Raw genomic sequence first — 123455 nt, 5'->3', positions numbered from 1 at the left:
TCCTGGGTTCAAGTGATTTTCCTGCCTCAACCTCCCAAGTAGCTGGGACTACAGGTGCGCACCACTGCGCCTGGCTTATTTTTAGTTTTAGTAGAGATGGAGTTTCACCACATTGCCCAGGCTAGTCTCAAACTTCTGGCCTTAGGTGATCTGCTCACCTTGGTCTCCCAAAGTGCTGGGATTACAGGTGGTAGCTATTGTTTCTACAACTCTATCAGTCAGATATTGTTCTAGGACTTTACATAAATCATCTCATTTAGTTCTTACAGTAACCTTCTGAAGGTTACTATCATTATCTGTGTTTCATGGAGAGGTTAAAACGCTTTCCCAAGTCAGCTAGGATTTAGCCTTAGATATTTTGGCTTCGCAGTTCATGCTCCTAACCACCATGCCCTTACAAGCCTCCTGAGGAGCTTCCCCTGCCTCCTACCCTGCCCCATCCCCTGTTGCTGGCATCTTTGGGCTAAAAAGCAATTTTAGGTACAAACCAGAAAGATGAGATCCACTGGAGTTACTGGGAACAAAAGGCAGCATTTACAGCTTGGCTCACTTTGCATGAGCAAATTGTTCTACTGCTAGGAAAAAAAAATCAGTTTGGAAGCTTCAGATGCAAATGGTCCCATGGCATCATCCTCTGCATGTCAGAGACATCAGGTACCTGGGAAAATGGTGTCCATATTAATGGTATTCATTGCTACATTTTTGTCATTTCTTTTCTTTCTTTTGCTCAGATAATTTTGACCATGAAGAGTCCTGTTGGCCTGGCCACATACTGATGAAATAACCTCACTATCACACATCACACTCTTGGTGTTTAGTAAAGAGGAAGTTTGAGTTCTGAGATGAATGCAGGAAACCATTCGTCTGTCTCTCTCTCTCTTTCTCTTTTTCTGTCTCTCAGAAATGATTGTAATTCCTTCACATTTCTTGGGCTTTCCACCTCACCCTAATATGGACAGAAATGTTTGTCATTATGGGATGCTGGAATAACTGTTACGCTAAGTGTGTAAACTTGGGGGATGCGGACAAACAGGACATGTGCCCAGTTGCAAAGTGAGCTGATCTCACTGAAGAATGGGGCTTTGTTCACAAGCTCCTCTCAAATCCAGAAATTGTATTACTCTCTTGCCTTTACATGAAAGTGCTGGAACTCATGGAGCCTGCTTCCCAGAGCACCTTTTATATGATCAGCATCTCACAAAATATTTATCGAATGCTTGCAACATACTTAGCAAATGCAAGTACTTGAAGAGGTACAATCAGCATCAACAATTTTTTAAGATATTTGCATTCTTAGTGGTGGGGTGAGCAGACAAACTTATGTGCATGACATGATAATAGAATATGGAACCAGATAATTAATTGTATGGCCCTAGCAGTTTGCTTACTATTTATTCAGAAAAGGAGGTTGAGGAATTCATGGAAAAGGAGGGACTTGAATGAATGAGGCCCTAATAGAATTTGTTCCCAGAGAATGGCAAGGGCAGGGCTACAGTGATAAGAGTGACCAGCTGGCCCTGGGGGCAGTGAAGGACAAACCCGAGGAGAGAAGGAGGCTGAGGCTGAGGAATTAGGAAAAGTGAGACTGATGTTATTTTCAACAATTTAATTTGAAATGATCTTTCAAATATTTCCTAAAAGATAAAATCATGACACTCAGGCAAATATAAGAAAAACATGTGCCAAGGATTTCATTTCATTTTTATGTTTTAAAAAAGATTATATAACAAATATTCATAGGAAGCCTCACCTGGACCAGGGATTTTATTTATGAATTAATAGAGGAGCCAATAAGATGTTAAAGAGCAGTTGTGAAGGATGCTGGGTGGATAGAGGTCAAATTTGTAAATTCATAGTTAGGCAGTTGAATAAATAAATGTTAGGGTAAGATTGATGGGTTAGATAGAAAACCAGCTAATGTCTTACAGGACAACAAATCCTTATCTTTTGGGTTATATGTTCCACTGGACAGAAGTTATTTGCATCTGTACTGGAAAAAAATCTATAAGGTAACATATAACTTTATTAAATCTGGGGCATATAATGCATTTAATCAACAGCAAATAGTAAGTACAATGAAGTACATTCACCTAGATAGTCCTTGGGTAGCCTTTGTCACATATGACATTGAAAAAGATGTGCCACTCACTTTTTTTTTTCTATTGCTAAGTTTTAGATAATTTTAAAAATAATACTGACCTACAGAGAAATGAAGAAAAATCTGGTTTACTGCAGTGCCCTTTTAAGGCTCTGTAGATGGGACCTCCTGCGTGTTCTTGTTCTACATTTAGTACTTGAATAACTCGGACCGAGAAATCTGGAGGCCTCTTTGGCCCAGTGTCCCATCTTCTTCCTCCCATAGTCTTTTCATCTTTGTTACCACTGACAGTCGGCTCTCAGCTTGGGTTCCTCCTTCATTCTTTAGTTGAGATGTAGACAAGCAGAAATGGGGCCTGAGGCAAGTTCACAGGTGGGAAGGGTTGCTTTAACCCTGTGCTGGTCCCAGGCGCTGAGCCTCGGTGCCAGTGAGCGCATCCGATGGGGGTGCAGGGTTCTCAGCGCTGAGTGGTTCTGCCTGTGGGTCCATGCCTTTCTGTCCTGCTGACTCTTCTACCTGGAATCGCGTGTCAGTGTGTTGCAGGTGCCATGTACATCACCGGCTTTGCTGAATCCATCTCGGATTTGCTGGGCCTCAGGAATATCTGGGCTGTGCGAGGAATTTCAGTTGCGGTGCTTCTGGCCTTGCTGGGCATTAACCTCGCGGGTGTCAAATGGATAATCCGCCTCCAGCTGCTGTTGCTGTTCCTGCTGGCCGTGTCCACACTGGACTTTGTGGTGGGTTCTTTCACCCACCTGGACCCAGGTAAGCCTTTCGGAGTCCAGTATGTGGCCTTATAGATCTTCACTGCTTTATAGATGTTTGTAGGGTGAATTTGCCAACCCCATCTCCCCCTAACCCCCATAGGCTTTACCTACAATTGCTGTGGGCTGTTCCTGGATCAGGTGAGTGGGTGTGTCTTAGAGCAGCTTCATGAGGTTGAAAGCTCCTCTTCACACAGACGTCGCCTAGCACATTTTCTATATGTCCTTTTATTTTCTTGCTATTAAAAAAACCAGGCCAGGCACGATGGCTCATGACTGTAATCCCAGCACTTTGGGAGGCCGAGGCAGGTGGATCACCTGAAGTCAGGAGTTTGAGAACAGCCTGACCAACATGGTGAAACCCTGTCTCTACTAAATAAAAAAAAAAATATATATAAAATTTAGTGAGATCTGTTTGATGCTAAAGCTGTTCCCTGAGGTGAGAAGCGGGGCCTGTTTTTGCACGATGACATGGTGTCTTTCTGTGACAGCAACTCTGCTTTTCCCTTTGGAGGCCACCCTGATGTGCCTCTACACAGTCCTGTCTTTTAGAAAAATGTTGGTTGTGGGAAGGTCAGCATTTGGTTGGCATCCACTCATCTGGCCTTATTACTTCTGAGCATGTTAAAATCTTCTGTTGGAAAATTGTCACTCCTCTGAACTCCCTGAGTATCCCCTCCTACCCTCTGACATCCTAGTCCCTCCCCAGGAACCTTCAGATGGCCCAATGATCCGGCACCTAAAGGGTTAATCCTGGGGCCCACTCTTTGCTTGGGGACAATGTGATGTCCATGCTGATCACCTGGAGCCCAGGCCTTGCAGCTTGCTAAATATTTGACGCATCTCCAGGAAGGAAACGGTGATTTTTTTTTTTTTCCTGGCCGCGTACCACCCTGCAGAGATGGCCCATATATGGAGGGAGATTGCTGGCCTTTGGCCCATCAAACTGTCAGTGAAGGAAAGACAGAGTCCACTCAGGGTCCCTGATTCCTGGTACTTCCCCTTCCAGTGACACAGTTGCTGGAAGAGCTTAATTAGTTAAATTGCAAGGCGATACTACTGGCTTCTTTGAAACCTCACACTAGCCTGATGTATTTTCCTTCTTCTTGATTAGAAGTTTTCTTGGCTGCTCTTCTAAGTTACTCCAAATATTTTTCCTTCCTTCTGGTCAATACATTAGTAGAGTGTAGTGTGAAATGAAATTTATTTTCAGTCATTCCCATAGCAACTGGCCCCTCAAGAATCTGTTTTTGGCATCACTGATGTTTCATATGGGATATTTTCTTTGTGGTTAAAAATCCAAACTGAAACCAAACTATAAACCTTCAGAATGAATTTAGCAGAGTGATTTCAACTCTTAAAAAATGAAGACATATACATAGACATTTGAAAAAAAGACTGGAAGGAACTATGCCTAATAGTGACTATCTTTCTGTTGAGATTCTATGTGGCTAAATTATTTTATTTCTACTTTTCCTTCCATTGACCGTTATTATTTTTTTTTAATTAATAGATTTACTTTTAGAGCAGTTTTAGGTTTATGGAAAATTAAGCAAATAGTACAGAAGTTCCCACATACCCCTTTTCTCCCTCCACCACCACAGTTTCCCCTATTATTAATATCTTGTATTTATGTGGTACATTGACGGGAAGTGATGAACCAATATTGATATGTTATTGCTAATAGTTTAGGGTTCATTCATCGTTACACAGTCTGTGGATTTTGACAATGTACAATGTTATGTATGCAACATTACAGCATCATACAGATGAGTTTCACTGCCTTAAAAATTCCCTGTGCCTTGCCTCTTAATGCTTCCCAACTTCTGGCAACCACTGATCTTTTTACTGTTTCCATAGTTTTGCCTTTTCCAGAATGTTGTATAGTTGGAACCATACAGTATGTAGCATTTTCAGTTTGGCTTCTTTCACTAGTAATATGCACTTAAGATTCCTCCATGTCTTTTTCTGGCTTGATAACTCATTTCCTTTTATTGCTGAATAAAAAGAAACTGGATGTAGCACAGTTTATCCATTCACCCACTGAAGGACATCTTGGTTACCTCCAGTTTTTGGCAATTATGAATAAAACTGATATAAACATCCATGTTCAGGTGTTTGTGAGGATACATTTTTAATTCATTTGGATAAATACCTAGATGCATCATTGTTGGAGCATATGGTAAGACTATGTTTGCAAGAAACTGCCAAACTGTCTTAAGTGGCTGTACCATTTTGCATTCCCACTAACAATGAATGAGAGTTCCTGTTGCTCCACATCCTCATCAGCATTTGGTATTGTCAGTTTTTTTTTTGTTGTTTTTATTTTTCAGTAATTCTAGTAGATGCCCAGTAATATCGCATCATTGTTTTAATTTGCAATTCCGTAATGACATATGATATTGAGCATGTTTTTTATGCTTGTTTGCCATCTGTATATTACCTTTGGTGAAGTGTTTGTCAAGATCTTTTGCCCTTTCAAAAAACTGGTGTTTTTTTTTTTTTTTTTTTTTTCCTATCATTGAGCTGTTTTGTTTTGTTTTGAGACAGGGTCTTGCTCTGTCACCCAGGCTGGAGTGCAGTGGCATGATTTTGGCTCACTGCAACCTCTGCCTCCCGGGTTTAAGAAATTCTTGTGCCTCAGCCTCCCAAGTTGCTGGGATTACAGGTGCACATCATCACACCCGACTAATTTTTTGTATTTTTATCAGAGATGGGGTTTCACCATGTTGGCCAGGCTGGTCTTGAACTCCTGGCCTCAAGAGATCCACCTACTTCGGCCTCCCAAAGTGCTGGGATTATAGGCATGAGCCACCATGCCCAGCCACCATTGAGTTTTAAGAGTTCTTTGTATATTTTGGATTCAAGCCCTTTATCAGATGTGTGTTTTGCAATTTTTTTCTCCCCAGTCTGGGGTTCTTTCATTCTCTTAACAGTGTCTTTTGCAGAGCAGAAGTTTTAAACTGTAATGGAGTCTATCTTATCAATGTTTTTCCATGGATCATGTCTTGGGTCCTTGTGTGCTATACCTAAAATCTCTTTGCTAAACTCCTAGATTTTCTCATTCTAGAAGTTTTGTTTAACATTTAGGTCTATGATCCAGATTGAGTTAATATTTTGTGAAGGGTGTAAGTTGAGTGTCCTGATTATTTTGGGTTTTTTGTTTTTGTTTTTTTTTGGCACGTGAATATCCAGTTGTTCCAGCTTCAGTTGTTGAAAAGACTCTCCTGTCTCCATTGAGTTGCTTTTGTGCTTTTGTCAAATATCAGTTGACTGTATTTGTGTGTTTCTGGGCTCTCTTTTCTCTTCCATTGCTCTGTTTGTCTATTCTGTCTCCAATACCATACTATCTTGATTACTACAGCTTTATAGTAAGTCTTAAAGTTGGTTAGCATCTATCCTCCAACTTTGTCCCTTTTTGCCAGTGGTTTTTTTGGTTTTTTTGGTTTGTTTTTGAGACGGAGTTTCACCCTTGTTGCCCAGGCTGGAGTACAGTGGTGCAATCTTGGCTCACTACAACCTCCGTCTCCTGGGTTCAAGCAATTCTTCTGCCTCAGCCTCCCAAGTAGCTGGGATTACAGGCATGCACCATCACATCTGACTAATTTTTGTATTTTTAGTAGAGACAGTGTTTCACCATGTTGGCAAGGCTGGTCTCGAACTCCTGACTTCAGGTCATCCACCCGCCTCGGTCTCACAAAGTGCTGGGATTATAGGTGTGAGCCACCACACCTGACCAGTGTTACTTTTAAAATCAGAAAAAAAGATTTTTTAAAGTACACTTAAGCCTAACTTTATTTCTTCCCATTTCTTTAAATATAAAAAATGAAACAATTCCAAACAATCCTGAAATGTATAATGTATAATGTAAAAATGTAAAAAGTAAAGTAAAGAATGAAAGTCTCCTCCTTCACTCAGTTTCTCCACTTCTTTCCAGAGGGAGATTGGTCCATGTATTAGTTACCTATTATTGTCAAACAAATTACCCCAAAATTTAGTGGCATAAGATAACAAGAAACATTTGTTATCTCTGGCCTTTTCTGTGGGCCAGTAATTTGGGTGTGACTTGGTTGGCGGCCCTGGATCAGAGTCTCTGGTGAGGTTCAGTCAGATGTCCTCAGGGGTTGTGGTCATCTGAAGGCTTAATTGGGGCTGGAGCCTCTCACTGGCAAGTTGGTATTGCTTCTTGTTAGGAGGCCTCAGTGGTCCGTGTGGTCCTTTCCTGAGAGCTGTTTTAGTATCCTTAAGACAAGGGGTAACTGACTTCTCCCAGAGCAAACAATCAGAGAGAGAGAGAGACAGGGAGAGAGAGAGAGAGAGAACAGAGAAGATGAGAGGTTTTTTTTTTTTTTTTTAAAGAAGGAGTTTTGTGGTTGTCACCTGGGCTGGAATGCAGTGGCGGGATCTCAGCTCACTGCAACCGCCACCTCCCAGGTTCAGGTGATTCTCCTGCCTCAGCCTCTGGAGTAGCTGGGATTATAGGCACTTGGCATCATGCCTGGGTAATTTATATATTTTTAGTAGAGACAGGGTATCACCATGTTGGCCAGGCTGGTCTTGAACTCCTGACCTCAAGTGATCCCCCTGCCTCTGTCTCCCAAAGTGCTGGGATTACAGGCTTGAGCCACCATGCCCGGCCTAATTTTCACCTTTTCAATGGAAAGTGTCAAAGAATTTGAAGGCACATTTAAAAACCACAATAGTTAATTTTAAAATCAGGAAAATGTTATAAATACACTTAAGTCAAACTGTATTTTTCTCTTTATTTTTATTTTAAAGACAAAATCAACGTCTTTGTTTCATAAAAATGAAAAAAATTCTGAAATTTTTCAAGTGGAAAGTGAAAGTTTCTTCCCTTCACTCCATTTTCCCACTACTCCCCAGAGGGAGATCAGCACATAGCTTCCCAGTCTATTTTCTATACATGCACAAGCTCACATGCACACGCGCCTGTACCTAAACACACGCAGCACGGCTCTTTGTAAAAGTATAATTAAATTCCACATTGTTTTGCTACTCCCCACTCTTTAACGTATCATGGATATCCTTCAATGTCAGTACATTTAGGATTTCCTATTCTTTTAAAACACCCACATACCATTCCATATCAGAGGTTTAAAATACTTTACATTTAAAGATTAACTTACTGATGAGTATTTAGATTTTTCCAGTTTGTTGCTATCACAAATATTGCTGATCTGTACATCCTGTACAAAAGTTTGAGCTAATTGCTGCAGGATCTTTGCTTATAAATGGAATTCACAGGACAAAGGTCAAACACTTTTAAAACTTTGTTAGGTTCTACAAGATTGCCTTCCAATAAAGTTGTTGCATTCTGAATGACCACTAACAGGAGCTAAGAGTTACTGATTCCCCATACCTTGGAAAAGATTGAAGGGGCTCAATTTTTCAAGTTTCTGTCATGTGATGGGCAAAAAAATGTAACTTTTTCTTTTAATTTGCCTTTCTTGAAACATTAATGAGGATTTTTTTTTGTATTTTATTCCCATTTGTATTTTTTTTTCTTTGAATCATTTATAATCTTTCTCTGTTTTTGCTTTCTATTTCCCTATTTTCTTTTCCAGATTTCTTTTTCTACAATCTTGTTTTGCTCTCCCTGTCAGGTGCTGCCAGCTTTCTCCAAATGTCTGGTAGTCCTTGGCTGTCCATCCATTGTTGGTAATGAGGCACCACAGAGCTGATCGGGAGTTCCATCCACAACCCGAGTGGGTGGCAGTTGTGACAGGTGGGCATCGCAGTAGGGTGATCGGTGGCAAACTGCGTTGTTTCATTGGAAGTCTCGCAAATGTTCGTTTCTGCAGGTCTGTCTCTGGTATAGTCGTATTCTCCAGAGAAGAATTCTCTCATCTCCTGCCAGGGACATGCCCAGCTGCCTCAGTTCGGGGAGCAGAGTGGAAGTGGGTGAAGGGGCTGGCAGCCTCATGGTCAGGTGCAGACTGTCATTCGTCAGATGCTTTCCCCTGGCACACCCTTCCCTCCAGTGTGTCCTTCCATCTCAAGTTGTCTTCCCCTGTCACCCTCACTCTATGTCTTGTCTCTCATCTCATCTCCAAACTTCCCATAACAGTGGGTCCTCCTCATTGCCCTCACTTCCTCATCTCCTGACTTTTTGATCTGCAGCCTGGCAACCTGGGCCCCTCTTCCTTTCTTCATCTCCTGTCCTGTCCTTCCAAAAACAAGCATCATTGCATAAGGCTCTCTGAAGACACAGAACTTCTTCACTGTAAAAAGCTAAATAGCACGAAAACTTAATTTAAACAAGACCGTCTCAAGAATTTGTTTGGCTTAAAGCTACTAAAATGCCATTCTGTTGGCTCATATTTTCATTTATGTAAGATGAGTGTCATGCCAAAATGATTTTATTGCCATAGAAGTCAGGCAAATATAGAGGAAATACATTTTAGAAAATAAAGTGACATGTGGCACATTTGAATTCTATGTTCTGCTTTTAAAAATGAAATCATGCCTCTCCAAGCTTAAGTTTTTGGTTATCTAGGAAGACGGTAGCCTGGTCTCTACAGGGTTCCACTCCAGAGCCCACATTGCACACTCTCTGCCCTGCCATGGCACTCTGCCATCTGTGGGAAGTGGGTCAGTTGGGCCAGGCCAGGCACAGGTCCATCTCACGCTGAATGTAGCAGACGGGAGCTGCTTCTGCTGGCTGAGGGAGGGGGCTTGTGCTTGGCTGTGAGGACAAGGTCACTGCTTTGGAGCTGTAAAAGGGGTGGGGCAAGCATGCCTGCCTCTGCTGTCTGCTGAGATTCCTTTATCTCAGGTGCCCATAATCTCCTGATCTTCAACCCCCGGACCTTGACTCATTTCTTATTCTTGAAACTTTTTGCACTGTTGACCACCTATGCTAATTTGAAATGGTCTCTTCCTATTTATTCCACAACACAACACTGGCTTAGCTCTCTTCTTGGTTTTCCTGTTCCCTGATGTGGGCAGGGAGGCCACAGGGCTCAGTCCTCTGCTATCACAGCATTGTTTGTGTGCCTTTTTCCTCGGAAATAAACTTCCACCATTGCTGCACCAGTGCCTCTCCCCTGCATTTCCAGCTTTCTTCAATATAGCTCTCATATCGCCAGCTCCTGTCGGATTTCTACCTGGCTGTCTGGGCACCATCTTGAATTCAAGTTTAAAATTTAAAAAACTGAATTTCTCACTCCTCTCTTTACTTAGTCTCTTCTTCCCGAACTGCCCTTTCACCAGTTAATCAACAAGCCAAGAATCAGCTCATCATCTGAGTGCCTATCACCATTCCCCAAGCCTGGAAAACTTGGAAAAGAACTTTTATTTCTCTGTCTAGTTTAAGCTCTTCTATCCTTTACAACCCCACAGTTCTCACCTTAGATCAGCAGATGTCATTTCCTCTGTGGGCCATTTAGACAATGTCCAAATCCGAATTTATCCCTTGAGGATCTTCCCTTTGGTTGTCCCCAGCCATTTCCTAAGGGTGACTGACACCTATGCACTGAAGCCAGGTCAGTTTTCCTACAACAGTACTTTGTCTCGGTCACTCTCCAGCTTAAACAGCATCAGTGTCTTTCTATTGCTATAGGACAAAACCCAAACCCATTCTGTTTGCATTCAAAGAGCTACATGGGCTATCCCTAAATTAATTACCCATTTGGTTGGATCTCCAATTCAGGCCCTTTCTGAACAGTGTCCCCCCAAAACATGTTTATTCACTGATTTATGAAGCATATGAATACAGCTCTGCTTCTAATTCTGGAATTCTCTTCACCATGTTCTGTTGGACCTAAGTTCTTGCTCTTGGATGAAGTAGTTCAGGAAATTGTACATGAAGAAAGCATGGTCTAAAATCCAGGATCCCCTGTGTGGTCTTGAGCCACGTTAGATGTTCTGAGCCTTGGTTTTCTCATTGGTTAAAAACAAGGATGAAAATCATATTTACATCTTCAGGCTGCCTTCCTAACTGTCTGCGCATGGCTGCCAGGCCCAAGGCCCGTGGAGATCCTTTGGGTGAGGGGCTGTAACAGTCTGCTCAGGCCGCCAGGGACTTTAATGAGGACATTTGGGACTCTGGTTCCTTGTTAAAATTTTTAAGGCTGGGCGCAGTGTCTAACATCTATAATCCAGCACTTTGGGAGGCCGAGGTGGGTGGATGACCTGAGGTCAGGAATTTGAGACCAGCCTGGCCAACATGGTGAAACCCTGTCTCTATGAAAAATACAAAAATTAGCCAGGTGCAGTGCATGCTTGTAGTTCCAGCTACTTGGGAGGCTGAGGCAGGAGAATCTCTTGAACCCGGGAGGCAGAGGTTGCAGTGAGCCAAGATTGTGCCATTGCACTCCAGCCTGGGCAACAGAGGGAGACTCTGTCTCCAAAAAAAAAAAAAAAAAAAAAAAGTTTTAAAAATCTACTGATGAACACTTCCAAGTATATAGGAAAGAATGTAACAGATACTCATTTCTCCACCACCCGAATTTAATGGATATTGTTTTGCCAGTTTTGCTTCAGAGCTCTATTTAGCATAAAAATAAATAAAGTATTACAGATGTAGTTTAAGCTGTACCTTCACTGATCCCCTCCTGTCCCCCAAGGGACCACTGTCCGGAGGCTCATCTTCCCCATGTGTTTTTATTTTTCTACCATATGTAGATGGCCCTAAGTGCTGTCTGCTATTGTTTAGTGTTTGAAAATTTCATATACATTGTATTATACTGCATGGATCCTTTCATTTGATACATAATTTGAAAGGTGAATGAATGATTTTGCGATTTGCTTTCTTTCACCCAACGTATTTTTGCAGTTTATCCATGTTAGTGCATGTCATGGTGCTTCATTCATTTTAACTGTTCTTCATGTAAGGGAGACCCAGAAAAGTTACTGAGTGGTGAAGGTGGTGTGAGAGCGGTTTGCACAAGGCACCGGAGCTCCTGGCGCTCCCCGTGCAGTCGGAGAGGCAGGAAAGACTTTTTAGAGGAGATTCCCTGGGAGCTGTTAAGGGGGACGGAGGCAGAGGCTTTGTCAGCCACCCAGTGGGGCTTGGGCTTTATTTTGGAGGCAGCGGGAAACCTGACTCAAGTTCATATTTTAGAAAGATTGCTCTGGTCCCAGTACAGAAACTGGCCTTGGATAGGGATGAAGAAAGGAGGCAGGACTCACTTGAGAGGCTGCTATGGCAACCCAAAAGAGCCGGGCAGAGCCTCTGGGGTGGAAAAGAGACGAGATGGGGGCGGGGTATGGGGTGAGGCCAGGAAAAGGGATAAGGCTGACACATGGCTGGCTGGCTGGTGGCTTCATGTTCTGGGACTCGGGAGGAATATGGCAGCTGGAACAGGTGTGGGGGAAATGGCGAGGCTAGTGTGAGAGGTCAGCTGAAGATGGTGGCCCAGAGCTCGGAGGTGTGGTCACGGCTGGGGTGAAGCACCCTCAGCGTGGGAGCAGTAGAAGCGCTGGGCTGGGCGAAATGCTTGGGCAGCGTGTGCTGGTTTGGAAGCGGAAAGAGCCATATTTGTTGAGTGAATTTGATTTACCAGAAGAGGCGTTTTCACTGTTCTATATATTTTTTTAAAAACCTCTCTGAAAAAATTCCAAATATACAAAATGGGTAAGCTAAAAATTAATATTCTTTACCCAGAAACACACCCAGAATCTCCCCAGGTGGCTGTTCCATTCGGGATGCAGGGAACACATGGATGTTTGGCTGCTCTCTGGGCCTCTCAGCTGGCCTGCACTGTGGCTGCGGAGGGCCAGGCCTGGGGTCTTCCTTCCACGGTGCTGGCCTGTTGTAGGTATTCAGGAAATATTTGTGCAAGGAGCAAACACACTGCATGGAAGACTGTGAGGCCTGACTCAGCGGCCTCTTCTGCCTGGACAGGTGAGGATGGCTCATCCATGGGTGCCTGGAGGGAGCCCTCCACACCCCCATGGGGAACACCTGCCTGGGTCCCCCTTCGCTGGGGCTCTGTTATCCTCCTGAGATGAAGAGCCAGCAGTTAGCTATCACCAGAATTGTGTCCTCCCAGCGGGGCGTGTCCCTGAGCCTCCCTTGCGGCTCCCTTCGCCGTGTGATGGAAGGGCATCTGCGTGGCTTTGCCAGGAAGGGTCTTCTGGGCTCCGATGAGCTAGGGCAGCCTGGAAGGGCCCTGCAGTGCCCAGGATGGCCTCTGTGTGGAGTAGTGATTCTGACTGTTTGTTTTCTGGCCTCTGATGGCTGGAAAGGCTCGTCCCAGGACAGCTGGCTCAACCCTTCCTCGCTGCCCGCAGAGGTACTAAGAGGAAACACTCTTTTGTGTGAAATGGCTGTGGGATCCTGGCGTTCACACTCTGCTTCTGAGCTGGCGGGTGGGTGGTGCTACACAGCAAGGCCTTCCGCACGCTCTCATGTGACTTTCATGATGACGGTGGCAGGGAGGTGTGCTGGGTTGCTCAAAGAAGCAGGACAGTGACTTAGAGAGGTGAAGTAACTTCAAAGCCCAGGCCTCAGTCTCCAGCCCCTTTCCTGGCCCAGCAGAAAGGAACAAAGTCTCGGAATAGCTGATGAGCTGTTTAAGTGGGGGCCCTAGCTTCGCAGCCTGGCCTCCATCCCTGGGGTTCTTAACCCTGTGTGCACATCAGAAGCACCAGGGAAGCCTCAGGTGTGGAGAAAAGAATCCCAAGCTCCACCCCAGACCAAGTAAATCAGCACTCTGGGGTGGGCCTGGTGGTCTGTATTTTCAAGTGCTCCCGGTGCTACTGTGCAGCCAGGATTGAGAACCTTTGCCTTTCAGCCTCTACTCATGCAGGCTCTGCTCTGTTATCTGCAGAGATGGGCACCCAGGCTCAGTGGAGGAAACCAAAGCAATCCAGGCCAAGTACCTCAGAGCTCAGGCTGGCAACACCCTGGAGACAAGACTGTCATCCCATTTACACTGGGCACGGGCTCAGGGCCGGGACTGGAACTCTTCTTCAGTTAGCCCCTGATGTAAGGACTGACTCCTTTTCCTCCTGTGTTTCCTACTCGACCTGCACTCAGCTGAGGGCCAAAAGTACAGCAAACACCTGCTTAGTTTTGGATATGGATGTGTGCGATGAACTGGGAAGGAGCACCAACTCTGTGTCAGGCACTTTGCATAGATTATTTATCTTTGAAACAACCGAGTGAGATGGGTGAGATGGTTATTGCAGTTTTACAGACAGGGAAGTCAAAGTCCCAGAGAGGTTATGCAACTTTCTCGAGTTTGCATAGTCCATGGCTCATCCAGGATTGAAACCCAGAGGCACCTGACTCCAAAGCACCTGGTTCCCTGGTGCTCCCTGGCACCTGCTGGCTCTGGGGTGCCCTTGGAGGAAGGTGGTGAGCTCCTTACTGCTTCCTTTCTCCTTTCGGATCAAGGGGGTCTGAGAACCTGCTGGTCTCTGCTGGGCCCGTTCATGCCTGGTTGAAACTATTAGGGGTGAGCTTCTTGAAGGGAAAGCAGGAGATGAGGTGTGGACTGTGAGGACCAGCAGCTGAGGTGGCGAAAACATACCTCCCCAGTGCCACCAGGAACAGAGGCCATAGACACGCTCAGTTCAGGACCAAACTCAAGTCCCAAGTCAGGCGGGGAATGGTGTCCCGCTGGGCAGGGGCGCTCCTAGTTCAGCCCACAGGGCCTCAGCAGCACCTCCTCCTGGAGCACACAGGGTAAGGCCAGCTTGGGAGCCCAGCCGCTCGGCCCCAGCCCTCTGCATCCTTGGCCTCAGGCAGTCTGACCCCAGCATCACGGAGAATTTCTGCCCCTTTTTTGGATGATTCCTTGGAAGGTTGTGTTAATCAGAAGTACAAAGGGATCACAGGGCCCCTAAAGAGGCAGCAGACCTGCTGGAATTTGTGGCCACAATGAAAGAGATGGGAAGCACCAAGCATTTTTTTTTTCTTTTCTTTTATTGTTTTTTGATTTTTGTTTTTTTTTTAAATTTCTGAGACAGGGTCTCACTCTGTCACCCAGGCTAGAGTGCAGTGGTGTGATCTTGACCCACTGCAGCCTCGAGTTCCCAGGCTTAAGCGATTCTCCCACTTCTCAGCCTCCTGAGTAGCTGGGACTACAGTTGTGCACCACCATGCCCAGCTAATTTTTGTGTCTTTTGTAGAGATGGAGTTTCGCCATATTGCCCAGACTGGTCTCGAACTCCTGGGCTCAAAAAATCCCCCTGTCTTGGCCTCCCAAAGGGCTGGGATTATAGGCATGAGCCAACGTGCCCGGCCCCAAGTACCATTGCAAACCTTTATTAGGCTTCTCCAGTTTTTTTTTTTTTTTTCCTTTTTCTTTCTCCCCATACCTTTCTGACTCTTTTTCCTCTTCCTCTTTTTCTGGTTCTGATCTCTTTCCCTCTGCCTCTATTCCCGGCTGGACCTTTGGGATGAGCTACTGGGTGGGGGTTTCTGGCCAGGCCTGGGATGCTTCCTCTTACCGCCCTCATTCCTCTTTGTGAATCACCATTATGTGTATGTTATTTACTACCTAGGTAGGTTCTTGTTGTATTGCAGATGTCGATAATGAGCAGGTGTTTGGAGGATCCAGAGTGGGTAGCATTGATGGTTTAGTCTTGTAAAGTTTACTCATTCACTTGGTCCAAGCGCAACATAGGCCAGTCACCATGTCCCGCCTGCCACTTGGCTGTGGCAAGAAAGTTCTTAAGACCAAAAACAATCTGAATCTGGAAGTCCTTGCTGGTGCTAAGGGAGGGATGAAACCCAGGAGGTAAGGTTGGGCTGGTGGATCCACACCGTGCTCCTGTTGCTTTCACCCTCTGTTGGCTTTGTCTCTGGTAACGTGATCTAAGGGACGCTGCTGGTGGGATCGATACTGGGATTGTAGAAAGGTGGTTTCACTGGGGGTTCCAGGAGTCCCAGGTGTCAGGGTTGCTCCCCGAGTGGCCTGTCTCAGCAACATGAGAGCCTTGAGGACAGGAATTTATCTCAGTCAACTCTGTGTCCCCCAACACCAGCATGGGGCTTGCTGTGGGCAGGAGCTCAATAGGTTTACTAAGTGAATGAATGATGAATGAAAACCAGTAAAAGAAGTACAAGAGAAAGGCTCTGAAACCCACATGGAGGTGTGGAGAACCCTAGCCCCTTAGCTACTTATCTGCAGTCGCCTGGGCAATGGATACTCCCCAGGCCTCCCTCCAGAGAGGCGCCGACCTTCCTGTGTTGGCAGCAGTTTCAGGTATTCTGTCTGCACAGAATGGCAGAGGATCGCACAATGCCTGTGTGGAGGCCCAGCCCAGGGTGGGGCCAGCTTGCAAGCCCAGTCAGACCTTCTTGGGAAGAAGGAAGGAAGGAAGGGTTGCAACTGAGAAGAAACTGTGGCTTTGAAAGTTTTCCTCCAGGGTTTTTTTGTTTGCAAGGAAAGGAGATGCTTAGGGAGGCGTTATATACCGGACAAAAGAGTGTGGCTGGGTCAGTGGTAAAATCAGAGTGCGTGTCTTTCCCACAGCAGGTCGGCGGGGATAGCTTTGCGAATGCCTATGTGCTGGGAAGACGTTGCAGCCTCTGGTGATAACAGCTCTGTGTTTCCAGATTTCTTTTTTCTTTTTTGGGAAAAGTACACATGCTTCATATTACCTGTGTCCACAGCGCAGATATAAGTGAGTAAAATGTAAACAAGGATCCAGATAGCTGGGACGAAGAGTCTCCTGACCTGTTCTTTCCGACTGTGCAGGTTTGAGAGAAAGATCAGGGATCTGCAGTGTTGGCCAGACATTCCTGCAGGTCAGTTGGAATCCGGTTGGGGATTTGCTGATGTGAAACATACGTGGACACTCACACAACCCAACATATGGGGCTGAAAAGCAAGACCGACTTGACCTTAAACAAAATCCTCCTTTGCTTCTGAACTATGCGCCAGGCAAGACAAATTTAGGGAAATGGGAATATGGATTTCTATTTGTTAAAAAAGATACAGTTGTTTCTCATCAGGCTTTTCCAGTTATAGCACATAGGGTTGCAGTGACCTCATTTTTGATCAATGGCCAATGCATTCAACTGTCTGGTGGAATAATCTATTAACTGGGCACCTGCCAATTGTCTAGAATAGGAACTAGTTTAGGCATATGTTTTAAAAAGTGATAACATTGTTATGAGCCCTGCCGAGACAAGGGGATGGGAAGCTCAAGCAGGTCAGCACTGGCTCTGAAGTCGGTTTGGGATGATGGACTGCGTTTTTCAGTAGACTCACTGCCCTGTGACTGACCTCCCTCTCTCCCTGCATTAATTACATGGTATTTAAAGGCAAACCAACAAACCACTTAAGAGTGCCAGAACCCGGGCGTGTGGAATCTGGATGAGTGACCTTCGCTGGGTCACACACAGCCACTGTTTTAACCCAGTTCTCCGAGTTCCCCACCCAGTGCTCTCTGCCCTGTGCCCCTGTGCAACTCCCTCCGAGTCCCATGTGACCACCTGTGTTTATGATAAGTCATCACTGACATCTGTGTATTGATTCTGCTGCCACGAGGCCCCTTGTGGCACTGGCTGGTGGAGGAGGCAGCTCTGCAGTCTGACAGCCCACCAGCAGGCTAAGTTGGCCACTTTCAGGGATCCATGTCTTAATCCTGAGCGTGAAAAGACTTAAGGTGTTACAAGTGTCACCTGCTTCATCTAAACTCGCATCTGCAACCAGTGGCTGATTGAGAGATGGCAAAGGCTGTGGACACCAGGAAGCCATGAGGAGAAGGACCCCCTCAGCAAGGCCCAGGACTTGTGGACCTTTGGATGGAAAGAACTTCACTTGCAGATAGTTATCATGTGTAGTCAGACGCTGCTTATCTGTAATAGTGAGGACAGTGGTAGCTAACCTTTACTGAGCATTACTATATGCCAGGCACTGGTTTTTTGTACTTTATATATATTAATTCATTTAACTCTTACAAAAGAAGTAGATACTATTATTCCCATTTTACAGTAGGGAAACGGAGGTGGTGAGAGGTGAGTACCTCACCTACCATAGGTAGAGTTGAGAATCAAGTCACGCTGGGTGCGGTGGCTCACCCCTGTAATCCCAGCACTTTGGGAGGCCAGGGTAGGAGGATCACTTGAGCCCCGGCGTTCGAGACCAGCCTAGGCAATACAGTGAGACTTCATCTCTAGAAAACATTTTAAAAATTAGCTGGGCATGGTGATGCACACCTGTTGTCTCAGCTACTCAGAAGGCTGAGGCAGGAGGAATCACTTGAGCCCAAGAGTTTGAGGTCACAGTGAGCTGTGCACTCCAGCCCGGGTGACAAAGCAAGAACACTGACCCTAAGAAAGAAAGCAAAAAAGAAAGAGAGAAAGAGAGAGAGAGGGAGAGAGAGACAACGAGAGAGAGAGACAGAGAGAGAAAGAGAGAGAGAGAAAGGAAGGAAGTAAAGGAGAGAAAGAGAACATTACCAGTACTATTGCTTCTCTCCAGTTGCATCTCCACAGCAGTCACTCTTAGACTTTTGGTTATTTATTTACCTACTTTCTGTTCATAGAGTCAAATCTGAGTCCCAGGAAAGGGCATGTGTCTGGGCAGCTGGAGGAGCTGTCATAGGCCTGGGGTTCTAGATGACTGGAGGGAGTGCTTGGGAGAGCGAGCTGCTCTGTATTTTGCTTCTAAGCTCCTCATTGCCTACCTCTAGCCCTCAGGAGTGGGTCAAACCAGAACACTGCCTGGGGGCCAGTGGCTCACGCCTGTAATCCCAGCACTTTGGGAGGCCAAGGCCTCCATCTCTCACACCCACATCCAGAAATACCTGGTGCTGTCAGCTCCTGAGACCTCTGAGAATTTGGAGGGCTAAATCAGATTGGTTCTCAGATTTTCCCTCTGCTGACTTGACATTCCATTTTCTTGGGTCTGATATCTGTACCTCACTGGACCATCTACTTTTTAACTTCCAAAATTTTGTTGCTGTGTTCTCCTGTCTTCCCCATTCTTATGGATTTATATCCTTTAAAAAATTTCTTTGATGGGTGCAATGGCTCGTGCCTCTAATCCCAGCACTTTGGGAAACCAAGGCGGGAGGATTGCTTGAGTCCAGGAGTTTGAGACTAGCCTGGGTGACATGGTGAAACCCCACCTCTAAAAAAATGTTCTTTGATATATATTGGTGGATGTGGGGAGGGAACAAAATTAGGTTCACGTATTCAGTCTGCCATCTTAACTGATAAGTCTGGTATTAATATTTTTCAATGACAGACTAACCATACTTAAAATTTTTTAAATTAGATAATTTTATTATTTTCCCTCCAAAAAGTATTATTTTTCATTTAGAAAGGTGTAGTAGTATATCTCTTTGTGACAGATCATTGTCTATCTCGCTCTGGCAAACTTTACAGTCCTAGATTCAGGACTGTGATGACTGTGGATTCTACCCCTGATTCTAGGGACCGTTTGTGGAAATCTGAATAGTGCTTTGTAAACAGATTTCTGAGTCTTTTTGAAGTCATTTGGGATGATATCATGGAAGAGATATGAAGAAGGTATTTTCTCTTGGTGGGTTGCTGCAATATGATTTCTGACTTAGTGTCATAATGAATATTTGAGGCTACTTGTTATTTTCAGTAGGTGTTACCTTATGGGCTGATACTTAATCACAGCAGTCAGAAACTGAATTTGCATGGTGACACCCTTCCAAAGTGACTATAAGAACTTTCCTCCCTGACTTTTGAGGATTTGCAAACAGCAGAGAAGCAAGTTTCAGGTATCGCTCCAGGGAAAATAGTGATTTCATGCTTGAAATATGTGGGAACAGTATCTAAAGAAAAAGCTTAAGTTGTCTAAAGAGGATCTTATAATAGTTGGATACACTTATGATTAGAAAAGCCCATTGGGGGTCCAGGTACTGTGGCTCACACCTATAATCCCAGCACTTTGGGAGGCCTAAGTGGGCGGATCACTTGAGGTCAGGAGTTTGAGACCAGCCTGGGCAACATGGTGAAACCCCATCTCTACTAAAAATACAAAAATTAACTGGGCGTTTGTGGCTTGTGCCTGTAATCCCAGCTACCCCGGAGGCTGAGGCAGGAGAATCTCTTGAACCTGAGAGTCAGGGGCTGTAATGAGCCAAGACAGCGCCACTGCACTGCAGCCTGGGCGACAGAGCGAGACTGTCTCAGAAAAGAAAAAAAAAGCTGATTTGACATTGGGGCTTACTAGGAACAAATAAAAGCAGAGAAATGGTCTACTTAGAAATGAAACCTTAGATTGAAAAGAGAAAATGTATTTATTTATTCCTGAAAAGATTTCCTACAGTGAGTCGTCAAGTTGTGTCTTACTAACATTCAGTGCCAGACTCCTTCATTTCCACTGTCCTTCCTTGGCTCGTTTGTCTCTTCATCTCTGTATTTCTTTGTCTCCTCCCTACCTTGATTTCCTTCTCTCCTCCCCTCTAACCAGTTCACTGGAAAACTTTTCCTGAGTCCCACTGTGTGCAGACCCAAAGCTAGAAATCGAGGATACACACAAGAATAAGGCACAGTCTCTACCCTAGCCAAACAATCACCATTTCCTGGGTCAGTATTTTAAAGGAAAATATGCAAGTTGCAGGTGGAGGAGAGTGGAAGAACCTTGACCTTGGGGTTTCAGAGAGGTCTTCAAGGAGAGGGTGATGTGAGTGTACCCCAGAGGTCACGCAAGGGTTCACCTGCTAGTAAACTGGGGATGGTGATCCCAAGGAATGGGAACAGCATATGTGAAGACTCAGCGTGCATGGAAGAGTTCAGAAAGTGCAGGAAGGTAGGTGTGCTGGAGCTGAGTGTGCTGGGATAGGGTGTGGGGACAGAGGGCCAGATGGGTACAAGGCCTTTTCAGGTTCAAGAGAGAGTTCTTCCCAGTTCCCTGAGGTGATGGTGCTTCAAAGCAAGGAGGCAGAGGGAAGCTCAGGGAACTCTCAGCTTCTAGGGCTTCCAGGACCGGCTTGTATCACAGACCTTGGTGAAAAGTGGAAGAGTAGCTTGTCTCTGTTCAGATCATAGCTGTTATTTTTCACTTATCACAGGTTTATCGGGACATGGCCCCACTGAAGGTCATGGAGCATCTGTATTTATAATTAGTATATTTCCTTCTGGTATTCTTGCCTTCCATATTTGTATTCATATTTGTGAGTAGATAGTACCTACTAAATTATAATTTTGACTTATTTTTATTAAGAACAATAAATATTTAATTTAAAAATATGTCTAAAAGCTATTTCCTTATAGCTTTTTTCCATCCTTTTTGCTTTTAAAAGATAATTGAGCTCACATAGTATATAATATTTTAAAAGTTAAAACTAATGTAGCAACATTCAGAAGTCCCAGATGGAATGTACTATAAACAGAGGCTTGATGACATATCTTGAGAATTTTCTTAGTCTCTCTAGTTAGAAAAGTAAACAAACAAACAAAATAACCAGGAATAAGTTTAAAATTCAGCATGTGTTTTAAAGATATAGAAATCATAAAAGCTGAGCAAAAGGTCAGTAGGCTTTTCTTTGAAGCAGGGAAGGGGTTGAATCAGATTTGCTCTTTGGAGCCCTGCCTAGGGTTAGGGTGGGCACAAATGGGGAGGGACTGAGGCTGGGGCCCTTCAGAGGTGGTTGCAATTGCCCAGTCTAGAGAAGACCCAGCCTGGACTGATGCAGTTGAGGTGGGGTAGAGATGAAGACCAGATGCAGTTTGGGAGACAGTTTCGTGATCTCATTCTCTTGATTTGTTTGTACATGCCTCTTAATTGTTTCCATTCCCGCCCTTCTCATCGCACCTCCCATCCTGTCTTTGGTCCACCATCGCCATTGGCAACATACACTCAGTTGTTAAACTCAAACAAAATTTATTTTAACCAATGAGAACTTTGATTGATTTTTTGTCTCATTAGTTTATGATCCAAAACAATGATGAAAAAATTAAAAAGCGTCCAAGATCCTGCTGTAAGTATTTACTTTCCTCGCACCACTGGCTACGTGAGTGGGTGCACACGTAGACCCATGCATGATCACACACACTGATGGCCTGGCCCAGAGATACTGGAGAGAAAGCAGCCGGCACCATGTCTGGCGCATGAGCGCAAACACTTCACTTCCTTTGGTAAACCTTGGCCAGCTCCATCCATGATTCAGTGACGAAGTGCCTTCTCACTCTGAACTAAATTCATTTGCATGGTTTCTAGTGTGCTTTGTATTTTTAGTCTTTTTCCACACATGGCCTCTCCCATTGGATGGCAGACTGCCTCATCACAGCACTACAGCTCAGCCACATACCCCGTGAGAGCATGATGAGGCAGCCGGCCGGGGTCTGTGCCTGGCCCGGGGCCTGAATTATCTCTGTATGTGGCCACCATTTGCATGTGAAAATCATGTCTGGCTCACAAGTCTGTGGCCCAAACAATAGTCTCTTTCACCCTGAGCATACAGTCTAGGGATGTGAAGGGAAATTTCCCTGCTTCTCTGAGAATATGTGCCACTTTTCTGAAAAATTAAAAATAATTGAGTTATGAAGTTGAGATTTTATTTTTTGCAAGAGTAAGCAATAATGATTAAGAAAAGTGGTTCATCAACTGTTACCCAGCTCTTAGTCCTTTCAAACTTATTTCTAATAAGCCATCAGAAAATTATGTCAGAGGTCTATCTACATCAATTCCTGCATCAGAATCTCACAGTGTCCTTATCAGACATTCTTTACCAAACGGCCTGGATAAAATTAACACTTTTTGAAACACTGAGTATATTTCTGCTGTAAGCAGAGAATAAAGTTAAGTGGAATAATTTATTGAGATGAGAAAAAAGTCCTGGGTCCATTCATATTGCTGTACATTTCTTGAATGTAAGATTTGAAGGTGGTGAGGTGAGCAAGGAAAGTAACACAGTAGCCCCCTCCCACCCATGGCTTCGCTTTCCATGGTTTCCATTACCCGTGGCCAACCACAGTCTGAAAATACCAAATGGAAAATTCCAGAAACAAACAGTTCATAAGTTTTAAATTGCCCACCGTTCTGAGTAAGTAGCATGATGAAATCTTGCACCATCTCACCCGAGAGGTGAACCCTGCTTTGTCCGGTGTGGCCACACAGTACACACTAACTGCCATCAGTCACTTAGTACCTGGCTTGGTTATCAGATCAACTGTCAAGTAGCAGAGGACTTGAGCTCGAGGCCAGTAATAGCCAAGTGCTATGATGCCTGCGTCATCCGCCTCACTTCTTCTCGTCACGTAGGCATTTTATCTTCTTACATCATCACAAGAAGAAGGGTGAATACAGCATGGTAAGCTATTTTGAGAGACAGATGTTCACATAACTTTTATTGTAGTATATTGTTAGAGTTGATCTGTTTTATTGTGAATTATTGTGGTTGATATCTTATTGTGCCTAATTTATAAATTAAACTTTACCCTAGGTATGTATATATAGGAAAAACACGGTGTATATAGGGTTAGGTGCTATCTGTGGTTTCAGGCATCCCCTGGGGGTCATGGGATGTGCCCCTGATGGATAAGGGAGGGGGATACTGTAATAGCTAATGTTTATTGAGCATTCTCTATGTGCCTGCTGCTATACTCAGCATTATACATCTCATTATATCCTAACGATATCCACGGGGTCCCTATGCTGTCATTATCCCTATGATAAAGATGAGACAACTGAGGTTCAGAGAGGTTATCTTGCCCAGCAGTTATCCAGCTGGTAAGCAGTGGAGCCAGAATTTGAGCCCTGGCTTCTGACCTCAGGGTTCATGTCCTTAACCATCAAGCTCACATTGTTTCCAGCCGCTGGGGCCGCCTGCTCTTCACTGACTGAATTAGAAAACAAGCGGGACACCTAAGTCCCATGTAGGGCATGGCATTGAAAATGCAGTTTGCGAAGTTGCTAACTAGTGAAGTGAAAGGGGACGGTAGTTGAAGTATTTTGCACTGGGAGACTTGAAGCCAGTGTTCTCTTTACCACTGTCTGTGGGACCCTAGGCCAGCACCCTAATATCTGTGGGTCTTCAGTTTCCCCATAATAAAACTTGATTTTAAAATTCATCCTCTGGCCGGGCACAGTGGCTCACTCCTGCAATCCCAGCACTTTGGGAGCCCGAGGTGGCTGGATCACCTGAGGTCAGGAGTTCGAGACCAGCCTGGCCAACATGGTAAAACACTGTCTCTACTAAAAATACAAAAATTAGCTGGGTGTGGTGTTGCGCGCCTGTAACCCCAGCTAGTCCGGAGCTCAAGGCCAATAATAGCCAAGTTCTGTGTCACGATGCCTGCATCATCCGCCCCACATCATCTCATCTCCTGCTGAGGCAGGAGAATGACTTGAACCTGGGAGGTGGAGGTTGCAGTGAGCCAGGGTCACACCACTGCACTCCAGCCTGGATGAGAGAGTGAGACCCCATCTCAAAAAAATATAAATAAATAAATACAAAAAATTCATTATCTCTTGGAAGTCAGCGGGCCGCCCAGCCAGGGGCAGAACTTAGTGTGACACTTGCCCAACTCCTGGTATTTGTCTCGTACTTCCCAGCATGGGGGATGTGCCCTAAATGAAGAAGCACAAGAACATGCTATTGAGAAGAGTCCCTCAACTGGGGCCATCATTGGTGTCTCTGAAAGTAATAAAACAAGGCATCAGAAATAGCAGAAAGAAGCACTGGTGGTAGCTGAGAGTTTGATAGGCAGCTACAGAAAATCCCCATACCTTGGATGTTGAGGGCACGCAGCGCTGAGTAGGAAATGCAGAGGTCATTGTTTTTCAGGCTGTAAGAACCTCAAACACAGGAATCCCATCTTATTGCCGTTTTATCCCAGCATCTTGGAAAGTACCAGGCACATAGTTGGCTGTCTGTTGCACTGTGCTGAGTGACTGACTGGAAAACACACCAGAGTGGATCAGCATCCAGTGAGGCAGATGGATGGACACAGTCCTAGGAAATGTAATCTGAGCAGCTTGTGAAAGTGTGATGAGAGTTGCAGGAGAATGGAGTTGATGAAACAGATTGTCAGAGCACTGTCTCCAAAGAAGAGGAGTGGCAGGGTGGACGGAGCACCTGGCTGCACACACACCTGTTCCACCTCCCTTTCTTTCTTCCTCCCATCCACGCACCCCATAGGTAGTCATCGAAGCCAGTGGGGTGCCAGGAGGTAGGCTTTGGGATACAGCAGAGAATAGGATAGCGATGGTCCCTCCCCTCATGAAACAGGGAATCCGTGTCAGCAATATGTGCTTTTCTGATTAATGCTATCAGAACACATGCTTCTTGTTAGCTGTGTGACTGTGGGCAAGTCACCGAAACCCTTTGAGTTTGTTCATCTGTGTAATGGAAAGAAATACCTTCCTGGAAGGGTGTTTTTTTAAGGATTAGAAATAATATGTCCAAAGTAGTTATTTTTTCTTTGAGTTTTCGGGGGAGGGGTGGTTCCTTCTCCCCCTCCCCCTGCCAACTGTTTTCCAGAAAATAAGCACTTACTGGATATTGTAGAGAATAACTTTTGGGTTTTATTATTTTGAAGATGGTTTCTTCTGTTAAACTTCTTCCTGCATCCTCTTGGACTTGCAGAAATCAAAATGCTAGATTTTTAAAGGTATGACACTTTAGAATCCTGATTACCAAAAATGAAAAACATTCTAAAGTAAATAAAGTAACAAATTTAAGCAGTGAATCTATAATGACCGAATGAGCACCATTTTATTTATTTATTTATTTATTTATTTATTTATTTATTTATGGAAGAGTCTCGCTCTGTCGCTCAGGCTGGAGTGCAGTGGTGCGATCTCGGCTCACTGCAAGCTCTGCCTCTTGGGTTCATGCCATTCTCCTGCCTCAGCCTCCCGAGTAGCTACAGGCGCCCGCCACCACGCCCGGCTAATTTTTTGTATTTTTTAGTAGAGACAAGGTTTCACCATGTTAGCCAGGATGGTCTCAATCTCCTGACCTCGTGATCCGCCTGCCTCGGCCTCCCAAAGTGCTGGGATTACAGGCGTGAGTCACTGTGCCTGGCCATGAGCACCATTTTAAACTCACACATACCAGAGGTAATCGTGGCATGAGGAATGAGCATGGTACATTCTGAAGTTCCTAAAGTAATCAAGGGACTTTTGTTATTGCCTAAAGCAAACAAAGAACAGCCACCAAATAAACCTATATACATTTCTATTTTTTTCCCTCAAATTTCTACTTGAAGCAAAAGGAAAGTCACTTCTTGCTTTCTCTGCCCCAGTAACTCTGGGTGGCAGTCACTTTTTGGAGCAGCTCTCCTGGAGCAATTACTCTGTAGTCCCAAATTCCTACTGTATGAACAAATCTGTTCACACATTATCAGGGAAGAAATACTGGAACCTGGATTTTAGTCCCGGCTCTGCCACTTTCTCCATCCTTGACCTTGGGGAAATCACCTAAGCGTCAGTTTCCTCCTCTAGAAAATAGAGAATAATATATGTCTCACAGATTATTTAGAGATTAAATGAGGTAACAAAACGTATTTCCTCAATTCCAAGTCACCACCAATTTTAAGTTACACCAAATTTTCAGGTGGAAAAAAGCGTTACATTAAGTCCTTGTGTTGCTTGTAAGGCATCCACATTTCAGAAAATCAAAATGTTTTTTAAAAATTACACTCAAAATGAGCAACTACTATAAATACGATTGCCTTGGCAAAGGAAGATTCTAAATAAATGTAAGACAGTCTTACTATCGGGGTCATCTTCCCTGGGCGGAGAATCTGCAATCTGTGCCTGGGTTTCCCTGTTGTCACCAGTCTGCTAAGCAGTCTGAAGCAGGGCTGCCCCTTTAGCATTTCTCTTGAGACTCACCCCACCCCCTCACAATCCCAGATCAGATGCCAAACCCAGTGTGGATCGGACACCATGACGAGTCCAAACCAATCCATGCTGGGCTTGGCATCTGATCTGGGATTCTCCACCTTGCAGAGAATTGGAAAGTATCTCTACAATTTCTTTTGGACTGAGCTGTTCTTCCCTTTCCATGAGTTTCTTTTACACCTGACCTAGAGCCTCTCAACCATTTTCATGTCACTGCGCAGTCAGAAAATGATAATATTTGTATAGCACTCCAGGGAAAAGGGAAGAACAGTTGGGCCAAGAGGCCAATGACTTCACCATCTGGAACCCATTCAGGGCATTCCAGTGTGGCCCACCTTCTCCAATTAGCCTCCTCAATGAAAAAGAAAGAGGGGGAGGAAGAGAAAGAGAAAAGAAGAAGAAAACCCTGGCAATGTTCACTGTTTTTTGCTTTAGAATTATAAGGGCACTTTAGTTTTTTGAAGCCTCTTTATAATAGTGATCTGGTATCGTGATCAAAATACCCTTGGGCTTGAAGAGCCATAAACAAACAAGTTGTGATACTTGCATGTGTATCAGAATCCCTGAGGAAACTTGGGGGGGGGGGTGTGTGTGTGCGCGCGCGCGTGTGTGTTTCCTAATAGCCTGAGGCCTGGGAATCTGGATTGTAAGAAGTGCTCCAGGTAGTTTTTTATCATGCTTTTTAAGTCAGATCTGGGAACTACTGCCTTCAAGGCCCTGGGAAGGTTTCACCGGGCACTATACCTTTCATGTTCTGCATTGCTCATTCTATTTTCCCCTGTAAAGGTAGCCTTTTTGGTGCAGCAGTCCAAACCTCGTCTTGCGGTGCCCTTGCATATGCGCTCAGTCCTGCCCCCTAGTGTACAAGAACTGCACTGCAAGGAGTAGAGAATCAGCTGACCTGTGGGACCAGAAGCTCAGCCTCTCACACTTGGAATTTTCTCTGAGAACAGTGTGTCTCAGCGTTTGCTGTGGGAATTTCCTGTATCAGAATTATCTAGAAACTCATTAGAAAAACAGTCTGATCCATACTCTCAAATTTTGGACTAGTAATCTACATTTTAGATAAGCATACTGGAAATTCTTATGTATATTCAGATTTGGAAACTACTACATATCTGGGATTTATTAATCCTATTGATCTGTAAAGGGTTAATATGACTCACACATTGTTACCTGGGTCAAACACAGGCCCTTTACTGCAAAATAACCATCCATGTACACAGTGGACCCCTTGGAGTAGCCAGCCTTGCTTCCAATATGACTGTTGGGGTAGTAACCAGGAAAAGGTGCTTAGGCCCCAAATTCTGTCACTGAAGCCAATGGTATAATTAAAGCTCAATGTGATGACTTGAATGCAACACATCCCACCCTCATTTTACTTTCATCTGGCAGTTGAGGTGTTTTTGCTTTTGCCATTATGGGTCTCCCAATCAGAGTGGAGCTTCTAGAATAAGTATTTTTAACATAGAATCCTTGAACTCTGAAGTTGCATGCAAAATTGTATGAAAATAAGTATATTTTTCCAGCACAGGGTTCAGAAGTACTGCCAGATTCTCAAAGGCATTCTTGACCTGAAGGGAGAAAGATTAAGGATTAGAACAGAGGCATTTTAAAGGGTTAGAACAGTGAAGAATTATAAACAAAGGCTCATGTCCAGGTAAGGATTTCTGAACTTCTGCAGACCAAGCCTGACCAATTGTCCAGCATTCCCCCAAATCCACCTGCTCTCCCTCCTCTTTTCTTTCTGCCTTATCCTTTCTTCCTTTATGCTTGTCCGTCTCTGTTTTTTCACCCCAATCCTTTTGTCTCTCTTTTTCCCCTCTGCCCCCACTTTGCCATCTCCCCATCCCTCCTCGCTGTCCGTTTCTTCTCTTTCTCTCCCTTCGTGGCCTGAATAGGAAGCAAAGCATGTTCTTTGACTTGTTCCACCTGTTGAATATTTTCAGTATTACACTTATTTTATGTTGGTGGTTCTTGTTTGTCAAATTATGTGAGTTGCACATTTAATATTTCTCTAGTTAGGTGAGAAACTAATGCTTTAGGCATCCTTGTTCCCTGATTGTTTGGATCCAGCCCTTGTTAGAAGGCTTTCTGTGGGCAGTGGTCCCCATCACCCCTGGCCAGCAGCAGGCATGCCTTAGGCCTCCCTCTTATTCTGAGATTGATTCTGATGAAGAAAAAATGGCTGACCAGAATCCCAGAGCCCTGGCTCTGAGCCCCTACCCTGATCCCATGACCCAGCTGTCTCTGTTGAATTATTCTCATTTACTAGCTTTGGCTTGGGGATCAGAGAAAGGAGCCATGGGTTGAGGAGGCCGTGTGTCCTGGTAAAGGTTGCAGAAGGAAGTGCAAGTGAGCGCTGCCCAGCTTTGACCCCTGAGTCTGCTCCCCCTCTGTGACTCTGTGAGCAGGAGGGATGGGCTGGCTGAGCTCCCTGGCTGGGTGTTCCGTTCCGGGGATGGATGCCTGACACATGAAATCACCAGCTGGGGAGGGCCCTTCCACACTTCTGAGCCTCGCCCACCTCAGCCCTGAGCAGCTGGGAGTTCCGAGGAGGCGGTGGGTGACTGCTGAGGGGTGGGCTGACACATCCTGCCTGTGCCCCCCGCTGCTGGTTTGTGTTCCTCTCACTGCACGTGGCCGGTGTCCCCTGGCTGTGGGGAATTTGCAGATTACTCGTCATGTGACTGTAGAAGCGTACCTGAAGGCACTTCTGGCTTCGCCATTTTGGGGGTACCTCCTGGGGTAGGAGGCAGGATGGTGGGTCTGTATAAGGCACAAAGTGGGAGATGTGCCCTCAAGTCACTCACATTTGGGTGGGGAGCAAAGCGGCCAGCTACAGACCCAGACAACAAGGTGGGAAGTCCTGGGCTGAGAGTGGGCGTGCAGGAGTGGGCTCTGTGGTGTGAGGAGCCTGTGAGTGCTGGCCGAGGGTGGGGGGTGGGAGGTAACCCAGAAGTAGAGCTGGCAGGAGAGTGCTGCCTCCTGAGGCTGACAGGAGATGATGCCCCAAATCACAAATTTGAAAGTTAAATAATATACAAAGGACCCATGTGGGCCCCCACCCCCCACCCCCACTCTTCTCCTTGCTACCCTCACTCCAGGGCCCAGACAAGGCCAGTGCTAGAGCTTCCAGACCTGCTCACAATCCAACTTACATGTCCCTCTTGCCTGGATCTTCATGCTCCCTGGGGACTGAGGCACACACCTTCATCTTCAGGGATGTGTTCTGAAGAAATATCGAGGCCTCTGCCGTAGCGTCGACCTAACCCGAACACATAGGTGTCCACACCGTAAGCCAGCACTAGGCAAGGGGGCAGCCTCTAGACATCTGCCTGGGGATTGTCTTTGCCTTTAAACCTCTGGGCCCCATAGAGAGTTGGCAAGTGGCTGTCACTGCTGGCCTGATGTGAAAGATTGCATCACATATACTACAGTTGTCAGAGACATGGCTTTGGAGTCAGACCTCCAGCTTCAAGTTCTGGCTCAGCTGTAATTTGCTGCATGGATTTGATCAAGTTAGGTAACCTCTCTGACCTGCTCTCTTTGTTTCTGAAAAGCAGGTAATAGCGCCTGCCTCGCTGGGTTGCCAAAGCATAAAGTAAGATAATATTTATAAGAGGCCTAGTGTCGTGCCTGGCACAAAGTAGGTGCTCAATAAAAAATTATTGTCATTATCATTGCTTGTCCTGGAAGAATAGTTCCCTGGAGGCCCTGGGTTATACTCTAAGACAGTGCTTCAGGATCTGGGGAGCTTGTTAAAATGAAGGTTCCAATGCCGCAGGTTGGGGACTATACTTTGCATAGCAAGGTAGTTTCCTGGAGCACCTCAATCACGTTCAGTCAAGAGCAGCAGCATCCTTTCTTCTCCTCTTGCTCTCCCCATGTGATCTCTGGGTTGATCAGTCATCAAAGCACTTCCCAGGCTGTCCAGGCAGGATGTGGGGCAGGATGTATGGTCACTGGACTCATCCAGCACCCCAGTGACTGCAGCCACCTGGGGATGAGGAGGCGATCCCGAGGGAGGCTTGAACTTGTCTCTGACCTTGAGGATTCCTAATCTGACAGGGAGATGGTACAAACACACCTCACTCTCCATAAGCGCCTGCAGAAAAGGCACACAACGGCTTGCAAAAGAACACACAGAGACACAGGAAGGGGCCACTTCTGGTTTCCTCCTCTCAGAGCCAGGAGGCGGAGAGCAGAGCGCCTCTGCCAGCCCCACAAAGGGAAGTGGGGTGCAGCCTGAAGCTGCAAGGTCAGGTGATATGGCACTAGCCCAGGGCAGCCCGGGTTAAAGGCACACTCATTCAAGGCCAGCTCTCATTTAGTGGGACCGCAGGTTAAACGCTGCTACCAGGCCTTGGGTCCCAGTGACCAGGAAAGTTTTGAAAATGAGAACATGTGCTGACCACAGGACTAGGACAACAGCACCCTTGATTTTGCGGAAGTCATCCCTGGGAGTTGGGCATGCTTGATATTGAGATGCTGCAGCTTGTATTTCTTGACAGCTTTGCTGCAAATGCTCACACACCTCACCCTTGAGTAAAACTCCATGGATTCCAGATGTCAGCAAACTCCTGAGCACAATGGTCCTTTCCACCTAAACCCCTGAGCACACAGTGAGTTTGCCTACATTGGTGACTGGTGGCCAGAGGGCTTGCTGGACAGCTTCCCCGCCTCACTTCTCGTGGAGGAAGGACCTTCCTGTGGTGAGAAGAGGTGTTCCCTGTGGCAACAAACTGAGACCTTGTCTCTACAAAAAATGTATAAAAACAGCTGGGCATGGTGGCATCAGCCTGTAGTCCCAGCTAGTCGGGAGGCTGAAGTGGGAGGATCATTTGAGCTCTGGGAGGTAGAGGCTGCAGTGAGCCATGATCATGCCACTGCATTCCGAGGGAGGCCACAGCTAGTAGGCAGGGCCTGTGGCTCTGTCCTTACCTTCCGCCAGTCTTGGGCAGGAAGCCCCCTTTATCCTCTATTCCCACATCTGTATGGCAGGGAGGAGCCCAGACCTTAAGCAAGGTAGCATCTCTGAGGATCCATGGGGAGGGTGCTGTGGAAAGAAATGGCTTGCGTAGTTTTTTTTTTATTGTGGTAAATATCCATAGCACACACTTTGCCATTTTAACCATTTTTAAGTGTACAATTCGGTGGCATTAGTTACATTCATACTGTTTTGCAATTGTCCTAACCATTTGCTTCCAAAACTTTGTCATCACCCCAAACAGAAACTCTGCCCCCAGTAACCTCTATTCTATGGCACTTTCTGCCTTTCTGAATTTGCCATTCTAGATATTTCATATGTAGTAGTTCCCCTTATCTACAGTTTTGTTTTCTGCAGTTGCAGTTATCCATGGTCAACAGTGGTCCAAAAATAGATGAAAATAATATAGTACAATAAGATATTTTGGGCCAGGCACAGTGGCTCATGCCTATAATCTCAGCACTTTGGGAGGCTGAGGTGGGAGGTTGAGGTGGGAGGCTGAGGTGGGAGGCTTGCTTCTGCTCACGAGCTTGAGACCAACCTGGGCAGCAAAGTGAGACCCTGTCTCTACAAAAAATATAAAAAATTAGCTGGGCATGGTGGCGCTGGCCTGTAGTCTCAGCTAGTCTGGAAGCTGAAGTGGGAGGATCACTTGAGCCCTAGTGGGGGGAGGCTGTAGTAAGCCGTGATCGTGCCAATGCACTCCAGACGGGGCAACAGAGCAAGACCCTGTCCCCGCCATCCCCCCAAAAAAGAAAGAAAAGAATAAAAAAGACATTTTGAGATGAGGGAGAGAGACCACATTCGTAAAATTTTTATTACAATATAATTGTGTTTTATTATTAGTCATTGTTGCTAGTCTCTTACTGAGCCTAATTTATAAGTTAAACTCGATCACAGGTATGTATAGACAGGAAAAAACATAGTATATACAGGGTTTGGTATTATCTGCCATTTCAGGCATCCACTGAGGGTTTTGATGGATGCCCTGTGGATAAAGGGGAACTACTGTAAAGGGAATTATACAACATTTGTCCTTTTGCTTCTGGCTTCTTTCACTTAGCATGATGTCTCCAAAGTTCATCTGTGTTGTAGCATGCATCAGAAATTCATTCCTTCTTATGGTGGAATAATATTCCATTGTATCGATATACCACATTTTGTTTATCCATTCATCTGTGGATGGATATTTGGGTTGTTTCTATTGTTTGTTAATACTAATGTTTTACATTTTTTGCATGTCCCCTGGGGCTAGGTGCTGGAGATTCCCCAGAAAATAAGAGAGCATGGTGCCTGCCCCCACCTGGTTCATAGTCTAATGGAAAAAACAGGCAAGTAGCCAGCCAGTAACAGCAGAGAGATGGGGACCCATAGGACATATTGGACAAGGGCTTGGCCACACTGTGTTCTGGTCTCCCCTGAGCAGCTGCTAACTTTGTGATGTGGGCGTCTCCTTTCTCAGGCCTTAGCTTTCCCATCAGTAAAATGGATTTAAGGCTAAAGAGTGCTGTGATGCTAACTTTTTACAGTTCTATGATACTGAATCTTTAGCCATGGGATTCTAAGGGAGGCCCTGCTCTGTTTCTTGGGTAGGACTTGGGGTGGGGGAGAGCTGCCTATGGCTGCAGAACTTGGTGGGGAAGGGGTCTGAGCATGTGAATATTTTCAGCCTGGTGCTTGGCAGGAGGGGGGCTCTGCTTACATATCTGTGTGTTGATACTGACTGCCCCTTCCCTGCAGGGGCCACTTGACCTCCCACCCCCTCTCAGCTGCCTGCCTAGAGAGGATATCCAAGCAACAGTGGGGCAGGGCAGACTCCTTGACCAGCTTGGAGCTGTGCAGGGGCAGCTGATTTGAGGGGGCCATGAGTTGAGTTAGGATTATTTTGGGGGTGTTGGGGGTCAGGAGTTGAAGCGTGAGAAGTGGGATGCCAGAGGCAGAGACAGCCAGAAGGAATAAGTGGTGGCTGGGAGGAACCCACAGCCAGGGTGGAGACTTCCCGTTAAAACAGCCCCTTATCCTGGCGGGATGGAGAGTGCATTCCTTTCCCCCAGGAGATAAGGAGGCCAGATTTTCCTTTCTTAGGGCTCCTTTTGGCAGGCTAGTGGGGGCTCTATGGGCTGGGCTGGGGGCGGGGTCTCTCTGGACCCCTTTGCAGGGTCCCAGCTGGACCAGCTAGAGCCCCTGGCACTCGTCCAAGACTCCCTGCAGCCTTGGACAAGCACCGCCACAGCAGTGGCAACACGATGTTTGAATCCCAGTTGCCTCTCTGTGCCTCAGTTTCCTTCCCTGAAAAAAAAATCCATCTACCTCATAGGGTAGTTGTGAGGCTTCCATGAGTTAATACGGTGAAGCACTTGGAACGAATGGTGCACAGCGGAAGTGGACAGCACTGTTCTCACCCCGAGATGCCTCTTGTTTCCTGGGGCCCAGGTGAGAACCTAGTGGCTCCTCAAGTCAGATTCTTTTCACATTCTCGGACATTTGACAGCTCTTTCCGGCTGTAGGCCTCTCTAGGCAAAAATCCCCTCTCAGCTTACTGATCTCAAGGCCGTTATGAGAAAAGGTTCAGTAAGCATTTAAAATAGAGCCTGTGTTAACAGATGGAACAATTTCTTGATTATCAGAAACCATTCTTCATGAAAAAAAAGCTTATCTTTCCTTTCACAAATGAGGAATCCTTAGCTCAGAAAGAGTCCCGGGACTGCCGTCCTAGACCACAGGGCATGGCGGGAGCTGCTCTTTTTATGGGACACTTTCAACCGCTTCCCTCCCAGGCCAGGGAGGCTGCCCTGACCACCCCCCAACCTGGCCCTTCATTCCCTGGGTTGCCCAGCCCTGGGGGTTCTTCCCGACAGCCAGCCCTCCCACAGGGTGGGGGCCATCCCCATGGCCAGGCAGGGGTTCCAGGCTGCTCCTCCCTAGGCGGGCTGGGTGGGACTCCCCTGGCCCTCTGGGCAGGTCCAGCCCCACTTTAGATTTCCCTTCTGGCCACTGCTGGAATGCCCAGCCCTCCCTCTGTGTATTTTCTCTCTGGGTGGGGTCTTGGGCTGGAAACCCTGTGCACATCCTCTCTCCACCCTCTCTTTGGAGGACCAAAGTCAATAGGGCTGAAGCCAGAGAGGAGACTGTGGTCCGAGGAAGGCTCCAGGCTCACGCCCAGAACTCCGTGGGGACCTCTTCGAAACCTATTATTATTTTCTCTTCCAAATCTCCAGGCAGTGATCAATACAAAGCAATACAGCCCAATTCAGTTTAATTTCAAAACAGTCCGATGCAATACAGCCCGAGTCAGTTCTACTTCAAAACACTTTTATTGAACACCAATAGTTGTACCAGGATTGTTATGACCCAGTTCAATGGGAGACCCCAACAGATTGGGACTTGATACTATCTGGACTCCAAACTGTACTCTAAATTAGAGTTACTGTTCCCCTTTTGACTCTGCATGTCTTTTGAACAATTGGCTCCAGCTTGCCCTTCGGTTTCCTCAGTTGTTAAAATAGGCCAATGAATGAGACCATGAAGGTTTCCTCATCTCTCTGCCTTTCCGTATAATCTCTCATTATCGGCCAGTAAGGTTTTATTAACATATGAAACTGTGGTAGGGAGCTTGTTTCACGGTTCTGGAGCACATCCCGTATCAACAACCACAGAGTCAGGGTAGAGAGGGGGGCATGTTATGGAAGCTGGTTTGGGATTTTACCTCTGCCATTGGAAAGCCACTGTGTGTTTGGAGAGTGTGTCCTGAGAGGCCTGAGAGTGGGCTTCTGGCTGGGTAGACTTCAGAATTAGAAGGCTTCTGAAAAATTATCTCGTATTCTGCTATTGAGAGTGCGATCTGCAGGCAGGAGCGTGGCATCACCGGGGAGCTCATTAGGAAGGCTGGGTCTCTGGCCCATGCCAATCTCACTGACTCAAAATTTGCGTTGCAAAGCTCCAAGGGAAAAGGGCTTGTTTTACAGTCCCACAGGGAGTCCTCGCATAACCAGGGCCCTAACCCAGCTGTCCTGATTCCTGGTTTTGCCACTGTTCTTGCCTTCCTCCATCCAGAGATCTTCAGGGTCCTTGTGCCTGGAAGGGGACCCTGTGCTTCACGCCGAGGGAGGATGAGCATGGCGGGGACTTCTCCCAAATCTATGTTTCTTGAGTTCAGTTTTGACTGGGCTCCTCCCTGCTTAACCTATAACTGCTTCACCCTTTGCAGCTCCCAGAAGAAAAACCCCACTCCCAGCCCAGGCAGACCGGTCCTGCTGTGTTTAATTGCCCATCTCTGTGCCTCTTAGCCCATCTGGGGCTGGGCAGTATCTGAGTGAGTGAGTGTCCGGGTGAGGGTGGGGCTGCTTGGGAAGGAACTCTTGTGGGTGACAAGTGGCAGGATGGGGCCCGTGGACACTCCCTTTCCTCCCCTTTCCGCGGACCCCCTGGGCCAGCCAGTTTCGGATAGGCTGCAGATCCCTGTCTCCGTGAGGCCGCGTCTGGCGAGGTGCAGGTGGTGAGACGCACTGGGCTGTCCAGAGGCTGCGCGCGAGGCCGGGTGCGAGGTCCCGCGTGCGCGCCGCGCCCACTTCCTCTGCCGAGGAGCCTCGCGCAGTCTCCGGAGCCTCCCACTTCCCCCGACGCCCCTCCGGCGTCGTCTTGCGGGTACCTTCCCAGAAGCGGCCTCTCCTTTCCCTTTCCTCGCAGAGCCGCTCTTCCTGCGCCCTCCGAGCCCCACCCTCCTTGCTCCGTCCCGAGCCCTTCCTCCGTGCTGGCTATTCTCGGTTGCGCCAGCCTCTCCTATTGTCCGTTCCCAGGAAAGGGCTGTCTGACTGGTCGTCGGTCGCTGGTCCAGCGGTGGGGGACCCAGAAGAGAGCGCCGCCGGAAGCCCCCGCCGCGGCAGGAGCCCGCAGCCCGCAGCCCCAGCATCATTTTTAGAAATCTCGCTTTCTAAGTTAGTCAGCAGTGCAACCCGACGCCCACAGGGAGGGGTATGACTTCCCGACTCCCTCTTCTAATTTCGGCAGCCCCCAGCGGCGTCGGTGGCGGGCGGGAAATGTCGGGGGCACCACAGGTGCCACCCAGAGCCCCCCAACAGCCACCTACCCAGGCCAAGGGCCCCATGCCCGACTGCTGGGCACCCCAACAACCCTGCTGGAGCAGCTCTCGGTCCCACTAGTGACCCCCGCTGCCTGCCTTTGGCTAAGGGGAGGAGGGTAGGCTCCCGCGAGCACCCCTTGGGAGCAGATGGTGGGCCCTGAAGAGCCACAGCCCACTGGCCACATCACAAGAAGCCCGAGTTACCCGAATTCCGGGTGGTAAGATCAAACCTTTCTGCAGACAGAGCTTCAAGGACTTTCCCTCTGCCTGCTACTGCCTGGGTCTTGTCGTCATTTGTTCTCTCTCTTACCCGCCCCCCGTTTTGTTTTTGTTCTTCCTAAAAGCATACAGCTGAAACTGAACCAAAGTATTTTTATTCCTTGGATAGAGAAACAGATGTTCAGGTTAAACCCAGATCCATTCTCATGCAGCAGCTGCAGGCCCCAGGCATCCCACGCCTTTGAGAGTTGGAAGATGTCAGATGACAGGACCCCAGACCACAGTCTCCTCTGCTGGAAATTCCTCACCAGCAGAGGAATTGAAAGCCCAACAGAGAGGCAAAGAGACTCTTCCGAGGTCAAGAAACAAGTGTTGGAAATCCCTGGGGAGGCCAGACGTGGTGGCTCACACCTGTAATCCCAGTGCTTTGGGAGGCTAAGGTGGGAGGATTGCTTGAGGCTGGGAGTTTGAGGTTGCGGTGAGCTACGATAGTGCCACTGCACTCCAACCTGGGTGATAGAGTAAGACCCCGTCTCTTTGAGAAAAAAAAAGGAAAGAAAGGAAAAGAAAAGGAAATTCCTGGGGAATGACTTTGGGATGGATTACAGAGGGACAGTGTGGTAGATGGAGACCTGAATTCACTCAGATGTGGGGTCCAGGACGGGCTGTGTCCTCCCAGCTGTGTAAACTCCAGCCAGTCGCATACCAGTTGGCACAGGATAGGACTCCTGCCTGCCCTACACAGATGGGGCTGGGGGAGATGCCGTGATCTCTCTGGGCATGTTTCCTGGGGCTGAAAGGCAACCTGTGCTGTAGGTATCTCTCTGTAAGGGGGTGCAGTGCCAGGGCCTGGGGACCCACCTCCTAGAGAGAGAGGCCTGGGTTCTGCCACCGGGAGAGGCAGTGGGTGAAGTACAGACACATCTGGCTATGTGAACTAGAACAAGATTTTTCACCTTCCGGATCCTCGGTGTCCTCAGTTAGTCGTTGTACAAGTATGACATTGTAAGGTCTTGGTGCTCAGTGGCTGGCACATAGGAAGGGTTCAGTCATTGGTTGCTTGGCATTATTTTCAGAAGTGAGGTTGCACTGTGCTGTTCTTGGGGTGACCTGCACCATCTCTGTGCACACAGTTGTGGCCATTGCTTGGCAAGGATTATGGCATTAAAACATCATTGGCTGCGTCACTCTCAGGGCTGCTGTCCATTCTGAGGCAGGGCACGGTGGCAGTCAGGGCTTGGGAAGTAGTGGGTGCCTCCTGGTGGGACAGTCTTAGGTGCAGATGTAGCTGCTAGAGTAGAGGTCTCAAACCTTAAGGTCCATGCCCTCCAGAGAGACTTCAGAAATCTGGCCTCTCCCAAAATGATATGCAAAATGTGGTGTCTGTGGGGACAGGGACCATGGTTTTCATCAGACTCTCAAATGGGGCAACTAAAAGAATTAGGAACCTTTGGTCTGGGCATCAGCAAGTCAGGCATTAAGAGCCACTGTTGGAGGGCATGGCAGATGGCGTGGACCTCAGCCCTAATCCTGGGTGTGACCTGCTGACCTCACACCGTGCTTAGCTAGCCAGTACCGGCCAGTCAGAGCCATCAGTTCCTCCCCTGGGCACCCACTCTGCATAAGCCCAACAGAGAGTCAGCCATGCCTCAGGTCTGGCTGGGCCATCAGGTTCAGGGTGTGGGAAACAGACCCAGGCCCCAGCAGGCAGGATGGGGACCAGTGAGGAAGACTCTTTGGGGACTGGCTCAGGATTGGGGACCCTGAGGTGGGGTGGTGATAGGTGAGGGGTGCAAGTCATAAGGGCCTGGGAAATAGGGGCAGAGGAAATGAGGCAGGGTCCACTGTGCCAGCTTTGGGGGCTCCTTTTTGTCCACTGGAAAGTGGCCCATGTGAGGGATGGGCCACCAGATCCAATGCCCTGCCTCAGTGGGCTTGGTCAAAACACAAAATTCTCTCTGAATAAGGCCTCAGACTGTGGGTCATGCAGGTACAAGTGGGGGTGTTCTCACCCTCTCTCTCTTTTGCTCAGTTTCTTTCTTCCTTTGGTCCTTATTTTATTTTCCCTGTCTTGTTTATGTTTTTCTCATAAGCCACTCAAGTCATTTTGGGAAACAGAGTATAAACAGAAAGAAAGAAAAGCTCTTCATACATAGAAAACTTCCTGGAGAAAGTAGGCTTTCAATTGTGGGATGTTTTGTTTGTTTTCCTAAAAGGTATTATTTTTTGATGACAAGTAGATTATGTTCATTTAAAAAAATTATTTTGTCACCCAAACTGGAGTGCAGTAGCACAGTCACAGCTGACTACAGCCTTTACCTTCTGGGCTTAAGTGATTCTCCCACCCCAGCTTCTTGAGTAGCTAGTACCATGCCCAGATAAGTGTGTGTGTGTATGTGTGTGTGCGTGTGTGTTTTGTAGAAGGGGTCTTTCTGTGTTGCCCAGGCTGGTCTAAAACTCCTGGGCTCAAGCAGTCCTCCCGCCTCAGCCTCCCAAAGTGCTGGGATTGCAGACATGAGCCACTGCACTCAGCCCATTAACTTAAATGTGGATGTTTTGTAGAAATAAAAAAAAAGTAAAAGAATTGCCTGTAATTGCATTATACAAACAACAACAGTTAGTATTTCAGTGTGTTTTCTTCTAGCTGTTTCTTACATGTATAGATTAATACACTTTTTTTTTGTATTTATACTATAAATGGTATCCAGTTTTCTGAATTAACATATATTACATATAACATGGACAGTTTTCTCTCATACTAAAAACTCTTTATAAGCTTTTAAAATGTCTCAGTCTCACATAGTTAGACATTTAGAACCTCCTCTGATGTTTTTTATTTTATGTTTATTTTTAAATTTTAAAAAATTGAGATAGAGTCTTGCTCTGTTGCTCAGGCTGGACTGCAGTGGTGCAATCTTGGCTCATTGCAACCTCTGCCTCCCGGGTTCAAGCAATCCTCTCACCTCAGCCTCCAGAGTAGCTGGGACTATAGGCGTGCCCCATCACGCCTGGGTAATTTTTGTAGTTTTAGTAGAGACGGGGTTTCAACTTTTGGCCAGGTTGGTCTCGAACTCCTGACCTCAAGTCATCTGCCTGCCTCAGCCTCCCAAAGTGCTGGGATTATAGGCGTGAGCCACTGCACCCAGCCCCTCCCCTGATTTTACATGATTGTAAATAAAGCATTGACATGTATTTTTGTACATAGTGTTCTTTGCAAAGTTAAGACTATTTCCTTGAGCAAGATTCAGAACTGAGCTTGGCTCCAGCTCAGAGCAGGCTGGGCCAGCAGCAATGTGAGTGTGAGCGTGCGCTTGCGAATGTGGCAGGGCTCCATTTCTCATTAGCCCTGCAACAGAGGGCAACTGAGGCAGGCCCACAGGCAGCCAAGTGACTCATTATCTCAGCCTGCGGGTCTTGCTGAAGGAACAGGCGAGCAAAGGCTTCCCAGTGACTCATCTGTTCGGCCTGAAGTCCCTCCGAACCTTCAGGCTGGCCAGAGCAAAGCCCATCAGGCCCGGTGACCAAATATTCCCCTGTGTCAGGGCCGCCCTTGAGCCCTTGAAGATGAATGCGCCTGATGAAGTGTTTTATGTCCTGCAAGGCGGGCCTGCCGGGCACGTACAGCCCTCCGCTCAGACGTGCTTTCCGATCTGCACATCGGCCCAGCTTGGCTGAGCTCAGTTCCAAGGCAGGCTGGGCTGGTTTTCTCCTCCTTAAGACTCATCAGTGAGGTCAACCAGCGGATAAGCTAAAGTTAACTTAGCTATTATTGCTTTTTTGTTAATGAGGGGAGGGCCAGCTATGAAGATGCCAAACCATTCAGAAAAGTTGTACAGCACTTAGGATTGAATATGCCAGAACAAATTCTGTATTCAGGCAAAATAAAGCAATTGACAATGATTTAAGTCCTGACTGAACTCTCAAGGGTCCCTTGTGCTTCCCTGAGGTTTCGTTTTATTGTTTTTTTAAAAAATGTTTTTGTTATGAAGTTGTGAATCTTGGAAGCTGTGTGAAGCGTGGGCGACCTCACTGGACTCATCGGAGTGGCAGGAGCCTTCTTTTGTGGATGGAAGCTTGGGCTGTAATTAAGCTCCAAGTGGCTGGAGGATGAGGCTTGGGGAAATTCTGTCCCTGAAACCCTAGGGTTGGCTGTGGAGTGAGAGCTGAATACCCATCCTACGGCACCACAGGGGTTGAGGGAAAAGGAGTAGGGATTGGCTTCTCTTGGACAACAGTTAGTAGGAACAAACCAACTCCTTCTCAGAGATGAGATTCAGAAGCAGAGGCTGAATATCCTGGGTGTTCCTGAAACCAAGAACACTTGACTTGTGTCTTAAAATTCCACAGCTCACTAGCGTGTTCACAGATGCTGTTCAAAGTGAACTCCTTTGACAAAGAAGCAATGTGCCTGCAGGGTTGAAACCACTTGAAAAAACTTTGTTAAAGTCAATGTACAAAAATGTTTAAAATGCTTTGAGGAAATAAGATCTGAGATGTTCCTGCTATAAAGTAGTCTGTGAACAAGTCGAATTGAAAGTGTGGAAGCGAGATGTGCCCATAGGCTGAGAGATCTAAGAGAAAGGTTCTTTTCAACATGACCCATATTTGCAACCTAGCTACTGTGCACCAGTGCAGTGCTTAGCTCTGGGGGATAGAGACCTGCAGACCTGGATTTCGTGCCTCAAGGAATCTAGTTGGGGAAGGTCTTACTGTGGCCAGACCTAGCGCCAAGAGCAGTGAGGAGGGAGGAATAGACTCTGATTAGGGAGTCTTTATAAAGCCCAAAGGAGCACCATTTGAGCTGAGCTTGAAGAGTTGGCCCACTATGATGCTTAGAGATGTGGGAGAAGAGTCTGGAAGGCCAGGAGACTGCCTAACAAAGGCACAGGGGTGGGTGTGGTGGCCTTCCTCAGGGTGTGGCTGCTGGGGAGGAGAAAAAGCAAGGGATGAGTAGGGAGTGGTGTCTGTTGCCAGGTTGTGGAGGCTTTGACAGGAGTTTGGACTTGATTCTGTAACTATTAGGGATTCGTTGAAGGTTTTTGAGTAGGGAAGTAACTTGCAAATATCGATTGATTTTTTAAATGGAAAACAAACACATAAATACATGCTTATTGAAAGATAATTCAGCTATATTAAAGTCTGTGAAGCAAAAGATGAAAATGCTCCCCTTCCCAGAACTAACCACTGCTTCCTTTCATGTTATTTCATCCACCTGTGTCTATGGGATCAGCACACAAAAGTCAACTTTAGAAGTGGGAAGGAAGATGGTTCTGCAGAGGCGCTCTGTCGCTCTGTGTCACACACACGCCCCTACCTTTCCAATATTTAAAGTAATATATGAAGTAGTACTGTCATCTGGGGAAATGCCTCCTGTGTCTTCTCACTGGGCTCACGTTGCTCTCCATTGCATTATTTCAGAACATGGTTTCATTGGATATTCACCCGAACTGCTACAGAACAACACGCTGCCTGATTACAGCCCCGGGGAATCTTTTTTCACTGTGTTTGGAGTTTTCTTCCCAGCGGCTACAGGTATTGTAATCTGGGTTCCTTTTTACTCTCAAATTTGGGATATAAGTTCTTGGTTCCACAATTCAGCATCATCATTGGCCTGCATGTGCTCTTGGTATGTATATCCAACTTTAGATATGGACTTAGCTTTGACTAAAATTTTGTTATTTTGTTTATTTTTGTATGTATTTTGTAGAGACAGGATCTCACTATGTTGTCCAGGCTGGTCTTGAACCCCTGGCCTCAAACAGAAAAATCTATTATTTTAACAGAGTTTACCGAAGGCCCTCAATATGATTTAATCCTCCTCACTCCTTACACATTGCACCTCCTGTTCATAGAAAGGACACATATCTCATAGGGCTGAACGGGACAGATTCCTCAGCAGGACAAGCTGCTCTTTTCATAGGTGGAATAAGTGCATGCCTGCAATGGAAGGGAATGGAATGGAAGGGAATGGAATGGAAGGGAATGGAATGGAAGGGAATGCCTTCCCTTCCCCCTACCCATACCAGCACATCTTCTCCCAGAGGGTAGAGAAACACTATTGTCTTTTCTTGCTATATCAGGTGTGAGCCAAAACAATATTCCAGGGGTGAGGAATGAATCTCCTCACCCTCCCTTCCCCAAGTTCCTGCTCTACAGTGACTGTAGAGGAGTCTCCCACAGCCAAGGTACCTGTAGGACCCCTGCCCCATGCTTGGGTCCCTGGCCTGGAAGGCAATAAGCTAACATGTTGACCAGATGCTCCATAAAAAATAACATTTGCTAGTGACTGGGTTTGTCCCAAGGGAACAGACTCTTAATGAAGAGAGAAAAGCATTTCACTCTTGATCAAGAGAGTGTTGACAGCCTGGAGTGTATTTGCCTCGTCTCCTTGTCTCTCTCCCCTTTCCCTCTGCCCTCCTATATGTGGCCATTTCCTTACTTGTTGTCCCCACCCCAAATGGGATAGGGACAGAAAAAGAAGGAGAAGCTACTAGAATGTCTAAGATTGAGAAGATTGTCCATACAAGTGTTAGCAAAGATGTGGAGACACCAGAACCCTCATGCGCTGCTGAAGGGAATGTAAAATGGTGCAATGACTTTGGAAAAAAGTTTGACAGTTTCTTAAAAATTACATCCAACTATTCCATGCCTAGTTATCTACTGCAGAGGATCAAAGGCCTGTGTTCATCTGAAGATTTGTACATGAACTTTCAAAGCAGCTTAAATTTTAATAGCCCCAAACTAGAAATAGCTTGAATGTTCATCAACAGATGAGTGCATAAACAAACTATGGTGTAGCCACACAATAGGAAAACACTCAACAATCAAAATAAATAACTGGCTGGGCATGGTGCCTCATACCTATAATCCCAGCACTTTGGGAGGCTGAGGAAGGCGGATCACCTGACGTCAGGAGTTCAAGACCAGCCTGGACAACATGGTGAAACCCCGTCTCTACTAAAAATACAAAAGAAAATTAGCCTGGCATGGTGGTGACAGGCATCTGTAGTCCCAGCTACTTAGGAGACTGAGGCAGGAGAACCACTTGAACATGGAAGGCAGAGGTTGCAGTGAGCCGAGATCGTGCCACTGCACTCCAGCCTGGGTGACAGAGCAAGACTCTGTCTCTAAAAAAAGAAAAAGAAATAACTATCGATACACACAATAATATAGGTGAATCTCAAAATAATTATGCTGAGTAAAAGAAGTCAGGTCAAAAAAAGAGCAAATAAATACGATTGTATACATCTCCATTTATATGCAGTTCTAGAAAATGCAAGCTATAGTGACAGATGCCGGGGAATGGGAGTGAGAGGAGCAGGAAGAAGGGATTACCAAAGTGCAGAAGGAAACTTTGGGAGGATGAAAAATATATTCCTGGTCTGGCATGGTGGCTCATGCCTATAATCCCAGCACTTTGGGAGGCCAAGGCAGGAGGGTCTCTCACGCTCAGGACTTTGAGACCAGCCTGGGCAACATAGTGAGACCCTGTGGTCTCTACAAAACATGATTAAAAAGTTAGCTTGGGCCGGGCTCAGTGACTCATGCCTACAATCTCAGAACTGTGGGAGGCCGAGGTAGGTGGATCATCTGAGTTCAGGAGTTTGAGACCAGCCTGGCCAACGTGGTGAAACCCCATCTCTACTAAAAATACAAAAACTACCTGGGTGTGGGGGCATGCACCTGTAGTCCCAGCAACTTGGGAGGCTGAGGCAGGAGAATCACTTGTAGTTCCAGCTACTTGGGGGTGGGTGGTGGGTGGCAGGAGGACTGCTTGATCCTGGGAAGTCAAGGCTGCGGTGAACCTTGGTCACGCCATGGTACCCCAGCCTGAGTGACAGAGTGAGACCCTGTATCAAAAAAAAAAAATTGTGTGTGTGTGTGTGTGTATTACTGATTATAGTGATGATTTTACGGGTATATTCATATAGCAAAGCTTTTCAAGTTGTTACACTTTAAACATGTACATCTTATAGTATGTCAGTTATACCTCAATAAAGCTGTTAAAATGAAAAGGACAATAACTTTAATCATCTTTAATTGATTTTCCTCAATCCCATTTCTCCTTATAGCAATAGCCTTTCCCTCTCCTCTTCATAGCCAAACATAACATGTCTCCCCATCTCCATTCTTTTATCCCCTGCTCAACTCTCCCACTCTCTCCTTTGGGAATTGCAAGCCTGTCTCTCCAATGACATGGCTCTGTCACCAGTGACTTCCTTGTTACTAAATGCAGCACGCATTTTTAGTTTCTCACTTTATTTGACCTCTCAGCAACAATGCACTTCTCTTTGCATTTCTCTTGCCTTCCATGGTGCAGCCTTCTCAGCTCCCTCCTACTCTCTGACTTGCCTTCATAGGTGCATCCCCTCTGCCTGACCATCCAGTGTTGGGGATCTTCAGGCTATTCCTAGGCCCTCGCATCTCTTTCTCAACTATTTTCCTTGGAGTCTCATCCATGCTCACTGTTGAATAACCACCCTCAAAACTGATGACTCTAAAATTCACACTTCCAGCCCAGACTTCTCCTCCAATCTTCACATCATACATTCAGTTGCCCATGTGACATCTTCTCTTGAGTATCTTGGACTGAACAAGTTTGACCAAACCCATCTCACCTACCCCTCAACTCGTCTTCCTCCTGTACTCCTGATGTCAGTAAATGGCACCTCCACCCAGCCAATTGCTTATGCCAGTGATCAGACCACCCTGTTTCTTTCCAGTGCCCTCTAAGTCTTGTCAATTTTACCTCCTAAGAGTCGCTAGATTCTCTCTACTTCTCCTTATCTCTACCACCTGACCACTCTGGTCCCAGCTTCGTCTATCGCTTGTATCACTGCGTCAGCCTCCTGCCTGACTTTTCTTAAGGCTCAGCCATGGAAATGAGCCTGGAACTAGGACTTGAAAGTGGCAGGTCGAATCCCGATCCACAAATCCAGATTTGCCAGAAATAGTGCGTTTTCATTTTTATAAAACAGGAAGAGTCAGTCTCTGACTCTAAGCCTTCATTCTGCCAGGATGGCTTAAAATTAACATCAGTAATTCAGCATGCCTCCACCTGCTCCTGCCATGCTCTGCACCAGTTCCAGGGGCTTAGGGTTTTATACAGTACCCAGACATGTTTGGGGGGGGGGTCTGCAACTCCTTATCTGTAAACAGAACCAGGCCTTCCCATCGTCCTGTCCATAGGGCCTTTCAGGTTTGTGCTGCCTCTGAGCCATGTTCAGGGACCAGAAATCTGAGATTGGGAACCCTATGCTTAGGGTCTGTGTACTCCCCAAGTACATAGACTAGGGGTCTTACCAGCTCCTCACCAGTACTGCCAGGGAGTGGGGGGGGTCCCAGGTCCTCATTTCCCCAGAACCTGTGAACAGCCTCTCTCTCCCCCTGCCCCAAACTCCAGAACCAGTTTTCTGTCAAATATGGGGGACACTCCTGTCTAGGGCCAACGTTCTGGGTGTGTGACCTATACGTTCACACTGTCCCTACCCTGAGAAGGGCCTCATGCTTGTTTTAAGGCTTTGCTGTTTCTAAAATTCTTAGACGAGGCACAGTGGCTCACGCCTCGTAATACCAGCACTTTGGGATGATGAGGTAGGCAGATCACTTGAGCCTGGGAGTTCGAGACCAGCCTAGCCAACATGGTGAAACTCCATCTCTGCTAAAAGTACAAAAATTAGCTGGATGTCGTGGGACATGCCTGTAATCCCAGCTACTCAGTAAGCTGAGGCAGGAAAATCGCTTGAACCTGGGAGGCAGAGGTTGCAGTGCGCCGAAATCGTGACACTGCACTCCAGCCTGGGCGACAGAGTAAGACTCTGTCTCAAAAAAAAAAAAAAACAACAAAAAAAAACAATAATTTTTGATTCTGCATTTGTATTTTTATGTGGCCGCACAAACTGTGTGATAGTTTTTCTCCTTGTCCCCCCATGTTTTCCCCAGCCATTCTGCTGTTTCTTTTCTGTTTCCCTCCAAAATCTTCTGAGGACCTAGGCTTTTGAGAAACAGAAGCCAAAACAGTGCACAGGCAAATTCTGCTTCCTCTCTGCCTCCTGTCTCCCACAAGGCAAGAGAATATAGGTCAGCTTCCTCTTGAATGGACAGAAAAGGAAAGGGGAAAAACAGAGGGAATTAAAACAAAATTAACATCTGTAGATGTTTCCCAGTCTCTCTTCCTCTCTCCTTCCACACACAAATTGAAAACCATCTGAGTGTTCCCCGGGGCCTGGCAGTGTCCCCACTGAGTGAAGACCCCTGGGCCGAGATGCCAGGTTAGCATTTACCCTAAAGGCAGGGGCAGAAGGCCTCTTTGCCTGGTCACACTGTGCAGGGAATGTCCCGGGTGTACTCCGGTGCACCAGGGGGTTGTCTTGGCAATGTGGCCCTGATGCGCCCCTCCACCCTGCTCCCACGGCTGGCTTTCCTAAGAGAGAGGATGCCTGGTGTGAGTGGGGGTTGAAGCGATTCTCGTGCTTCAGCTTCCTAAGTAGCTGGGATTACAAAAGCATGCCACTATGCCCAGCTAATTTTTGTATTTTTAGTAGAGATGGAGTTGAGATCAGCTAGGTTGGCCAGGCTGATCTTGAACTGCTGACCTCAAGTGATCCACCCGCTTCAGCCTCCCACCTCCCAAAGTGCTGGGATTAGAGGCATGAGCCACCATGCCTGGCCTATATTCCCTTTTGATAATGATACTAAAAGCCTCACAGACACTGGACATTCTGGCTCAGAGATGGAGTGTCGTTCTCCTGCTGAGAAAGCTATAGCTACCTAAGACGATGAGTCAAGATTTGTTTTCTGTGGTTTAACTTATGAGTATTATTTTGTAAGATTTCAAATGTAAAATGATAATAGTGCATAGATTGTAACTACACAGGCCTCTCTGCCCCACCCCTTTTAGGGGACATGCTTTCCTGTCCCTCCCACTCTCCTTTGGCCCAACCAAGGTGAAGAATCATTGATCCAATCCTTTATTTTACCAGATGGGGGAGGAGGGGTGCAGAGGAGCTTGTGAAGGACCTGACAGAGGTTACGCAGCTGATTAGTGGCCGGAGTTGGGCCGTCACCCTGCTGTGGAGAGCTGCCCTCCGTGTCTCTGTCTCTGTTTTTCAGGGCCCCAAATGTAAACACGATAGGCAGGACGAATGGTTTGTATGACTTGCTGTCTCCTGGCAGATGTTCAGTTAAGCTATGAAAAGCATGGATGATTGGCAGTTTCCATGGTGATAGATTTGCTAAGGATTAGCTCCAAGTGAGTCATGGCTGGGGCTCCCTCCAACGCCATCCTCTTCTGGAACAAGAGAACCTCCAGGCTGTGGCAAGGGGAGAGTTTTAAAGAACAAACCTTTCTGTCCCCCAGCCCCCATCCTCCCGTCAGAGATATGATAGTTAAGGACGTTTTATCCCAAGGGCAGGCGACCTCCTGGGAGAGCGGCTGGAGATTTGGTCTGGGGGCTCCTCTGGATTTAGGAAGCTGTCCCCCTGCCCCCTCACTGCACTCTTCTCCATTACACCCTGTGCTGGTGGCTGCAGGGGTGGAGTGGGGGGCTTGGGGTGGACACTGTACTTGCTTTGCTTCTCAACATGTGTTCCTTCTCCAAGCTTCACTACCAAACTTTCCCTGAGAAACAGACATCCCCTCTCTAGGATTTCACACACACCACGCGGATGCAGCCACTCCAGGGATCCAGGAACACCATTCACGGAGGAACTAGGAAATGGAAATTCACTGAGAAGAACGTCAGTCATGTGAAGTCCTGTAACCCTTGTTCCCAGATTCCAAACTCTTACTGGAAGGGAAAAGAGCCTCTTTGGCCACAGCCAACACATGGGCCTGTGGTTGACCGCACCCAGCACGAAAAAATGTGGTAGGAAACCTACAGCCTTTACTGAAACGTCCACAGTCACCTTCCTTTTCAAGAGCCCAGCTATTTCTGTGATGCCCTTTGACCTCCCTGGGCCTGACTCCTCTCTCCTGCTCATGTACACACTCTGAGAAGCTCTGGGGGTTTGCTGGGCCCTCCAATTGGCTAGTTGTCTCCAGGCCCCTCAGCCTAGCTGTTAGTGCTCACCCCTCCTCTGGTCTACTTCCCCCATTCTCCCCTCCCAGGCGTCCCCTGGGTCTCCTCACAAGTTATATGTCTTATGAGTGAGAGGACAAGAACCTGCTTAAACATGGGGATCAGAATGGGGTCCCCATGTTTAAGGACTAGAGAGCCCCAAGTAGGGACAGTCTGAAGATAGGGGCTCACTCCACTCCCTTCATTCTGATGGACTTGTGAGCAGAAACAGGAGACAAGATGGAAGCTTTGGCTGGGCTCAGTGGCTCAAGCCTGTAGTCCCAGCTACTCGGGAGGCTGAGGCAGGAAAATTGCTTGAACCCGGGAGGCAGAGGTTGCAGTGAGCTGAGATTGCATCACTGCACTCCAGCCTGGGCGACAGAGTGAGACCCTGTCTTTAAAAAAAAAAAAAAAAAAAAGCTTAGGCTGGGTGTGGTGCTCACGCCTGTAACCCCAGCACTTTGGGAGGTCAAGGTGGGCAGATCACTAGGTCAAGAGATCGAGACCATCCTGGCCAACATGGTGAAACCCTGTCTTTACTAAAAATACAAAACTTAGCCAAGCGTGGTGCATGCCTGTAGTCCCAGCTACTCGGGAGGCTGAGGCAGGAGAATCACTTGAACCCGGGAGGTGGAGGTTGCAGTGAGCCGAGATAGCACCACTGCACTCCAGTCTGGTGACAGAGTGAGACTCCATCTCAAAAAAAAAAAGCTTTATAATTATTATACATGTCTATTTTTTGTGATTTTAATTATGGAATTAATTTATAATTGTTTTATCAAAATAATTATACATATCAACAGTTTGTATCAAAACAACTACAAATATCGACAATACTTATTATCATTACAGTAACCTATTATGTCAGGCACTAAGCACTTTGTGTATAGTTTTCCATTTAAACTTCTCCACAGCCTGACTGGTTCCATCAGACACAGGGCTGCCATGAAGTAGATGAAGCCTGGGCTTCAAGGTCCCTCACTTGTGTGGGCTCCTTCCAAAGCCCTGTTCCTAATTTTATATTCATAATTTTGTACTTTCAAAAAAATTTCGAGCCCCATGGAACCTAGATCCTCCCACAGGTTCTATTATTTACCCATTTTACAGATGAGGAAGCAAAGACAGAGAGAGGTTATTTCCCCAACATCTCCCAGCCAGTAAGTGGTAAACCCCGTTACTTCCCACGTACTGAGAGAGGATGCTGGAAGACAGAACACACAATGTTGGTGCCGCCCCTCATTCAGAAGCCAATAAATCTTGCCTGGGTCCTGGAGATGGCAAGTTGCATTATTTGACACTGTCTGTCCCAGCAGGATCTCTCAAACATTGAGAGGGAAGGAAACTCACAAGTTTTGCTCCAAGAACAGAGAAAGAGAGGTTTAGAGATTTTTGCAGGAACAGCTAAACAAACAAACCAACAAGCCAGGTATGGGAAAGGAGTGGGGTTTGGCAATCAGAAGGAAGGTAAGGAGAGGCAGACCAGTCTTTAGGAAACTGAGGGATTTCTGAGTAAGGAGCAGAGCCCATCTCTCCTGGGTGAGCATTTATTTAGCACCTACAAGGTGCCAGCCACTATGCTAGGTGCTTGTGAATATCTGTTCCAACTTCACCACAGCCCTGCAAAGCAAATAGTATAATCCCCATTTACAGGTGAGGAAAGCAGGGCTCGGAGCCACATTGCCTCCAGACAGTAATAAATCCCTTTTGTTTTTTCAGTTAAAAAAAAAAAAGGCAGCAGATGAGACTTGGGCACATTCATGCATGTGTAGTTTACCTTCATAAGAAAGAAAAATAAAGTTACGAACTTAGAAAACAGGCAGCAGAGAAACAAGCTATCAATGGAAAGAAAAAGTTGAAGAGTTTCTCAGGACACAGATTTGGATTGAAAAGTCCCCAGGAGGAAGCTTGGAAGTTCCTTGAGAAAGAGTCAGTCGTCCTTTGTGAACTAACAGGAACCTGAAAAGCCTAGAAAAACTGTTGGGCTTTGCTTTTCCTACGAATCTTCATTTTCAGGAACAGAAAAGGGAATTGGAGTGGGAAGTGGGCTTGTGGTAATTGGTGATAAGTAAGGACTTTGGTCTATGTGTGCCATTGGGTGATTCAGGGGGCAGGGAAGAAAAGAGATGAGCTGCCTGCTTGCAAATGTTGGTAAGTGCTCATTGACATTTACACTGGTTATTTTACCCAAGGATATATATTTGAGAGCTGTAAGGGGTTGATTCATCTTCTGGCCATCTGTGTCTTCTGTGAGACCAGACACTGGAACTAGGCGCTGACCCCAAGCCCCCTGTTCACCATCCATCGAAACTGTAGGCGTAATGTCAATGTCTAGGTGGCTACGGATGCCACTCGAGGTGTAGCCTCATAAACCTAAGCTGGTCAAGTGATGGCTGACACCATCAGACTTGCATATTACAGCTGAGATCATAAAGCTGTGCCTGAAGGCCCCAGGACTGGGGTGGAAGACCAAGCCAGAAGGCTTTCCCCGTATTAAGGAAGCTGTTTACGTATGTCACATGGTAACAGTGTGCAGACCAGACAGATCATTGTTGTGATGCAGGGAGAAAAAACATTTTTGGGTAAAGCAATTAACTGCTTCCTGGAACTGGCGTTGAAAACTCAGAAATGCCATCAATCCAGCATGGTCTAGAGATGAGGAACTGGTGATGCAAGCGCCTGTGAGGAAATCAATGCGCTGCGCCGATTGTAACTGATAAGCTCAGCCTTGTGGTGGGGATGTAACCCCATATTAATCATGCAATTACTGTTTCAGAAGGGGAAATCTACAAAGAGCGGGGGTGTTAGGAAGAAATGGAGAGGCTGTGTGATGTAGTGGAAAGAACACTGATTTGGAATCAGGAAACTTGAGGATTAGTGCTGGTTCTGTTAGCAATTAGCTTGGAACACTTGAATCAAATGGCTTCCCTTCTTTGGGCCTCCGTTGCTTCATCTGTGAAATAAAAGGTTGGAGTAGATGATCGCTAGGGTACCATCTAGCCTTAAGAATCATGATTCTAAATAGCTGTTTTATTTTTTATTTTTATTGTTTTTGAGACAGAGTCTTGCTCTGTCGCCCAGGCTGGAGCGCAGTGACGTGATCTCGGCTCACTGCAACCTACCCAGGTTCAAGTGATTCTCCTGCATTAGCCTCCCAAGTAGCTGGGACTACAGGTGCATGCCACCATGCCTGGCTAAGTTTTTGTATTTTTAGTAGATACGGGGTTTCACAATGTTGGTCACACTGGTCTCGAACTCCTGACATCAGGTGATCCACCCACCTTAGCCTCCCAAAGTGCTGGGATTACAGGCATGAGCCACTACATCCAGCCCTAAATAGCCAAATTTAAACAATTTTTGGAAGCCCACCAAGAAAAGTGTCAAGACCAAATAGTAATTATAAAATGGGCACTGAGTGTTTCCCAAACTGTGCTCTGTGGAACTTTAATAATGAACACAGTGTTTCATTTCTTTAAAAAAAAAGAAGGGTTCAATGCCAAGTAAGTTTTGTGAAACACTGTATGCTGTTCTTAGAGATAGACAGTGAATATTAGCATATCATAAGCACTACAGTAGCCCAGCACTGAAAACCTCTCTAATTAAGGTTTTCCCAACCTTATTTTCAATTGTGGAACTTTTAAAAAAATGTAATATTTTTAAAACACCTGGGCACTAATGCTCTGGGAAATAGTATTTGTTCTATTACGCCAACCCTAAATGTAACTCTAACCTTAACGATAGTGTTTTAAAATTGCACTGGATGCAAAAGGAAAGCAAACTAGAGAATTTCTGTAACACTTAACAAAGATGGGAAAAAAAATACTAAGTCAAAATACTTTTTCTAGCTCTAACTAGTGAATGAGACATTTATAATTCGCCGAAGCTAGAGAACATTGCCCAAGAATTGTGTGGTAACACAGAGGTAGAATTTTGGAAATGACAGTCACAATGTGTGAGCCCCTATAACAATGTGCAGGCCGGGCACGGTGGCTCATGCCTGTAATCCCAACACTTTGGAGGCCGAGGCAGTCGGATCACCTGAGGTCAGGAGTTTGAGACCAGCCTGGCCAACGTGGTGAACCCATCTCTACTAAAAATACAAAAATTAGCCAGACATGGTGGCAGGTGCCTGTAATCCCAACTACTTGGGAGGCTGAGGCAGGAGAATCACTTGAACCCAGGAGGTGGAGATTGCAGTAAGCCAAGATTGCGCCATTGCACTCCAATTTGGGTGACAGAGGGAGACTCCATCTCAAAAAAAATCCAAACAAACAAACAAAAAAAACGAATGTACACTTTGCCATGGGAACCACCCACATTGCCCCAGCAGGAATCACCCATGAGACACTTCTTGTCTGCAGTCCGAGTTGCCTGCATCTCCTTGTCTGTGACTCTGTGTCTGTGATATGATCTACTTTCTGGCTTCTCTGTTTTCTCTCAAAAGCCAGCTTTCTGGCCATATCTGGGCCTGGCTTATTCCCGTGTTACAGTCAGTCCTTTCTCCTCCCACTGACCAGCATCCTAATGTACTGCACGTCAGGAAGCCTACACAGAACCTGGGGAAGGAGGATAGGGGGTTTGTTATGGAGACAGTATGTGTTTGGAAGCAAGAAGCAGTTAGGATCAATCAGTTACTTTCTTCCACAGAAGCATATATCGCTGTGGTGTTCTCAGGGGTCTGAGTACACTACAAAATGACCTGACAAACTGTAGGAGGTACAACAATGGCGAGGAATAAAGAGCACTATGTCATGATATGGTTAGGCTCTGTGTCCCCACCCAAATCTCACCTTGAATTGTAACAATTCCCACGTGTTGTGGGAGGGACCTGGTGCGAGGGAATTGAATCATGACGGTGAGTCTTTCCCATGCTGTTCCCATGGCAGTGAATAAGTCTCACGAGATCTGATGGTTTTATAAATGGGAGTTCCCCTACACAAGCTCTCTCTTGCCTGCCGCCATTCAAGACGTGACTTTGCTCCTCCTTCACCTTCTGCCATGATTGTGATGCCTCCTCAGCCATGTGGAACTGTGAGTCAATTAAAGCTCTTTCCTTTATAAATTACCCAGTCTCAGGTATGTCTTTATTAGCAGGGAGAGAACAGAGGAATACAGCAGATCCTAGATATTTCTTTTTTTTTTAAATCCAAATAAGACCTGTACATGATACAAAATAAAACAGCACAGGGGCTTGAAATACAAAGCAATAGTCTCCCACCCCACCTTTCACTATCCCCAATACTCCTCCACAGGGACAACCACTTTAATCATTTTTAGTACTTTGAGAGCTGTGTATAACCAAGCAATGTAAGTATACCTATAATTTGGTTAATCAAAGTCAGACATCGTCTGTTGACTTTATGCTAGGAAATGAGAGTTAGCTCCCTCATCCACTTTCCAATGTTTGATAGTTATATTTGTAGTTATACTTATTTTGATGATTACATTGATAATTTTAAAGAATATACTTAAATCTCTGCTATTCTATCAGTTTTAGGTTACATCCCTTCAGTTCTTGCTGTTGGCGTGGGAAATTGAGATTCTGTGTTGTGTTTTAAGATTAATGTATTAGAATTATATTTATTTTATGTGTATCTTTATTTTTATAAGGAATGCCTTAGTTATTGTCCTAATTTTAAGGGAATCTACATAATCCTTTTGTACTTGAATTTTTAGAGTATTATCAGGAAAACTATAGATAGCAAGTTGATTATTAGCAGGCGAGTGGGCAAAATCCCATGAAAAATGTAGTTTAAAACTTTAACTGAACAAATAGTTTCTCTCACACACACACATGCGCACATACAAACACACACACACTTATTAAAAATATTTTTTGCCTTAAGGTTACAAGTCAGCTATCTTTGGAACAATGAAAACAAACTGCTTCATATATTTGACATTTCTTTGCTCTGCGTAGCAAACACTCAGAAACTCAACTTTATGATAACAAGATACAAAATAATTAACTTAAAATTTATTGCAACTGCTATGTAAATATTTGCTAGGTTTTTCCATAGCTACCTACCACATTTAACAGGTAGCTCAAAAGGTATGGCTTCGATTACCTTTTAAATTTGCTTATTAAACTAACTGAAGCTTGTAACATTCAAGTCAGGCCTAGTGAATGAACATGAGACTTATATATTTTTGTTTTCTACATTACTATGATGAAAATATTAGTGCTTTTTCTCTTCCCTCTCCTTCTCTTTCCTCTTTTCACTTCCTAATATCAGTTAGCTATAACCTTCTTTTACATTGTCAAGATAGATAATATTCATATTCTGTTTCATAACTATAGTTGCATTAGTTCATTCTGGCACTGCTATAAAGAAATGCCTGAGACTGGGTAATATATAAAGAGGAGGTTTAATTGGCTCATGGTTCTGCAGGCGGTACAGGAAGCATGGCAGCATCTGCTTCTACGGAGGACTCAGGGAGCTTTTACTCATGGCAGAAGGCGAAGGGGGAGCAGGTGTCTTCATATGGCAGGAGCAGGACCCAGAGAGAGGGCGAGGTGCCACACACTTTTAAACAACCAGATCTTGTGAGAACTCTATCACAAGAACAGCACAAAAGGGATGGTGCTAAAGGTGCTAAACCATTCATGAAGGATTCACCCTCAAGATCCCATCACCTCCCACCAGGCCCCACCTCCAGCATTGGGGATTACAATTGAACATGAGATTTGGGTGGGGACACAGATCTAAACCTTATCAATAGTTACGTCCTCTGTGCTCTGCCTATAGGCCAATTTTAGAAGTTAAAAAACAATAAGCAAATACACGATTATGACTGTGCAGCTGTTGCTCCCTGAAGAGCAAAGTGTTGGGCTGGAATTTCATTTTCTTCACTGTGATTCTCATATAGCCCTTGTGTCATTTAGGAGAGAAAGTTCCTATACCATGGTCAAACGGGAGAATTTTTCTAACATTTTATTAGTTGTTTAAAATCATGTCACATTTTGATTTGCTTCATATTTAGACCTTAACTTTAATTTTTTAATTAAATTTTTATTTTTTTAATTTATTTTTTAACTTTTAATTAAAAATTTTAAAATTGACACATAATGGCACATATTTTTGGGATATGTAGTGATACATATAATGTATAGTGATCAGATCAGAATAATTAGCATATCATCATCTCAAACATTTACCATTTCTTTGTATAGGAGACATTCAATATCCCCCTTCTAGCTATTTGTAATCCTTAACTTTCTTGTTCACTTCTCCTGGAGTTTCAATGACTCTTTTAGCAGCCAAAATGATTTATTAATTGAAAATAAATAAGCATAGACATCATTCTTTTCATGTAGATATATATGGTCACAACTACCTTGCCTCTTGCCTATACGAAGGTTTTGTCATTAACATTTCTTCTAAGAGCATTGAGTATTTTGCTAGCAAATTTTGCTTCCTTCTCAGAGTAAGTTCTCTGGCCCCACATCAGGACAGCACTCTGTAAAATGTGGACCTGAAGATAATAGTCCTGGTATGTCATATTCTAAAGATGATTCTGAGTGGTAAAAATCACTCTACCTCGAACACAGCCAAGAGTTCACCACCACAGATTTAATGGTATACCTTTTCCCCATCTTTCCCATCTTCTACTAACTGTAACCCTTCCACAACCCTTTTTGCTGAACACAGTAGACTATATCTAACAATATAAATTTCTCCAAAGCTCATAGGCTTACCTATACTGTGGTAACAGTTTAGACTCACAACTCTGAATCTCTGTAAAAAGAGTAAACTAGATGTATATCAAAATGAAAAATGCAAACTGAGATAATCTGTATTAACATGATTTAGTTCTTCCATGAAAACTTTACCCAGGAAAGATAAAGACTATAAACGACTAAATATTGTTTGCTTCAAGATATTAATGAAAATAAATTTATCTGATTCAGTAGTTTGATTACTTGGACAAAGAGCTCACCTGTCAAATAACAGTTAATCAATTCTTCCCATAAGATACTCACCTTATTCTGTCCACCAATACTAAACTACCATATCACAAATTTTACCCAATCTCTATCCTCCTTCCATCATGAAATACCTTAGACCCCAACATCCTATGAACATGCACTCCCCCTTGGGAGGTACAGCTGATACCCTGGCAAGGTGGTGGTCTACCTCACTGCAGTGAGTTCTAATAAATATATTTGGCTTTGCTGTATTAAATGACTGTTTTGTGATATTTGAGGTAGTTCAACAAAAGAGAATGTCAACGGTGTTCTACACGTTCAGAGAAACTTCTCTAATAACAAACTATAGAAATGATCCCTGCAAGTAGAGTCTTAATAACTCTTCTTTTTATGTTGTTGCCAAAATGTGCAGTCAGTATATCCTTAAAATCATTCAGTTTAATTTTATTGCCCATTGTGCTGGAAGCATTTCCTCTCCAGAGGCATCCCTCCAGGAGCCTCCATTTTTTGCTTTAATCCCTGGCAGTTTCTCTGCTGTGCAACCCTTATTCACTCCATTCCTCAGTTATCACCACTGATTTCTGAATCTCATGTTTTCCTTCTTCATGGTTTACATCCTCATTTTGCTGGAATACATACTTTAGTATCTTCCTTAGAAACAATATGGGGGAAGTAAATTTTCTGAACTCTTATCTGAAGGAGCTCTGTCACCCAGGCTGGAATGAGAGGGTGATCTCTGCTCACTGCAACTTCTACCTCCTGAGCTCAAGTGATCCTCCCACCACAGCCTCCCAAGTAGCTGGGATTACAGGCATGCACCACCACACCTGCCTAATTTTTGCATTTTTAGTAGAGACAGAGTTTCACTACATTGGTCAGGCTGGTCTTGAACTCCTGACTTCATAAGATCTGCCTGCCTTGGTCTCCCAGAATGCTGGGATTACAGGTGTGAGCCATTACACCTGGCCTCAAGTGATCCTTTTGCATTGATCTCCCAAAGCGCCAGGAGTACAGGCATGAACCACCATGCCTGGCCCTTAAATCTATTACATTTTTAATTTTAGTGATCATATTTTTAATTTCCAAAAGTTCTTCCTTGTTCTTGGATTTTTTTTTTTTTTTTCACAGCACCTTGTTTTATAGATAGAATATTCTTCTTGGATGTATCTGGAGCTACTAATCAGTGTTTTCTTCCAAATTCTCTCTGTATCCTGATTTATATGTTTCTTCCAGCCTGGGTTGTTCTGTTTCTATTTATGCATGTATTTGTTTATTTGTTGCTGGTTTTCATCACACATCGGGTGACCTTGGTTGTAGGCATGGATTTCCCCGGCTGCCATGCGTTTAGGTCTTTCTCCCTGCTGGGGCCCTACCTTGATGAGAAGTTGTGAGTGCTGTTGATTCTTGAGCAGGGCTTCATTTGGGGTGCAAACGTCCAGCCCTGGTTTTCCTTGGTGTATTCAGATCTTGTAGAGAAGCATTCCGAGGCTTTCTTTCCTTCTCTTTTCCTCTGTGTTATGTTCTCCATTTTCTGTTCTATGTTCCAGACATTTATGTGAACCTTTCATCTACTTAGGGTCCCCTCCCAACTTCTCTTTGCTTACAGGAATTTATCCACTTTCCCCCTTTACTATGCTTTCTTTTTTTTTGAGATGGAGTCTCGCTCTGTCGCCCAGGCTAGAGTGCAGTGGTGCCATCTCAGCTCACTGCAAGCTCCGCCTCCCGGGTTCACACCATTCTCCTGCCTCAGCCTCCCTAGTAGGCAGAACTACAGGTGCCCATCACTATGCCCGGCTAATTTTTTTGTATTTTTGGTAGAGACGGGATTTCACCATGTTAGCCAGGATGGTTTCGATCTCCTGACCTCGTGATCCGCCCGTCTTGGCCTCCCAAAGTGCTGGGATTACAGGCGTGATTTACTATGCTTTTAATAGGATCTTGGAGAGGAGGGAATGAGAGGAAAGAAAATGTGCCTAACGTGCCGTTAAAAAACAACAACAACAACAACAAAACCTTAGAAGTTAGTTTTCACATGTTTCAAAATGATCATTGTAGAAAAGTGAGAAAATATAAACAGTCAAATAAAAATGACCTGTTCTTTTATCACCCAGAAATTACATTGTTAATGTTTTAAAACATGTTCTAGTTCCTTTTTCTATATATTTTTATAACAATGGGATCATACCAGATGTGTTCTGTTTTCTAATATGCTTCTTAAAACTAAGCAAAAGCTTCTAAACATCTTTCCATGTCACAACATATCCCTTACAATATTCTGAGACCTAGTATTTATTGAAAGCTATATCACTTATTTAACCCATCCTCTAGTTTTAGACGTTAGGTTGTTTCTGATTTCCACTATTCTAAACAAGCATTTATAAAAATGTTGGGCTAAATCTTCCCTCATAGCCTTGACTATCTACTTTGGGTAAAGTCCTCATAACGGAGTTGCTGGGTGACAGTATATGCACCCCCATCCACGGGCCAGCATTCAGGGTTCTCTGTGAAATACACTCCTCTACTTTCACTTTCTGGTTCCAAACTGTCACTTCACTGCCCTTCACTTGGATTCTGTGAAGCATTATGGCAGAGGCATTGAGAGCATAATTTTCAGAGTCAGACAGACCAGGGTTGAATCTTAGCTTTGCCACTTATTAAATGTGTGACCTTAGACTGTTTTAATTAACCTCTTTGAGCACTTTTCTATAATATGAGGAAATAATTCTACTTTTCTGATGAGGTTGTTATGAGAATTAAACAGGATGAAAAAGTGCCTGTAAAGCACTTGACACAGGCCCAGGCAGGTTGAAAGTGTTCGCAAATCATGGTGTTAGATTCATTCCCGTCCCTAAGCCCGTTCGAATCCCTCTTTCAAGGCCACATTCAAGCTGCACCCCCTCTACGGGGCTTTCCTGACCAGGGGAGCCCATCACACTGAGTTGTTATGGCACTTGTGGGCTGGATCCTCATCCGATGTTCAGAACACCCTGTCATGTTGTTTTCATATATTTGTTTGTAAGGGAAGAGGCAACACCCCCACCTCACCATGTAGCACAGTGCTGTGGGTCCCTTATGGATTCATTCATTGTCATTAGTGTTCTTGCAGAAGAGAGGTGATGATGAAAAGGAGCTTGTGACTCCATGTCAGTGGCATCAGGATTGGTTTTTTTGGAGTTTATTTCAAACCCTTTGGTAGCTCAGGGGCTTGGAGGATGGTACCTGACCCCAGGGACACAGGAAGCTCCCATGGAATCAGTGGGCAGCAGAGGCAGGGAAAGCCACTGAGCAGGAGGCTGCCAGACCTTTGTAACACTGAGCCTCTCCAGGGCATTGTCCCAGCTCAGCACGCAGCGCAGGACCTCTGTGTGCCTTGCAAGCCGCCTTCCTCCCCCTGGTTGCTTTGCGCTGAGCGGTAGGATGCTTTTGGAGCCGGGAGGGCTTTCCTCCTGAGCCTCCTCCAACCCACAAAGGTCCCTTTCATGCCACAGGGATGCCTCCCTAGTTGCCAGGGGAGATGGAAAAGCAGCCTGTGCGCAGAGCTGCAGCTGGAGGGCTTGCTGTGGGACAGCTTCCAGTAGAGGGTCCGGGAGGAGAGGAAGGGGCAGCCCTCGGGAAGGTGATGCGTGGAGAAGGCTGCTCACCCTATTCCCCATCTGGGTGTCTTTCAGGAGTCATGGCCGGTTTCAACATGGGGGGCGACCTCAGGGAGCCTGCCGCCAGCATCCCCCTGGGCTCCCTGGCAGCTGTTGGCATCTCGTAAGTTCCCCTCATGGCAATCAGTCCGAGCAGGAGAGTGGGAGAGAGAACCCAGGCAGAAGAGGGATTGCCCCTTTTGTTCTGAGAGTGCCCCGACTGCGACCAGTCTATTTCGTATTCTGATCCTTCTTTTAACACTCGGTGGGCTGGAAAATTCATGTCTGGTGGGTTCAGACACTGCCCTTTCATGCGCCCTGCCTGGGAATGCTGCCGAGGAGGAGTGTCAGGACCCAGATCACAGATCAAATCCTTTCTTTCCTTTCCTCGGCCTCCCGCCCCCGTCCCTCCTCAACCCCCATTTTGAACTTGGGGATTTTTTTAACCACCGAGTTTCCAGGATCCCTGGAGGGAGCATAAAAATGAAGAGTTTTGCAGTCAGACAAATTCTGGTTTGCCTCTCACCTCTGCCGCTGATTGGCTGCGTGACTCTGGATAATTTACTGAGTTCTCTGAGCCTCCATTTCCTTTCCTGCGAAATGGGGATGATGACAGTATATGTGCTTCATAGACTGTGGGGGAGAGAGTAGAAGGCACACAGTGGAAGCTCAGCACCCAGCTCTCCTTCTTCCCCCAGTGAGCCTCCCCTCCTACTCCCCCAGGCCATCAGGCCTCTGGGGTTTTAGTTCACACTGTGCCACCCACACAAGCAGGCTGGGTGACTCTGGGTCTATTTCTGAATTTTTAGAATATTGTTTCTCTCTGTACCACAGGAAGAAGCTTCTCTGCCCTTCATTGGGTGGGTGTGAAGAGGCAATGAGATCAGAGACCAGAGACAATGACTTGAGAAGTTAAAAGGGCCTGTGTTATTGTAACCACAGTATTTAGAAAATATTAGTGTATCTGTTTCACAAACACTGAATTTGCCCTTAGCTTATTGCAGTGACACCTTTGCTATCAGCCTGGAATACAGCATCAGGGTATTTTGTGCAAAACAAGGCAATAACTTTGGGAAGAAAATGAAGACAACAGAGATAGAATTGAGTGTTGGGAAGGAAATAAAAGAAAGAGGCTTCTGTATGAGGACCCTGTCTTGTTTCTGGTCCCAGCTGGGAGGTTCCAGGATGAACCCTTGGCCCATCCTGTTACTACCCGGATGGGAGTGAGGAGACCACAGGAACCTGGGTCTTGTTCAAGGTTACAGGGCATCTTGGGGACAGAGCCAGGCCTCTGCTCTCTGCCTTTTGACTTTAGTTTCCCTCTTTATTATCTGATCCAAAGATAACAGACCAGCAGGACTTAGAGGCCTGAAGGATCATCAGCCTGTTCTTTTGCTGGAGGAGGCTGGGATGTGAGGCTGTGGGGCAGCCCCGGCCCGAATCCTGACAACCTACAGGCAACTGGGCCTCCTGCTTCCCTACTTGGAATGCCTGTTGTGTGGTTTTCTTTTTTAATGTAATAAAGAGAAAAAACAGTGCTCACTTCAGCAATACATATACTAAAATTAAAACAATACAGAGATTTGTGTGGCCCATGTGCAAGGATGACATGCAAATTCATGAAGCATTCCATATTTTTATATACATTTAAAAGTAAAAAAATAAACAAAACAATGGTACCCCTTTTTTGGTAAGAAATATGCCAGAAGAGAAACAGTACAAAAAGTGTCCTCCCAAGCCAGCTGGGGAAGCTTCATGACTGGCCTTTCTCTCATTCTGAGACAGGTTCCCTTTGGAAACAGAAGGTTGAGTTGGGGGACTGGATGGGGCTGGGTGAGGTGAGTGGGGGGCAGCTCTGTTCTGCTCTTGGGTTTTCAGGTGGTTTCTGTACATTGTCTTCGTTTTCCTCCTGGGCGCCATCTGCACGCGAGAGGCCCTTCGCTATGACTTCCTGATAGCGGAAAAGGTGAGTGAGGCTTGCGCTGCTCGAAGGGCTCAGTCTGCTGGAGTTATTTGTTTGTTCTCACCAACAAACGGCCACTTTCCCCTTGCAGTACTGTCTGGGAATCCATGTAGTCGTTTAAAAATTTAATTAATTTATTTTTTGAGACAGGGTCTCACTTTGTTGCCCAGGCTGGTGTGCAGTGTGGCAATCTCAGCTCACTGTAGCCTCAACCTTCCAGGCGCAAGCAATTCTCCTGCCTCAGACTCCCAGGTAGCTGGGACTACAGGGGCATGCCATCATGCTGGGCTAATTTGTTTTTAATTTTTTGGTAGAGATGAGGTCTCACTGTGTTGCCCAGCCTGGTCGTAAACACCTGGCCTCAAGTGATCCTCCCGCCTTGGCCTCCCAAAGTGCTGGGATTACAGGCTTGAGCCACCATGCCCAGCCTCCCTATAGTCTCTAGTCCAGGAATGGTGTTGGGTTGTGATGGGGAAGAGAGATGGTGGAAAAGGTACAGGCTCTGCTTAGGGATTTCGAGAAACAGATAACGATGCCCAGAGAGATTCACAAACATGAGGGCCTAGATAATGGTGACATCTCTTCCTGTCAAAAATCAGGACAGAAACAGAAGAATTTGTTCACCCCAAATTCCCAGCTAAGCAAGTGCCTCACTTTTGCTAAGAGCTTCACCTTGCATGATGAATAGAATGTGCTGTTCAGAAGTGGCAAGTGGAGGAGGAGGCTGGGAACAGGCAGAGGTGGAGGGAGAGGGAGGAAGCCCAGCGCCAGGGTGAGGGCCAAGGCCCTCCTTGTCCCTGAGGTCCTTGACCCCTTTTGCTTTCCTGAGAATCTCAGATACTGCGGGTTGATTTGGCTGCAACATCTTTGTTTCTAGAGTCCGCGCCCTGCCAGGAGAGGATTAATGAATTCCTGGCGTTCCTCCGTTAGCAGGCTGGAGGTCATGTGACATCAAGGACATTTATTTGGCATCCTAGAATCCACATAAGATTTCCAGATATTTTTCTGGAAATCCCCAAAAACTCCTACCCTCCTTTAAGTTCTTGGAGAAAAAGTAGACCCTGAGATTCCCATCATTTTTCAGAGAAATGTAGTTGGTTAGGGAGTTTTTCTGTTAACTCCTGAGTATTGCTGCTTATATTTTATGTATTTTTAAATTTAATTTAATATTTTAACTTTTTAAAGACAGGGTCTCACTCTGTCACCCAGGCTAGAGTACAGTGACATGAACATGGCTCATTAGAGCATCAACTTCCAGGGCTCAAGTGATTCTCCCATCTCAGCCTCCCAAGTAGCCAGGACTACAGACATGCACCACTACACCCAGCTATTTTTTCAATTTTTTTGTAGAGACAGGGTTTCGCCATGTTGCCCAGGCTGGTCTCAAACTCCTGGCTTTAAGTGATCCTCCCACCTCAGCCTTCCAAAGTGCTGGGGTTACAGGCGTGAGCCCCTATGTTTGAGGATGGAGTACCATTTTCTCTTGGTGTGAGGCTTTGCACAGCAGCCCTGCTGATCTTCATGGAGGGCCAGTGCCTGGGGCAACCTGGGCCAGGAAACTCTGAATTTTCTTTTGAGAGATATGTTTGAGCTTGGTTTTCACATTAGCACAGGTTTCTTTTTAAGGCTTGTAGGCACCCATGCAAAGGTGATTATTTGTTTTCAAGGGTTTTGACCTTAGTATAAAAGCAGGTTTTTTGAAAGGCGGTGCAGTTCAGGTAGTGAGAGAACTGATACCCACCTTTCAGCACCCAAGGTCACAGACCCCCAGGCGGCAAGGTGTGCTCTCGAGGCAGGAGTCTATAGCCCTCCTTTGTATCTACATGCACGCTTCCATCTGGAGTTTCACTCCCAAGAGCCTGTTCTCTAGCTGCGGAATGAAAAGCTTGGCTGCATGACAGGAATTGAAGGCCTGAGGGAGCAGCCTGGGTGAGGCTGGTTTCACCGGGGGAAATGCTTCCTGCTCGTCTGCAGCTTGCCAGTGGCTGGCCAGCTCTGCCTGCTTCTAAAGTTCCTTTCTCGTGCTTTCCTTCACAGAGGTCCTTCCACCCTTTAGAGACTCTGATCTGATTATCCCCTGGGCTGCGGCTCCTCCCTCCTCTCCTTCCCCAGCTTTTCAAGGGAATGCTCAGAGTAGGTATATGGGAGGGCAGGCAGCTTTGTATCTAAGGGCACAAACAGCAGTAGGGTAAAAACAGCCTAGAGACAGCATCTGAGAGCCTTTGTGGGTGGAAATTCCACACCTAATAATAGGCACACGAACCGGGGGAGCCTCCTTTGGAATGCCACCTGTCCCGACAGTGAGCAGGTAGGCAAGCACTTAGCCAGCTGGGGGCACCTGCGGCACCAGGCCCAGCAGTGACACTTGGGAATGTAATTATGCGCACACTGGGATGAAAGGTGGAGATGTAGTTTTCGGAGAGGACAAGAGACCGTTCCCTGGAATAGGCCATTGTAAAGCCTATAAAGGAACAAAGCTACTGCTCTTGGTTCTCAGTAGAAATGGGCAGGTGCAGCAAGTCAGTGAGCCGTGATGGAACCAACCCGGATGACTTCAAAATAGCAGCACCTGGGTCTTCTGGTTCCCACTACCCACTCCCTAAAGGGGACCACACAGGAGTTTTCTCCCACACCTTTTGTGCTTTCCTGCTCGCTGGTGTCGCTCCTTGGGACTGACTCCGCTGCCTCTGCAGGAGCAGGTACCGTGCTCAGGCGGTAGATTGGGCCACAGATGTTTTTACTGGCAGTGCCTGGAGAAGGGGAGGGTGCAACCTACACTGGTTGGGAGGTGCAAGTGCGGAGTCTCTTTACCTTGGTCACTTGACACAACCTGCCACCCTGATAACCTGTTCACCTCAGCTTCCTGTCTTACCTGTGGCTTCAGTTCTGAGCCAGCGCATCTCTGAACTTTCCTGGGCCTGAAGAAAGGCCTCTTCTGTATGTGTGCCCCGCACATCACCTCTGGACACTGAGACAGGGCGGGTCTCTGACCTACTCTCCTTGGCGCTCGTTCACACGCTGCTCCCCAATGCACTCCTCTCTCTCTCGGGGCTTTCTGCCGGAACAATTATGTTCAATGGCTGCAGGCTGCCCTGGATTCCTTTCTACTGATTTGCAGCTGGTCAGTTAATCTGTTTCTGTCTGGGTTTCCTACAGCTTCTCTGATCTATTTCTAATTATTTGGCTTCTCAACTCACAGTTTCTCTAAGAAGCGTCTTTTTACTTTTCCTTTTTCTTTTTTTTTTTTTTTTTTGAGACGGAGTTTTGCTCTTGTTGACCAAGTTGGAGTGCAATGGCATGATCTTGGCTCACTGCAACCTCCACCTCCCAGGTTCAAGCGATTCTCTGTCCTCAGCCCCCCAAGTAGCTGGGATTACAGGCACATGCCACCACGCCTGGCTAATTTTTTGTATTTTTAGTAGAAACAGGGTTTCACCATGTTAGCCACGCTGGTCTCGAACTCCTGACCTCAGGTGATCCGCCTGCCTCAGCCTCCCAAAGTGCTGGGATTACAGGGGTGAGCCACCGTGCCCGGCCACATCTTTTTACTTTTTATCCCAACCACAGAGGAATTTTCTCCCAGCTCTCAGGTGTATGTGCATTCTTAAAAGTCTTGTATACAGTGGTGGCTCTGAGATAACCCATGAAAGCACGTAGTAGGTGCTAATTATAATACATTTTACCTGGCACATAGCAGGTGCTAATTAAATTTTAACTCCCTTCCACACTCCTTATGGGCATACCCTTACAGATCAAAACATTTATTTTAGGAACACATTTTCTCCCCACAAATCCACCATATTTAATAGGAAAAGCCAAAATAGTCAATCTCAGTATTATTTAGTTAGAAAAGGAATTGTATAAACCACAGTGTTAGTTGGGGTGAAATAGATTAAATGTTTCAGAACAAACTTGTATACAGTCCAGGAAACAGATGTTTATTACAAATAAAAAAGACCAAATATCTTAGGAGTCCTGGGGCTTGGTAACTAGCAAAATAAGAGCAATCTAAGAAGGAAAAATATCCCAAAAGTATTGTTGTTAAGACTAGGGAATCTGGCCACCTCATGCCTGTAATCCCAGAACTTTGGGAGGCCGTGGTGGGCAGATCACTTGAGGTCAGGAGTTCAAGACCAGCCTGGCCAACACAGTGAAACCCCATCTCTACCAGAAAATACAAAAATAAGCCAGGCGTGGTGGTGCACACCTATAGTCCGAGCTACTCAAGAGGCTGAGGCAAGAGAATCGCTAGAACCCGGGAAGTGGAGGTTGTAGTGAGCCAAGATCGTGTCACTGCACACCAGCCTGGGCAACAGTGCAAGACTCTGTTTAAAAAAAAAAACAAAAACCCCAAAAAACTGGGTAATCCCACAGAGCAAATTCTGATTCCTGGATTTAATAGTCATGGTTTCACATATTCACGAGGGACCTTGGAAGCTCATGACACCAGCTGTACAGGAAAGATGGGGATGGGACAGTGCTGGTGACTAGGGAGTGAGTCCTCATGGGCCACTCAGCACCTGGGAGTGGGTCAGCCTGAGTGTCCTCTGCCCTCCATCGTGGACACAGTCCTGCCTCTCAGGAAGGGAAGCAGACTAGGTCTCATTCTGGAAAATGACTCTCAAGTGAGAGGTAAAACTGGACTGAAAGTTGAGATGTTGATCAGTTCGTGGAGCGTGGTGAGTGCTAGGAAACTCATGACTGGAAATGAGATGTGGGAGGAAAAAACCAAAGCATTGTTGAGACACAGCCTTATTAATACACTTGGGATTGTAAAGGTTTTTAGGGTGCGCTCCTCAGTGATGTCAGGGGGCCACCGGAATTAGATGAGACAGAATGAGTCCCTTGCAAATGACTTTAAATCCTGTCCTTCAAGAGAAGAGAGCAGCCAATGAATGAGTGGAGTCCCTCAATGACCGAAGCTCAAGTGGGAGCTGGGAGAAAATACTAAGAGCAGAGAGATGGAAGTAATTATTTTAATCAGTAGTTACTGAAGAAAGAAATCAGGGTAGTTCACACCCCATGTAATATTTTGGAAAGAGCTTTGAGGGGGATGGCTCAAACAGGTGTATGCCAGAAAAGAATCACTTTTTATTTAAAAAGAACTGTTGACACACCTCTGCTCAAATAAATCCTCACTTCCACCTCCACTGGCACATTTGGCAAATTTTCAGTCTGATACGAATAGAGAAAACAATTAAGTTCTTTTAGGGCTGGGAGCAGAGCTGTGTGGTTCACCGTTGTGTCTATAAGCCTTGCTCTGCCTAGCACTGTGCCAGGAACATAACCTGTCTTTGGGAAATGCTTCCTAAATGGGTGGATGGATGGAAGACAAATGAAAGAAAGAGATAGGATTTAGGCAGGAGAGATGGAATGAAGTTTTTATAATTTGTCTAGATGTGGGGACCAACATTTCATATATTATTCAGAAAATAGACTGAATAATATTTTTATATTTTTTAAAAGTGGTAAGTGAACAGATCATTCTACACGATCAACAAACTGGACGTAAACAAGTTGCTATACTTGGCCCTGTCTGACCCCAGCTCTTAGGGCTCTGGAGGAATCCCAGGGTGTGTCTGTGGGAAGGCTGGCCAAAGACGGAAGCCACCATATCGTGGACTCATGGTGCCAGAGGCTCAACCCAGTTCCTGAAGTCAGTCTAACTCTAGGAGTATGACAGGCTGGAGCATTCCCACTCCTTCCTGCTCTGAGTAAATAGACAGGCTTTAAATGAAAAAGAGTTGTAAAAATTCAAATATACATAACCTTTTAGGTAAGAAGCAGTGAAATTTCTGCAAGGAGATGCTATGCCTGACCCTCCCAACGAATTTTTTGAGGGGAGAATGCAATGGCTCCAGTGTGTTGTGCCCAGGGGTTCGCCATATCGGCTGCATATTAGAATCACCTGGGGGAGCTTTCTTAACATCAACCATGTCTGTGTCTCACTCTACACTAATTAAATCAGAATCTCTGGGTGAGTCTTATGTTTAGCCAGAGTGGGGAATTATTGACTTAACTTTTCAAAAGGCTCTTTCTTGATAAAATTTCATCATAGAATCTGTTTTTTAAAAACCAGTCAACATAGGATGCATTTGGTAGAGAAGACAGAAATAAAGGTTATAGATGAATGATCACATCTCAGAATGGATTAAGGATTGATAATGGACCCAGCTTATCTAACAGTTTTGTAAGGCACCTACGGCTCGATGACAGCAAAGTCATGAAGCTGCATGAATTCAGCTGCTGAGCTCTGCTTGCCCGATTCTGCATGAGCTGCTGGGGGAAGGGGGCCAGGATTCATGATACAGTTCTATCCGTGAGGTGCTCAGGGTGCTGGCAGGGTAAGCCATGAGCGTAACTATCCCACAGGATGGAAAGTAACAAAATGCCATCAGATCACACAAAGTGATGGAAACACTAGATGACATTGATTTTCTGTAGTAATAAAACGGTGAGTAGGGTGGGTAGGACAAACCCAAGAAAGCTGTGACATTGAAAAAAGAGACAGGCGAGATTCTTTGGGGATAAGAGAGATGATAAAGGCAGGGGAAAGGAATCAACACTGAATTAAAGACAAGGTGGGCTCCGTAGTGAACCTTAGTCTTGTTCATCAAGCCTCTGACCTTCCTGACCATTTGGGGGTTATTCCACCAATGGTCTTGAAGGGAGGGAGTACCCCTATTCTGCGTAATAGCAACCCAATGGACCAGACCTCTCTTGCTTGTCCCTTTGCAGTGCCCTAGTAGGGCACATGACCTACACTAGGCCATTGCGTGCTCCCATTGTAACCAACGAAGCAAAGATAAAGAGCTGGTGAGAATCCATCCACAGGGCAGCAGGGGTGCAGCAGCATCCTGGCCAAGCTGTTCCTGGGGAAGAGGCTGGGTAAGCCTCCAGGCTTGGTCCTGCCCTTTTCTGAGCCTCATCCTTTAGCCTCCTGATGATTCTACAAACTGCCAGTGTCCTACAAATATATTCTTTTTTTAAGAAAAGTATTTTTTTTTCCCAATCAACTGTCCTGACTGATTCATCAGTCAGTCAAATTATTCCAGTGATAATTTATGAGCCAGGAAAGAAATCTAACCAGTGGCTTGTGTTCAGTGTAGCTTGATGACACAAATCTGGTGCTTTGCTGATGCAAGGAAGTAAAAAATGGGGCGAGGAGAGCCTTCATCAAGAAGGGTGTAAGTGACAAAGCTGAATATTAACTCTAACCTATCTGTAAGCATTGGACACATGAGTACTCGGAATGTACAGTTCTGGCCACTGTGCCTAAAGTAAAGTAGAATGGAGAGGGCACTTCAAATAAGAAAACAAAGGTGCTTCCCTATGGGTACAGATGAGGTTTGGCCCAGGAGGGTGAATTCATGAGTGACAGCTTGGGACCTGGCTGCGCATGGCAAGCAGTCATGCAGCCACCCAACCCCTTAGCACTTTTAGCACTGGGTTAGCTAGTAACATCTTAGACCCTGATCTTTTGTAAGTTGACACCGAGAAGAACAGCTGTGCCCTCTTATTCTATCTATTGGTGCCTTGTGGGTCACGGATCTCATTCATTCATTCGGCATTTATATTTCTGTGTTGGGCACCAATAATTCTAGGGTGAACAAGACAGAAGACCTGCTTAAATGAAGCCTCCAGATTAGTGGAGGGGGCACCATGATAGGTGCTGTCCTAACATCATGTTGGGGATGCTATGGAGCACTGAGAAGTGACTACTGTAGTCAGGGAAAGAGGGGATGGCCTCACAGTGGAGGCGAGGTTGATGCTGAGTTTTGTAGCACAATTAGGAGTTTAACAGACAATGAGTAGATTAGCGGGTGTGGACAGAGGCTTCCTATAGACAGAAAAATCATGCTGATCAGACTCTCAGTGTGCCAGGTGTGGAGCTAAAGAGGTCACAGACCATGAAGAGCCTTATATGTCAGGACAGGGGGAGCCTTTGATATGTCTGCAACAGAGACATTGTGATTAGATTTGAGTTTAGAGAGGTCATTCCCGCAGAGGCTTAGGGGATGATTCAGAGTGAATCATCTGAATGATTTAACCTCATCTTTAAGGGTGAGCTTAAAGGCAAGAGGCCAATGAGCATTGTAGTTGGCCAGTTTGTTCTCAAAGTGTGGTCTCTGGGAACCTGTGGGGAATCCGAATTTCTAGGCCCCACCCCAAGCCTACTGAACCAGAAACTCTGAGGAGGGGGCCCAGAAATCTGTCTTTAGCAAGCACTGCTGCTGAGTCTGGTAGATGCTTCATTTGAGGACCGCTGTGCAGTCCATATGAAATGTGGTGGCGGATTCAGCTGAAACCATGGAATGAATGGGGTTGAGGCTGGGGATGTAGAAACTGTATCCCAGAGATCAGATCCAGAGGACTCAGTGGATGATTGCGTGGGTGCAGGTGGGTGGGTGCTGGGGGAGTAGAAAGGCACAGGAGCAGGTTCTGGCACTGGCGAATGAAACCACTTCTCACACAGGTGTCCCTCGTGGGCTTCCTGTTCCTTTTGGGCTTATACATCTCGTCCCTGGCTTCCTGTATGGGAGGACTTTATGGAGCTCCCCGCATCCTGCAGTGCATTGCCCAGGAGAAAGTGATCCCTGCACTTGCCTGTCTGGGACAAGGGGTGAGTAATCCTCTTTTTTGTTTGTTTGTTTTTTGAAACATGTTTTGCTGCTAACCTGATTGTTGGCCCATGAGTTGGTTAAGCTTTTCTGATCAGAGCCTCTGGTCAATTTCTTTGGGGTGACACAGAAAATAATGCAGAGGTCATTTCTTTCAGCCCTGTCCTCCGGCTGGCTTAGGTTAGGGCTAAGTAGATGAAGCATCTTAAATGTCACAGTCACCCAGCCCCTTAGCACTTTTAGCACTGGGTTAGCTAACCAGTCCTAGTAACATCTTGGACCCTGAGCAGCACGAAAATGCAGTGCCCCATCCTTTAATAAAAATGAATTCAGGATCCTCCAGGTTTAGCATAGAAGAAAGCATGTTTTGGTCAGGAGGCGAACTGGTCCTTGCAGCTCTAACTCTGCCCTCGAGGCTCACCTGCCCCTTGGGGGTTGCTGTTTGATGATTTCCCACACCTCTGGCCTCTATACTTCCTGTTAACCATCAAGAACCAAACCTTAACTGATACCTGAAGGACAGCTCAGTTGAGTCAAGGCTGGGATGATTAAAATAGACATTCTAAAGCCCAGGGGAGGACCAAAGAGACATAAACAGAGAATCCCACTTCCCAATAATATGGTTTGCAAGCTATAGTTCATTTTTGTCTTGTTGAGGTACCACAGAGGGCCTCCACACCTGCTTCCAATTTTCACCCTCCCTCTGGTTTAGAGAACACATCATTGCAACTTATCCTTGATTTCTTCCTTCACCTTCCTTCAAAAATGCAGTTTGGTTTTGAACATTGTTCATTTGAGATCCTATTAGACATCCACTGGCAATGTTGTGTAGGCAGTTGGATATGTAAGCCTGGGTTTCAGGGGGAATGTTTTAGGCTGGAGATTCAAATTTGGAGGTTGTCAATATAATGCCGGTATTCAAAGCGTGAGTCTGGTTGAGCTCACCAAGGGAGGGAGTACAGACAGAGAAGAGGTCTGAGGATGGAGCCTGGGGCTGCTTTAAATGTGGAGTTCAGAGATGTGAAAAGCCAGCCATGGAAACCAAGAAGGAGCAGCCAGTGAAGAGGGAGGTCAGTCAGGAGAAGTGAGGTGAAGAAAGTGTTTCGAAGAGGAGGGAGTAGCCAGCTGGGTCAAAGAAGACAGGGACTGAGAAGTGACTGTTGCTTTTGGCTCAAGAACTATGTCAGTGACTGTGATGAAGAGCTCCCGGGAGTGGCAGCTAGCACCTGTTTTCCATTCCTGTCTGCCTGAAGGTCACCATACCCACCTTCATTAATAACAGGTGTGTGTAATGTGTGTGCGTGAGCATTTGCTGATGTTTAGGGTCAGAATTCCCCTCCTCCAGCCACCAGTGATTCTGCTGTGTCTTCTGGAATCTTCTTCTCCCTGGGAAGAATCAACTTTGCATCTCTTTGATTTTCTATGCTGGTATCAAAACTCAATGAAAGACAAAAGGAGAAAATAGTTGGGAGGCCAAAGTTCTACAGTAATGCCCCATGTTCATAGTTATTCATACAGGCTGGGCGCATTGGCTCACGCCTGTAATCCCAACACTTTGGGAGGCCGAGCTGGGCAGATTGCTTGAGCCCCGGAATTTGTGACTGGCCTGGGCAACATAGCAAAACCGTGTCTCTACAAAAAGTACAAAAATTAGCCGTGCATAGTGGTGTGCACCTGTAGTCCCAGCTATTCAAGATGCTGAGGTGGGAGGATGGCTTAAGCCCAGGAGGTGGAGGTTGCAATGAGCTGACATCACACCACTCCAATCCAGCCTGGGCAACAAAGCCAGACCCTGTCTCAAAAAATAAAGTTACTAATGCAACTAATATCTGTGGGGCTTACTGCATATCAGTCTATGTGAAGCATTTCACATGCATGAACTCTGATCTCACAATAATCCCATGACTAGGATACTATTATCTCAAGTTTATAGATGAACAATCACATGGGGAGAAGTGGCTGAGTCATTATGAATTGTGTTTCTAGCCTATAACTTCTGAAATCTCTGAAGCATTCTATCTGAAATTTTATGGTCCTGCATGTTATTTTTGTTGCTGCAGAAGGGGCCAAACAAAACACCTGTGGCTGCCATCTGCCTGACCAGCTTGGTGACCATGGCGTTTGTCCTTGTGGGTCAAGTGAACATTCTGGCCCCCATCGTCACCATCAACTTCATGCTGACCTACGTCGCAGTGGACTACTCTTACTTCTCCCTGTCCATGTGTTCCTGCAGCCTGCCCCCGGTGCCTGAGCCAGTGCTCAGGGAGGGCCCGGAAGGCCTCCACTGCTCTGAGCACCTGCTCTTAGAGAAAGCTCCCAGCTACGGCTCTGAGGGACCTGCCCAAAGAGTCTTGGAGGGCACGCTGCTGGAATTCACCAAGGACATGGATCAGTTCCTCCAGCTAACCAGAAAGCTTGAGAGTAGCCGGCCCAGGCAAGGAGAGGGTAACAGGACCCCAGAAAGTCAGAAGAGGAAAAGCAAGGAGGCCACCAAGCAGACCCTACGAGATAGCTTCCTCTTGGACCTCAAATCCCCTCCTTTCCCTGTCAAGATACCTGACAGGTTGCCCGCTGCCTCCTGGGAGGGGCAGGAGTCCTGCTGGAAAAAGCAGACTTCCAGGAGCGAAGAGACTCAGCGTGGGGGAACATATGGAGAGCAACTGGTTCCTGACCTGTGCAACCAATCTGAGTCCAGTGGAGAAGGTGAGTGCTCTGGCGTCACGCTGGGGCCTCTTATTTGGGGATGACCACTGATTATCCTATCTACCCAGTTATTGTGAACCAGTTATAGCTGGGTTTAAAATCCTTGTTCATTTTGTGCGATATTTATTTTAAAACATTGTAGTCAGGTATCAGCTGAATTATTTGTAATTCTACTCTGTTGTAGATGGTTGATTTTAAACAGAAATTTCTATCTACTTCTGTATATTAGACCTGGGAGTCACAGCTAGTAATTGGGTATCAATTTCTTTTCACTCAAAAATGAACTGAAGTATAAAGCCAGTGTGAGTAAAATCAGCCTCTCCTTACAAGAGAAGTGGAAATGTGTTGTGATAAACTACCTGTCAAGGACACAATATGTTTTCTTTGTGGAAGATAGACCTCCCAAACCAGGCAAGAGGGGATGGAAAGAAGGTGGCTCAAACTTTGTTTTCTCAAATCTATAAACACAGAGACACAGAGAGAGACACTCACAGAGAGGCTTATAGGGCATGAGCAATTCTGAAAGTGAGAACTTGTATTTTCAAGGACCTACCATATTCTAGGTACTTTATGTCTATTACTTCATGTAATATAATATATATTAGCATTTTCCATTTTACAAATGAAGACCTTCTGTCCCCATGAGGTCACAGAGAAGACCCTGAGCTGATTCTTTGCACAGCTGGACATCACCCTGCATTGTATTATCTGTATTTGAGGCCCATGTACTTTCCTCTACATTATACTCTCCCTGGAACTATATATAGACAGGTGTGGGCAAAGAGGAGGAGATGAGGGACATAGAAGGAGGTGTCTAAAAAATAGTGTTTTGGCCGGGCACAGTGGCTCACGTCTGTAATCCCAGCCTGACCAACATGGTGAAACCCTGTCTCTACTAAAACTACAAAGAATTAGCCAGGCGTGGTGGTGGGTGCCTGTAATCCCAGCTACTCATGAGGCTGAGGCAGGAGAATTGCTTGAACCCGGGAGGTGGAGGTTGCAGTGACAGAAGAATTGCTTGAGCCTGGGAGGCAGAGGTTGCAGTGAGCCAAGATCATGCCACTGCACTCCAGCCTGGGCGACAGAGTGAGACTCCATCTCAAAACAAAAAAAACAAAAACAAAACAAGCCCCCAAAAACCTAGTGTTTTACGTTCTCCCAGAAACCTGTTTTTCCTTCTTTGCCTCTAAATTGCCAGGAACTTTTAATTAAAAATTAAAAATTATTTTATTTTAATCAATGTACTAAGTGTACAGTTTAGTAAGCCAAATAATATTAAAAGTCACATAATCAGAAACAGTAGTTCCTATTCTTTTATACCACCCCTTTTACCCTTCTCTACTTCCAGTCCCATCCCCAGAAAATCCTACTTTGAACCAAAAATTTGCCTCTTCTGTTAATCTGTCACTAAATAATGCATTTGCATTGCTACTTCTTGATATTTCAGTTTCTGACATCATCTTTTGACTCTTATGATAAATTAGGATTTGATGCAATCTCAGCTCACTGCAATGTCCAACTCCTGGGTTCAAGTGGTTCTCCTGCCTCAGCCTCCCAAGTAGCTGGGATTACAGGCACCCGCCACCACACCCAGCTAATTTTTGTATTTTTAGTAGAGATGGGGTTTCACCATGTTGGCCAGGCTGGTCTTGAACTCCTGACCTCAAGTGATCTGCCCACCTCATCCTCCCAAAGTGCTGAAATTCCAGGTGTGAGCCACCACACCCTGCCTGGATTTAATTCTTATATGCCACTCTGACTTCTCCTCATCTAATGCCCCCAGAGTAGTTATCCCACAGTTTTTTATTAAATTAAAAGCTAGCATTCTTGTTATCATGACTAAGGAAATATTGCTCAGTTTTGAGCCATATGTTACACTATGATTACATTTCCTTTTTTGCTCAACTTTTGCTGTTTCCTAGAATTAATAATTGCCTTAGTTTTTTCTTTGCTTGATTTTCTGTCATCATTTTTCTTTAAATGCTCTGGCAGATCTGTCAAATGTCTTTTTGCGTTGTTTTCAAAATGCTCCAATTCTTCAGAAATATATTCTTTTCTTTTTTCCCCTCTGTCCTATGGTTCCATCTTTCTGTTCCACTCTAGATTGTTTGTTTGCTAGGTCTGCTACAAAGCTGTTGTCTTAGAATTCCTCTTGTTACCACACTTCTGTGTCAGATCCAGGAAACGAGATTTCTTACCAAATTCATGCTTTTACATAGTTTTTCTTTGATAATTCCCCACCCCCATCCCTCCATCCCTGCTCTATTATCTTGATTTTGTATCTTCTTAAATGGGTCTCTAATTTTCTTTCTTTTCTCTTTCCTATTCATTTATTTGTTGTTTTTTCTGGGATATTTCATGGATTTTCTCTCCCAAGTCTTCTAATGATTTTTTTTGAAGGGTTGGTGGTTGTATCAGTCATGATTAGTTTTGACTGAGGATAACAAAATTGCAAAGTAATAGTGACTTCATCTAGCTCATACACAAGGATCCAGGGGTGGGCAGTCCTTGGATGCCATGGCAGCTCCATGGTCCTGAGTGACCCATGCTCCTTTGTCATTTTCTTTACCATCATCCTTAGTATATTATTCTGTGATCCAACATGTGGTTGCTGGGGTCATGCCATTACATTTATATTCCAGGCACTAGAAAAAGGAGGGGAAAAAAGGGCAAAATGGTGAGCCTCTAAATTGAGTCATTTGGAGAAGGCTTCCTCAAAAGTCCCATTCCACACTTCTCATATTTCACTGGTTGGAATTTAGTCATGTGATTACAACAAACTGCAAAGAAGGCTGAGAAATTGTTTTTTAACTGGTCATATTACTACCTTACATAAAATTATGTGTTTTTTCTTTTTTTCCTAAGACAAAAGGAGAGATAGGGTAGCAACTATCAGTCTATGCCACAATTATCCAGTTTTTAATTTCCAGGACCTCTTGGTTGTAATCTAATTTGTCCCTGTCTTTTTTTTTTTCTAATTTGAACATCATGTATTTTTGTTCTATGGGTACAATGGCTTATCTTCTGTCTCTGATAATATTATTTTTCTTCCCCCTTTAAAATTTTTTTCTGAGGCTGGACATGGTGGCTCATATCTGCAATCCCAGCACTTTGGGAGGCTGGGGCAGGAGGATCACTTGAGGCCAGGAGTTCAAGATCAGCCTGGGAAACATAGTGAGACCCCATATTTACAAAAATTAAAAAGGAAGTTAGCTGGGCATAGTGGCATGTGCCTGTAGCCCCAGCTACTCCAGAGGCTGAGGTGGGGGGATCTCTTGAGCCCAAAAATTTGAAGTTACAATGAGCTGTGATCACTCCACCGCACTCCAGCCTGGGTGACAGCAAGACCCTGTCTCTAAAAATAAAAGTAAAAATAATTTTAAAAAGTTTTTCCGTTCCTTTCACTGTTCCTGTTTTCTTTCATTCTTTTCTCTTTGGTTTGGGCTCTCTCTCTCTCTCTCTTTTTTTTTAATCTTGGAGGGTTTTTCTGAAATGTCCATTGATCTTTTGACTTCTTTTTGTACTTAAAAGTGAAGTACTGGCTGGGCATGGTGGCTCACACCTGTAATCCAGCCCTTTGGGAGGCTGAGACAGGAGGAATGCTTGAGCCCAGGAGTTCAAGACCAGCCTGGACATCATAGCGAGATCCGGCCGCTACAAAAAATTTAAAAATTGGTGAGGTATAGTGGCACATGCCTGTAGTCTCAGCTACTTGGGAGGCTGAGGTGGGAAGACGGCTTGAGCCTGGGAAGTTGAAGCTGCAGTGAGTGGTGATCGCGTCACTACACTCCAGCCTAGGTAACATATTGAGACCCTGTGTCTACAAAAAAATCTTTTTAATGAGCCAAGTGTGATGGCACATGCCTGTAATTCCAGCTACTCAGGAGGCTGAGGTGAGAGGATTGCTTGAGCCTGGGAGATTGAGGTTACAGTGAGCCATCATCTCACTACTGTACTCCAGCCTTGGTGACAGGGTGGGACTCTGTCTCTGTCTCTTTTTTTTTTTGAAGTACTGAAAAACTGTTTAGAAGAGCTTTGTACATTAGCAGGGCTTGTTCATTGGGACACCTTACTGTAGAATAAGGAGGAGTGGGCTAGACTTTTTACTGGAGGACCCCCCAAATGTGAATATCTAGAGGTTTTCTCTTGGACTCTTCAGTATGTTCCTCTAGAGGAGAGTTCTGTAATCCCTTGCTCGAGGGACACACAGATAGGTACTTGCATTCTGGGAACAGGATGAGATGAGTGAGTTGGAGAGGGGTCCCACTGTTTAGGGTATAGATGTGCATTTCATTCCCTGGCTTCAAGGTCCATTTCCCCACTCTTTGCTGTGCCTGCTGTGCCAAGTTTGGGCACTCTCTGGCTTGATTGTTTCAGAGGAAAGCCCCGTTGGGGAGGGAATTGGGCAACAGAAGGGTTGTTACTTGGCTTCATAGGCAGAGAAAAGGATCTTGGTGTACAACAAATATAGACCTCCCATCAGCCCCCTATACCTCACCACTGCTTGCGATGTGGTGCCTCCTGGTTGTGAACCTGGTCTGCCAGAGTGAACTGGGCTGCTCCCTGTCAGCACCCTCTCTGGAGGCCCTAGGGCTCATTCTCCTCTGCTCTGCTCAGTCTGTCACCACTGTCACCTTTCCATCTTCCAGGGCTTGTTTTTATTTTTCCTCTCTCATTCTCTTTGTGTTTGTGGGTTTATGTCTGTCTCATTCCTTTTCTGTCTTCTCAGTGGATTTTCAGGAGAGACGTGAACAGTCTGCAATGTTTAATCAAGGAAGTGGTCGCTGTCCAGTTGCCTAGTCTTAGAAAGTCATAGGTGTTGCTGACCATTCCCTCTTTCCCACTCCCTGCTGTCTTTACTTTGGTGCAGACCCTCATCATCTTGTACCTGGACTCTTCCTAAGTCTCCAAAATGCTCCCCCATCCCATTTCTCCTTCATGCTGCCCACTGAATGATCTTTCTAAAATAAAACTCTCATCATGTGTCTCTTACTTAAAAACCCTTGCTGGAATCTAACCCCTTCCATGTGAAGTCCCAGATTGTGTGTGCAATGCAAGGTTCTTCGCAATCCAGCCCTAACCTACCTTCCTGGCCACCCTTCTCATGACAACCCATGCACTGTATGGTCCACTTTCACCCAAACTGATGTCCTAAACACACCATGTTCTTATTCCTTCCTGCCTTCATACACCCTGTTCTGCCTCCTCTGATTGCTTCACCTTCCCCTTCTCCATCTGGAAAACTCTGACATCGTTTCAAATCCATCTGACTTTTAAGACCCACTTTGCCTCTTCTGGAGAAGGATTCTGTGACGTCTTCCACTGTGCAACCATAACATTTGATTCATATTAGTAATATAAACTATTATCTCATATTTATATCACATCACGTTTATGTCATATTTGTTTACACAATTGTGTTTAGGTTTATTTGTCTATCTTAAGGAAATAAATATTAATCTCATTTGTTTGCCACTAGATTGTCAGATTCCTTTGTTTGCAAACTGTCTTTTCACCTCTGTACTCATCACCATATTCCCACACAGTACACATAATGTAGCACTCACTAAAGCCTACTTTAATTGATGAGCAATTGAGCAAATACTGGCTAAAACGTTGAAGCATTGATCAAATAGAAAGAGTTAAACTATTACAAGAACCTAATCGTTGACAAACCAGATGCTATAAAATAGTAATAATCAAATCACAATGAAATAAATATTCCTGAAAGCATGGATTTTAAAAATTAACTTGAGGCTGTATTTTATGCCTTATATATACAAGAATTCTTTATTTACAACAGCTGTGCAAGAGAGATATTTCTGACTATGTAGACGTCATCAAAGACAAGGTATCTGATTAAATAGAAATAAAAAACATTTGCACAACACAGTGTCACAGAAGGAAACAATTATTCTTACAAACACAGCTGATAAAAGCATACCTTCCAAAGCATATTATTTTTAAAAACAGGAAGGTCCAAAATCTAGATTTTACTGAAAAGATGTCAGGTGAGATAAATACAAAGTTTAACATTTGAAAAATCAATGCTCACTCATTCATGTCAAGTCAACAAATGAATTCTTATTGTTAAGTATTATTAGTAGCTAAAAATCGCCAGCACTTATCGAGCACATCCTATGTGCCTGGCACTGAGATTAGTATTTAATATGAGTTATTTCACTGAAGCCCAGATTTAGGCATTGTTCTGTCTTTCTACAGATGATAAAACTGAGGCTCAGAGAAGTTAAATACTTGCTCATGATATGAGACAGTCAGAATTTGAACCCAGGTCAATCTGACTGTCAAACCTGTGCTCTTAACCACTACACAATGTGTATGCCACCACTTGCAATGAGTATTTGTTTTGAACTAGGCCATGATATTGATTAAATGAACACAAATTAAATCATCTTTAAGATATCATTAAGCTGGGCATGGTGGCTCATGCCTGTAACCCCAGCATTTTGGGAGGCCAAGGTGGGCGGATCACCTGAGGTCAGGAGTTCAAGACCAGCCTGACCAACATGGAGAAACCCCATCTCTACTAAAAATACAAAAATTAGCCAGGCATGGTGGCATATGCCTGTAATCCCAGCTACTCAGGAGGCTGAGGCAGGAGAATCCCTTGAAACTGGGAGGTGGAGGTTGCGGTGAGCTGAGATCGCACCATTGCACTCCAGCCTGGGCAATAAGAGTGAGACTCCGTTTTTTAATAATAATAATAATAATAATAAATACATATATAAGTGCATATTAAGCTATAAAAAATAAAATAGCAGATTTGTGATAATTAGGTGTATGTACACATTTCTAGAGGCAACATCAATTGATTCATTCCTTTCCTATTGATTAAAGTTTTTCATCAAATTTGGGAAGTTTTTGGCTAATATTTCTTCAAACATTTTTTCTGGCCTTTCTTTTTCTCCTGTACCTATGAGACTCCCATTACATATTTGTTGATACACTTGACATTATCCCATTAGGCCTCTGAGACTTTCTTTTGCTTCCGCCTTTCCTTCTCTGTTCTTCACTTTGGATTATTTTTGTCTTCAAGTTCGCTGATTCTTTCCTCTGTCATCTCAAATCTTCTGTTGATGCCATCTAGTACATTTTTCATTTCTATTACTGTATTTTTTAACTGTAGAGTTTTCATTTGGTTATTTTTTATAGTTTATATTTCTCTCTCTCTCTCTCTGTCTTTTTTTTGGATGGAGTTTCGCTCTTATTGCCCAGGCTGGAGTGCAATGGTATAATCTTGGCTCACTGTAACCTCCACCTCCTGGGTTTGGGTGATTCTCCTGCCTCAGCCTCCTGAGTAGCTGGGATTACAGATGCCTATCACCACGCTCAGCTAATTTTTATTTTTAGTAGAGATGGGGTTTCACCATGTTGGCCAGGCTGGTCTTAAACTCTGACCTCAGGGGATCTGCATGCCTCAGCCTCCCAAAGTGCTGGGATTACAGGCGTAAGCCACTGTACCTGGCCTATAGTTTATATTTCTCTATTGGTATTCTTTATTTTTAAAATCATTGCCATCCTAATTTTTTCTCACTAACATTATATTTTTCTTTAATTCTTTAAACATATTTTTAACAGCTGTTTTGAAGTTTGAAGTCTTTGTCTGCTAAATACAATATGTGAACCTACTCAGTTTCTTAATGTTTTCCTTTCCTGAGCATGGATCACAGTTTTCTGGGACTTTTGCATGTCCTGTAATTTTTGGTTGAAAACTAGACAATTTAAATAATGTATTGTAGCAACTCTTTATTCTGATATGTATTTCTGAGTTTTTCATTTTTTGTTTATTTTAGTAAATTGCCTGGATTTAAACGGTGGCATCTGCCTCCCCTGTGGTGTGTGGCTGCTGATATCGTTAGTCTGCTTTTTATTCTTATTTTTATTTGTTTAGCCTGGTTTGCTAGGAGGTTGCCCCCGTGTCTGCATAGCCCTTAAGGCTCTGCTTTCTGCCAGTGGATCTGTGTGTCACTTGGGAAGCACAGTCAAAGTTGGATCCAATTAGTTCCCCACTCTCCTCTGGGTTTTATGTTTTGCCAGGTTCTTTCAGGCCTCCCCAGGCATGGGCATAGTTTTCTAGTCATCCAGGGAAATGTGGGGAGGTTATCTAGTCTTTCTATGGTGCTCTCATTTCCAGGATCTCCCCCATTAGATTTCTGCTGGTCTTCTGCTCACCCTAGCTGGGTCTGCACTTTCAGGCTAGCAAGGATTTTCCCCATTCATTTTTCTACTATGCTCATCATATTTAGCATATAAAGCCACAGCCTTTTGCCCTGGCTTCAAATCAAGTTTGCCCCTTTGACAGCAAACTGCTGGTTTCTGACCAGCTCCATGCTGAATGGGAGCAGCTTAGGCAAGAAGGCCACAGGCTTTCATGTTTCTTACCCTCAGCTTTAGACATTTTTGAAAAATAAACACTTCTCAATTTGTTTTCTCCATCTGGTAAATTTCTGGAGCTCTGAAGTAACTGTTTTGGACTATTTTGTCTAGTATAATACTTTTGTGTGTGTGTATGTGGAGAAGATTCACTGACCTCTTCATACTGCCATGGCTAGAAGTCCCTCTGGTTCATTCTTTGTGGAGAATGATCTTTCAAGATGTAACAAGAAACACAAAACTGTTTAATTGCCTTGATTTAGTAAGTCTATTTGAGGGAAACGTTTATCAAGGAAACAACCCCAAATCAGCCAAACAACAAACCAAAAAATGTGTACAAGATTGTCATAGCTGCATTGTTTGTGCTAATGACAAATTAGAAATAACTTAAGTGCTCAGCATTTGGAAAGTGGTTAAGCAAATTATAACATCAACATGATAAAATAACACAGGGACTTTAAACATGATTCTGTGTGGACTATGGCAATATACATTATCAGTTTATACATGCTAATTAGAACTATGTGTTTATTTATTCTGATAAAGATATGAAGTGAATTTTCACAGAGGGTTTAATGTTTAAGTAATTTCTATAAAATTACTTAAATTTATTACTTAAAAATTAACATAATTGGGGTTTCCCCGTTTATGCTTAAAGTGTTTATATCTGCTGTGAATATAGAACTTATACATATCACTAGATTTTAAAAGTCAATTTAATATTTGCATTATATTTATGTTTGGCATTTTTAACATGCACGATGCATGCTTGTTTATGAGTAGAGGCTTGATAAAATAAAGTTGCCTTCCTAGTTGTAACTTCCTAGTATTTCTAACATGAGAAGCTGTCCCCTGCCCCCTTCACAAGTTTGTACAACTTGCTTTTTCCAGCAAAATCTGAGATGAGAAAAAAAATTCCTTTAGTCACTTTGGAAGAGTTTTGAAACCCTAGCTATTCAGAATTATGAATAATTGTCTATTTTATAGTACCTATTCAAAGAGTCATTGGGCATCTTTGCACAAATTCTCCCTTACATTGCTGATATATAAAACACCATTGTGGCTGCCTAGAGGACAAACCTTTCCTACTACTTCTGCCCAAGTTCCTCAGAACACACACACACGCACACAAAATTCCCTTTAGGTTCAGTAAAATTGAGGTTGTATAAGATCAAGTGTTGTAAAAGGGTGAGCTTTAATAGGTGACAGATCTCAGAGAAAGGCAAAAATATAAGTTCTTAACCAATAGTGAATAGTGTTTCTTCCTCTTCTTCTTCTTCTTCCTCTTCTTCTTCCTCCTCCTCCTCCTCTTCTTCTTCCTCCTCTTCTTCTTCTTTTCTTCTTCTTCTTCTGCTTCTTCTTCTTCTCCTTCTTCTTCTTCTCCTTCTTCTTCTTCTTCTCCTCCTTCTCCTTCTCCTCCTTCTCCTCCTTCTCCTTCTTCTCCTCCTTCTTCTCCTCCTTCTTCTCCTCCTCCTTCTTCTCTTTCTTCTTCTCCTCCTCCTCCTCCTCCTCCTCCTTCTCCTTCTTCTTTCTTCTTTCTTCTTTCTTCTTTCTTCTTTCTTCTTCTTCTTCCAGAGTCTTGCTCTGTTGCCCAGGCTGGGGTGCAGTGGCATGATCTTGGCTCACTGCAACCTCAGCCTTCTGGGTTCAAGCAATTCTACTGCCTCAGCCTCCCAAGTAGCTGGGATTATAGGCACGTGCCACCATGCCCAGCTAATTTTTTTTATTTTTTGTTTAGTAGAAACAGGGTTTCACCATGTTGGCCAGGATGGTCTCAATCTCCTGACCTTGTGATGTGCCTGCCTTGTCCTCCCAAAGTGCTGGGATTACAGGTGTGAGCCACTGTGCCCAGTCTAGTGTTCCTTCTTAATAACCGAGGGGGCAACTGTATTTTACTAAGCTTATGTTTGCCATTAATTAAATTGTCAAAATTAAACAATTGTTAAAATAATTCTGTTATGATTGCCATTAATTAAATTGTTAAAACAATTTAACATGCTGAATAGACATAGAAGGTTTTTGCTGTTATAGAGCTTACGTTCTGGTAGGGGAAGACATATGATAAATAAGCAAATGCGCACTGTGATGTCAATAAGTGGTAAGTACAAAACTAAACAACCAATTTAATTAAATTGTTAAAACTATACGATTTAATAAATGGCAATCATAACAGAATTTATTTTTTGAAAAGTACTAGAGCCATCCATTCAGATCAATCTTGCAGACTTTATTTTAATCCGTAACTATTAAGGAGACTTTTACCGAGCGCTTCCTATACACAAACTTCTAAATGCCTAGAGTTGGCATTTAGAATATAAAAGAGGGTCCTTGTCCCTGAAGGTGTAGATGTATAAAAAGATAAGCATAATACTTGGAGGCACATGATGAATGCATATAGATGTTGAGAGGATGAAGTCTTCTCAAGGTATAGAATGATTTATTCATTTACCCACATTTATGGAACACCTCGTACGTTCCAGACACTGTCGTAAGTGCTGAGGGAACATGCTGAATAGACATAGAAGGTTTTTACTGTTGTAGAGCTTACATTCTAGTAGGGGAAGACATCTGATAAACAAGCAAATACACACTGTGATGTCAATAAGTGATAAGTATAACGAAGAACAATAAAGTGGAGTAATGGGATAAAGAGACCCCAGGGTGGGGAGGAAGATGCACTGTTTCAGATAGATTTATTAGAAAAGATCTCACTGGGAAGATGATATTTTAATGGGGAACTGAATTGCATGAAGCAGTGAGCCATGCAGAGAGGTAGAAGAAGAGTTCCAGGTAGAGGAACTGGCATGTAAAAAGGTCCAGGTGGGAATTGGACTGGCAACTCATCAAGAATGGCAGAGGCCCAGTAGTGACTGGAGAGCAGTGAGCCAGGGAATAGAGGTGAGAGGAGTCCAGTGAGGAAAGTGGGGGACAGTGGGGGATATGTGGGCCATTGTGAGTGTGATGGAAGTCTCAGAAAGTTCTCGCTACAGCTACAATGTGACCAGAGTCAGGCTTTAAGAAGATCAGTGACTTTTAGAGGTAAAAGAGAGAGCCAAGGCCAATTTGAAGGTATATTAATTAGGGTAGGCTAAACAAATAACCAAAAAATGTTATTTACTTTCATTACAGTGTAAGAAGGGTGTTCCAACTCCATGGGAGGCTCTCTTCCATGCATCCACTCAGGGATCCAGGCTTCTGCCATTTGTGCAACTTCACTATGCCCTCGAACCTAGTCATGTGCACAGTCAAGACTGAGTTACCACATTCAGATTTCAGGCAGAGGAAGGGGAAAGTGCACAGAGAAGAGGCACATGTTCTCTTAAAGACCTTGGGCCAGAAGTGGCACTCACTGCTTCTGTTCACATTCTGTTGCTGAGAACTTAGTCACATGGTTACACCTAACAGTGAGAAATCCTGGGGACTATACTCTAGCTGTGGTCTGTACCACAGGAGCCCACTGCAGTAAATGGATGAAAGATGAAAGTGGGTTGGATTAGGACGGGAGCAATGGAGGCAGTGAGGAGTGATTGTATTCAGCATATATTTTGATAGTAGAATCAACAAGGTTTATGGACGAAATAAGTATAAGTGTGAGAGAAAGAAGGGAGTCAGGATGAATCTTACATGTTTGTGTAAATGATGGTGTTATTTATTCAAATGAAGATTTGAGGTGAATAGATTTCTGTGTTAGTCATGTTAAGTTTAAGGTGCTTATTAGCCAACTAATGTGTGATATTGAGAAGACAATGAACTATTCAAAACTTAAGTTCAAGGGAGAGGTCAAGGATGATATAAACTTGGAGTCATCAATATATCAGTAACATTTAAAGCCATGGGACTAGAAGAAATCTCTTAGGAGTGAGTATACATGGGAAAAAGGAGTGCTGAAGACGGAATGTTGGAATACTCCAATATTTTCAGGCTGGAAAGAGGAGAGTCAGCAAAGAAGACTGAAGAGAGTGGGCAGTGACATAGAAAAATCAAGAGAGTGAGGCATCTTAGAGGAGTGTTTCAATAAGGAGAAAGTGATCAAATGTATCAGATGCTGCCTGAAAGATCAAACGGAATGAGGACTAGGAGTTGACCACAGATTTTGAAAAGATTCAAATCATTGGCAACTTTGGTAAGAGTAGTTTTAGTGGAAAAGTGGATACAATCTTAAGAGTGGGTTGAGGAAATAATGGGATATAGAGACTGCATAGGCAATTCTTTTGAGGAGTTTTGCTATAAGGGAGACACAGAAATAGGGCAATAACTAGGGGTGACCTGTAGACATTTGTTTAGGTGGGAGAGATGACAGTGTATTTGTATTTGATGGGAATGATTCAGTAGGGGATAGAAAAATTGATGATATGAAAACAAAGTCCTTGAACAAGCCAAAAGGGATGGGATCACCACACAAGTGGAGGGATGGGCCTTAGGATCAGAGGCTGTTCATCCACTGTGAAAGGAAGGAAGGCAGAATAGAGAGTATAGATGCAAGTGAATTGGCTGATTTGGTGATGAGAGAACATGAAAAGTTCTCTTTGGAGAAGAGAGCTTGTAAATTTGTTCTACCAGAGAGCAGGAGAATGAGTTGCCTAGGTATGAAGCTGCTGAGTAATGCTGAAGCATGGGAGCAGATGTGTATGTAAGGAAATGCTGATAGTTTTAGATGGTGGAACCCAAGCTAGGTAAGAAGGTAGGGAAAGTGGGAGGTAGGTGATGGAAATCAAAAACATACTAAGGGAAATCATCTAAAGGTCCCTCTGTAGACTATGAATGGTTGGAATGAGGAACAGAAGAGCAAATGAGCTTAACATTGTTTTTAAAGGAGGTTATGGGCTGAGAGTAGATTGCTTAAAGCCATGATTTAGGAAGTGTAAGGTTACTGGTAATGGCACACCGCAAGTGCAGCTAAGGGAGTCGATGGTTGGGATGAGTGAAAGAAAATATTGTTAGTATGAGGATTTCAAGGAATCGAGAAAGCAGGGCCTTGGATGAGTTGTTTTTGTAGAAGTCACCAAGGATGACAATGGATGCTGATAGAGAAAAAGATGGTGAGCCAGGGGCTGACATATTTAACAAGCAAGAGAAGAATGACAAGTTGGTAAAAGACTGTAATGATAAAGGGTAGGGTGTGAAATAGTCTGATGGCATGTGCTTCAAAGGGGCTAGGTCATAAAACCACAGTGACCAGAGAGGATGGGAGACTTGGTCTAGGAATACTTAGTGAGTTCTGCTGCATGCCAAGCCCTAGGCTCAAGATGGATGTGGACCCTGCCCCCATGAAGCATATAATCCCATGGGCATGGAAACATGTAAAAACGTATACAACTACAAATGATGGTAAGTGCTGTGAAGGAAATGGGTCATAAGGAAATATTAATGGTATGAGGGACTATATTTAGATTTTCCTGTGGGGGCTGATTTCCCCGAGGAAGTGATAACTGAGCTGAGACCTGAGGGATGCATAAGAGTTAGATAAGCAGAGGGCTAGGGGATTCATGAGTTGTAGATCCCAGAGAGATTCCAGGAACCAGCACATCAGGGATGGTTGAGGTGGGGAAAACTCTGGTATATGAGACAGGTTCTAGACTGTAGTGGAGAAGGAAGGGCTGGGCAGAGGAGATGGCACCGTCAAGACAGTTTGGCGGAAGCAGGAATTTGGTAATGGAGAACAGAGAAGGGCTATGTAGGGAGCTTTCTACTGTATTTCCTGAGCAACAAACTATGAAGTTGAGAACACCTGAAGTTTTAGTGTTGAAATGAAGTATAAACATACTGTGAAGTTAATCCAACATATCATTTGTTTGAAACATTATTGTGTGTTCATGGTGATTAGACCATATTGTTAAACAATCTAGATGCATTTTCATAGTTAAATTGAGCATTTCTGCAGAAATAGAAAGTCAACTGCCTCATGTTTTCACTTATAAGCGGGAGCTAAATAATGTGTACACATTGACACAGATTGTGGAGTAATAGACACTGGAGATTTGGAAAGGTAGGAGGGTGGGATGGTGAGAGGGGAATTGAGAGATCAGAAATTGCCTAATAGGTACAGTGTACACTATTTGGGTGAGGCTTACACTAAAAGCCCAAACTTCGTTACTCTGACATTTAAAAAAATTATTATTATTATTTTAAATTGAGTGCTTTTGGAACCAGCTGTAAACTGAGAATGCAGAGCCAAATAGAACATGGCCTAGCTCTGAGAAGCCCTGTTGTGCCTGAAAGGATGAGGCAGGACTATGCATTTGCTTATTGCTGGGCCCCTTTCCCCTCAGCCATTTCAATTGCCAGAGGAAGGAATCAGAGGAGCAATTCTCCCTCCATCTCTCTGCTTCATCACTTTCTGGTCAATACCTGAGACCAGTCTAACATGAGCTAACCCTCAGAGTAAGAAGGTAGCAAAGACCATCTCTCATTAGACAAAAGCCAACCTGCCCTAGCAGTCCCAGTGGTCACACCTTGGAGCCAAGAATACCAGATGTCTAGTTCTCCCACTCTAACCCCTTACATCTGAAAAAGAGGGGAGAGCTGAGTTTCCAATTCCCTCCGCCCAGATGACATATCTAGACAGATGTGCCTTGGGCATCAGAGGACCTTCCTCTCCACTCTCTCTCTCCCTTCCCTTTCTTTCTCAGATCATTGGCTGGTGGGAGGAAGCCATAAACACTTCTTTCTTCCTTCTCCAAGAGCAAGCCCTGGGAGTTGTCTTTCAGGCTAAGTTACAAAATTGGGAAAGAGGAGCTCATAGATATTTTCTCCTAAAAAATAGTAGAGGGTTGATAGCAATTTGGCAGCCAAATCTTTGGCTATTTTTTAGATTTCTTCTTGAAGTCCAGGCTCCAAGAACAAGATATCTGGAGAAGATCAACTTCTTTCTATACCCACATGTGCAACCCCTGGGTCTCCCTGTTGGGGGTGAGTAACTTCATCTCGATCTCAATTGTTCTTGGGACAGAGTTCAGGTGGACACATATGTGATCTTGGGCTGAGGGGGAGGAAAGATGGAGGGCCTAATTAGAAGCAATGTGATTTAATTGCCTGTTATATTAGAATTTAGATGAGACTACATATGGCAAGATTACATTCAATGAACCGCTTATTTTAATCAATAATTTCCTTTTTAAATAATTAATTGTCTATGATAACTTCTGGGTTACTAAATTTTAAGGTACAACTAAGTTATACTTTCATCCTAATTTGTTTCTTATAGGGAAGAATGGGACAAGGAGGTAAGATAAAATATCTAATTGATAGTTTTAATTAAAAAGTTATTTTCAGAGGGTATCTGCCCAAATATCTGCCTAAATGTGGTTTTTTGAATTATTCATAAACTTCAGTTATTCAGACTTTTACAGTGATCAGAAGTTGATGAGAGGGAATGTTGCTGAAGACATTAGCCTTGTGGCTTGCTTACCATGTAGAAAGCCATTAGATGATTTGCTCTTCCTATTCTGTTTTCACAGGCTGTCGGTTCCCTTCTCATCATGTTTGTGATACAGTGGGTGTATACCCTGGTTAACATGGGTGTTGCTGCCATCATGTATTTCTACATTGGCCGGGCTAGTCCAGGGCTTCACCTTGGTAAGCAGCAGAGCCATTTTGCCACTGGTTCCCTCATTCTCTTTACCATTCATTGGAAACAATGAAAAAAGTTTTGAATGTCAATTGAATGCCAACACTGATTCATATGTGAATCCCATTTTCAAATAGTTTATAGTCTAGGAGAAGAACTGTGACGAGCATATGAATGATTACAAATAAAAATAATCACTTAGTGTGAGGTTTATAAGATATGTAGAAGTAAAATGGATAACAACAGTACAAGAGCCAGGAGTGAAATGAAAGTATACTGTTGTAAGTTTCTTATACTTTGTTAAATACTATAACATCACTTGATGATAGATTGTGGTAAGTTTAAAATGTATACTATAAACCCTAAAGCAACCTAAGATAACACAACAGTTATAGTGCAGCCAATAAAGGAGATAAAAAGTAATCAAAATAAGGCAGAAAAAGAAGAAAAAGATGATAAAGGACAAATGAGACAAACAAAAAACAAATGACAAGATGGTTTATGTATATATAATCCCAATCATATCAATAATCACACTAGATATGGGTGGTCTAAACACCCTAATTGAATGCCAGAGATTGTCAGATTGAATGAAAAAGCATGACCCAACTATATGCTGCCTACAAGAATCCTCCTTTAAATATAAAGACACAAACATATTACAAGTAAAAGGATGGAAAAAGATACATCAGGCTAACACTAATGAAAAACAAAGCCAGGGTAGCTATATTAACATTAGGCAAAGTAGAGTTTGGAGAAAGGGGTATTACAGGGATAAAGAGGGTCATTTCATAAAGCTGAAGGGAAAAACACATCAGGAAGACATAACAAACCTTAACATTTATGCACTTAAAAACATAGCTTTGAAATACACAAACCAAAACCTGATAGAACCACAAGAAGAAATAGAAAAGGTCACAACTGTAGTCAGAGATTTCAATACCTCTTTCCTAATAATTGATAAAACCGATAAGTATACAATCAGTAAGTCTATAGAAGACTTGAATAACACTATCAACAAACCTGGCTTAATTGACAGTTAGAGAACATTCTACCCCGAAACAGCAGAATATACATTCTTTTCAACTATACATGAAACATTTACCAGGGGAGACTATATTCTAGTACATAAAAAAAATTTCAATAAATTTAGAAGTATTCAAGTCCATTCAAGAACAGAGTATGCTCTCTGACCAAAGTGGGGAGTACTTAGAAATAAATAACAGAAAGATATCAGAAAATCCTTCAATAAGCCAGGCACAGTTGGCACACACCAGCTATTTGGGAGGCTAAGGCAGGAGAATTACTTGAGGCCAGGAGTTTGAGGCCAGCCTGGGCAAAATAACAAGACTCTTCCTCCTAAATAAAAAATTTTAAAAAAGAAAAGAAAATCCCGAAATATTTAGAAACTAAGGAATATTACATAACCCTAATTAAAATACAGAAAATAAATAATCCTGATTCAAAGAAGAAAGCAGAATGAAATTACAAAGTACCTTGAACTGAATAAAAGTGAAAATGGAACAGCAAAATTGTGGGATGTAGCTAAGGGAAATTTATAGCATCAAATGCTTACATTAGAAAAGAAGAGCATTTGCAAATCAATGATCCTAACATCCAACTTAAGAAACTAGAAAAAGAAGAGCAAATTAAACCTGAAGTAAGAAGAGAAAAGGAAATAATCAGAATAGATCAGAGTAGAAATTAATAAAATGTAAAACAGAAAAAAAATAGAGAAGGCAAATGAAGCAAAAACCTGATTATGTGAGAAGATCAGTAAAATTGATAAACCTCTAGCCAGACTGATCAGAATAAAAGAAGAAGCACAAATTACCAATACCAGGAATGAGTGAGATGACATCATTAGAAATCCTATAGATATTAAAAGTGAAAAAAATAATATAAACAGCTTTCTCTTGATAAATTGACAACTTAGATGAATTGGACAAATTCCTTGAAAGATACAAACTATCAAAGCTCACTCAAGAAGAAATAGATATGGAGCTATTTAGGTCATCTCTGAAAGAAATTAAACTGGTCATTAAAAACCTTACCAGAGAGAAAAGCCTATGCCTAGACAGCTTTACTAATAAATTCAACCAAACCTTTAAGGAAGAAAAAATACTAATTCTATAAAAGCTCTTTGGAAAACTATAGACTGACATATCTCATGAATATAGATGCAAAAATTCTTAACAAAATTTTTAACAAATTGAATGCAATAATATGTAAAAAGAATAATACAATATAATCAAGTGGATTTATTCCAGGAATGCAAGGTTCATTTAGCATTTGAAGTTAATCAATGTAATTCACCATATTTACAGAGGAGAAAAGGAAAACTACAAAGCATTTCTGAAAAAAAAAAACTAAAGATTAAATTAAACAAATGAAGAGATACACTATGTTCATGAATTGGAAGACTTAATATTCTTAAAATTTCAAGTATCTCCAAATTTTTATATAGATTTAACATAGTCCCAGTCGAAATCTCAGCTGCCTTTTTATAGAAATTGTCAATCAGATTCTAGAATATTTATATGGAAATGCAAAGGACCTTACAAAAATGGCCCAACCAATTTTGTAAAAGAAGAATAAGATTGTAAGACTTGCACTTTCTGATTTCAAGACTGATTTTAAAAGCTAAAGTCATCAAGACAGTATGGTGTGGAAAAGCTAGACAAGTGAATCAATGGACAGGGTAGAGGATTCGGAAACTGACCCACACATATATGGTCAACTGATTTTTGAAAAAGATTCAAAGTTAATTCAGTGGGAGGAAAGAATAGTCTTGCAACAAATGGCACTGAAACAACTGGAAAGCCATATGCAGAAAGTAGGCTTCCACCCATATATCATACCATATAAAAATATAACTCAAAATGGATATTAGAACTAAATGTGAAACCTAAGCCTATTATATTTCTAGAAGGAAATGTAAGAGAAAAACTTTTACTACTGTTAGCAAAGATTTCTTAAATACAACAAAAGCATGAAAACATTTATAAATTGGACTTTATCAAAATTAAGGACTTCTGACCTTCAAAAAACACTTATGAGACTGGGTTTAATTTATAGTGACAGCAGATCAGTGGATACTTTTGAATGGGAGGGGAGTAAGGATACATGGGAGAGAGACCTTATGAAGTGGCTTGAGGAAACTTTTGGAGGCGCTAGACGTGTTCATTATCTTACTTATGTGATGGTTTCACAGTGTATACATGGTTAGATGTATATACACATACACACATATACACACATAGACCAAATTGTATACTTTAAATATACTCCTTGACTTAATGATGGGATTATGTCCTGATAAACCAATCATAAAGAATAATTGTAAGTCATGGACTGTCTTTACATGCAGTTTGTTCTGCAGATGTACCCAGGATTTGTTTTAATCAGATGTGGTAAAACACACTGACCTGGAAATGACTGTCGTGAAGGAGGAAGATCGTTAGAAACAGGAGGTTTGGCATGCCATGCAAGGCCAGGTGGGGATGGACCAGGGTCAGTCATGGGGCAGAAGAGTAAGAGAGGAGATCATGGCCTAGAGCCTTTTTTGGGTTTTTGTGAAAAGGAATGAGCAAGGCAGGGTAGGTACACTGTGTAAGGTTAGGACTGAATAATTTGAGTAATAGTAGCAGACTCTGGGCTACAGGGATGAACTATAGTTGTCTCATCCTGGTGTGATTTAGGGCAGGGGTAATATTGGCTTGGTGTGGGAGAGTTTGATAAAGAACTACATTAAGGGGAGGGTCCTGGATTAGTTGGTTTGTATATCAAAAGCCCACCCACTGGAGAATTGTTTGCTATTCAGTATCTAGGAATTAGCTAGACCCTCCAGGATCAAGATCCAAAATGCCCGAGCATCCAGAATATGGAAAACAAGAAAATATAGTCAATACACAGTTTATTGCATATCAATTATTCCTTAATAATAAAGCTCTTTAAAAATACATTAGAGAGCCCTTTTCAGCAAAATTCTACGATGCCCCAATTTAAAATAAAGCAACTTGTTACAACTACTAACTAAATCAAATGGCCCATAACTATCTAGACAAACTTAAAAAAAAAAAAAAAAAAAAAGGGTTTGCCGGTCACGGTGGCTCATGCCTGTAATCCCAGCACTTTGGGAGGCTGAGGTGGGCAGATCATGAGGTCAGGAGTTCGAGACCAGCCTGACCGATATGGTGAAACCCCATCTCCACTAAAAATACAAAAATTAGCCGGGCATGGTGGCAGGCGCCTGTAATCCCAGCTACTCAGGAGGCTGAGGCAGGAGAATTGCTTGAACACGGTAGTCAGAGGTTGCAGTGAGTGGAGATCAAGCCAGTGCACTACAGCTGGGCAACAGAGTGAGACTCCGACTCAAAAAAAAAAAAAAAGATTCTTTAGAATTAGAATAGTCTGATGCACTTCAAACACTTTGAAAGAAATGCACTTCAAACATTTCAAGTCGTGTGTATTAAAAATACTGATTTAGAAAAACAGTAATGTTAAGAAGAGGTCCTTATGTTAGCTGACTTCATGGATAGAATGTATTTTAATGAACAGTGATTACTTCAGTGATTGCTTCTGTATTTCTTAAAAAGTAGTTTAATCTTAAGAAATTTCAATATTTCCTAGAAATCTATTCATAGGAAAACATGAAATCAAATTTCAGGCCAATGTCCATGTAAAATTCAAATAATTTAGAATCTAAATTATCACACTTAAGTAGGGTGAGTTAATAAAATGTTTATGTTTATTTTCTTCCTTCTGACCATCTCAAAATATATTAGAAATCTTCTCTTTGCAATTGCAAATGCAGATCTAAAATTTATCATCCCTTTAGCCATAAGGGCCTAAATTATATTGAGGAAACATGTTATCGGCTGCATACTGTTGATATTTGTGGAGATTCTAACATAAGCCTCTTAAAATAATGCTATTTTCCTGATCGTATATTGAACATTATCTAATCAATCAATTTGCAATCATATGTATGTATAATTTAGAAAAGCATTTTCTAAAATCACATTTGATTTGCTTCTCTAAAGTTATATATAATTTACTATGTGAATTTTTTTAAACCTACACCAAAGGAGGGATGGATTTTTATCAATTGATAAACCCTATTCTAATCAGTGTGTTTGATGTCAGGATTATTTGGCTAGAATCAATAACAGTGTCACTTCAAACTTCAGCTCTAACATTTCTACATGTGGAACTATTTGATTCACTTAACACCTGTTAAAAAATTCTTATGTTCCACATCCCATGAGGTACTGTGATGATTATAAGGATGAAAAAGACACGTTCCCTATTCTCAATGACTGTATGGTCTAGTAGAAAATTTCATAGCGTGTATTCAACACTTGTCAGTATGAGTCTTAAAAAATTATCAAAGTTTTTTAATTCCTAAGACTAAAGTTAGCAAGTCTTCTGCATTTTTCCTTATAGCACTTTATCCAGTATTTTGGGAGTGATTTTGGAGTTTAGAAATAAATTTTTGAAAGATTCACATGAGTAAAAGTCCTTAGTAGGCTGCTGTCATTGGAGGATTACAATGAATATTGTTTGGTTAGACTGAAAAAGGAAAACATTTGTGTTAATTCTGTGCATGTGTGTGTACTGGGGTGTGCATTCACCCTATTAAAACTGAGCTTCTAGATGCGTATGTGGAACCTTCAAAAATGGTTATGTGTATGTCTTCCCTGCAGGATCAGCCTCCAACTTCAGCTTTTTCCGGTGGATGAGGTCTCTCTTGCTCCCCTCCTACAGGTCTGTGCCAGTGTGGAGCCAGTACCAGAATGGATGAGTGTCCAGAGTCCTGGGAGGTGCCAAGGGTGTCCCATTCATGGCTGGGTTTGGGCCTGGATTGTGGCATGGGAACCTAACAACTGGGCACCTCAGGGAGACCAGATATTGTTCTCGTCAGCACTCCACCACTCGGCCCCCAGATTTGGCTCATCAGAAGCTTCCTCTAGGCTCATGTCCTCTTCCCTTCTTGTCCTCAGTCATCAAGAACAGAGGCTTTATTTAGAATCTGGTTGCTGGGGTGATAAGTCATTACTCTCAGTGAGTTTACAGTCTAAGACACATTAGCATCAATGCATAATCACACACAAGATTAAAGCCCAAGGGAAATGTAACGCTAGGACGCACATTCTTCCATCTGAGTCAGAGGTAGTTGACATGATGGGGTTGGGGACAGTGCAGAGGCCAAGTATAGAAATAAAGTGGAGATCCTGGAGGATTTCTGTGGGACCTCCATGGTCAGATATGCAGGAAAGGGGAAAAAAACTTTTCCTAAGAAATAGAAGCCTCCTAGAGAAGGTATATTTCACATGTGCCCTAATCTCACTCCTTCTCCTCCACTCTTGCAGTACCACTGCTTCTTACCTTTTAGGGCCCTGGGATTCTGGGGAATGACACCCTTCCGTCCCCTTTCAATATCAGTGAGGAGCTAGAGCTGCAGGCTAGGAAAATCCAGGCAAAACCCAACCCAGTGTTCCTTTGGTTGCATTTTGTTGGTTTTTGAGACTCTAGATGTCCGAGTTGTACTTGCTAGTGTTTCCACCCTCCATGTCCAGACATTGCTAGTGGATCATGGGATCCTTTGCCGTTGATCCCAGATGTAACTTCATAACCCTATGAAGTTGGGTGCTGTGGCTCATGCCTGTAATCTCAGCACTTTGGGAGGCCGAGGCAGGCAGATCACCTGATGTCAGGAGTTCAAGACCAGCCTGGCCAATATGGTGAAACCCCATCTCCACTAAAAATACAAAACTTAGCTGGGCGTGGTGGTGTGCCTGTAATCCCAACTTCTAGGGAGGCTGAGGCAGAAGAATCGCTTGAACCCGGGAGGCAGAGGTTGCAGTGAGCTGAGATCGCGCCACTGAACTCCAGCCTAGTTGACAAAGTGAGATGCCATCTCAAAAAAGAAAAAAAAAGGCCAAGTGCAGTGACTTACACCTGTAATCCCAGCACTTTGGGAGGCCGAGATGGGTGGGTCACCAGGTCAGGAGATCGAGACCATCCTGGCTAACACGGTGAAACCCCATCACTACTAAAAAATAGAAAAACTTAGCCAGGCGTGGTGGCGGGCGCCTGTAGTCCCAGCTACTCGGGAGGCTGAGGCAGGAGAATGGCGTGAACCCAGGAGGCAGAGCTTGCAGTGAGCTGAGATCGCGCCACTGCATTCCAGCCTGGGTGACAGAGCAAGACTCTATCTCCAAAAAAAAAAAAAAAAAAAAAAAAAGTTAAATACATGTAACATGAGATGTACCATCCTAGCCATGTTTATGTGCAGTGTGCAGTTCAGTGGCATTAAGGACATTCACGTTGCTGTGCTATCATCACCACACCCATTAAACACTCTCCATTCCCAAGAGTCCTTTTGAAGACAACTCTTCACGAACATTGCCAGTCTATTCAAGATGGCACAAGAGATAAAGCCTTCCTGCTGGAGCTTGGGACGACAACAAAGGCTATAGAAACCAATAGGGAGAGGGCCCAGGGATGGAGGCTGGGGGGCATGGGGAGCACGCTGTCATCTGCTTACTTGGGCCATCTGGGCTCAATGTCCCTTGTGGAGCTGTAGGGAGGGTGAGTGATCTCTCTGCCTCTTGTCCTGTCTGATGCACAAGGTTGGGTGAGCCAGGTCACAACACATCTTCACTGATCTCTTCTCCCCTACAACCCAGTCCTGAGAAAGAGTAGAGTTTAAATGGAAATAGATTCTGTGTAAAAGCTGCCTACAGATTCTGGAGCTGCAAGTGGTGTGTGGGTGAGACTATTTTGCCTTGCCTGATTTACAGGAATATTTTTAGTCATTTCTGGTTTTAAAGCCTAAAAATGCCATGGGAGGTCACCATTCCTTATGTTGTACTCTGAATTCCTAGGATTTCACCTTAGAGGCCACAGCAGTGCTATGTAGAAAGAAGAATGTACTAGGGGGAGATTATTCTTAGAAAAGGACAGTACTTTGGTTGGAGTAGAATCAGTCCACACCATTCATAACACAAAACCAGGCTCTGTAGGCTGTGAGGCAGGTGGCAGAGACCTCAGCTAAATCAACATCAAACTTACTGGCCTCGCCATGGCTGCTGGGTGATATTTTGGGATGGTTATTCAGGAGGGTGAAAGGACCAACAAAGGCTGGGTGCAGTGGCTCACACATGTAACCCCAGGACTTTGAGAGGCTGAGGCGGGTAGATCACCTGAGGTCAGGAGTTTGAGATCAGCCTGGCCAACATGGCAAAACCCTGTCACCAGGCATGGTGACAGGTGCCTATAGTCCCAGGTACTGGGGAGGCTGAGGTTGGAGAATTGCTTGAACCCAGAAGGCAGATGGTGCAGTAAGCTGAGATCACAACATTGCACTCCAGTCTGAGCAATAGAGTGAGACCCTGTCTCCAAAAAAAACAAGAACAAAAACAACCCAAAAATGGTGATTTATTTTAAAATAGAGATTGGCCAGATGCACTGGCTCATACCTGTAATCCCAGCACTTTGGCAGGCTGAGGCAGGTGGATCACTTAGGCCAGGAGATTGAGACCAGCCTCGGCAACATGGCAAAACACCATCTCTACTAAAACTATAAAAGTTAGCTGGGCATGGTGGTGCACACCTGTAATCCCAGCTACTTGGGAGGCTGAGGCATGAGAATTGCTTGAACCTGGGAGGCAGAGGTTGCAGTAAGTTGAGATCAACCACTGCACTCCAGCCTGGGCAATAGAATGAGACTGTCTCAAATAATCAAAATAAGACAAAATTTAAAAAAAATAGAGATTGGTAGCTGTGTTTCTGCTTTCTAGTTTTAAGTTCCCCTCCCAATCCCCAACTATAACCCCCAAAATGCTCTTCAAAACCAAAGAAGAAGAAGAAGAATGTAGAGTGTGTTTTGGCAGAAGAATTTGGCTAGGTTACTTCCTCCGTTATGCCTACAATTCCTGTGAACTCTGTGAAGTTGAGCCTGTCGTTGAGAAGGCTTGCTTTCTTGAAGCACTAGCAACTGTCCAAATGAGGATTCGACAGTCATTCTAGACTAGAGAGTGAAGTATTTTATTTCTCCAGACTCATAAGAATGTAATGGTTTCACCTAAAAATCAAAACAAAAGCATTAGCAAAAACACTTACATGTTGACTGGTATGACATTTTTGTCACCTCCTAACCTTTTTGGAGATTCAGACTTTATAGAAGTTAATTCAGTTCTCAAGAACCCTCAGAGACCTATGTAATTTATATATGTCCTCAACAACAGGCTGTAATGACATAGTCATATGATCTGAACTTCTATAGCAGGACCTTTGGGCACAGTCCATTGAAACTTTCTGTTTAAGTTCCACAGATCTATAACATTAGATTTCTACCTTTTCGCAACTCTCAAATATATTCCATGTTCAAACAATTGAAGCTTACTACTCATAAAGTAGATGATTCTTTTAGAGTAAAAATTTTAAGAGGAAATCCATGTCTAAGTTATGACTTAAGGACCTAACACAGACTATAGGAACTGGAAGAGACCCGGGAAGATGAGAAAATAGAGACACAAGGAGGTAAAGAGGCTTCCGGAGGCCACCTAGCTGATCAGGGACAGAGCTGTGACTGGGTCTGCCTTCTGTAGCAGCTGCCTGGACAGCCAAGCTGAGCTTTCCTCACTCCTTTCTTCCTCTTAGCACTTTCCCTGTGCATCCCTAACATTTTTCTTTCCCAGTTTACCCCAACCAAAACTATATGCAGAGACTCCAGTGACAATGGGATCCATATGGGACTTGTTCTTCACTTGAGGCCACCTTGGTGTCAAAAGCCTTTGCAGTCCCTCTTAGCTGCTTGCTGTGTGAGCCTTAGCTCTTGAAATCATTCCTTATTCAACTTTATTTTCACTACATCTACGAGAAGTTTTCTCTTTCCACTCTTGTCAATGTTCCAGCCTCTCCATTCCATTATTTTTGACAAAAAAAGCAAAGAAAAGCTACAGAACCCCAGCATGATACCATTTGGAAGGCAAAACCTCTCTTTATCCGTTATTTCCTATCAGGTAGGTGCAACTTTATACTTTCTACTTAGGGAGGGTAAATATCACACACACTCTCTCTCTCTTTATTTTATTCGATACTTTGTATTTCTTGTGCTTTGAGTTCATATATTCTTGTACATATACCTTTTAACAATTATGTTTTAAACATTTAAATATATGTGTGTTTACAAATAATTTCTCTATGCCCAGTAGACTCACCTCTACTGTTCAGTCTCTGTTCTGTCCTCCTCACCATCCTCTGTGTCTCTCTCACTGCAGGAGCTTGCGGTCCCCTCAGGAGCAGATCATCTTGGCACCATCCCTGGCTAAGGTTGACATGGAGATGACTCAGCTCACCCAGGAGAACGCAGACTTTGCCACTCGGGATCGCTACCACCACTCCTCCCTCATGAGCCGGGAGCAGCTGATGCCTCCCTACTAGATGCAGCGCTGGGACCTTCCTCTTTCGGAGCTGTCCCACGCACAGTGGACCCAAGCCCGGAACCTTCGTGGGGCTGCTTCTCCTCCCTGAGAAACTCAAGGCCCATCCTTCCACTGTCACTTTGGACAATGGAAATCTACATTTTCTTTCTTTCTTTCTTTCTTTTTTTTTTGGAGACAGAGTCTTACCCTGTCACCCAGTGGCACAATCTTGGCTCACTGCAACCTCCGCCTCCCGGGTTCAAGAGATTCTCCTGCCTCAGCCTCCTGAGTAGCTGGGATTACAGGCGTGCACCACCACACCCAGCTATTTTTTGTATTTTTAGTAGAAGCAGGGTTTCACCATGTTGGCCAGGCTGGGTCTTGAACTCCTGACCTCGTGATCCACCCACCTCAGCCTCCCAAAGTGCTGGGATTACAGGCGTGAGCCACCGCACCTGGCCAGAGATCTATGTTTTCTTAGAACATGTGGAAGAAGGAGAAAGACAGACAAAAAAGGAAATCTGCATTCTGAGGACCACGTCTCACCCAGGGTGACATCAGGAATGGTGCTAGCCTCTGTAACCTAAGACCCAGTCTGAAAAGCTCTACATAGCCACTAAAACTAGCAGGGGACACCAAAACTCCCAGGTGTGGAGAACTAGAACTGACACACAACCAGGTTGCCTGTGCAGAGGGCCACAATAAATGCATGTTTGATATTTTATTGCATTATTTATTTTTTGAATAAGTAATACACTCACATGGTTCCAAACCCAAAAGTTATAATTATGTATAGAGTGAAAAGTCTCCCTCCAATCCTTGTTCTCCACCTGCTCAGTTCCTGTCTACCCTGGCCTAGAGGTAACCACTGTTCTCATCCATACATCCAGCATTTCTTTATGGACACACAAGCAAACATAAGAATGTAGAGTCTCACATTTTCTCTTTATACACAAAAGTTAGCATGTTATACGGTTATAAAGGTGTTCTGCACCTTTCTTCCCTTAACAATCTATCTTGGAGACATTTCATATCAATTCATATGCCATTTCTTCATTTTTTTCATTGTATAAATGTGTTATAATTTATGTCACCACTTCCACGATGATGGGCGTTTGGATTCTTTCCAATCTTTTGCAATGACAATCAGCTCTGCAGCGAATAATCTTGTACAAATGTACAAGCATAAAGTGTATCTCTAGGATAAATTCCCAAAAGTAGAATTGCAGGATCAAAAGGTACATGCATTTGTAAACTACTATTGTTTAGTGAGGGTCTTTCTAATTAAAGAGTTAATATGAATTGCTTAATGGTGACTCATGTTCTCAAAAGAATCTGTGGTCCTCAACCCCTGGAATGCCTTTGCAGCTGTTTTGCAGCATGAATGACATGAGGGGATGGTACTCTTTTGGTTTCCTTATGAGCTCTGCCTGACATTCATCACAAGCACCCAGTACCAGGGACGGTGGCAGTAGCTTTCCCCAGAAAAATTTAGCACTTGGCCCAGGGTCAGACGCTTTGCCATCGAGCCACAGAGGGAAGTATTGTTGGATCACTTCTGGCTCCTGTGGTGGAAGTTCTCATGAGTCAGTGTACTAACAATCACCTGGGAGTCTTGTCAAAAGTGCAGATTTCAGGCCGGGCATTGGTCGTTCAGGCCTGTAATCCCAGCACTTTGGGAGGCTGAGGTGGGTGGATCACCTCAGGTCAGGAGTTTGAGACCAGCCTGACCAACGTGGTGAAACCCCGTTTCTACTAAAAATACAAAAAATTAGCTGGGCGTGATGGCGGGCACCTGTAATCCCAGCTACTTGTGAGGTTGAGGCAGGAGAATTGCTTGAATCTGGGAGGCAGAGGTTGCAGTGAGCTGAGGTCGTGCCACTATACCCCAGACTGGGCAACAAAAGTGAAACTCCATCTCAGAAAAAAAAAAAAAAAAAAAAAGTGCAGATTTCTGCACCTCACCCCTAAACTTTTTATTTGGCAAGTCTGGGATGGAGTCCTAGACTTTACATCTTTAACAAGTGCCTCAGGTGATTCCATGCAGGCAATCCTTGGACCGCATTTTGAGAAACACTGAGCTGTTGAATGGAAGGGGCTTAGTGTGGGTGAGGGCTGGGAAGGTCAGGATGAAGGGTCAGCTAGATCCTAACGTTCTCTCCTGGAAGATGAGGTTTCATTTATGATTACTGTTCTCGAAATCCGGCTTTGGTTAAATACCAGATTTCTGAGCATCATTAGAAAGCAGAGTCTGAATTGGCAGTGGGCATGTAGGAAGGAGAAATGCTGAAAAAGACAGATTGTAGCCATGAAGGGCTAAGTTGGGTGACCTTGGAGGACCTTTGTATTTATTTCTGAGACAGAGTCTCACTCTGTCATCCAGACTGGAGTGCAGTGGCATGATCATAGCTCACTGCAGCCTCCACCTCCTAGGCTCAAACGACCCTCCCACTTCAGCTTCTTAAGTAGCTGAGACTACAGGTACACACCCCCATGCCTGGCTAATTTTTTTGGTATATTACCCAGGCCCTTTTTAAAAAGAAGCTATTCTAGTTTCCTATGGCTACTATACCAAATTACACAAATTGGATGGCTTCAAAACAACAGAAATTTATTCTTTCACAGTTCTGGAGGCCAGACGTCTGAAATCAGTAACATTTAGATGAAATCAAGGTGTCAGCAGGACCAAGCTCCCTTTAGAGGCTCCACGAGGGATTTATTCCCTGCCTCTTCCAGCTTCTGGTGGCTTGTGATCATATCACCCACATCTTTAAGGCCAACATTTTCAAATCTCGCTGTTCCATCTTTACATCACCCTCTCCTCTGTTTGTATGAAGTCTACCTCTGTCTCCTTTCTGTAAGGATACATGTGATTGCATTCAGGGACCACCCAGATGATCCAGGATCATCTCCACATGTCAAGAGCCGTATTTTAATCACATCTGCAACGGCTTTGCCATATGAGGAAACATTCACAGGCTCCAGGGAATAGGATGTGGGTTTTTTGGGGGGTCCTTTTTCAGCCTATCACAGAACCTTTACTGAATCTGCTTTTTTGAATTCTACATAACAAGCTAAAAAAAGTAACCACTGTTAAGCCCTTTGGGGGCCCTTATTGCCTCCCCATTGACAGGTTAGGTAAGGACATGATACAACCTTGGTCAAGAGCACCTGAGATGGGGTCTCAGGGCTTTCAGAGATGGCTGCCCTTTCTCGTGGATGTTGTTGGCTCCATACATGATGCCTGTATGAGACTCATCGAGTTTCCAACTCTTCTAGCTCAGGAGTTGCCTGCCTTACACTGCCCTGGATTGTGTGACAAAGAGTTTAAGCCACTTCAATACTGGGGTTTCTGCTCATTGCATGGGATGATTGAGAATAGAATCAGGCACTGCTGGCCTTAAGCACCAAGTGCAGGAGCCACCTGTGCTCCCAAGGCGTGTGCTTCAGTTGGTGCTTTGTCACAGTCATTTACTGGAAATAGTTTAATAGGGAAGGGAAGGCTTTTGTGGGGAGTCCTGACTTTGCTTCAGAGAGGACAGCAGAATGGTAAGGAATAGGTCAAAATTCAGGTGTGGTCTCATTTGCATTGTTGCCCAAGAGCTTCCTGGAAAGAGTACAGAGCTCTATGGGCCAAATCTTGTGGCCTAGATATCATGACTACATATTGGGCCTAGAGCTCAGCCTGAGGGACCATAGTTGTTGTGACAGCCTCTAGTAGTTCCTGGAGCAGCAGGAATAAGGTCTCTTGTTTAGAGGATGTCCCACACTCCTCAGCAGTGTTGCGAAGAGGCTGTCTCTAGCACCTGCCCAGGAGACTGGTCTCGAAAGTCTAGAAACCAGTAATCAGATATCACTGACTGTAGGATACAAGTGGAATGCTATTCTACTAGGAAACAAGCATTTATTTAAAAAATTACAAAAATGTAAACTGGTAACTGTGATAAATGCTTAAAGCTGACATCTCTGATGGTGTCCATCTAGACTAAGCTTGATTCGCTCCATTTCAAGACCTCTGGGTCAGTCCTCAAATCTGTGTCCTGAGGGCTCGAGGTAATCACAGCAACTGGCCCTGACTTTTCAGTGGACAGATGCTTATCGTGTCTGCTCCTTTCCTTTTGTGCTGTTATGACTAATCTTTTTTTTTTTTTTGCCTTTGAGACATGGTCTTACTCTGTCTCCCAGGCTAGAGTACAGAGGTGCAATCACAGCTCACTGCAGCGTTAACCTCTTGGGCTCCAGCCATCCTCCCGCCTCCGCCTCCCAGGTAACTGGGAGTGCACTAGCATACCCAGCTAATCTTTGTAATTTTTGTAAAGATGGGATTTTGCCATGTTGCCATGCTGGTCTCAAATTTCTAGGCTCAAGTAATCCTCCTGCCTCAGCCTCACAAAGTGCTGGGATTACAGGTTGAGCCATCCCAGCTGGCCATCACTAATCTTAATATATCTATTTCTGCTCCTTGTCATTGAGTGGACCTGGAGACTGAGGGCTGGAAGAGCAACTAGAATTGCTGTAGTGCCAAGTATATCCCCTTTCATGTTGATGCCACCCTGGCCAAGGTATCATTCTTGTGTGGCAGCCAAGAGAAATCTTTTCAAAAAGAAGCTGGAGCTCTAGTCTTGTGGCTGCCAGTTGTCTTCAGGTCCTGGCCTTTCCTGCCCCCAGGCTCATCTCTATCCAGGACTGCCTGGAAGTCCAGCTCATCCAGTCCAGAGGTAACAAGCAATGTTATTGTAGCTTTATGTAAAATAACCAGAAAGTAGAAATGACCCAACTCTGTATTGACAAGAATGGATCAACATCCTGTTGCATCCACGCAATGGAATCCTAGTGAGTATTAAAATACTGACACAGGAAACCATGTAGCTGAATTTTAAAGCACTGGGTAAGTAAAGGAAGCCAGGCACAAAAGATAAAATACTTGAAGTTTTATTTGACCTCCAGGAAAGGCAGTAGCACAATGACAGAAAGCTGGGTCTGGGTCTGGGAGGGGATCGATTGCCAAGGGCATGACACAACTTTTTGTGGTGAGGAAATTATTCTTCTTTTTTTTTTTGAGATGGAGTCTTACTCTGTCACCCAGGCTGGAGTGTAGTGGCACGATCTTGGCTCACTGCAGCCTCTGCCTTACGGGTTCAAGTGATTCTCCTGCCTGAGCCTCCCGAGTAGCTGGCATTACAGGTGTGCACCACCACGCCCAGCTGATTTTTGTATTTTTAGTGGAGACAGGGTTTCACCATGTTGGCCAGGCTGGTCTCGAACTCATGACCTCAAGTGATCCTCCTGCCTTGGCCTCCCAAAGTGCTGAGATTATAAGCATGAGCCATTGCACCTGGCTGGGGAAATTATTCTGTAACTTGATTTTGGTGGTGGCTTTATGATTATATCTACTTATTAAACTCATTGAATTATACACTTAAGAAAGTAACCACTCTGAAAAGGAGAATACTGAGTTTGAAAACCAGTAGTCTGAAAAAGATGGTACCAAGCTTAAAAGCCAAATGCCGTAGAATATCCAAGTATCCAGGAAGAGCATCCTCCTAATGTGATTGATTTTATGGAAAAGAATAAGGGAAGAATGGAGCATGATAAAGAATTCAAACATTATTTTCCACATTGGGAACCACCAAAAAAAATGGCTCAGTCTAGTGTAGGAGGCAGGTGCTACACAGGCTGACTTTCTAATGAGGTCCAAAAATCTTGTATTTCACTCCAGCTAGATTGTGAAAATAGTAATAGTAACCAGGTCTTAGCCTGGGTTTCTCAGAAAGTGGAGGCTTATGAGCTATCCCTTGATTGGAGAGTGCAGCCAGGGAAGCAGGATGAGAGGAAAGAGGGGTAAAGCAGGGGAGGAGGGCTAGCAACCACTTAGTATCACATGCAAATTATGCTTCACCTCAAAGGACTCTGCTGAGAAACCACAGGAACCCTAGGGGTAGGAAGGGATCAGAATTCATCTACTGGCTTCTGCTTCCCATAAACAAAAGTTAGCTCTGGGTGGGCACCAGCCACCCTGCCATTGTGACCTGCACAACGTGAGTGCTTAGCAGGCTGCAGCAAGAAGACACTTGCTGCAACCCATCAGAACTGGTTCCAGTGGCGGCTGAGATGGAACAAGGCCTTACCCCAGAGATGGGTGGAGCAGAAAGGATCTGAGTTGGCACATTAAGAGGGATTATAAATAACCTGTATATTGAGAGGTCAGTAGTAAGTACAGGTTGTCAGAAAGACAAAACATGCATGTCATTGGATCATTCTTATGTAAAGGATGCCCCCAAAATGTCAGTACAGCCAGTATATGCGACAGTGAGACCAGCAACATTTTCTAAGATAGGGAGAGGGGCAGATTCCTGGCCTGAATTTTACCAAGAAGTCCACAGTTGTAGGTGAGAACGTCTGAATGAGTGAGTGTTGTATCAGACCTTCTGGGCCCATGAATGTCTCCCTTCAGAGCAAACAGTCTATAGATTGACTCATCCAATGATCCATCTACCCCCCCACCCACCTACCCATTGACCTACCCATCCATCCATCCATCATTCCATCCACCCATCCGTCCAAGGCGGGAGCAACTGTACTCATAACTTTGTAGATGGGTGCCTGAAACCATCTCATCTGAGTCAGATACACCTCACCAGTCTCAGAGCTCTATCATGTAAAAATATGATCATAGGCCATGCAGGTAAAAGCAGACTTCCCAGCCACAACCCTCAGACGTTAAGGATGAGTACAGCCCAATTCCAGAGCATTCTTAAACTCAGGTGAGGAACCAGAACGGCGGTGATTTTCTCAGCTGTTTCCGGGAGTCATGCTAACAAGTCCTCTCACCTATACAATAGGGGGTATCCTGCACAATTATAAATTAGTGTGGGAGTTTCAGGTCCAGGATTCCATCATCCTTCTTTCTCTCTAGGTTTTTGAGTGAGGGGATGGGAAACAATGTGTCTGTTAATGTATTCATACCAGGAAGAGGGTGCACAGTTTTTGTTAAGAGCTGTAGTGGAGAATGCAGTCGAGATCAGAGGGTTGACACAGGTCCTCTAGAGTCTACCTTTATTCCTCTTAAGTCTAAGAATCCAGAGACCCCATGAGGATGGATGAGAAGCTGGCACCAAGAGAAAGAATGCACATCTGGGTGATGAGGGCAGCTGGTCTCATCACCCAGTGACAGATGGACAGAGACCATGTGGTGGCCACACATTACCTTTCAGCTCAGGGCCCTGCCTACCAATGCAGGGTGGTCCAGGCAGTGACCAATCAGATCACCCCCCACCCTGGGGAGGAGGAAATACAGGACGGCAGAGGTGGAGCAGGGGACAAAATGTTCCCTCTTCTTTGTCATGGAGGAAGGGAGTTGGGTGAGAGTTCCATCCTCTCCATAAGTAGAGGAGGGAAGTGAGGACTGAAGAAAGGAGTCCAGTGTGGTGACAGTGGAGAGAGCGGCAGAGCCAGGGTCCATGGGTGGGCAAAGGAGCCCCTAGCCCACTCTGACAATGGTCGGGGGGGTTCCCTGGAGGAGGAGGTAAATGACCCGCACCCAAGCAGTTAGCTGCAGAGAGGACGGCTGGGCATCTGCACAGAGGGGACAGTGTGATCAAAGGCAAGGAGATGAGACACAGTGTGTGGGGACTGGCCATAATTTAGGCTTTCAGGAGCCTATGGGCTGCAGCAGCCTGAGGCAGGAGAGGTAGGCAAAGTCGGATCCTGAAGGTGCTTGCAGGCCACCCTGTGTGCCTAGAGAATGAGGAGGGAAGGCTGGAGAGTGAGAGCAAAAATCAATCCTGTAAATGTTACAGGGTTTTATTTTTTAAATGAATTTGCATGATCCAGGTTCAGGAAAAATCCAGCTTCTGATCCCCTCTTTCCCTGACACATTGGTTGGTTCCTGTTTCTGCTCTCCTTGCTACACTGGAGAATGGGGGGACGGCCAGCGGGGGGCTTTCCACCCCTGAGACTAGGCCAGTGGGAGGAGAGGCTGAGGAGCCAGCCCGGACCCCTGGAGGGGCAGGGGCCAGTCACTTGCGGTTCTCGGAGCCCCCAGTGTATGCTGAGCTCCAGCTGCACTGGGGGCCTGTGGAAATGGTCTTGAGGGAGAGTAGAGATAGGAACCAAGTGAGCAGTACACCCAGCCCTGCAGTGTTACTTTCCTGTGACTGCTACAACAAATGTGTACACGTTTAGTGGCTTAAAGCAACACAGATTTGTTATTTACAGTTCTAGAGGTCAGAAGGCTGAAATGGGTCTCACCGGCTAGAATCGAGGCGTCGGCAGAGCTGGGCTCCTGCTGCAGGCTCTGCGGGGTGGTCAGCTCCTTTCTTTCTCCAGCTTCCAGGGTGTCTGCTTTCCTTGATCGGGGCCCTTGCATCTTCAGCTCCAGCAGGCAGCAAGCACATCTCCTCTGGCCTCTGCTTCTGCCATCTCACCTCCTTCTCCGGCTCTCCTGCCTCCCTCTTCTGCTTTGAAGGACCCTTGTGATTAGATTGGGCCCACCTGGATAATCCAGCACAGTCTCCCCGTCTCAAGATCCTTAATTTAATCAAAGCTGCACAGTCCTTTTTGTCCTGTAAGTGACATCTTCACAGGCTTTGGGGATTAGGACCAGACCATTTTTGGAGGGGCATCCTTCTGCCTGCCATATGTGACTTGGGGGCATGCGGGAAATGGCTGGAGCGTAACCACAAAGCATACAGCACGCAGCCAAGCAACATGCTACAAGATGAATCCACAAGTGCCCGGGAGACAACCAGTGAGGGAGAAACCCAGGAGACTTCTTGGAGGAAGTGAGTTTCGAACCAGGTCGGTGAGAGGACATGGCAAGACTTCTGAACCAAGAGAATGAGATGGACAGACACGTGGGGCAGAAGGCCCCAGGCAGGAGAGGGCAGGCCTACCTGCAGCCCAGGCCTCTTCTTCCTGCCTTTTACTTTTAAGTGAGGTCACCTGAGAAGGAGGTTGGTGTAGCTGCAAATTCATGGGAATTGGGAAAGAAAATCTCTGGTTTCCATCTTGGCTGTGGCACTTACTAGCTCTGTGGCCTCGGGAGGGCTTCTTAATCTCTGAGCTTTGGTTCCCTTCTCTGTAACGTGGGAATTATAATCCTACCTTCCTCCACGTGGAGTTGTGAGTACTAAAACAGTGAGACACATTTTTCTGGAGGAGATAAAGACGGGGTGTTGGTGGGGGATGTGGAGGAGCATCTCAAGAATACTCTCCTACCACCCCTGCTCATTCCATGCCACTTACTGTAGGCAACACTATAAGAAAAAAACAAAAAGCCATGAAAACTGCAGTGTGTCTTGGCACCTGCTTACCTGGAATTTCGGAGCACAGTGGGGTTCTGCTTCAGCAGGTCATGCTGTATCGTGAGACACAGACACAGCGGCGCACCCTCACTAGCCAGCACCAGGAAACCTGCAAGCCCAAATCAGAGAGAGGAAAAGCTGCAGAGCTGCCGCTCAACTGCCATTTCAGCTCTGCCCACCGCCCCACCCAGCCACCCCCTTGGCCTATCAAATTTATTTGACCACTACCCTGTATCACTCCTCTGCCCAGCCTTCTCCCTCCCTTCCCAAAGCCTTGGAAATTTTTTATTTTATTTTATTTATTTAGAGACAGGAGCCCACCCTGTCACCTAGACTGGAGTGCAGTGGCACAGTCGTAATTCCCTGCAGCCTCAATCTTCCAAGCTCAAGCAATCCTCCCGCCTCAGCCTTCTGAGTAGCTGGGACCACAGACACTCACTACCATACTCAGGTAACTTAAAAAATTTTTTTTATTCTTGTAGAGACAGGGTCTTACTCTGTTGCCCAGGCTGGTCTCGAACTCCTGGGCTCGGGCGATCCACCTACCTCATCCTCCCAAAGTATTGGGATTACAGGCGTGAGTCATTGCACCTGGCTGGAAATGTTACTTAAAACCTACCTTGCTCTCCAGTTCTTTTGAACCGTGGCTTACCCGAGAGTAAACAACTCACGCCTTGCTCTGTCTTATCTCTTTGAGGTCCTCATAGACGTCTGAGAGGAGAGGATCCGCTGTGGAAGTGTGTGGGCTGGAGATTTTTCTATATTGCTTGCACTTCTCAGTCGGCAGGGGGATTGCAGAAATCTGTGCTCACCAAATACTGCTGAGCAGTCCTGCATCTTGGAGATGTACCTAGGATCCTTTGGGGAGGCTCACAGCAGAAACAGATGCCAGTTTGTCAGCCTGAGGCAGGAAGGAGAGGCTTAAGCCCCTGACTCTTGATAAGGCACTCTTCTTGGGAAGAAGGCCGCATTCAAGTAGAAGGCAAAGCAGATGGTGAGAAAGGCCCACCAGCGTCAGGGGTCTCCAGCTGGCTGTGCTTCCGGGAATGCAGCCCATTCTGCAGCATCACGGCTGGCACCAGCTCCCTGTTCCCCACCTCCAACCAGCCAAGGGTGAGTGGAGGACGCAGGCTCACCACCATTCATTGGCGTGAAGGGGGACACAGCCACCTTCTAAAAGATGCAGAGTGATTCTCTAAATGAGAGCCTCTAAAACACTGGAAAGCCTGGGTTTGTTTTTTTCTGTTTTATCTTGTTTTAAATAACACACACCAGTGCATGTGTATATGTGTGCACTTTCCTGTTTCTGTTAGAGAAGGTTGAACTCACCAAATGTGAAGCCTGGCTTAAAATATGGGCCATGTGGTATACATCAGATTCACTTTGGGGAGCTCTGAGGGCAGGTGGCATTTCAAAGAATTAGCAGTCATGCCCCAGTAGCCAGCAGGAGGGCTTGACGAGTGCTGATCTGTGTGATGTGACATATACCATATGTATTAAGAGGCTGACGATGGAGAAAACAACACTGGCTTCAAATATGAACCCCAAACTGAAAGTCATAAGGATAAACGCTCCAAATGGCAGTGTCAGTTTCTATTCTACTTAAGCTGCTTCTCACATAGGCAACTCAGTGTAACTCTGTGTGTCTGTGTCAGTCAGGCTAGACTTGCTGCTGTAACAAACAGCCCCCACATTGCCGTGACTGAACACTGTAAATTTATTCCTAGTTCATGTTACAGTCCAGTGCAAGTCAGAAGGGAAGGAGAAGTTTTTCTTTACACTGTCATTCAGGGACCTGACCTCCTTCAGTTGCATGGCTTGAACATCTTCTGTGACCTCAGAGTCTTCCCCTGAATTCTCAGCACCCAGCTGGCAGGTAAAAGAAGAGGGACACATGGAGGAACCCAGAAAGGTTTTGGGGGCCAAGGCTGAGAGTTACAGAGCGGCTGTGTGCTCAGGAAGAAGAGGACTGGGTTTGGTGGGCATCTAGCCAGTTCCTGCCACCATGCTGCTGGATGAGAAAACTGGATGAAGTTCCTTATTAAGGGCAAATGAGTGAGTCTCCTGACTTGACTAAGTTTGTGCCTTCAGAGCTCTGTCTCCTGTGGTGAATCACACACTGCAGCCAACAATTCTGCCATTCTTCAAATCATGCTTGGGATTCCATTTTTGGTACTCTCTTCAGAGCCTTTGAATATTCTAATGAATGATACATTTTTATCCTTTGAGAGTTCTTTTGATTCCTAGAAGCACCAGAAATCATTTGGAACCAAGCCTGGGAATAAGGGGACTGATCAAGCTAAATAACCTTCTTTGGGTCAAAAATGAGGTGTGACCATAAAGTAAACCAACTCTTGAGGCAAATTCCAAAGATGAGATACCCACGCAGCACATTTTGAGGACTGACTGTGTCACTGGAATAATTCTGTGAGGCTTCCCAAGGGGCTGATTTGGAAGGAACAACATTCATTTAGATGCAGTCTTATGCCGCATGATGACATTTGGGTCAATGACAGAACACATATATGACAGTGGTCCCATAAGATTGTATAAGAAAATTCCTATCACCTAGTGATGTTATAGCCATTATAATGTCATAACACATTACTCATGTGTTTGTGGTGATGCTGGTGTAAACAAACCTACTTAACTGCCAGTTGTATAAAAGTATAGCACATATTAATACAATTATATACAATACATAATACTTGATAATAAGCAACCATGTTACTGGTTTATATATTTAGTATACATATATATTAAAATATATATATTTTTTATTATTTTATTTTTTATTTTTCATTTTGTTTGAGACAGAGTCTTGCTCTGTCACCCAGGGTGGAGTGCAGTGGCACGATCTCGGCTCACTATAACCTCTGCCTCCCGGGTTCAAGCGATCCTCCCACCTCAGCTTCCCAAGTAGCTGGGATTATAGGCATGCACCACCACACCCAGCTAATTTTGTTTTGTATTTTTAATAAAGACAGGGTTTCACCATGTTGGCCAGGCTGGTCTTGAACTCCTGACCTCAAGTAATCTGCCCTCCTTGGCCTCCCAAAGTGCTGGGATTACAGGTGTGAGCCACCACACTCAACCTTTTTCTTGTTATTTTAGGGTGTACACCTGCTAATTATTAAAAAAGAGTTAAGTAGTGTAGAAAAAAGAAAAATTAAATCTGCTAAAATCTCTTTTTAAAATTTAAAGTAAACCGAATCTGGTATTTCCAGATTAAAAAAAAAAAAAAGAGTTAACTGTAAAACAGCCTCGGGCAGGTCCTTCAGGAGGTATTCTAGAAGAAGGCATTGTTATCACAGGAGATGGCAGCTCCATGTGTGTTACTGGCCCTGAAGACCCTCCAGTGGGGCAAGATGTGGAGGTGGAAGACGGTGATACTGATGATCCTGACCCTGTGTAGATCCAGGCTAATGTGTGTATCTTTGTTTTTAACAAAATAGTTTAAAAAGTAAAAACAAGTAAAAAAATTTTAAAAGTAGAAAAAAATGAGAAAATTAGAAAAATAGTAGAAAAGTAGAAAAAAGCAGAAAATATAGAACAAGGATGTAAAGGATATAAAGAAAGAACATCTTTTTATATAATGCAATGTGTTTGTGTTTCAGCTAAATGTTAATACAAAAGAGACAAAAAGTTAAGTTTAAAAAATCAAGTTTATAAAGTAAAAATATTACATTAAGGTTAATTTATTATTGAAGAAAGAAAAATATTTTTATAAATCTAGTGTAGCCTAAACCCAGTGACTACATGAAGTCTACAGTCATGCACAGGAGTGTCCCAGGCCTTCACATTCACCCACCTCTCACTCACTGACTCGCCCAGAACAACTTCCAGTCCTGCAAGATCCATTTACCGTAAGTGCCCTGTACAGGTGTACCTTTTCAGATCTTTTACACTGTATTTTGCTGCCCCTTTTCCATGTTTAGATAAACAACTACCACTGTGTTACAATAGTCTACAGTATTCAGTACAGTAACATGGTGTATAGGTTTGTGGCACAGGAATAGTAGCCTATGACATACAGCCTAGGTGCATAGTAGGCAGTACCTTCTGGGTTTGTGTGAGTACACTCTATGATGCTCAAACAACAACACAGTTGCCTAAGGATACATTTCTCAGAACGTATCCTTGTCATTAAATGACACGACTGTATATACATTTTGATAAATTGAGTGTGTGTTTGCGTGTGTGTGTGTGTGTGTGTAGTGGATGACTTTGTAGTTTAGGTTCCTACACTGTCATTTATTCAAGATCTGTGTTGGTCTTTTTGCCCAATCAACTGAATCTGCAGGAGTAGAGCTGTATCTTCTGTAAGCAATCATCTCAATTTATGGTTTTAAGTATTCTTGACATGCCGTCAGCCTGTATAACCCATCATGGATTTGTTCCGTCACTCACTAAGTATGTATTAAATGTCTACATGTGCAAAGCTATTTTGCTTGATTCAGACAAACTGTGATACTAGATGACAGCAACTGCTTCCCTAGCAGCCTGAAGCTCAGTTTGTAGGTGCTAGCAACAGAGTGTTCCAGGATGAAGAAGCGAGAATCAGGCACAGACCTCTTGGATGGCCAGCATGAGAGCAAACTGGTCTTGGAATAGGCTGCACTTGGTGGTTCAGCTGAAGTGTTCTGAGAAGAGAGATTACCCATAACATTTTCTTATTGGCTGAAGAACACTGGATCAGCTCTTCCCTGGACTGGTGTTTTGCTTTTCTGGATAAACCCAGTGTCTTGGAACATCCTCACATTTATTTCAGAATTACTCATGTTACCCCAAGAAATACAAACTCAGATTATCTTTTTCTCATGAGCAATGAGGAGGAAGCATAAGAGATAAGGGTGGACCCTGCCGTATAGCCACAGTCCAGGAAGGAAGTTGGGGACCTCTTTGTACCATCATACGACTGCCTTGAAAGATGAGGAAGTAAAGCCTTATGTCTGAAAGTGTAGTCCTCAGCTCACTGAGGTAATAAAAAATCATCTGGGATGCTTCTCATATGCAGATTTGGGGCCCTTCCATTTAAGCAACCCCTCCCCAGGTGATTCGTTAAAGCTTGAGAAGCACAGGTGGAAGGGCTTTGGGCTTCCCTGAGTCTGTGACTAGCTGTCTCCATCAGCTCCAGGCTCTGCGGTGAGCAGCAGGAGTCCCAGACCAGAACTTCATGTGCTTGTGCCAGTGAGACACACTGGTCCACACTGGTCCAATACACCACATGGCAGCGAGGCCCGTCCCTGTGGGTCAAGTTGATGAGCTAGAGACAAAGCACTTCAGAACCTTGTTTTACTAAGCATGGTGGAGATGGGCTGCATCATCTCGGTGTGCATGTGTGCATGAAGTTTGTGTTTGCACCTGTGGGGTCTATTTCTCTGTAGATCTGGAGATATACATTTTGTTCTCTCTGCCACTGACTAGTAGGGCCTCTTCCTTTACCTCCCACCCCAGCCCCAACTCCTCCCTTCTTTCCAGTCTCACCTCTCTGACTGCTAGGGCTCCAAGCCCTGCCTGGACGCCAGTCCACAGAAGAGCTGATCCATGATCAGGGAGCCCAGGCAGGGCTTGGAGCCCTAGGAACAGCTAGGGTCTTGCAATTCATAGTCAATCCTAAAATTAAATAAGAAAATCTTTATTGACCCTTATGCTAGCCACCTACATTCATTATCTCACTTGATTCTCAGAACAATGCAATGAGTTAGGTACTCTTTTCCCCCATTTTATAGAAGAGGAAACTGAGGCTCGAGATAAGTAAATAAGTAATTTACTGAAAGTCCCATAGCTAGGAAGTGACAGAGCCAGATTTGAACTCAGATCACTCACTGGCCACTGTTCCTGGGACCCATGGAAGCCAGCCCAGCCCTTGTCTTCTCTAAGTCCCCAAGTTCTCCTCCCCCTCCTGCCCTTCACCCTTCTTGCCCCAGTGTCTAGATAGAACAGGTGTTTGCAAACTACAGCCCCACGGGTCAAATCAAACCCATGGCCTGCTTTTGTTTTAATTGAGGTGAAATTCACATAATGTAAAATTAACAATAGTAATCACTGCCTGTTTTTGAAACGAAAGCTTTATTGGAACACAGCACACCCACTCACACGTTGTCAGTGGCCACTTTTACGCTGCAGCAGCAGAGTTCTGCAGCTGTTGTGACAGACACCATAGGGCCTACAAAGCCTAAAATTTTACTGTCTTTCCCTTTACAGAAAATGTTTCCTGAGCCCTGTTTTAGATAATTTTGATCTATTCTCTTTAGACAGGACCTGGGCCCTGGGGAACGTTTTCTCAGACATCTCTACCTCTATTAAGAAATGCCTGCCCTAGTCAGGCGTGGTGGCTCACGCCTGTAATCCCAGCACTTTGGGAGGCCGAGGCGGATGCATCACTTGAGGTCAGGAGTTCGAGACCAGCCTGGCCAACATGTCAAAACCCCGTCTCCAAAAATTAGCCAGATGTGATGGTGTGTTTGTAATCCCAGCTACTTGGGAGGCTGAGGCACGACAATTGCTGGAGCCCAGAAGGCAGAGGTTGCAGTGACCCAGATCATGCCACTGCACTCCAGCCTGGGCAACAGAGTGAGACTCTGTCACCAAAAAAAAAACAAACAAACAAAAAACAAAACAGAAAGAAAAAAAATAAAAAGACATGCCTGTCTTCTCTAAAGGCAAACTCTTCCCCCTCTGTTGGATGCCATGCTCCTGTGCCTTACGGACCATCTCCTCAGTGACTCCTGTTTCCCCCTCCTTTCTCTGGTCTCAAGCCACACACGGGCCAGTCCTGGCAATTATGCTGGTACTTGATCTGCCAGGTGCCACCCCTGTTCTTTCCTTCTCCTGCCAAGTGCCTGGTGTATATAGTTTGTATCTGGATATTCCACTTTCTCTCCTTATATTTTCCTCCTTCACCTTCTACAATCCAACTTCGGTCCTTCTGCTAGCCTTTTGGATACATCTCTGTGTGAATGTCTTGGAGTTAAACAAAATTTAAGTCATCTACCCAGCGTCCTCAGTCTTTGCTATTGCTGTGTTATCTATCCCGTTGTCTCAAATTAGTCACTGTGGAGCCATCTTCACCTCTCCCTCTTTCTTTATCTCTGTTCTGTTACCAAATTCCATTGCCTTTTTAGGAAATCTCTCTTGGGTTTCTCCCTTCCTCATTCCCATTGTCAATTCCTTGGTCCAGCCCTTCATCACCTTACATCTGAATCACTACCGTGGCTTCTAACTGGTCTACCTTCCTCTCTCTTTTCTGATCTGCCCTCTCTGTCTCATTGTTCAAATACTGAGAGCTCAGATAGAATTCAGGCCCTTGGCGTTTACCTTCCCCATTCTTTCCAGCCTCCTGTCCCCCTCTCCCAATATTCCCTGAGCACACCTGGTCCCCATAGGACTCAGCACCTGTGTAGTACTCTGTCTTCCATTTATAATGTTCTCCTCCGTTTTCTTTGCTTGGGAAACTCCTAAACATCTCTGAGGAAAGAGTTCTAATATCTCTAAGAATGCTTTCTCTAGCAACTTTCAATGTCCTTAGAGCACTTGGTTCATACTTATGTGAAATAACTTCCCTTACATCACACATATTTATGGATCCAGTTTTTTCTCCTAATCTGTTGGCTGGACAAGGGCAGGCACTTACATATATTGTTGTGTCCAGGCCATATCTTCTTCATCTTTGGATAGCCAGAGTAGGTGCTCACTAAATGTTCTTCTAAACATTTTATTTTAGATTCAGGAAGCACATGTGCAGGTTTGTTACATAGGTATATTGTGTGATGCTGAGGTTTGGACTTCTCAGGATCTCATTGCCCAACTAGTCAGCATAGTATCCAATAGGTAGATTTTCAGCCTTGGCCCTCTCCCTTCAATAAATGTTTCTTGAGTGACCCTTTGATCATGTCCCTCTGCTGCTGAAAGCCTACACTGAGTCTCTGTTTCCTAGTGCAGTAAGTTTCAGTTCCAGGTGTGGCCGCACATTAGACCCACTTGGGAAGCTTTGGAAGAATACTGATGTCCAGGCCCCACAGCCAGTGATTGTGATGGAGTAGGGGGGTTCCAGGCACTGGCATTTTGTGAAAGCTCCCCTGGCACGTGTGATGTCCAGCCAGGGCTGAGAATCACCAGTTTCATGTAGTTTTCAAGGCTCTCACTCATTTCCCCGTCTCCCCAGGAGGCTCTCAGGAACTCTTGCCTCAGAACCCCTCTCACATGTTGCTCATCCTCAGAGCCCCCTGGCACTATAGACCCTTCCTCACTCATATCACTCTCTGTCATTCTGGCTATACTTCTCCCCTCACCCAGGTGGGAGTGCCCCAAGGGCAGGGAGCCTGTAGCTTTGTATCCCCAGAGCACTGAGCGCAGGGCTGCCGGTGTGGTGGGTAATCACAAAGAATCTGTGGGCTGGCTGCTCAAGGTCTCCTCTTGTAGAAACCATCTTGGCAAGGCCTGAGGAAACAACACATTTCAGGGCATGAGTCTCAGGACACTAGGTTTGTTTTGGGTGGATGAGGAGGAAGAACTTGGGTGGGAGGGCGCCCTGCCTGTCTTCACCAGTGTGTGGACTCCAACAGACTCCATAAACTAACAGATGATCCATGCTGGTGGAGAGTGAAGAGTCTTAGATTGGCTCTGATGGTTGTCAGACTTGGAGTCCTGTCTCCTACCCACACTCTCATCAGATCCTTGCTATATGAGGTTGGGCAGTGTAAGGCAGAGGATGGGGCACTGAAGACAGGTCCAGACCTGGCCTTCTGTGCATCCTCTGTGGGTACATGGCTTCCCTTGAGGGGCTGGAGTCTACCCCTAAGGTCCCTTACAGCTCATTCGGTCGGTTTTTCCGTTGCTTATCTAGACCAGGAGTCCCCAGCTAATGAGAGACAAGGGCCACCTGGAAGGGGAAAAACATGGCACAGGCCACATGTTCCCACTTGCTCATGCTAAACATAGACCTTTGGAGATTGGACATTTTGAGACATTTCTCTTTCGTGGCCCACAGTGGATCAGGGATTCAGGAGCTCTCATGTCTAATGAAAGTCACAAGTTCAAAATTTAAGATAAATCAACAGCATCACATTGTTGCTGTTAAATTTTTCTTTAATAAGAGAAATAAATACAATAAATTATTATTATTATTATTAAACAGGGTCTTGCTCTGTTGCCCAGGCTAAAGTGCAGTTGCATGATCATGGCTCACGGTAACCTTGAACTTTTGGACTCAAGTGATCCTCCTGCCTCAGCCTCCAAAGTAGCTGAGACTACAGGTGCATGCCACCATGCCTGACTAATTTTTATTTCATTTTAGTTTTATAGAGACAGGGTCTCACTATGTTGCCTAGGCTAGTCTTGAACTCCTGGGCTCAAGAAATCCTCCTGCTTCAGCCTTCCAAAGTATTAGGATTACAGGCATGAGTCACCACACCTGGCCATTATATTTTGCATGATATCTTAAAAAAATTTTTTTCCTCATGTCCATCATCTCATTTGATTGTTACAGTTACCCTGTGAGGTAGTAATGCCTACCAATGACAGGCATTACTGTTCATATTTTACAGATAAGAAAACTGAGACTCACTGAGGTTAACTGATTGGCCCAAAGTTGTAGAATCGAGAATGGAGAAGCCAGAATGAAGATTTGCGTTCTGTCTCCTACTCCAGAGTTCTTTTATGAAAACATCCCACTTGGGCATCCCTATCTTTCCAAATAGAAATAGTTTTCTTTTTTTCTTTCCTGATTATAACAGTAACACATGCCATTAAAAGACATGTACATGAATTTTAACCACAGTGTATTTGTAACAGCTGCAAATGGAAACTACCCTAATACCTATTAACAATAGAAGAGAAAGTAAATTGCAGGATAGCCCCACAATGGCCACCACCTCACAAGGACAATGAAGAGTCCATGCCTACATGCAACAAAGTGAGTGAAGCCCTGGACAGTAGAAGCTAGACCCAACTAATCCATATGACTGCATTTCACTTCCATAAAATACAAAACCAGGGATTTGGTCTTTTATCAAAGACAGGAATCCATGCTGAGAGAAATCAGGGCAGTAGTGACACATACGGAGGAGAATACTAAAAGGCAACATAAGCATCTTTTAGTCTGAGATGTGGCTACACAAGTGTGTTCAGTAAGTGAGATTCTTGGAGCTCTGCATGTTTTTGGCATTTCATGGGCACTTTTTCCCGCAGGCATTGATATGGTTTGGCTTTGTCCCCACCCAAATCTCTTCTTGAATTATATCTCCCATAATCCCCGTGTGCCATGGGAGGGACCCAGTGGAAGGCAACTGAATAATGGGGGTGGGTTTTTCTGTCCTCACGATAGTGAGTAAGTCTCACAAGATCTGATGGTTTTATAAAGGGCAGTTCTCCTGCACACACTCTTTTGCCTGACACCATGTAAAATGTGACTTTGCTTCTCCTTTGCCTTCTGCCATGACTGTGAGGCCTCCCTAGCCATGTGGAACTATGAGTTCATTAAACCTCTTTTTCTTTATAAATTACCCTGTCTCATGTACTTCTTCACAGCAGGATGAAAATGGACTAATACAGGCATTGTATTTTAATAAACAGTTTTAGAGAATTATACATACTGTTATAAGAAAATCAGACAACACTGAAGAATACAAACATTTTTCAATCAATTTTAGAACTAAACACCAGAGAATGTGAAAGTATATTCCACAAACCTAAGAAAAATGTATTTAGTTCTGTGTCAACAGTCACTTAAGGAGAAGAAACAGAAGAGGGAAGGAGAAAAAAAATGGGGATGAATTGATTGGAAGAAAGGCAGACTGATGGAGAGGTAGAGGAGTGGCTGGGCTGGGAGGCATTTGGTGACACAAAGGGAGACTTGAAGAATAAAGACTGCGAGACCCAGAAACAGGCTCAAGAAGAGACACCTGCAAACAGAAAGCAACAACAGAAAAGCCAACAGAAAGAGGGCCCAGGGGGCTGGAGGGGAAGAATACATCCAGACTCACAGAGCGAGTGAGGTAGAGAGGCTTGTGGACATTGCCCCCGACTGTCAACCTGGACTATGTGAGGAGAGGAAATCATCGCTGCTTTTTGCAGTCATGTGGAAACACCGTGTTTTCAGTGACTCCACCAGAGCCTGGCGCTTGGGACATGTCTGGCAAATATTTGTTGAGTGAGTGATTGATGAACAGATGATTGAAAACCCAGGTCCCTCTGCCCACAATGGGAGCTCCACCTCTAGACGTTCTGCTCCTTCCCTGGGGCCCTGGACACTCTGCCCAGTGTTGTGGCATCCCAGGAATTTCCCTGCTTGCTGTGGGGAGGATGTTTCACACTGGAAGGTTTTGCAAAATAGGACTGCTTTATCAGAATCCTGTTGCACTGGAGAATGTTCCTGGCTCATTGATGTTTACGGTGTGTAACCAATTTTTATCAAAGGAATGTTGTTTGGAATGGAATGGTCCTCTCAGATGGGCAGACAAGAAACGGAAGGTCATTTGAGGACCTGCCCCAAGCTGTGTTAAGTTGGAGCTCCGGGATGCTGCGTATGATGTTTGGGAGCCTGGCCAGCCCATGAGCAACCCTTCCTCCCTGGAGGAGGTTCCAGCCAGTTTTCAGAGGGATTGCGGTGTTTATATTCTCACTTTGGACGTGCAAGGCAAACTCCCCTGGAGCTCAGCACTGGTGGGTGGAGAAGCAGCAAGGGCTTCCTATGCCCAGGGTCCAGCAAAGAGGTCAACACAGCCTGGACAAAATGACACTGTTTCTGACATTCCAGAAAGGAGAGAATAAGTCTTCTTCTGGGGGATTAAAAAATAAGGAGATGGGTTTATTCCTTTCATTCTTTGGTGAAAATCCCAATGCACCTGCTTCTTGGAGCTCTGAACAAAATAGTGTAGATGTAGCCCATGTGCCATGGAGGGCTGCGATTCTGCTCTTCTATGACATCTCTGGTGCTGTGGGGCCAGCTCTGCAGCTCCTGTCTGCAAGAGTTCTTCATGTATCTTGGGGCAGAGAAAGGGACTGAATGGGAGGTAGAGATGGAGGCTGAGGCAGGAAGGGAGGAGGAGTCAAGAGAGGTCAGAAGGTTCCGTTCTTGTGGGAGGGAAACCTGCCCTGCAGTGGGACAGGGCTGGGGTGCCCTAGCTCTGCCCAAGGATGCCAGTGAGCAGAGAGGAGCAAGTGGGAGAGCAGCTGATGCTGCAGCGTACTCTCATTATTGGTTTATCTTCACCAGTCCCCACAGGCCCGTGACAGGGCTGGGCATGCTGGGACATTTCTCTCCCTCTCTACAACTGTTTCTAAACGTCTTAATGATGATGGATAGAATTATGTCTCCCCAAAAGATATGTTCAAGCCCTAACTTCTGGTATCCATGAATGTGACCTTATTTGAAAACAGCGTTTTTGCAGATGTGAATAAAATGAGATCAGACTGGATTATAGGGGGTCCTAAATCCAGTAACAGTGTCTTCTAAGAAGACCATGTGAAGACAGACACACACAGTGGGAAGAAGACCATATGATGATGGAGGCAGGGGCTACAAGCCAAGGAACAGCAAGCATTGCCAACCACCACCAAAGCTAGGAAGAAGCAAAGAAGAGCCCTCTCCTGGAGCCTTCAGAGGGAGGACGGGTCTGTTGACATCTTGGTTTCAGAATTTCAGCCTCCACAACAGTGAGAGGATACATTTCTGTTGTTTTAGGCCACCCAGTTTGTGGGACTTTGTTACAGCAGCCCTAGGAAAAGAATACATTGGTGTTTCTCAGAATTTTAAATCCCTCATGCCTGCCTCTTCGTTCCCTCCACTCACAGCAAGTCGCCTCTCTTACAAGTCAAGTCCCCTACTTTACCAAGAAAACAAGTCTCAGAGGGAAGTCCAGGCCCTGCAGTACCCCATGCTCTCCTCTTTTCCTCTTCCCAGGCCAGTCCGTCCACCTGGGCTAGGGATTCCATCCCGTCCTGCTTCTCAGAAACCTTATCCCATCAACTTTGACTTTCTCCCTCCCACACAGACCATTTCCACGTCCAAATGTTCCCCCTAAAAACAAGAACTCCCCTCTGCTCATTCCCCTGTAGTTACTGTCCCAGCTCACTCTCCCACTTCAGAGCCAAACTCTCTTGAAATGTTATCTCCACCAGCTCCACTTCCTCGGCTCTCACTCCTCCCACTGTTCTCCATGTGGATTGTGATCCGAACACTCCTCTGAAGTCACTTTTGTTAGGATCACTGGTGATTTCCACGTTGCTAAAACGAATGGCTATTTTCAGTCTTCACCTCACTTGACCTTTGGGCAGCGTTGCACAGTGTGAGCCAGGATCTCCTTCCCTTTGCTGGGGTGATGTCACCTTCTCCTGGGTTTTCTCCTATCTCTCAGAGGCTCCTTTCCAGTCTTTTTTCTGGCTCAGCCTCCTCTCCCAGCCATTTCATGTTGTGTTCCCCAGGACTCATTTTCAGCCTGTCTTCTCTGACTATGATACTCTCTTCCCTATGTAATCCCATCCCCTTGTACTACAAACCTTAAACTGGGACCTCTCCCCTCAGCTCCAACTCTGCAGATTCAAATAGTTCTTGTCCACCGTTCCCTCTCCTTATGAATGGTACCACCATCCATCCAATCATGCAAACCAGAAACCTGAGAAACCTTGCCACTCTCTCTCTCCCTCATCCTCCATGCCCATCAACATGTCTGGTGGATTTTACCTACTGCAATCTCTCAAATCCATACTTTCCTCTGAATTCACTTTCATTACCCTTATCTAAGAATTATCACTTTCCTCTTGGACTCCAAGAGTCCAGGCATCAGTTCTTATTTCTTTCTAAATTATTCCTCTTATCATATTATTCCTCTTATCATTATCCTCTTATCATCTTAGAATGACGATTTCCAATCCCAAATCATGTCGCCCTCACCCCTTATCTCCCCCTCCTCTCCTCCACCTTCACTGTACTCTACCTTCTCT

The 123455-nt window shown here is 44.8% G+C and overlaps 1 protein-coding gene, 1 non-coding gene and 1 pseudogene across 2 annotated transcripts; 2 read left to right on the top strand and 1 right to left on the bottom strand.

Moving 5' to 3' along the window:
- Nucleotides 1-2555: 2555 nt before the first annotated feature.
- On the top strand, nt 2556-100925 carry LOC103228134 (solute carrier family 12 member 8). Its single transcript, XM_007985529.3, has 10 exons — nt 2556-2863; nt 42326-42439; nt 60562-60649; nt 62404-62491; nt 70965-71111; nt 73170-73812; nt 89018-89115; nt 89664-89781; nt 95482-95542; nt 100063-100925. Exons 1-10 carry the CDS (start codon nt 2647-2649, stop codon nt 100223-100225), a joined length of 1737 nt encoding a protein of 578 aa, XP_007983720.2. The 5' UTR covers nt 2556-2646; the 3' UTR covers nt 100226-100925.
- LOC119626135 (small nucleolar RNA U3) lies at nt 57176-57267 on the bottom strand (annotated as a pseudogene).
- LOC119625998 (U6 spliceosomal RNA) lies at nt 62061-62164 on the top strand. Its single transcript, XR_005242210.1, has one exon. It is a non-coding gene; the product is annotated as a U6 spliceosomal RNA (small nuclear RNA).
- Nucleotides 100926-123455: the final 22530 nt, after the last annotated feature.

Source organism: Chlorocebus sabaeus, chromosome 22, assembly GCF_047675955.1.
Source record: "Chlorocebus sabaeus isolate Y175 chromosome 22, mChlSab1.0.hap1, whole genome shotgun sequence".
Taxonomy (NCBI): Eukaryota; Metazoa; Chordata; class Mammalia; order Primates; family Cercopithecidae; genus Chlorocebus; species Chlorocebus sabaeus.
Note: the sequence above shows the minus strand (reverse complement) of the source record. Positions and strands in the feature narration are given on the sequence as shown.

Bases quoted from the DNA above. Each gene is read 5' to 3' on its own strand.
- LOC103228134 (XM_007985529.3), top strand. From the start codon at position 2,647: ATGTACATCACCGGCTTTGCTGAATCCATCTCGGATTTGCTGGGCCTC. The intron at 60,650-62,403 runs GTAAGTTCCCCT...TTGGGTTTTCAG, and splicing joins CTGGCAGCTGTTGGCATCTC to GTGGTTTCTGTACATTGTCT. The intron at 71,112-73,169 runs GTGAGTAATCCT...TTGTTGCTGCAG, and splicing joins TTGCCTGTCTGGGACAAGGG to AAGGGGCCAAACAAAACACC.